Raw genomic sequence first — 144,179 nt, forward strand, 5'->3', positions numbered from 1 at the left:
AATCCTTGGACTATTGTGTAGTTTCCTGGCATGTTTTAGCAGCATTTTCTTCTGACGTTTTGCCTGCATCTGTGGCTGGCATCTTCAGAGGATCTGATGGTAGCAAAGCTTGTTGTTCATTCGTTCAGTCATTTCCGACTCTTCATGAACTCATGGACCAGCCCATGGCAGAGCTCCCTGTTGGCCGTCACCTCCCTCAGCTCCTTCAGAGTCAAGCCAGTAACGTCAAGGATGCCATCCATCCATCTTACCCTTGGTCGGCCCCTCTTCCTTTTTCCTTCCATTTTCCCTAGCATGATTGTCTTCTCTAAGCTTTCCTGTCTTCTCATGATGTGGCCAAAGGACCTCGTGGACAACAAGTTAAACATGAGCCAACAATGTGATGTGGCAGCAAAAAAAGCCAATGGGATTTTGGCCTGCATCAATAGGAGCATAGTGTCTAGATCTAGGGAAGTCATGCTACCCCTCTATTCTGTTTTGGTTAGACCACATCTGGAATATTGTGTCCAGTTCTGGGCACCACAATTCAAGAGAGATATTGACAAGCTGGAATGTGTCCAGAGGAGAGCGACTAAAATGATAAAAGGTCTGGAGAACAAGCCCTATGAGGAGCAGCTTAAGGAGCTGGGCATGTTTAGCCTGAAGAAGAGAAGGCTGAGAGGGGATATGATAGCCATGTATAAATATGTGAGAGGAAGCCACAGGGAGGAGGGAGCAAGCTTGTTTTCTGCTTCCTTGGAGACTAGGACATGGAACAACGGCTTCAAACTACAAGAGAGGAGATTCCATCTGAACATGAGGAAGAACTTCCTGACTGTGAGAGCCGTTCAGCAGTGGAACTCTCTGCCCCGGAGTGTGGTGGAGGCTCCTTCTTTGGAGGCTTTTAAACAGAGGCTGGATGGCCATCTGTCAGGGGTGATTTGAATGCAATATTCCTGCTTCTTGGCAGGGGGTTGGACTGGATGACCCATGAGGTCTCTTCCAACTCTTTGATTCTATGATTCTATGATTCATCTTGGCCTCTACTATTCTTCCCTCCAATGAGCAGTCGGGCTTTATTTCCTGAAGTATGGACTGGTTGAATCTTCTGGCGGTCCGAGGCACTCTCAGCACTTTCTTCCAGCACTACAGTTCAAAAGCATCGATCTTCCTTCGCTCGGCCTTCCCTAAGGTCCAGCTCTCACATCCGTAGGTGACTACAGGGAATACCACGGCTTTGACTAGGCAATGGATCTTTGTTGCCAGTCTGATGTCTCTACTCTTGACTTTTTTATCGAGATTGGACATTGCTCTCCTCCCAAGAAGGAAGCGTCTTCTGATTTCCTGACTGCAGTCTGCGTCTGCAGTAATCTTTGCACCTAGAAATACAAAGTCTGTCACATGATGCCATGCCCATCAGTACAATATAGACAATATAACACAAAACACAACAGAAAATGAGAAATCAGATGAGGTAGGATTTAATTGCACAACAAGAAAATCAAGTGCTTCTGAGGGCATTTTATGCAGAGTTTGGTCAGAGATTATCATTGAAGGCACATTGGAACAGCCAAGGCGCAAAGTCCATTCCTAATAGAGTTTGGGTATCCAACATCCAAAACATGACCATACAAGGAACAATATTGACTTAAAGAGCCTTGCTTAAAGACAAATAATTGATTAGGGACCTAGAGTAATAAAACCTGATGTTTGAGGCCAAAGTGTATCTGAGGAGTGTGGGACAAGGCTCCATTGTAGAAAGTCTTCTTCGGGTTTTTTTGCCTCCCAGTTAAGAAACAGATAAGTAAATAATACACCAGTTAAAGTTAAGACAGAAAATATTGAGTAAGAACACACTGCCCGAAATGTAAGACCTTACAGCCTCCCTTCTTCAGGCTAAGAGTTCTATGTCTGGCTTTTGACCTCATTATTTCACAGTCTCAAGTAGATTTTACTCAAGTAGATGGCAGGGTCAGATTTGGAGCGCAGGAAATAACAGTTGATGGAAGTCATAAGTTACAAGCTGCTCAACTACTATTTGATTCTTGAATGTAGAAACACATTTTATATCCAAGCTGTATGCCTATTGTACTAAGACAGCTAAATAAATAGTTCAAAAGGTGCATCTAAAGCAGGCATGGGCAAACTTCGTTCCTCCAGGTGTTTTGGACTCCAACTCCCACAATTCCTAACAGCCAGTAGGCTTTTAGGAATTGTGGGAGTTGGAGTCCAAAACACCTGGAGGGACAAAGTTTGCCCATGCCTGGTCCAAACTCTAGAAGTAATGCGGTTTGAAACCAATTGGCTCTATATTATGGAATGATAGAGATTGTCGTTTCACAAGGTCTTTAGCCTTCTCTGTCAAAGAGTGATGGTGCCTCTCCAAACTACAAACCCCAGAATTCCATAGCCTTGAGGTCTCGCAGTTAATGTAGTCTCCAATGAGCATTAATTTTGCGGTGTAGATGCACCCAAAGACAGAGGGAGCTGGGTTGCTGTGAGTTTTCCAGGCTGTTTGGCCATGTTCCAGAAGCATTCTCTCCTGATGTTTCACCCACATCTATGGCAGACATCCTCAGAGGTTGTGAGGTCTGTTGGAAACAAGGCAAGTGGGGTTTATATATCTGTGGAGTGTCCAGGGTGGGAGACAGAACTCTTGTCTGTTTGAGGCATGTGGGAATGCTGGAATTGGCCAACTTGATTAGCATTGAATGGCCTTGCAGTTTCAAAGCCTGACTGCTTCCTGCCTGGGGGAATCCTTGCTTCCTGCCTGGGGGGATCCTGGGTTGGCCTAGTATAGTGGGTTAAACTGCCAGCTATAGAAGATCCTGCTGACTGGAAGGTTGGCAATTCAGGCCCGGGATGGTGTGAGCTCCTGCCGTCAGCCCAGTTTCTGCTTACCTAGCAGTTAATAAACAACAATGTAAGTGCATAAATTGGTACCGCTTTGGCAGGGAGGTACAAGGCGTCCTGAAAAACAGGTTAGCAAAATCTGACCAGGAAGGTATCCATGGGTGACAGGCTCCTCAGTGTGGAAAATGAAACAACAGCACCTCCCCATGGCTGAGTCAAGCATAGCCAGAGACTGGAAATAAAAAGAGGGAAGCCTTGCTTTTGTTTATGCACTGTCTCTCTTTATGAATTATATAACAGCATTGAATGCTTGTCTGTATGGGAAGTCTGGCCCAATTCTATCATTGGTGGGGTTCAGAGCGCTTTTTGATTGTAGGTGAACTATAAATGCCAGCAACTACAACTCCCAAATGTCAAGGTTATTTCTCCCAAACTCCACCAGTGTTCACATTTGGGCAGATTGAGTATTCGTGCCAAGTTTGGTCCAGACCCATCATAGTTTGAGTCCACAGTGCTCTCTGGATATAGGTGAACTACAGCTCCAAAACTTAAGGTCAATGCTTACCAAACCCTTCCAGTATTTTCTGTTGGTCATGGGAGTTCTGTGTGACAAGTTCAGTTCAATTCCATCGCTGGTGGAGTTCAGAATGCTCTTTGATTGTAGGTGAACTATAAATCCCAGCAACTACAACTCCCAAATGTTAAGGTTATTTCCCCCAAACTCCACCAGTGTTCACATTTCGGCAGATTGAATATTCGTGCCAAGTTTGGTCCAGATCCATCATGGATTGAGTCCACAGTGCTCTCTGGATGTAGGTGAACTACAACTCCAAAACTCAAGGTCAATGCTTACCAAATCCTTCCAGTATTTTCTGTTGGTCATGGGAGTTCTGTGTGCCAAGTTTAGTTAAGTTCCATTGTTGGTGGGGTTCAAAATGCTCTTTGATTGTAGGTGAACTATAAATGCCAGCAACTACAACTCCCAAATGTCAAGACTATTTCCCCCAAACTCCACCAGTATTCACAATTGGGCAGATTGAGTATTCATGCCAAGTTTGGTCCAGACCCATCATAGTTTGAGTCCACAGTGCTCTCTGGATATAGGTGAACTACTGCTCCAAAACTCAAGGTCAATGCTCACCAAATCCTTCCAATATTTTCTGTTAGTCATGGGAGTTCTGTGTGCCAAGTTTAGTTCAATTTCATCGCTGGTGGAGTTCAGAATGCTCTTTGATTGTAGGTAAACTATAAATCCCAGCAACTACAACTCCCAAATGACGAAAACAATTTTTTTGAGTGAAGGACATACATTGGGTTGTTAGGTGTCCTGCATCCAAAGTTGGTGTCAATTATAGGTGAACTATAAATCCAGCAACTACAACTCCCAGATGACAAAACCAATCCCACCCCTCCAAACCCCACCAGTATTCAAATTTGGGCTTTTTGGGTATTTGTGCCAAATTTGGTCCAATGAATGGCTTCCCCTGTTTGGAGGGGAACTCAACACTCCAAACACTTTCGAATTTAAACTGAGGCTGGATGGCCATCTGTCAGGGGTGATTTGAATGCAATATTCCTGCTTCTTGGCAGGGGGTTGGTCTGGATGGCCCATGAGGTCTCTTCCAACTCTTTGATTCTATGATTCTATGAATTCAACACTCCAAAGCTGGCTCTCTACGTTCTGCATAATGAACCAAAACGCAGTTACGTTTCATATTTGGCTTTCTGCCTGAACTACAATTCTCCAGTGGGACTTCTCTCTCTTCTGCATGAGTTTTGCCATACTGTGATCCTTACTTGCAGGTCTAGAAAGCCATGGGTCTAATTTCCACTTAAAATTCAGATTCTGTGCATTAATTTCCAATTTGAGAGGAGAACTTTTTCCCTTGTTGTCTTAACTCCATGCAGAAAAGAGAAGGGGAAGCACAAGTGAGAAAAAAAGGTATTTTGGGGACCTTGAATTCTGACAGGTTTGTTTTCACCTGGACCTTTGTGACTTCAAAGAGTCCAGGTGCATTGACTCTCCTCTTTGCATCTCTCTTTCCCTGGATTGCAACAGAAAGGCAAAAACAAGCCGACTGTGAGAAGAGCCAATGAGAAAGGCGGTTACGTCAGAGCGGGGAAACCCATCACAGCCCAGCAGCGAGAAATGGAAATCGAAACCTACGTGGCTTTGCAATCAAAGTCTGTGGCCTTTGCTCCCTTCATCCCTGGATGCAGCTTCTTGCAAAATTGCACAAGAAGCTGCCATGTACCTGGTCGAATTATTTGTCTCTCTTTGGCCTTGAATTGCCTGCCCTTGGAGGCAATTGGACACCATAAGTTTTTTGTTATAGGTTGAATATCCTTTATCTGACATGCCTGGGACCAGAGGTGTTTTGGATTTCAAATTGTCCCCTTGGATTTTGGAGACCCTCCTAAATTTACAGCAGACCCCCTGTATCTACAAATCCAACCATTCATGACTTAAATTGTAAGAGAGACCATAATGTCGTGGTTGAAAGAAGTGCTAGGACTGCAGGAGGCCAAGGCTCAGCCATGCAGGTGGCTTCAGTCACACACTCTCAGCCTCTGAGAAAAGCAATAGCAACCTCTTCTGAACAAATTTTGCCTTAGACCAGTGGTGCCCAATCTTTTTTTGACCAGGGATCACTATGGCCGGGGACCACTTGGACGGGAACCACTTGGATGGTCCCCATTCAGGAGCGACCTGAATGGGGACCATTTGACCAGGGACCACTTGACCAGGGACCACTTTTACCAGGGACCACTTGAACAGGAACCACTTGAACAGGGACCACTTGACTGGGGACCACTTTGATCAGGGACCACTTGAGCAGGGATCACTTGAGCAAGGATCACTTTGAACAGGGATCACTTGACCAGGGACCACTTTGATCAAGGGCCATTTTGATCAAGGGCCACTTGACCAGGTGAATAGGGACCACTTGACCAGGGACCACTTTGACCAGGGACCACTTGACCAGGGACCACTTGAAAGGGGAACACTTGACCAGGGACCACTTGATTGGGGACCACTTTGACCAGGGACCACTTGAACAGGGACCACTTTGACCAGGGACCACTTGAACAGGGACCACTTTGATCAAGGGCCACTTGAACAGGGACCACTTGACCAGGGACCACTTGATCAGGGATCACTTTGACCAAGGACCACTTAAATGGGGACCACTTTTACCAGGGACCACTTGAACAGGGACCATTTTGACCAGGGACCACTTGAATTGGGATCACTTTGACCAGAGACCACTTGATCAGGGACCACTTTTACCAGGGACCACTTGAATAGGGACCATTTTGACCAGGGGACTACTTGATCAGGCACCACTTTTACTAGAGACCACTTTGACCAAGGACCTTTCTCCAACGTTAGAACCAAAAGGATTATGAATTAGATTTGGTTTGGTTATTTGGGTTGCTGATTCAGAAAGACCACATCAGCCCTAGTTTCTGATACAGAACATATGCCTCCCAGTAGTCGCCATCTGCTCACCTAAAGAAAACCATAGTTAATAATCTAGAGCTGATGTGGTCTATCTAATGCAATTTTCTGAATCAGCACCCCAAGTAACTCCAGGAACAGGCCTAAAAATATAGACACCAGGAAAAAAAATTGTTGGTTGTGTTGTGTCATTATCTGTAGTCAAATGAAGTCTTCTCTGGAAGGTTTTAAGTAAAGGCTGGATGGCCATCTGTTAGGAGGGCTTTGATTGTGTCTAGGGTTTGGCTCGATGTTTTATGGGGTCTCTTCCAACTCTAAGATCAAGTGATCACAGTACCTCTTGTTTACTCTTAAAATTGCAGCTCAGCGGTGATGCTTCCCTTGTGATTTCTCAGCATGTTTCTTCACATCACGTCACGTGGTTCTGATATTACAAGATGCATGTTATTATTTGCAACCTGTTTACCTCCTGGGGCTTCCTCTTCCCAGAATAAACCCACAGTTCCTTCTTAGCCGTGGCCCCAAACCCTTTCTGTAAAGAGGAAGCCAAGTAGGTCTTGCATAACACCCAACATTTAATAGTTGAACACCAGAATGTTTATGTCCAAACAACATCAAGAGCGAACAGGCCAAAATGGCCAATGTTATTAATTAATGAAGAATACAGCAGCTAGAAAGGCTACCACAGCTTACTTTTGCCTGGAACTGCTGGGAAGACCAAGACTTTGGGTGTATCCACACCAGGCATGGGCAAACTTTGGCCCTCCAGGTGTTTTGGACGTCAACTCCCAGAAATCCTAGCCAGCTGACTAGCTGTTAGGAATTGTGGGAGTTGAAGTCCAAAACACCTGGAGGGCCAAAGTTTGCCCATGCCAGATCTACACTGGAATTATTGCAGTTTGACACTACTTTAATTGCTAAGGGACAAAGATATAGAATCATAGAATCAAAGAGTTGGAAAAGACCTCACGGGCCATCCAGTCCGACCCCCTGCCAAGAAGCAGGAAAATTGCATTCAAATCACCCCTGACAGATGGCCATCCAGCCTCTGTTTAAAAGCTTCCAAAGAAGGAGCCTCCACCACACTCCAGGGCAGAGGGTTCCACTGCTGAACGGCTCTCACAGTCAGGAAGTTCTTCCTCGTGTTCAGCCTGAATCTCCTTTCTTGTAGTTTGAAGCCATTGCTCCATTGCGTCCTAGTCTCCAAGGAAGCAGAAAACAAGCTTGCTCCCTCCTCCCTGTGGCTTCCTCTCACATATTTATACATGGCCTCATCATTTCTCCTCTCAGCCTTCTCTTCTTCAGGCTAAACATGCCCAGCTCCTTAAGCCGCTCCTCATAAGGCTTGTTCTCCAGACCCTTGATCATTTTAGTCGCCCTCCTCTGGACACATTCCAGCTTGTCAATATCTCTCTTGAATTGAATCATAGGCATTGTAGTTTTGTCTAGTCTTGAGCCTCTTCTGCCAAAGAGTACTGGTGCCTCACCAAACTATAAATCTTAGGATTCCATCGCATAGGATTCCAGCCCTATGAGGAGCGGCTTAGGGAACTGGGCATGTTTAGCCTGAAGAAGAGGAGGCTGAGAGGAGATATGATAGCCATGTATAAATATGTGAGAGGAAGCCACAGGGAGGAGGGAGGAAGCTTGTTTTCTGCTTCCCTGGAGACTAGGGCGCGAAACAATGGCTTCAAACTACAAGAAAGGAGATTCCATCTGAACATTAGGAAGAACTTCCTGACTGTGAGAGCCATTCAGCAGTGGAACTCTCTGCCCCGGAGTGTGGTGGAGGCTCCTTCTTTGGAAGCTTTTAAACAGAGGCTGGATGGCCATTTGTCAGGGGTGATTTGAATGCAATATTCCTGCTTCTTGGCAGGGGGTTGGACTTGATGGCCCATGAGGTCTCTTCCAACTCTTTGATTCTATGATTATATGGCAGTTAAAGTGATCTCAAACTGCATCAATTCTACAGTGAAGAAGCACCTGGGGTGCAATGGGTTAAATCCTTGTGCCGGCAGGACTGAAGACCAACAGGTCGGAAGTTCAAATCTGGGGAGAGTGTGGATGAGCTCCCTCTGTCAGCTCCAGCTCCCCATGAAGGTGACAGGCACTGAGTCGTGTCAGGAGCGACCTGAGAAGCTGCAAGTTGCTCCTGTTGTGAGAGAATTGGCCGTCTGCAAGGACGTTGCCTAGGGGATGCCCGGATGATTTTGATGTTTTATCATCCTTGTGGGAGGCTTCTCTCATGTCCCCACATGAGGAGCTGGAGCTGATAGAGGGAGCTCATCCGCCTCTCCCTGGATTCGAACCTGCGACCTGTCGGTCTTCAATCCTGCCGGCACTGTGCCACCAGGGGCTCCACTGAGCTGCTGAACTTGCTGATCAAAAGATCACAGGTTCAAATCCAGGGAGTGGTGTGAGCTCCCAGCTTCTGCCAACCTAGCATTTCAAAAACATGCAAATGTGAGTAGATCAATAGGTACCGCTTCTGTGGGAAGGTAACAGTAATCCATGCAGTAATGCTGGCCACATGACCTAGGAGGTGCCTATGGTCAATGCCAGGTCTTCGGCTTAGAAATGGAGATGAGCACTACCCCCCAGAGGTACTGCTCCGGCAGGAAGGTACTCCATTCAGTCATGCTGGCCACATGACCTTGGATGAGCTCCCTCTGTCGGCTCCAGCTCCTTGGAGGTGTCTATGGACACCTCCAAGAAGACTCCCACAAGGATGGGAGAGAAGACTCCCACAAGGATGCCAAAAAACATTAAAACATCTGGGCGTCCCCTGGGCAACGTTCTTGCAGACAGCCAGTTTTCTCACACCAGAAGCGACTTGCAGTTTCTCAAGTCGCTCCTGACATGGAAAAAAACCCGAACAAACCTGGGGTTCACCTATCAGAGATTTTTAAGTTTCTTGGAATCCTCGTGGACAACAAGTTAAACATGAGCCAACAATGTGATGTGGCAGCAAAAAAAAGCCAATGGGATTTTGGCCTGCATCAAGAGGAGCCTAGTGTCTAGATCTAGGGAAGTCATGCTCCCCATGCTCTATTCCGCTTTGGTTAGACCACACCTGGAATATTGTGTCCAATTCTGGGCACCACAATTCAAGAGAGATATTGACAAGGTGGAATGTGTCCAGAAGAGGGTGACTAAAATGATCAAGGGTCTGGAGAACAAGCCCTATGAGGAGCGGCTTAAGGAGCTGGGCATGTTTAGCCTGAAGAAGAGAAGGCTGAGAGGAGATATGATAGCCATGTATAAATATGTGAGAGGAAGCCACAGGGAGGAGGGAGCAAGCTTGTTTTCTGCTTCCTTGCAGACTAGGATGCAGAGCAATGGCTTCAAACTACAAGAAAGGAGATTCCATCTGAACATGAGGAAGAACTTCCTGACTGTGAGAGCTGTTCAGCAGTGAACTCTCTGCCCTGGAGTGTGGTGGAGGCTCCTTCCTTGGAAGCTTTTAAACAGAGGCTGGATGGCCATCTGTCAGGGGTGATTTGAATGCAATATTCCTGCTTCTTGGCAGAATGGGGTTGGACTGGATGGCCCATGAGGTCTCTTCCAACTCTTTGATTCTATGATTTTGCAAATGTCTGGACTCATATATGTAACAAAGGGCCTTTTCACACTACATGGACTGACTTTTTAGCCTGGTCCCACCAGTACAGAGGAGATTATATAGCAATGCATTGTTTTCCAGCAAACACTGGGAGGTCTCTGGCCAGGTTACCAGGACTGATGACATTACAACCCCATTGCTGTCCTTTGTTTACACTTAGATACACAGGAACCCTTCCTTTTCCTTTTCTCTTTCCAGAGTAAATACTCTGTTTTCGACTTGCTCCCCAATTTCATTCTGTGAGAGATGAAATCACCGGGTGATTCATTTTCTCATTGCTCTCCTTTTGTCATTGGTTTCAGTTTCCATTTCTTCCAGGCATTTCCCATCCTGGTACAAGGAATCCCATTCAGTGGGCATCACAGAGAAATCTGATGCAATCAATGGAAGGAAAGTTTTGGAATGATCCCAGCCTGCAGGCAAAGGAGGAAACAAAAGAAGGCCAAAGGAAAGTGGGGAAAAAAACCATTACAAGCAAAATTGTAGCAAGTGCATTGTTTATTTTGTATCCCCACTCCAGGTCTTATTTGGCTGTGGGTTTAGCAAAGGCATCTCTGCTACTATGTACCCCAATATTGCAATGGTTGTGTTATCTATATAAATAAAAATGTAATGTTCGTTTGTGGGATTAATAGAACTCAAAAACCACTGGACGAATTGAGACCAAATTTGGACACAAGACATCTCTCAGGCCAACGAGTGACCATCACTCATAAAAACACTGAAAAACACAGCAGAAGGGATTTAAAAAGCCCAAAACCCCCAAAATTACATGACAACACATGCACAAAACTACATATATAGGCGAACACACACATATATACACACACAAAACACATGCACAGAAAGGGGGAAGGAAGAAGGAGGACGAGAATGAGTGGAGAAGGAGGGGAGAGAAAGAAGGAAAGAAAAAAGGGTATAGAAGGTAGGAGAGAAGGAGGGAGAGAAAGAAGGAGTGAAGGAGAGAAGGAAGGAAAGAGAGAAGGGTAGAGAAGGAAGGAAGTAGAGAAGGAGGGAGAGAAGAGAGTGAAGGAGAGAAGAAGGGAGAGAAAGAAGGAGTAAAGGAGAGAAGGAGGGAGAGAAAGAAGGAGTGAAGGAGAGAAGGAGGGAGAGAAAGAAGGAGTGAAGGAGAGAAGGAGGGAGAGAAAGAAGGAGTGAAGGAGAGAAGGAAGGAAAGAGAGAAGGGTAGAGAAGGAAGGAAGTAGAGAAGGAGGGAGAGAAGAGAGTGAAGGAGAGAAGGAGGGAGAGAAAGAAGGAGTAAAGGAGAGAAGGAGGGAGAGAAAGAAGGAGTGAAGGAGAGAAGGAGGGAGAGAAAGAAGGAGTGAAGGAGAGAAGGAGGGAGAGAAAGAAGGAGTGAAGGAGAGAAGGAAGGAAAGAGAGAAGGGTAGAGAAGGAAGGAAGTAGAGAAGGAGGGAGAGAAGAGAGTGAAGGAGAGAAGGAGGGAGAGAAAGAAGGAGTAAAGGAGAGAAGGAGGGAGAGAAAGAAGGAGTGAAGGAGAGAAGGAGGGAGAGAAAGAAGGAGTGAAGGAGAGAAGGAAGGAAAGAGAGAAGGGTAGAGAAGGAAGGAAGTAGAGAAGGAGGGAGAGAAGAGAGTGAAGGAGAGAAGGAGGGAGAGAAAGAAGGAGTAAAGGAGAGAAGGAGGGAGAGAAAGAAGGAGTGAAGGAGAGAAGGAGGGAGAGAAAGAAGGAGTGAAGGAGAGAAGGAGGGAGAGAAAGAAGGAGTGAAGGAGAGAAGGAAGGAAAGAGAGAAGGGTAGAGAAGGAAGGAAGTAGAGAAGGAGGGAGAGAAAAGAAAGAAGGAGTGAAGGAGAGAAGGAGGGAGAGAAAGAAGGAGTGAAGGAGAGAAGGAGGGAGAGAAAGAAGGAGTGAAGGAGAGAAGGAAGGAAAGAGAGAAGGGTAGAGAAGGAAGGAAGTAGAGAAGGAGGGAGAGAAGAGAAAGAAGGAGGGAAGGAGAGAAGGAGGGAGAGAAAGAAGGAGTGAAGGAGAGAAGGAGGGAGAGAAAGAAGGAGTAAAGGAGAAAAGGAAGGAAAGAGAGAAGGGTAGAGAAGGAAGGAAGTAGAGGAGGGAGAGAAGAGAAAGAAGGAGGGAAGGAGAGAAGGAAAGAAAGAAAGAAGGGTAGAGAAGGAAATAAAAAAAGTGAAAGAGGGAAGGAAGGAAAGAGACAAGGAAGGATGGAACCAAAGAGCAAAGGAAGCGAGAAAAGAAACAGGTAGAGAAGGAAGAAAGAAGAAGGGAAAGAAAAAGAGAGAAAGAAGGAAAGAGGGAGGGAAGGAAGGGTAGGAAAAAAAAGAGAGAGAGGGAGGGAAGGCTGGCCACAGCAAAGCGTGGCGGGTACAGCTAGTCTATATAAATGAAAATGTAATGTTCGTTTGTGGGATTAGCATAACTCAAAAACCAGTGGGTGAATTGACACCAAATTTGGACAGCATATACCTAACAATCCAATGTATGTCCTTCACTAAAAAAATTCTTTTGTAATTTGGGAGTTGTAGTTGCTGGGATTTATAGTTCACCAACAAAAAAAAAAAAAAAAAGAGCATTCTGAACTCCACCAACGATGGAATTGAACCAAACTTGGCACACAAGACTCCCATTATCAACAGAAAACCCTAGAAAGGTTTGGTGGGCACTGACTTTGAGTTTGGGAGTTGTAGTTCACCTACATCCAGAGATCACTGTGGACACAAACAATGTTGGATCTGGACCAAACTCTACACGAATACTCAATATGCCCAAATGTGAACACTGGTGGAGTTTGGGGAAAATAGATTCTTGACATTTGGGAGTTGTAGTTGCTGGGATTTGTAGTTCACCTACAATTACAGAGCATTCTGAACCTCACCAACGATAGAATTGGGCCATACAGAACCCCCATGACCAACAGAGTGGGCCACAGCAACGTGTGGCAGGGGATGGCTAGTCTATATAAATAAATAACACAGCAGACAGTAATGTTCGTTTGTGGGATTAACAGAACTCAAAAACCAGTGGGTGAATTGACACCAAATTTGGACAGCATACACCTAACAACCCAATGTATGTCCTTCACTCAATTTTTTATTCTTTTATCATTTCGGAGTTGTAGTTGCTGGGATTTATAGTTCATCTACAATCAAAGAGCATTCTGAATTCAACCAACGATAGAATTGGGCCAAACTTCCCACACAGAACCCCCATGACCAACAGAAAAATACTGTGTTTTCTGGTGGTCTTTGGTGACCCCTCTGACACCCCTTCACGACCCCCACAGGGGTCCCGACCCCCAGGTTGAGAAACCTTGCTCTAAAACATGGCCATATAGGCTGAAAAAACCTACAACAACCCAGGTTGTATTTATTTGCCCCTTGGTGTTGGGTGTGTTTAGAGAAAAGGTTGTAAGAGGTTGTTGTGATTTTTCCTGGACTGTATGGCAATGTTCCAGAAGCCTCTGAGGATGTCTGCTGTAGATGTGGGCGAAATGTCAGGAGAGATTGCTTCTGGTTGTTTCCTTTGCTTTGCATGAGATAATGGGTGGTGACATTGTAATAATAATAATAATCTGAACATGAGGAAGAACTTCCTGACTGTGAGAGCCGTTCAGCAGTGGAACTCTCTGCCCCGGAGTGTGGTGGAGGCTCCTTCTTTGGAGGCTTTTAAACAGAGGCTGGGTGGCCATCTGTCAGGGGTGATTTGAATGCAATATTCCTGCTTCTTGGCAGAATGGGGTTGGACTGGATGGCCCATGAGGTCTCTTCCAATTCTTTGATTCTAGGATTCTATTATTATTATTATTTATGCCCTGCCACCATCTCCCCGATGGGGACTTGGGGTGGCTTCCATGAGGCCAAGCCCAAAAGACAAATTACAGCAAAATAAAACCGAAAACGAAAACAATAAACATCATAATTACATAAAACATATGAATGTGGATTGTTGGAGGTTTTTTCAGGCTATATGGCCATGGTCTAGAGATATTCTCTCCTGACGTTTCGCCTGCATCTATGGCAAGCATCCTCAGAGGTAGTGAGGTCTGTTGGAAATAGGAAAATGGGTTTATATATCTGTGGAATGGCCAGGGTGGGACAAAGGACTCTTGTCTGTCTAGGTGTGAATGTCTCAACTGACCACCTTGATTAGCATTTGATGGCCTGGCAGTGCCTGGGGCAATTGTTTGTCGAGAGGTGATTAGATGTCCTTGATTGTTTCCTCTCTGTTGTGTTGCTGTTGTAATTTTCGAGTTTTTTAAATACTCCTTGGAGGTGTCTTGGAGGTGTCTACAGACACCTACAAGAAGACTCCCACAAGGCTGTTAGGAATTGTGGGAGTTGAAGTCCAAAACACCTGGAGGGAGGGCCCAAGTTGGCCCATGCCTGTTGCAAAATGGGTCTTTCCTTGAACTTTAGCTGGTGCTTCACCAAGGGATGGCGATGCAAGCGATGCCCGGCTTGGGCTGCTGTGGGCGGGCTCCCACTCTTCCTCCCTCCTCCTCCTCCTCCTCCTCCGTGGGGCTGTCCCTCTTGCTCTCCGCCTCCTGATGTAACTTCCGAGGCGCGATGCCTGAGCTCTCGTGGGCGGACCCAAGCCGGGAAATCGAAACTCTCTCCCGGCTTTGAAAGAGCCCTCCTGGCCCGCTCCATCCTCACTTCTCGGCAACTTCAGCCCAGGGACTCGGAGCATCTTCCACGCAAGACGGAGGAGGGAGCCACGCGAGACACGGAGGGAAAGCAGGCTGGCCGGTAAGAGAGAGCTTTTGCAGGAGAGGGAGTTGGGGGTCAATTCCCACGTGCAGCGCCTTCCACCAGGGTCGAGGGGGATCTTTCCTCCGACACGCGTGGGAAAGCCTGCCTTCCTCCCTACCTACCTACTTACCTACCTATCTACCTTCCTACCTGGATCGCCCCTGGAATTAATATGTCTACTTTTTAACCTATCACGCGTGGAGAAGTTTCCCCACGTCCATCGCCTTTGACTCGCGTGGAAATCCACTCCTGGGTTGACTTGAAGGGGACTTTTTTTCGAACCCTTTCCGATCAGGGCTCTTTGACAATCGTGGGGATTGGGCCGCCTTTCCACGCGCCCCACTTTCACACGTGTAAAACCAAACCGTGATCCCCAGTTTATCCCAGATTGCAGAGAGTAGACCCACGCGTGGGGATGGGGCGCCTTCCCACGCGTTCCACTTTCACTTGTGTAAAACCAGACCCTGATCCCCAGTTTATCCCAGATTGCAGAGAGTAGACCCACGCGTGGGGATGGGGCTCCTTCCCATGCACCCCACTTTCACCCGTGTAAAATATAACCCTGATCCCCAGTTTATCTCAGATTGCAGAGAGTAGACCCACGCGTGGGGATAGGGCTCCTTCCCATATGCCCCACTTTCACCCGTGTATAACCTAACCCTGATACCTAGTTTATCCCTGATTGCATAGAGTGGACCCATGCGTGGGGATGGGACCCCTTCTCACGCGCCCCACATTCACCAGTGTAAAGCCTAACCCTGATCCCCAGTTTATCCCTGATAGCATAGAGCGGGCCCACGCGTGGGCATGGGGCGCCTTCCCACGCACCCCACTTTCACCCGTGTAAAACCAGACTCTGATCCCTAGTTCATTCCTTATTGAAGAGAGTGAACCCACCCGTGTTTTTGAGCTTTTTTGGGAAAGGACTTTCGGAAACTCGAGCGGGAAGCCACTCCTGGATTGAATTGAAGGGGATTTTTTTTCTCGAACTCTTTCCAATCAGGGCTCTTTGACACGCGTTGGGATTGGGGCACCTTCCCACGCACTTCACTTTCACCAGTGTAAAACCTGACCCTGGTCCCCAGTTTAACCCAGATTGAAGAGAGTGGACCCACGGGTGTTTTTGGTACGCCTTTCCTCAAACCCAAAACATCAATCCCATCTCCATAGGGTGCAGCCCTGGTAGTTAAAGTGGTACCAAACTGCATAAATTCCACAGTGGGGATGCAAGTGCTCTCCCACTCCAGATATAAACACCCCACAAAATAGGGACTGAGTCCCCTTCCATGCAGATGAATGAAACCCCACATTTTCTCAATTGAACTGGAATATATCATAGAATCATAGAATCAAAGAGTTGGAAGAGACCTCATGGGCCATCCAGTCCAACCCCCTGCCAAGAAGCAGGAATATCGCATTCAAATCACCCCTGACAGATGGCCATCTAGCCTCTGTTTAAAAGCTTCCAAAGAAGGAGCCTCCACCACACTCTGGGGCAGAGAGTTCCACAGCTGAACGGCTCTCACAGTCAGGAAGTTCTTCCTCCTGTTCAGATGGAATCTCCTCTCTTGTAGTTTGAAGCCATTGTTCCGCGTCCTAGTCTCCAGGGAAGCAGAAAACAAGCTTGCTCCCTCCTCCCTGTGGCTTCCTCTCACATATTTATACATGGCTATCATATCTCCTCTCAGCCTTCTCTTCTTCAGGCTAAACATGCCCAGCTCCTTAAGCCGCTCCTCATAGGGCTTGTTATCCAGACCCTTGATCATTTTAGTCGCCCTCCTCTGGACACATTCCAGCTTGTCAATATCTCTCTTGAATTGTGGTGCCCAGAATTGGAAACAATATTCCAGGTGTAGTCTAACCAAGGTAGAATAGAGGGGTAGCATGACTTCCCTGGACCTAGACACTATGCTCCTATTGATGCAGGCCAAAATCCCATTGGCTTTTTTTGCCGCCACATCATATTGTTGGCTCATGTTTAACTTGTTGTCCACGAGGACTCCTAAGATCTTTTTCACACGTACTGCTCTCGAGCCAGGCATCGTCCCCCATTCTGTATCTTTGCATTTCGTTTTTCCTGCCAAAGTGGAGTATCTTGCATTTGTCACTGTTAAACTTCATTTTGTTATATGGCAGTGTGGACTCAGATAACCCAGTTCAAAGGAGATATTGTGGGTTATATGGCTGTGTGGAAGGGCCCTGAGTCCACGGAGGTGGGAGTGGGTTGAGGATGGGATGCAGCCAGAGCCCAAAAGTAGCAGAAAATAGGAAAAATAGGATCAGGAGCATCCTCCAGCTCCCCAGATTGTCATAATATTGACCAAAACTCAATTAGTCACCAATGGCTATGGGATGCCACATAGCTAGCTAACAAAGCAATGACTCACAAACCAAACCGAAAAGGTGTGTTTGTGGTGCATTGCTTAGGTTTCAAGGGGCTTTTTGGGGCTGAGAGAGAGTGATTCACCCCATAAGTTTCCCTGGCAGAACCCAGGTGTATAGGATGACCCTATTTGAAATGCATAGGATTGTGGAAAGCATAGTTTAGTGCAGGTATGGGCCAACTTGGGCCCTCCAGGTGTTTTGGACTCCAACTCCCACAACTCCCGACAGGCTGTTAGGAATTGTGGGAGTTGGAGTCCAAAACACCTGGAGGGCCCATGTTGGCCCATGCCTGCTTTAGAACCATAGGAGTTTAGTTGTAGTTTTTTCAGGTTCCAGAAGCATTCTCTCCTGACATTTCGCCTGCATCTATGGCAGGCATCCTCAGAGGTTGTGAGGTCTGTTGGAAGCTAGACAAGTGAAGTTTATATATCTGTGGAATGATGTCCAAGGTGGTGTCAAACTCCCTTCATTCTACAGTGTGGATGCAAATCACACCCATCCCAAGAGTAACACAATGGCTAAGTTAATTTGATTGAATCTTGCCAGGATAAATCCTTGTGATAAGCATCAACAAACTATTGGCTGCAGGGCGAATTTCCTAGAGTATCAACAGCCCCATCTACACTTCCATATAATGCAGATTCAAACTGTATTATATGGCCGTGAAGATCCTACCTTCGGTTCTCCTTTATTGTTATGGATGGGGTGTGTTCCCATTGCTTTCCCAGGCTCAATGAGTTGGAGGAGGGTGGGTTCAACTTGGAGGCACCTAGCAAGAGTGTGCCATATGCGCACAGGCTGTTGAGATAGACTAGGTGCATCTATACCAATGTTTTTCAACCTGGGGGTCGGGACCCCTGGGGGGGGGGTCATGAGGGGGTGTCAGAGGGGTCCCCAGAGATTATCAGAAGCACACAGTATTGTCGAAGGCTTTCATGGCCGGAATCACTGGGTTGTTGTAGTTTTTTCGGGCTATATGGCCATGGTCTAGAGGCATTCTCTCCTGACGTTTCGCCTGCATCTATGGCAAGCATCCTCAGACATAGTGAGGTCTGTTGGAACTAGTAAAATGGGGTTTATATATCTGTGGAATGAACAGGGTGGGACAAAGGACTCCTGTCTGTTGGAGCTAGGTGTGAATGTTTCAACTGATCACCTTGATTAGCATATAATGGCCTGACAGTGCCTGGAGCAAACTTTTGTTGAGAGGTGATTAGATGTCCTTGTTCATTCACACCTAGCTCCAGCAGACAGGAGTCCTTTGTCCCACCCTGGTCATTTCACAGATATATAAACCCCATTTTCCTAGTTCCAACAGACCTCACTACCTCTGAGGGTGCTTGCCATAGATGCAGGCAAAATGTCAGGAGAGAATGCCTCTAGACCATGGCCCAAAAAACCCTACAACAACCCAGAAAACACAGTATTTTCTATCGGTCATGGGGGCGCTTTGTGGGAAGTTTGGCCCAATTCTATCGTTGATGGGATTGGGAATGCTCTTTCATTGTAGGTGAACTATAAATCCCAGCAACTACAACTCCCCAATATCGAGGTCTATTTTCCCCAAATTCCACCAGTGTTCACATTTGGGCATATTTAATATTCCTGTCAAGTTTGGTCCAGATCCATCATTGTTTGAGTCCACAGTGCTCTCTGGATGTAAGTGAACTATAACTCCAAAACTCAAGGTCAATGTCCACCAAATCCTTCCAGCATTTTCTGTCGGTCATGGGAGTTCTGTGTGCCAAGATTGGTTCAATTTCATCGTTGGTGGAGTTCAGAATGCTGTTTGACTGTAGGTGAACTATAAATCCCGGCAACCACAACTCCAAAATGACAAAATCCCAGCAACTACAACTCCCAAATGGCAGGCATCCTCAGAGGTTTGTGAAGTTAGGAGAGAATGCTTCTGGCACATGGCCATAAAGCCCAGAAAACTCACAGTAACCCAATTATTCCGGCCATGAAAGCCTTTGACAATGCGTATGTTTGTGTTTCTTTTTCTCCTATTCATTCCCAAGGTTTCTTGTTTTGGTTGATGACATTATACTCCTGATTAGCCAGCCACTTCTAATCTCTTGCTCCCAGAAGGCTGAGTCTTGTTTTCTTGGAACTTGATGCGCTTTCTCGTTTTTGTTTATATTTTTAATTCGGGGTTTTCCAGACAAACCATCTCTTTACAATGTTCTGGTTGCGGATGACACGATAAATAAATAAGGGATGGGCCGAGTTGCCAGGTGATGCTTTTATTTTCAACCAGTTGAGATTTGCATCTGGTGGCATCAATAGTGACAAATCTTGGGTTTGCTGTGAGTTTTCCAGGCTGCATGGCCATGTTACAGAAGCATTCTCTCCTGTCGTTTCACCTGCCTCTATGCCAGGCATCCTCAGAGCTTGTGACTTCACACGCTCTGAGGATGCCTGCCATAGAGGCAGGTGAAACGTCAGGAGAGAATGCTTCTGGGACATGGCCGTACAGCCTGGAAAACTCACAACAACCCAGTGATTCCGGCCATGAAAGCATTTAGCCTTGATCAGTACTTTTGTATGGGGATGTTAAACAGGCAATGCACTGTAACAAAATAATCAACACATTTAATGAAAAACCCTATAATGACCAATGGAAGTGGTTATAATCATAGAAGGAAAAGGTTGTTCAGGTTGAATGCGCTTGACTTTCTTTCTCTTGTGCAAACCACGATGCCACGTTGGCACTCTCATGATTTCTGCAAGAGGCCAAAATGGTGACCCGTCTGAAACCGTACCTCTGTTTTGCTTTAGAGGTAATTAATGTTTTTTCTCCACAAGGAAGCAGGTTGTTTCCCTTGCTTTACAATGGGTGGAGACATTGTAGTTTGAGATCACTTAGCTGCAATGGCCCAGTGCTATGCAGTCATGGGAGTTGTAGTTTGACAAGGTCTTTTGACTTCCCTGCCAAAGAGTATTGGTGCCTTAGCAAAACTTGGTTGCATCTACACCAAGCATGGGCAAACTTCATCTCTCCAGGGGTTTTGGACTTCAGCTCTTACAATTCCTAACAGCCAGTTGTGACTTCACAAGCTCTGAGGATGCTTGCCATAGATGCATGCAAAACGTCAGGAGAGAATGCTTCTGGAACATGGCCATACAGCTCATAAAACTCAGAGCAACCCAGTGATTCCAGCCACGAAAGCCTATGACAATTCATTTAGCCTTGATCAGTACTTTTGCATGGGGATGTTAAACAGGTGATGCACTGTAAAAAAATAATCAACACATTTGACGAAGGACCCTACAACGATCAATGGAAGGGTTTATAATCATAACAGGAAAAGGTTGTTCAGGTTGAATGCGCTTGACTTTCTTTCTCTTGCGCAAACCACGATGCCACGCTGGCACTCTCATGATTGCTGCAAGAGGCCAAAATGGTGACCCGTCTAAAACCGTACCTCTGTTTTGCTATTTCCAATATTTTCCCCAATTGATCTATTGGAAAGAAAAGCCAACTACGTTGAGAACTGAGCAGCTACTATTGTTTTTCAAATTATTTCCGTATTGTCTTCCCGGACGCAATGAACAAACAGAGAACCACGTAAAATAATACAAGGAAGTAATAAAGACATTAAAGAGCCCTCTCAATAACACTTCTCTAAAACAATCCGAGAATCAAGTTTTGGAAAGAGTTAAAAACAGCCATTTCAAACACCGATTGCTGTGCGGAATAGCAATGTTGTTGTTTTTAAAAATTGATTTGGCCAGATTTACTTCCTTGAGAAAGAGAGTGCCACTAGAGCGAAATAACAATGGCGTCTTATCATCTTGGTCTCACGCTCCCTTTAACCAAATTCATAATACATTTCTTAATTTTCTAAGTACCAGAAGACCTTTGTTGTTGGAGGTTTTGTAAGAGGTTTTTTTTGTGCGTGTCAGGAGCGACTTGAGAAACTGCAAGTCACTTCTGCTGTGAGAGAATTGGCCATCTGCAAGGATGTTGCCCAGGGGAATGCCCGGATGTTTGATGTTTTACCATCCTTGTGGGAGGCTTCTCTAATGTCCCTGCGTAGGGAGCTGGAGCTGACAGAGGGAGCTCATCCACGCTCTCCCCGGATTCGAACTGCTAACCTGTCGGTCTGCAGTCCTGCCGACACTCATTGAGCCAAAAAAGAGGTTAGACAGGTGTCTTTTAGGAGTGGTGGTTGTGTATTCCTGCAAAATATAATGGGGTTGAACTAGATGGCCTTTAGGGCCCCTTTTAAGCTTCTCCGATTCTACTCTTTGAAGGGTCTACAGAGTTATTTCTATCAGAGTTGTTAAGAATGCCATGTTTTCTCTAAGCATTTGCAGTTGTGGTGAGAGACAGCCATCCAAACTCTGGTTGTCGTTGTTGTTGTTGTTGTTTGCCTTCAAGTTGTTTCACACTTATGGTAATGCTAAGGTAATGTCTACACTGTACAATTAATGCTGTGTGGTGGCACTTTCACTGCCATTGTTCGATGCTCTGGGATCTTAGGAACTGTAGTTTCACAAACCCTTCAGCCTTCTTTGCCAAAGAGTGGTGCTGCCACGTTAAACTACAGCTCCCAGGACTCTATACCATTGAACCATGGCGTCAAACTGCATTAATTCGACAGTGTAGATCAGACATTGGCAAACTTTCTAACTTGGGGGCCACATGCTAGCACTCCCTCCTAAGAGAACCGGCTTCCCAGTGAAGGAAGAAAAGAGAGAAGGAAGGAAGGATGAAAGAGAGGAAGGGAAGGATTGAAGGAGAAGAGGGAGAGAAAGAAGGTTGGGGAAAGAGAGAAGGAGGGAAGGACGAAAGGGAGGAAGTGAAGGATTGAAGGAGAAGAGGGAGAGAAGGAAGGAGGGAGGAAAGAGAGAAGGAAGGAAGGATGAAAGAGAGGAAGGGAAGGATTGAAGGAGAAGAGGGAGAAGGAAGGAGGGAGGAAAGAGAGGAAGGGAAGGATTGGAGAAGAGGGAGAGAAGGAAGGAGAGAGGAAAGAGAGAAGGAAGGAAGGACGAGAGGAAGTGAAGGATTGAAGGAGAAGAGGGAGAGAAGGAGGGAGGAAAGAGAGAAGGAAGGAAGGATGAAAGAGAGGAATGGAAGGATTGAAGGAGAAGAGGGAGAGAAGGAAAGAGGAAGGAAAGAGGAAGGGAAGGATTGGAGAAGAGGGAGAGAAGAAAGGAGAGGAAAGAGAGAAGGAAGGAAGGACGAAAGAGAGGAAGGATTGAAGGAGAAGAGGGAGAGAAGGAAGGAGGGAGGAAAGAGAGAAGGAAGGAAGAACGAAAGAGAGGAAGAGAAGGATTGAAGGAGAAGAGGGAGAGAGGGAAGGAGGGAGGAAAGAGGGAAGGAAAGACAAAAGGAAAGGAAGGAAGGATGAAAAGGTGGAAGAAATGGATGGAAGGAAGGGAAGAAGGAAGGGAAAAGAGAAGGAAGGAAGAAAGGGAGGACAAGAATGATAGAAGGAAGGGAAGGATAAGGGAAAGAAATGGAAGGAAAGACAAAAGGAAAGGAAGGAAAGAAGGATGAAAAAGTGGAAGGAAAGGAAGGGAGGACAAGAATGATGGAAGGAAGGGACGGATAAAGGAAAGAGAGAAGGAAGGAAAGACAAAAGGTAAGGAAGGAGAAAGAGTGAGAGAGGAAAGAGGGGAGGAAGGAAGGATGAAAGGGTGGAAGGGAAGGATGGAAGGAGAAAGAATGGAGGGAGGAAAGGAGGAAGGAAAGACAAAAAGGAGGGGTGGCAGAAAAGGTGTTAGGGAAGGAAGGAAAGAGAAGGAAAAAGGGATGGAAGGGAAGGAGAAAGAGGGAGGGAAGGAAGGAAGGAAAGGGAGAAGGAAAGATAGGATGGTGAGAGAACGGAGGGTCTGAGAAAAGAGCCCAAGGATCCACATCTGGTCCCCAGACCTGGATTTCCTCATACCTGGTGTAGATGCACCTTAAGGCATGTATACTACTATCAGAGAGTTTGCTCAGGCGAAGTTTCCCTTTTGCTTTTCTCTGACGGTTCTTCCCTCCTTGAGTGAATACAAACAATTTGCATTGTGAATATTTGAAGCTGGTCTCCATTATTAAAATACTTGCAAAATGTGTCCTGCCAGGGACTGACTAATGTCTCTGGACTTTAGAGGCAATTAATGTTTTTTCTCCACAAGGAAGCAGGTTGTTTCTTTTGCTTTGTATCAGACAATGAGTGGAGTCGTTGTAGACTGAGATCACTTAGCTGCCATGGCCCAATGCTATGCAGTCCTGGGAGTTGTAGTTTTACAAGGTCTTTTGGTTTTCCTGCCAAAGAGTGTTGGTGCCTCAGCAAAACTTGGTTGCATTTACACCAAGCATGGGCAAACTTCAGCCCTCCAGGAGTTTTGGACTTCAGCTCTTACAATTCCTAACAGCCAGTTGTGACTTCACAAGCTCTGAGGATGCTTGCCATAGATGCATGTGAAACGTCAGGAGAGAATGCTTCTGGAACATGGCCATACAGTTCACAAAACTCACAACAACCCAGTGATTCCAGCCATGAAAGCCTTCGACAATGCATTTAGCCTTGATTAGTACTTTTGTATGGGGACGTTAAACACCCAATGCACTGTAAAAACATAATCAACTCATTTGACGAAAAACCCTACAACAATCAATGGAAGGGGTTATAATCATAACAGGAAAAGGTTGTTCAGGTTGAATGCGCTTGACTTTCTTTCTCTTGCGCAAACCACGATGCCACGTTGGCACTCTCATGATTGCTGCAAGAGGCCAAAATGGCGACCCGTCTGAAACCGTACCTCTGTTTTGCTATTTCCAATATTTTCCCCCATTGATCTATTGGAAAGAAAAACCAACTACGTTGAGAACTGAGCAGCTACTATTGTTTTTCAAATTATTTCCGTATTGTCTTCCCACCCGGACGCAATGGACAAATAGAGAACCAAGTAAAATAATACAAGGAAATAATAAAGACATTAAAGTGCTCTCTCAATAACACTTCTCTAAAACAATCCGAGAATCAAGTTTTGGAAAGAGTTAAAAACAGCCATTTCAAACACTGATTGCTGTGCAGAATAGCAATGTTGTTGTTTTTAATTGATTTGGCCAGATTTACTTCCTTGAGAAAGAGAGTTTCACTAGAGCGAAATAACAATGGCGTCTTATCATCTTGGTCTCACGATCCCTTTAACCAAATTCATAATACATTTCTTAATTTCCTAAGTACCAGAAGACCTTTGTTTTTGGAGGTTTGGAAAAAAGAGGGTTTTTTAAATGTCAGGAGTGACTTAAGAAACTGTAAGTTGCTTTTGGTGTGAGAGAATTGGTTGTCTGCAAGGACGTTGCCCAGGAGAATGCCCGGATGTTTGATGTTTTACCAACCTTGTGGGAGGCTTCTCTCATGTCCTTGCATAGGGAGCTGGAGCTGACAGAGGGAGCTCATCCATGCTGTCCCTGGATTCGAACCACTAACCTGTCAGTCTGCAGTCCTTCCAGCACAAGGGTTTAACCCATTGAACTAAAAGAGAGCTTAGACAGGTGTTTTTTGGGAGTGCTTTAGTTGTGTATTCCTGCAAAGTATAATGAGGTTGGACTAGATGGCCTTTACGACCTGTTTTAAGATTCTCTGATTCTACTCTTTGTAGGGTCTACAGAGTTATTTCTATCAGAGTTGTTAAGAATGCTATGTTTTCTCTAAGGATGACCGAATGTTGCAGTTAGGGTGAGAGATGGCCATCCAAACTCTGGTTGTTGTTGTTGTTGTTGTTGGTTGCCTTCAAGTTGTTTCAAACTTATGGTAATGCTAAGGTAACGTCTACACTGTAGAATTAGTGCTGTGTGGTGCCACTTTCATTGCCATGGCTCAATGCTCTGGGATCTTAGGAACTGTAGTTTCACAAACCCTTCAGCCTTCTTTGCCAAAGAGTGCTGCTGCCACGTTAAACTACAGCTCCCAGGACTCTATACCATTCAACCATGCCGTCAAACTGCATTAATTCTACAGTGTAGATCAGACATTGGCAAACTTACTAACTTGGGGGCCACATGCTAGCACTCCCTCCTAAGAGAACTGGCTTCCCAGTGAAGGAAGAAAACAGAGAAGGAAGGAAGGATGAAAGAGAGGAAGGGAAGGATTGAAGGAGAAGAGGGAGAGAAAGAAGGTTGGGGAAAGAGAGAAGGAGAGAAGGACGAAAGGGAGGAAGTGAAGGATTGAAGGAAAAGAGGGAGAGAAGGAAGGAGGAAAGAGAGAAGGAAGGAAGGATGAAAGAGAGGAAGGGAAGGATTGAAGGAGAAGAGGGAGAGAGGGAAGGAGGGAGGAAAGAGAGAAGGAAGGAAGGATGAAAGAGAGGAAGGGAAGGATTGAAGGAGAAGAGGGAGAGAAGGAAAGAGGAAGGAAAGAGAGGAAGGGAAGGATTGGAGAAGAGGGAGAGAAAGAAGGAGAGAGGAAAGAGAGAAGGAAGGAAGGACGAAAGAGAGGAAGTGAAGGATTGAAGGAGAAGAGGGAGAGAAGGAGGGAGGAAAGAGAGAAGGAAGGAAGGATGAAAGAGAGGAATGGAAGGATTGAAGGAGAAGAGGGAGAGAAGGAAAGAGGAAGGGAAGAGGAAGGGAAGGATTGGAGAAGAGGGAGAGAAGAAAGGAGAGAGGAAAGAGAGAAGGAAGGAAGGACGAAAGAGAGGAAGGATTGAAGGAGAAGAGGGAGAGAAGGAAGGAGAGAGGAAAGAGAGAAGGAAGGAAGGACGAAAGAGAGGAAGGGAAGGATTGAAGGAGAAGAGGGAGAGAAGGAAGGAAGGACGAAAGAGAGGAAGCGAAGGATTGAAGGAGAAGAGGGAGAGAGGGAAGGAGGGAGGAAAGAGGGAAGGAAAGACAAAAGTAAAGGAAGGAAGGATGAAAAGGTGGAAGAAAAGGATGGAAGGAAGGGAAGAAGGAAGGGAAAAGAGAAGGAAGGAAGAAAGGGAGGACAAGAATGATAGAAGGAAGGGAAGGATAAGGGAAAGAGAAATGGAAGGAAAGACAAAAGGGAAGGAAGGAAGGATGAAAAGGTGGAAGGGAAGGTTGAAAGGAAGGAAGGGAAGAAGGAAGGGAAAAGAGAAGGAAGGAAGGAAGGGAGGACAAGAATGATGGAAGAGAGGGACGGATAAAGGAAAGAGAGAAGGAAGGAAAGACAAAAAGGTAAGGAAGGAGAGAGAGAGAGAGGGAGGAAAGAGGGAAGGAAGGACGAAAGGGTGGAAGGGAAGGATGGAAGGAGAAAGAATGGAGGGAGGAAAGGAGGGAGGAAAGACAAAAAGGAGGGGCGGCAGAAAAGGTGTTAGAGAAGGAAGGAAAGAGAAGGAAAGAGGGAAGGCAGGAAGGAAAAAGGGATGGAAGGGAAGGAGAAAGAGGGAGGGAGGGAAGGAAGGAAAGGGAGAAGGAAAGATAGGATGGTGAGAGAATGGAGGGTCTGAGCCCAAGGATCCGCATCTGGTCCCCAGACCTGGATTTCCCCATACCTGGTGTAGATGCACCTTAAGGCATATATACTACTATCAGAGAGTTTGTTCAGGTGAAGTTTCCCTTTTGCTTTCCTCTGACGGTTCTTCCCTCCTTGAGTGAATACAAACAATTTGCATTGTGAATATTTCAAGCCGGTCTCCATTATTAAAATACTTGCAGAATGTGTCCTGCCAGGGACTGACTAATGTCTCTGGACTTTAGCGGCAATTAATGTTTTTTCTCCACAAGGAAGCAGGTTGTTTCCTTTGCTTTGCATGAGACAATGGGTGGAGACATTGTAGTTTGAGACCACTTAATTGCTATGGCCCAATGCTATGCATTCCTGGGAGTTGTAGTTGTACAAGGTCTTTTGACTTCCCTGCCAAAGGGCGTTGGTGCCTCAACAAAACTTGGTTGCATCTACACCAAATATGGGCAAACTTCAGCCCTCCAGGAGTTTTGGACTACAGCTCTTACAATTCCTAACAGCCAGTTGTAACTTCACAAGCTCTAAGGACGCTTGCCATAGATGCATGGGAAAAATCAGGAGAGAATGCTTCTGGAACATGGCCATACAGCTCATAAAACTCACAACAACCCAGTGATTCCAGCCATGAAAGCCTTCGACAATGCATTTAGCCTTGATTAGTACTTTTGCATGGGGACGTTAAACACCCAATGCACTGTAAAAACATAATCAACTCATTTGACGAAAAACACTACATCGATCAATGGAAGAGGTTATAATCATAACAGGAAAAGGTTGTTCAGGTTGAATGCGCTTGACTTTCTTTCTCTTGCGCAAACCACGATGCCACGTTGGCACTCTCGTGATTGCTGCAAGAGGCCAAAATGGTGACCCGTCTGAAACCGTACCTCTGTTTTGCTATTTCCGATATTTTCCCCAATTGATCTATTGGAAAGAAAAGCCAACTACGTTGAGAACTGAGCAGCTACTATTGTTTTTCAAATTATTTCCGTATTGTCTTCCCACCCGGACACAATGAACAAATAGAGAACCACGTAAAATAATACAAGCAAATAATAAAGACATTAAAGAGCCCTCTCAATAACACTTCTCTAAAACAATCCGAGAATCAAGTTTTGGAAAGAGTTAAAAACAGCCATTTCAAACACCGATTGCTGTGCGGAAAAGCAATGTTGTTGTTGTTTATAATTGATTTGGCCAGATTTACTTCCTTGAGAAAGAGAGTTTCACTAGAGCTAAATAACAATGGTGTCTTATCATCTTGGCCTCACACTCCCTTTAACCAAATTCATAATACATTTCTTAATTTTCTAAGTACCAGAAGGCCTTTGTTTTTGGAGGTTTGGAAATGTCAGGAGTGACTTGAGAAGCTGTAAGTTGCTTCTGGTGTGAGAGAATTGGTTGTCTGCAAGGATGTTGTCCAGGGGAATGCTTAGATATTTGATGTTTTACCATCCTTGTGGGAGGCTTCTCTCATGTCCCTGCATAGGGAGCTGGAGCTGACAGAGGGAGCTCATCTGTGCTCTTCCCAGATTCGAACCGCTAACCTGTCATTACAAGGGTTTAACCCATTGAGCCAAAAGAGAGGTTAGACAGATGTCTTTTAGGAGTGCTTTGGTTGTGTATTTCTGCAAAGTATAATGGGGTTGGACTAGATGGCCTTTAGGGTCCCTTTTTAAGATTCTCCGATTCTACTCTTTGTAGGGTCTACAGAGTTATTTCTATCAGAGTTGTTAAGAATGCTATGTTTTCTCTAAGCATGACTGAATGTTGCAGTTGGGGTGAGAGACAGCCATCCAAACTCTGGTGGTTGTTGTTGTTTGCCTTCAAGTTGTTTCACACTTATGGTAATGCTCTGGTAACGTCTACACTGTAGAATTAATGTTGTGTGGTGCCACTTTCACTGCCATGACTCAATGCCATGGGATTTTAAGAGTGGTGCTGCCACGTTAAACTACAGCTCCCAGGATTCCATACGATTCAGCCATGGTGTCAAACTGCATTAATTCTACAGTGTAGATCAGGCATGGGCAAACTGTCTAACTTGGGGGCCACATTCTAGCACTCCCTGCTAAGAGGACTGGCTTCCTGGTGACGAACGGAAGGAAGGGAAGGAAGGATGGAAGGAGGAAGAGGGAGAGAGGGAAGGAGGGAGGAAAGAGGGAAGGAAGGAAAGACAAAAGGAAGGAAGGAGGGAAGGAAGGGAAGGAGGAAAGAAAGGGAAGGATAGAAAGATAGAAAGAAGGAAAGACAAACGGGAAGGAAGGAGAAAGAGGGAGAGAGGGAGGAAAAAGAGAAGAAAGGAAGGACAAAAGGATGGAAGGAGAAGGAGGGAGGGGAGGGAGGGAAGGAAGGAAGAAGGAAAGAAAGACAAAAAGGAAAGAAGGAAGAAAGGGTGGAAGGAAGGGAAGGAAGGAGGAAGGAAGAAAAGGAGGAAAAGAATGATGGATGGATGGAAGGAAGGAAAGACAAAATTGAAGGAAGGGAGAGAGGGAGGAAAAAGAGAAGGAAGGAAGGACAAAAGGGTGGAAGGGAAGGATGGAAGGAGAAGGAGGGAGCGAAGGGAGGGAGGGAAGAAGGAAGGAAAGACAAAAAAGGAGGGAGGGAAGAAAGGTTGGAAGGAAGGGAAAGGAGGAAGAGAATAATGGAAGGAAGGAAAGACAAGAGTGAAGGAAGGAAGGAGAAAGAGGGAGAGATGGAGGAAAGAGGGAAGGAAGGCAAGGATGGGAGGAGAAAGAGGGAGAGAGGTAAAGAGGAAGGAAAGACAAAAGGGAGGGAAGGAGGAAAGGAAGAAAGGGTAGAATGGAAAGAAGGAAAAAGAGATAGAAGGAAGGAAGGATGAAAGGGAGGAAGGGGAAAGAGAGAGGGAGAAAGAGGGAAGGAAGAGAGGGAGGAAAGATAGAAGGAAGGAAAGACAAAAGGGAAGGAAGGAAGGAAGGAAGAAGAAGGAGAGAGGGAAGGAAGGATGAATGGGTGGAAGGGAAGGAGAAAGAGGGATGGAAGGAGGAAGGAAAGAGAGAAGGAAGGAAGGATATTTTATTTATTTATTTATTTATTTATCGTGTCATCAGCAACCATTGTATTACAATTCTAACAGAGCAAAACAAACACAGAGATTAAAAAGAAAAAAAGAAGAAGAAAAAGAAAAAAAGAAAGAAAGAAAAAAACCCCCACAGATTTTGCAAATTTGGTATTTGGTTAAATGTCCTTTGACCAGTATCTGGCCACTTGGAGTGCCTCTGGGGTTGCCGCAAGAAGGTCCTCCATCGTGCATGTGGCAGGGCTCAGGGTGCATTGCAGCAGGTGGTCAGTGGTTTGTTCCTCTCCGCACTCGCATGCCGAGGATTCCACCCTGTAGCCCCATTTCTTAAGATTGGCTCTGCATCTCGTGGTGCCAGAGCGCAGTCTGTTTAGCGCCTTCCAAATCGGAAGGAAGGATAGGATGGTGTGAGAGAGGAGGAGGGCCTGAGAAAAGAGCCTGGGTTTCCCCATACCTGGTATAGATGCACCGTAAGGCATGTATACTACTATCAGAGAGTTTGTTCAGAGGAAGGCCCCCCTTTTGCTTTCCTCTGACAGTTCTTCCCTCCTTGAGTGAATACAAACAATTTGCATTGTCAATATCCGAAGTCTGGTTTCCATTATTAAAATACTTGCAAATTTTACATGCGATTCATGTTTTTTCTCTACAAAGAAGCAGGTCGTTTCCTCTGCTTTGAATGCGACAGTGGGTGGAGACAATGGTATGTGGGACCACTTCAACTGCCATGGCCCAATGCTATGCAGTTCTGGGAGTTGTAGTTTTACAAGGTCTTTCAGCTTCCCTGCCAAAGGGTATTGGCGCCTCAGCAAAACTAGAATGCATCTACAACAGGCATGGGCAAACTCGGCCCTCCAGGTGTTTTGGACTTCAACTCTCACAGGCTTTTAGGAATTGGAAGGCTGAAGTTTGCCATTGCCTGATTTACACTGTAGATCATTATGTATGCGTTCCAAAATCCTTAACAGTTCTGTTCCCAAGCATTTCGGATAAAAGGTCCTCAATCTGTAATTTGTTTCAGCATAAAGTTGTTGTGGACTGGGTTGCTGTGAGTTTTCCTGGCTGTATGTCCAATTTCCAGCAGCATTGTCTCCTGACGTTTCACCCACATCTATGGCAGGCATCCTCAGAGCTTGTGGGGTCTGATAGAAGCTAAGAATATGGGGTTTATATATCGGTGGAATGTCCAGGATGGGAGAAAGAACTCTTGTCTGCTTGAGGCGAGTGAGAATGTTGCAGTTGGCCACCTTGATTAGCATTTAATGGCCTTGCAATCTCAATGCCTGGCTGGTTGCTGCCTGGGGGAATCCTTTGCTGAGAGGTGTTAGCTGGGCCTGATTGATTCTTGTATGGAATTCCCTGCTTTTTTAAATTTTGTTCTTCATTTGCTGTTATAATTTTAGAGTCTTTTAAATACTGGCAACCAGATTTTGTCCATTTTCATGGTTTCTTCTTTCTGTTGAAATTGTCCACATGCTTGTGGATTTCAGTGGCTTCTCTGTGTAGTCTGACATGGTGGTTGTGAGAGTGGTTAAGCATTTCTGTGTTCTCCAATAATATGCTGTGTCCAGGTTGGTTCATCAGGTGCTCTGCTATGGCTGACTTCTCTAGTTGAAGTAGTCTGCAGTGCCTTTTGCATTCCTTGATTCGTGTTTGGGCAATGCTAAATTTGGTGGTCCCTATGTACACTTATCCACAGCTGCATGGTATCCGTAGACTCCTGAAATAGTGAGAGGACCCCTCTTGTCCTTTGCTGAACATAGCATTTGTTGGATTTTCTTGGTGGGTCTGTAGATAGTTTGTAGGTTGTGTTTCTTCATCAGCTTCCCTATGCGGTCAGTGGTTCCCTTGATGTATGGCAAGAACACTTTTCCTCTTTGTCTGGACTCTCATGGCTTGTTCTTGGTCTTGCAGCTCTTCTGATGTCCGTGGTGGATTATCCTTTTGTAGACTAGACATGGATCTGGGGTTGGAGTTTAATAGAAGCTCACCGTGATGCAGAACAGTTACACTATGCAACACATTTTTTGTTCCTGGATTATAAATCTCGTTTCATAGAAGCATAGAATCAAAGAGTTGGAAGAGACCTCATGGGCCATCCAGTCCAACCCCCTGCCAAGAAGCAGTAATATTGCATTCAAATCACCCCTGACAAATGGCCATCCTGCCTCTGTTTAAAAGACTCCAAAGAAGGAGCCTCCACCACACTCCGGGGCAGAGAGTTCCACTGCTGAACGGCTCGCACAGTCAGGAAGTTCTTCCTCATCTTCAGATGGAATCTCCTCTCTTGTAGTTTGAAGCCACTGTTCCATTGCGTCCTAGTCTCCAAGGAAGCAGAAAACAAGCTTGCTCCTTCCTTCCTGTGACTTCCCCTCACATGGCTATCATATCTCAGCCTTCTCTTCTTCAGGCTAAACATGCCCAGTTCCTTAAGCCGCTCCTCATAGGGCTTGTTCTCCAGACCTAATTGGTTCTATCATAAATACACGGGAAAAGTTTATTGAAGTGCACAAACTTTATCTTTGCGGGAGGGACATCATCCTGCAGCACATTTACCTCTAGTTCTTCAATGAATATGTCCTCAAATCTCAACCAACTCAACATAGATTGTTGCAGCTGCAAAAACAAAGTTTCTGGAGTGTAACAACTACTTTCAAAGTAAGGACTGCACCATTAAACAGGAAATAATACTTTCAAACCAGGAACAGAAAATGTTTCAAATTTTGTTACATAGTGTTAATCTTTTGAGTTTTCCCCAGAGTCAATACAGTAGTCTCGCTTATCCAACATAAACGGCTGGCAGAACGTTGGATAAGTGAAAATGTTGGATAATTAGGAGGGGTTAAGCAAAAACCGGAGCCCCCGGCGGGTTAAACCATTGAGCTTGTTGACCAAAAGGTTGAGCTTGTTGACCAAAAGGTGGGTTAAACCATTGAGCTTGTTGACCAAAAGGTGGGTTAAACCATTGAGCTTGTTGACCAAAAGGTTGCAGGTTCGAATCCGGAGAGCGGCGTGAGCTTCCGCTGTTAACCCCAGCTTCTGTCAACCTAGTAGTTCGAAAACATGCAAATGTGAGTAGATCAATAGGTACCATTCCGGCAGGAAGGTAACGGCGCTCCATGCAGTCATGGCTGGCCACATGACCTTGGAGGTGTCTATGAACAACGCCAGCTCTTGGGCTTAGAAATGGAGATGAGCACCAACTCCTAGAATCGGACACGCCTGGACTTAATGTCAAGGGAAAACGTTTACCTTTACCTTAAGCAAAAACCTATTAAACAACAAAATACGTTATGATTTTACAAATTAAGCACCAAAACATCATGTTTTACAACAAATCGACAGAAAAAGCAGTTCAATACATACACACAGTAATGTTATGTAGTAATTATTGTATTTACGAGTTTAGCACCAAAACATCGCAATGTATTGAAACAGCTGTGGATCCAGGTGAGAGTCAGTCTGTGTTGGATAATATAGGAGGTTAGTTGAGCTAAGGTTGGATAAGCAAGACTCTACTTTAATTTCGTCTCCAATCTCAAACCATTCCTCATATAGAGCTTGCTTTGGAGATCTTTGATTCTCTTGGCTGAACACATTCTATGTTGGAAAATGGGGATCAATAACTTACACTGGTGGAGCGTCTATTATTTATTTTATTTACCGCACTTTCTCAGCCAGAGGCAACTCAAGGCAGTTCACAGTCAGCAGCTATTCAATGCCATAACAAATACCAAAATACAGTTGGTCTCATTGTCCAGTTGCATCGTTAGCGTCTCATTGTCCAGTTGCATCGTCAGTCATTCCATATGTTCGTTTACGTCTAATTATGCTCTAGTAGAAAAAGCTTGCTCAAAGAGCCAGGTCTTAACCATTTTGTGGAATGTTAGAAGGGAGGGAGTTGATCTTATATCCGTGGGGAGGGTGTTCCATAGCCGAGGGGCCACCACTGAAAAGGCCCTGTCTCTTGTCCCTGCCAAACGCATCTGCGAGGAAGGCGGGATCAAGAGCAGGGCCTCTCCAGATTATCTTAAAGTCCTAGATGGTTAATAAGGAGAGATACGTTTGGATAGGTAAGCTAGCCTGGAACCGTTTAGGGCTTTATAGGCTAAAGCCAGCACTTTGAATTGTGCCCAGTAGCAAACTGGCGGCCAGTGGAGCTGGCGCAACAGAGGAGTTGGTCATGTCAGGAGCGACCTGAGAAACTGCAAGTCGCTTCTGGTGTGAGGGAATTGGCTATCTGAAAGGATGTTGCCCAGGGGATGTCCGGATGATTTTTTGATGTTTTATCATCCTTGTGGGAGGCTTCTCTCATGCCCCCGCATGAGGAGCTGGAGCTGATAGAGGGAGCTCATCTGCCTCTCCCCAGGTTCGAACCTGCGACCTGTTGGTCTTCAGTCCTGACAGCACAGGGGTTTAACCCACTGTGCCTCGGGGGCAACAGAGGAGTTCCTTGAGTGCCGCTCCCATTAACAACCTGGCTGTTGCTCGCTGGACCATTTGGACCTTCCGGACAGTCTTCAAAGGCAACCCCATGTAGAGAGCGTTGCAGTAGTCTATACGGGATGTAACCAGAGCATGGACTACCATGGCCAAGTCAGACTTCTCAAGGTACGGGCGCAGCTGGCACACAAGTTTTAATTATGCAAATACTCGCCTGTTCACCGCAGAGACCTGAGTTTCCAGGCTCAACTATGAGTCCAGGATCACACCCAAGCTGAGAACCCAAGTCTGCACTGTTGTATTAATACAACTCGACACTGCTTTAGCTGCCATGGCTAAATGCTATGGAATTGTGGGAGTTGTAGTTGGGTGAGGCACTGGAACCGGATTATATGGAAGTGTAGATCCAGCCTCTGCCACTCACAGTTCGTTTTGCAAACCCAAGAGAGATCCAACTCAATCAAACAACGAACATCACTTAATAAACCTTTGCCTTAGGGACAAAAAGTCACCGCAAAGCAATCTCACTCGCTATCTCTGGGTTTCGTTTTGCGGCGGGGTTATCTTGTTTGTTGGTTCTGTCTGCCTTTTGCAAACAGGAGCTTGGTGTGTCATCTCTTTTGCAATTTGCATGCCTGGCCGCCCAGCAATGCCACTGAGCCATCCGTGTCGAGAAAACGAAACTTAAAACAGAAATGCGGAATCGGTCAGATTGTGAGATGTTACAGGCTTTGCGTTGGGAGCTGGAAAGGAGAGTGAGGGAAACATCTACACTGGACACTTGATGTAGTTTGGTGCCACTTTAACAGTCATGACAGGAGCGGCTCGACCCATTACGCAAAGTAAGCATTTGCAGTATAGTTGATTTTGCCCAGGGGTGCTCTTGAGGCACTCTGGGGGGGGGGGGATAGACCTTGACATATGCGAGTTGTAGTTACTGGGATGTATAGTTCACCTACAATCAAAGAGCATTCTGAACTCCACCAATGATGGAATTGAACCAAATATGGCACACAATACTCCCACGACGAACAGAAAATATATATCAGTGATTGGTTGGGGGGGGGGGGGGCGCCAAAATATGTTTGCTTACCGTTGAAAATTACCTAGGGCCGCCTCTGAACCATGATTCCATGTTATGGAATCGAGGGAGTTGTAGTTTGATGAGGCATCAACGGAGAAGACTTTTCGAACTACAACTCATAGCCCTGGTAATTAAATTAAAACTGGTGTCGAACCACCTTGATTCGATAGTTTACACAGACCTTGAGAGGACTAACCTATTATGAACAGAGCTTGGAACACTTCCTTTTTTCAAGAGTAATACCCCCACCCGTGCTATTACCTTCATGCAATGGAATCCTGGGAGTTGTAGTTTCACAAGCTCTACAGTCTTCTCTGCCAAAGAGTTCTAATGCCTCGCCAAATTACAAAACATTGCATTCTATCATCATCATCATAATGATGATGATGATGATAATAATAATAATAATAACAACAATAACAACAACAACTGGAAAAGTTGACACAATATGAGGATTTAAAGATTGAACTGCAAAGACTCTGGCACAAAACACTCAAGGTGGTCCCAGTGGTGATCAGCACACTGGGTGCAGTGCCTAAAGACCCTGGCCTGCACTTAAACACAATCAGCGCTGACAAAATTACCATCTGCCAGCCGCAAAAGGCCACCTTACTGGGATCTGCACGCATTATTCGCCGATACATCACACAGTCCTAGACACTTTGGAAGTGTCTGACGTGTGATCCAATTCAACAGCCAGCAGAGCGTCTGCTGTGGACTCATCTTGTTGTGTTAAAAATAATAATAATAATAATAATAATAATAATAATAATAATAATACATTTTAATTTATTGCCTGCTTCTCCCTTTGGCTCAAGGCAGAGCATAACATCTATATAATCACATATTAACATACCATATATAGGTTGTTGTAGGGTTTTTTTGGGCTATATGGCCATGTTCTAGAGGCATTCTCTCCTGACGTTTCACCTGCATCTATGACAAGCATCCTCAGAGGTAGTGAGGTCTGTTGGAACTAGGAAAATGGGTTTATATATCTGTGGAATGACCAGGGTGTGGAAAGCCTTTGACAATAAATACCATATATACCTGAGTATATACCAGGCCAAGTTTTAATTTACCGGATATACTCAAGTATAAGCCGACCCGAATATAAGCCAGGCACAAAAAACTAGGAAAACTTATTGACTCAAGTCTGTGCCAAGGGTGGGAAATGTAACAGCTACGGGCAAATTTCAAAATAAAAATAGATACCAATAAAATTACATTAATTGAGGCATCAGTAAGTTCAATGTTTTTAATACTTACATAAAACTGTAATTTAAGATAAGACTGTCCAACTCTGATTAAACCATTATTCTAACCTTCTTCAATGTAAATGTGCTTATGTATCCTTCCAATAATAATAAAGAGAGTAACATAATAATAAATAGAGTAAAATAATAAATGTAATAATTATAATAAATAGAGTAAAATGCCATAATAATAGAGTAACAGAATAAATGTAATAATAAAACAGTAAAATAAAAAAATGTAATAATAATAATAATAAATAGAGTAAAATAATACATGCAATAATAATAGAGTAAAATAATAAATGTAATGACAGTAATAAATAGAGTAAAATAATAAATGCAATAATAATAGAGTAAAGTAATAAATGTAATATTTATTTATTTATTTGCTATACTTGTATACCGCCTTTCTTAGCCTATCGGCGCCTCAAGGCGGTTTACAACAAGTCAGTACACATAATAGCAAAATACAGATTAAGCATTAAGACAATATTAAACCACAATAAAAACAGCAAAAAATAATAATAATAGAGAAAATTAATACATGTATAATAATAAATAGAGTAAAATAATATATTTAATAATAATAGAGAAAAATAATACATGTAACAATAGAGTAAAATATTAAATGCAATAATAATAGAGTAAAATAATAAATGAAATAACAATAATACATAGAGTAAAACAATAAATGTAATATTTATTTATTTATTTGCTATACTTGTATACCGCCTTTCTCAGCCTATCGGCGCCTCAAAGCGGTTTACAACAAGTCAGTACACATAATAGCAAAATACAGATTAAGCATTAAGACAATATTAAACCACAATAAAAACAACAAAAATTAATAATAATAATAATAATAGAGAAAATTAATACATGTATAATAATAGAGTAAAATAATAAAGTTAATAATAGAGTAAAATAATACATGTAACAATAGAGTAAAATATTAAATGCAATAATAATAGAGTAAAATAATAAATGAAATAACAATAATACATAGAGTAAAACAATAAATGTAATATTTATTTATTTATTTACTATACTTGTATATCGTTTTTCTCAGCCTATCGGCACCTCAAAATGGTTGACCACAAGTCAGTACACATAATAGCAAAATACAGATTAAGCATTAAGACAATATTAAATCACAATAAAAACAATAAAAACCCTTAAAAAATAATAATAGAGAAAATTAATACATGTATAATAACAATAATAAATAGAGTAAAATAATACATGTAATAATAATAAAGTAATAAATGTAATAACAATAATAAATAGAGAAAAATAATGAATGTAATAATAATAACAATCGAGTAAAATAATGTAAATGTAATAATAATAATAAATAGAGCAAAATAATAATAATAATAGAGTAAAATAATAAGTAACCTTATTAAAGTAAAGTAACAAGTAAAATAATGTAAATGTAATAATAATAATAATAATAATAATAATAGAGTAAAATAATAAGTAACCATATTAAATTAAAGTAATAAGTAAAATAATGTAAATGTAATAATAATAATAATAATAATAATAGAGTAAAATAATAAGTAACCTTGACTTGAGTATAAGCCAAGGGGATCTTTTTCAGTCTTTAAAGGGGCTGAAAAACACAGCTTATACTTGAGTATATATGGTAGTTAAAATCCAACCATCAAAGTATATTTTAAAACACACACATATGAAAATAGCTAAGTCAAAAGTGAAAACACAATGAACATGGACTTGATGTACGATGGTTCAAGGGTCTCAAACTGCATTCATTCTGCAATGTAGATACCACCGAATGAGTTATTCTCTGGTTTTGGGATTCAGAGGATAGAAGGTATTTAAAAGGCAGACCTTGCCATGTTGAGAATTGTAAATATTAGTATTGTAAATGTTTTAGAGGCTCCCGCCTTGCATTCTGCAAACAAACATGGGTGATTCACCTTTTGTTATGAGTCAACAAACAGTTATTGTTCCACTCTGGAAGACTTAGCTGCCTTTTGTTGGTTTGCCGGAACTACTTCTCTGGGACGATGGGTTTGTCCAGCCAGCCTGAAAGCGGATCCCGTGCATCACAAATCTCCTGACGTTAGAAACAAAGGGTTTTGTGGCTTCACCTCCACCCATCCACTCACTCGCTGGCTCTCTGAGTCATGGGTCCAAGCCCTGTGTTTTGACTCATGAGCCTTTGATGGGTCCTGGTTTATCTTTTTGGGTGGGGTGCCAGAGAGTGCTTGGCCTCACGAAAGTTCACATCCCAACATCCCATGTTTACACTGGAGAATGAATTCAGTTTGACCTCACTTTGGTCCTGAAAAGGTCCGTTGGTTGTTTTGCTTGCTTGCTTGCATGCTGGTCGCTTCTGTGGCGAGAGAATCGGCCGTCTACGAAGACGTTGCCCAGGAGACGCCCGGATGTCTTGCAATCCTGCGAGGAGGCTTCTCTCATGTCCCCCAAGAAGCACTGCCTGAACATCAAGCAAAAAGTGGGTGCTAGAAGCAATATCATATGAAAGCTGACTGGCACAACCTGGGGATCACAACCAGATACAGTGAAGACATCTGTCCTTGCGCTGTGCTACTCTGCTGCTGAGTATGCATGCCCAGTGTGGAACACATCTCACCACACTAAAACAGTGGATGTGGCTCTTAATGAGACCTACACCACTGGAGAAATTACACTGCTTAGCCGGTATTGCACCACCTGACATCCGCCGGGAAGTAGCAGCCAATAGTGAAAGGACCAAGGCAGAGACATCTCCAGCTCATCCCTTGTTTGGGTATCAGCCAGCATGCCAACGACTTAAATCCAGACATAGTTTTCTAAGATCTACAGAGACACTTGCTGGAACACCTCAGCAAGCGAGAGTCCAAAAGTGGCAGGCTCAAACGCAGCACCTCAACCAATGGCTGATACCAAATGAGAGACTCCCTCCTGGGCACACAGAAGACTGGGCGACTTGGAAGGCGCTGAACAGACTGCGCTCTGGCACCACGAGATGCAGAGCCAATCTTCAGAAATGGGGCTACAAAGTAGAATCCTCAACATGCGAGTGGGGAGAAGAGCAAACCACTGACCACCTGCTGCAATGCAACCTGAGCCCTGCTACATGCACAATGGAGGACCTTCTTGCAGCAACACCGGAAGCACTCCAAGTGGCCAGATACTGGTCAAAGGACATCTAACCAACTACCAAACTCACAAGTTGTGTATTTTTCTGTTTGTTTGCTTTGTTCTGTTAGAAATGTAATATAATGGACTGGTTGCTCTGACACGACAAATAAATAACCTCACTTTAACTGGCATGGCTCAATGCTGTGGCATTCTGGGAGTTGGAGTTTGGAGAGACACCAAAGCGATTCATCAGAAAGGGCTAAATACCTTGTAAAACACCCAAAATCCAAAACTTCTTGCAGTCCGGATAGGGAAGCTTTTCTCAACCTGGGGGTCAGTACCTCTGGAGGAGAGTCACGAGGGGGTTTCATAGGGGGTCACTCCAGCTGGAGGTCAGCTGTGACCACCAGTGCTGCAGAATTTGAAGAGGCACGAATGGAGGGTGAAAGTGAGAAATGTGCCAAGAGGAAGGTGTGTCAAGCCAACCCCGACCGGGACCGCCTTCCACCTGGAAACCAATGCCCTCACTGTGGGAGAAGGTGAAGAATAGGGCTCCACAGTCACCTATGGATCCACAAGAATACTGATCCTGGAAGACTATCCTATTCAGCCAACGAGGGATCACCTAAGTAAGTAAGTCATAGAGGTTGCCAAAGAGCATCAGATACCTATATTTCAGATGGTCATAGGAACCCCTTTGGCAGAGAAGCTGAAGATCTCCCCACCTGTCCTTCTTTTCCTTTTTGGAAACAGACGGAAAATCCTCCCACCAAAAGCCACTGTGATTGGTTGGCCTCTCAGCCGACCTCAGCCAAGGGGAGGGCTATTTCTGAGTATCCAAGTGGAGAGGGGAATGCAGGTGTGCTTGGTGCATGACAGTGTGGTGCGCATGTGCGGGTGAGGGAGAGCGTGCGAGGCTGGAGGGAGGCTTGCGTCAGTGAGTCTCTTCAAGAAATGGAGGTTCTGTGTGGGAAGTTTGGCACAGTTCTACCACTTGTGGGGATCGGAATGCTCTTTGATTGAAGGTGAACTATAAATCCCACCAACTACAACTCCCAAATGTCAAGACTATTTTCCCCAAACTCCACCAGTGTTCACATTTGGGCAGATTGAGTATTTGTGCCAATTTTGGTCCAGATCCATCATGGTTTGAGTCCACAGTGCTCTCTGGATGTAAGTGAACTACAGCTCCAAAACTCAAGGCCAATGCTTTCCAAACCCTTCCAGTATTTTCTGTTGCTCATGGGAGTTCTGTGTGCCAAGTTTAGTTCAATTTCATCGCTGGTGAAGTTCAGAATGCTCTTTGATTGTAGGTGAACTCTAAATCCCAGCGACTACAACTCCCAAATAACTGTGGTTCAATGTTATCGAATCCTGGGAGTTGTTGCTTTACAAGGTCTTTGGCCCTCTTTGTCAACTAAGTATTGGTACCTCGCTAAACTACAACTCCCAGCCTTCCATAGCATTGAGCCATGGCAGTTAAAGTGGCGTCAGACTGCATTAACTCTACAGTGTAAACACACTCTAGGTTCTCCAGTGCTTTGCTATATTATGCTTCCCGCCCAGGCATACCATATAGTAGCATTGGAGGACCTAAATGATGTGTTTTCAACCCAGTACAGTGTTTCCTCACTTATCGCAGGTGTTACGTTCCAGGACCACCCACGAAAAATGAAAATCCGTGAAGTAGGGATGCTATATATGTATATCGGGTTCCAAGGATGAGGCAGAAGCATGAAGTGTATAAAGTGTACAATTTCGTTTTTTGCTAGCTATCTCTGCTTTGCTTTGCAATATCTCTTGATTGGCTGTCTCTCTGTCCTGAGTTGCCCTTCAAAATAAGCCTTTAGACCAGTGTTTCTCAACCTGGGGGTCGGGACCTCTGGGGGGGTCACGAGGGGGTGTCGGAGGGGTCGCCAAAGACTACCAGAAACCACTGTATTTTATATTGGCCATAGGGGTCTCTGTGTGGGAAGTTTGGCCCAATTCTATCATTAGTGGGCTTCAGAATGCTCTTTGGTTGTAGGTGAACTATACATCTCAGCAACTACAACTCCCAAATGTCAAGGTCTATTTCTCCCAAACTCCACCAGTGTTCACATTTGGCCATTTGAGTATTCGTGTCAAGAATCGTATTTATATTACGATTCAAAACAATAGCGAAATGACAGTTATGAAGTAACAACGAAAATAATTTTATGGTTAGGGGGTCACCACAACATAAGAACTGTATTAAGGGGTCACAGCATTAGGGTGGTTGAGAAACACTGCTTTAGACAATGTTGAAAGTAAAAGAAAAATGCATTACTTCAGCAAACACAAAGGATAAGCAAATGCAATTGAAAAGTGCAAAAGAAAGCAAGGAAGTGTCGAAGGCTTTCATGGCTGGAATCACTAGGTTCTTGTGGGTTTTTTCGGGCTATAGAGCCATGTTCTAGAGGCATTTCTCCTGACGTTTCGCCTGCATCTATGGCAAGCATCCTCAGAGGTAGTGAGGTCTGTTGGAAGTAGGAAAAATTGGTTTATATATCTGTGGAATGGCTGGGGTGGGGCAAGGAGCTCTTCCCTGCTGCAGTTAGGTGTGAATGTTTAGGTTTTTTTTTAATACTGGTAGCCAGATTTTGTTCATTTTCATGGTCTCTTCCTTGTGTGGTCTCTTCCATGGAAGAGACCATGAAAATGAACAAAATCTGGCTACCAGTATTAAAAAAAAACTCTAAAATTATAACAGCTAAACAACAGAGAGGAAAAAACCAGGCACAGATTAACACCTCCCAGCAACAGATTTTCCCAGGCTCAGGCAGGCCTTCAAATGCTAATGAAGGTGATCAGCTAAACATTCACACCTAACTGCAGCAGGGAAGAGCTCCTTGCCCCACCCCAGCCATTCCACAGATATATAAACCCATTTTTCCTACTTCCAACAGACCTCACTACCTCTGAGGATGCTTGCCATAGATGCAGGCGAAACGTCAGGAGAAAAATTGCCTCCAGAACATGGCTCTATAGCCCGAAAAAACCCACAAGAACCTAAAGCAAGGAAGTCTTAATTCAGACACAAATTAAAGTCTCTTACGAAGTCCCAACATAAGTCAACGGCCGATGAACTAAGTCCTTAGCAGCAGACACAAAGCAGATTCCATAGGAGTGAAAACATCAGTATCAGGGTCGTTGTTACCAGTGAAAGCTGACTGCTCCTGCCTCTGATTTATAGCCCTGAATTCCCCATGCAAGAGGTGCTGTGGTGTCTCCCAATTAGCTCAGCGTTTTTAGCAGCTATCCTAGCTGAACGCTGTCTGTGCTCTGTCTCTTTTCATCTCTCTAGAAATTTGGGCACTTTCAAACCCTCATTGTCTGATTCTTCTTCTCCCTCCAATTCCTGAGCACTTCCCTGCTCCCCTTCCTCCTCCGAAGATGAGGAATCCCCAACACTCTCTCCCAAACGGGAAGGTGAAACCCTCTTCCACACTTCATCATTGTCAGGAGGCGAGATTAGAATGCTGCTCCGGGCAATGGCAACCATTCATAAACTGGGAGGCAAAAACCCGCGAAAAAGCGAGTCTGCGAAAAGCGAACCGCGAAGTAGCGAGGGGACACCGTATAATCAAAATTTCCAGAGTTTCAGGTATCCATAGGAAACCTGCAACCACGTTCCCTGCAGATATGATGGTTGTACCGTGTTTGTGTTCATCTTTATTATAATTAGAACCTAAGAAAATATGCAAACCTCGACTAGGATAGATTTAATTGTATTTCGAAAAGATTAATTTCTGGTGCGTTTAATATTATTGTGGTCATTCCAGTTCAGTTAGGATTGAGAGTTATTCATTACGGAATAAATAAAATGTGCTATAGAATGGTTTCCATTGTACTCTGTAATCATTTTTAATTTCAGATCAATTTGGAAAGTCATAAACGTAATTAACTTAGGTTGATAGAGCGGCGTAGACAGTAGCAGCAGAAGCAAAAGCAGTAAATTAGATTTCCTTTTCCAATTGACTGGAGAAATAAACACTTCTGAATGTTTGCAGAACCAGGCTTTTTTCTTAAATCATAATTGGTGAGGACATTGACAAGGTCTGGAGTTGCACAGATTTGTTGGATTGTGTTTCCTTTTAATTTAATTCCATTTTTCCTGGGGTTCATGGGGGGATACTACTTTGACCCCTTTGATAATAATAACTCATAACTCTCCATGACTTTGGAACTACAACACTATTTTTCTATTAATTTAAGTATCTGCAACAGACACTGTATCCTTCTGAGATGCCTCGCAGAAATGGGACTCGGAAGGTACTGCTTTGCAGTGGCTCCGGTCCTTCCTGGAGGGACGGTCACAGAAGGTGTCATTGGGTGACACCTGTTCCGCTCCACAACCATTGTTTTGTGGAGTCCCTCAGGGATCAATACTGTCCCCGATGTTATTTAACATCTACATGAAGCCATTGGGGGAGATCAACCAGAGTTTTGGAATGAGGTGTTATCTGTACGCAGATGATGTCCAAATCTGTTACTCCTTCCCACCTGTTACTAAAGAGGCTGTTCAGACCTTGAATCGGTGCTTGGCTGCTGTGTCGGACTGGATGAGGGCTAACAAATTGAAATTGAATCCAGACAAGACAGAGGTCCTTCTGGTCAGTCGAAAGGCCGAACAGGGCATAGGGTTACAGCCTGTGTTGGATGGGGTTACACTCTCCCTGAAGACGCAGGTTCGCAGCTTAGGAGTGATCCTGGATTCATCGCTGAGCCTGGAACCCCAGGTTTCGGTGGTGGCCAGGGGAGCTTTTGCACAAAGCTTGTGTGCCAGTTGCGCCCGTACCTTGGGAAGTCTGACTTGGCCACGGTGGTCCATGCTCTGGTTACATCCCAAACAGATTACTGCAACGCACTCTACGTGGGGTTGCCTTTGAAGACTGTTTGGAGACTTCAATTAGTCCAATGGGCGGCAGCCAGATTACTCACAGGAGTGCCATACAGCGAGCATACCACCCCCCACTGCGCCAGCTCCACTGGCTGCCGGTCCACCTCCGAGCACAATTCAAAGTGCTGGTCTTGGCCTGTAAAACCCTATACAGCTCCGGCCCAGCCTACTTATCCAAACGTATCTCTCTCTATGTTCCATCTCGTAATTTAAGATCTACTGTGGAGGCCCTGCTCTCAGTCCTACCAGCATCTCAAACGCGTCTGGTGGGGACGAATGACAGGGCTTTCTCGGTGGAAGAGACCTCATGGGCCATCCAGTCCAACCCCCTGCCAAGAAGCAGGAACATTGCATTCAAATCACCCCTGACAGATGGCCATCCAGCCTCTGTTTAAAAGCTTCCAAAGAAGGAGCCTCCACCACACTCTGGGGCAAAGAGTTGCACTGCTGAACGGCTCTCACAGTCAGGAAGTTCTTCCTAATGTTCAGATGGAATCTCCTCTCTTGTAGTTTGAAGCCATTGTTCCGCGTCCTAGTCTCCATGGAAACAGAAAACAAGCTTGCTCCCTCCTCCCTGTGGCTTCCTCTCACATATTTATACATGGCTATCATGTCTCCTCTCAGCCTTCTCTTCTTCAGGCTAAACATGCCCAGCTCCTTAAGCCGCTCCTCATAGGGTTTGTTCTCCAGACCCTTGATCATTTTAGTCGCCCTCCTCTGGACACATTCCAGCTTTTCAATATCTCTCTTGAATTGTGGTGCCCAGAATTGGACACAATTCTGTGTAACACCTTGTTTAGTCAACAACAGCATTGCTTCTTAATTAATGCGTCCCTTAACAAGACATTGTCACAGGATAGGTGTGTGACTTCTGGTTTTCCAGTCACACCCTCCTTGGAAACACTACACAATGGACAAAACTAATGCCACAGAGGCAAGCAAAAACATAAAGCAAGTAGCAGTTTTGCTTAGTTAATCAGTCTTATCAGGAGAATACAAACGCAAGGGCTGACTTCTTAGGACACTGTTTAGAAAACTCAGTATTCAGTTTTCATCCAGAATATGAGGAGGCTTAATCTTGACACATTGCACTATTTAAAATGTATACATATCAGGATCCCCTGATCCACAATCAAATGATTAGCAGATACAGATATACTCATGACGAGGTTCACACAGCAAGAGAGACACAGGCAAGAAATGCAGGCAAGCGAGAGGCTGAGCATTTCCTCTTCTCTTGTATCACCTTCTGTCTTGTCATCAGTAAGGGACAAATGAATGATGCAGCCCATTGTCATGAAAGTCGCATGATCATGACTCATCCAATTCTGCCTGCCCCATAGGTATGTCATTATTACCCACTTAGTCATTCCGCAGGTGTGTTATCACATGTCTATCAGAACTGTATTTTACACATAGACTCAATGCTGGAGCATTTCTATCTAACAGAAACTGAGGCACCAAAATTTGGCAACAGTTAAAGGTTTCTGAAGATCATCTAAGGTGCATCCAGACAGACCCTTTATTGCGGAAACTTCCGTAATAAAAAGGGGGCTGTCCAAATGACGTCCTGGATGAACTCAAATTAATCCATCCAGGAAAAACCTGGTTTATGGCAAATTAATTTGATTAATTTATTCCATGCCTTGGAAGGTGTGGGATAAACCCACTACTTCCTGCAGTCCAGACAGTATTCCCACAGTTTTCCGGGCCAAATTAGCCCAGAAAACTGTCAGAATGCCAACCCCTTCCCCAGAAGACCTCAAAAAGCCCTTTAAAAAAGAAAAGTACTTACCCAGCCTCCATTGGAGAGCTGGTACAGCTCTCTTAGTGTGTAGAAAGAATGCACCAGGAAAAATGGGGGGGGGGGGAGCGATTTCCCTTCTCCCCTTTCTCCTGGCGCATCATTTCTATGTGTCAGGAGAGCTGCGGCAGCTATTCAATGCAGACCGGGTAAGTACTTTCCTTTTTAAAGGGCTTATTGGGGACTTTTGGGGAGAGGCTTACAGTGTCCCGCTGTTTTCAGCAGAATATCTGGAAACCCACCCCAGAAAGTCCGTGCTTTCTGGGGTGTGTGTAGATGGGCCCCCAGGAACATCTGTGTTTTTTAATAACAGCCTGTCTGGAAAGGCCCGTAGTGGCTGTTTCAGACAGTTACACAAATCTTGTTAGCAACAAATGCAGTGTTTACAGTGGACTCTCCAGAAAATGCTTCAGCTGTACTTCATAAAAAAAAGCCATGCAAGTGCCTATTTATAATCAGCAAATGTTTTATTTTATATCTATTTTATATATCCATACATTCAGGCATATGTAAAATATCTCAAGAGAAAAGGGGTCACTAGTAGAAAAAAGTTAAGAACCCCTGACCTAAAACATGTCTTGACTTTGAGGCATTGGAGAAACAACGACAGTATGCTTAGTAGGTTGTTGCAGAAAACCATGATGTTTTGTTTAAATTCTTTGGCTGACATCTTGATTTTGTTATTTCTAGGACTTTGTGGGAAGAGACCCTTGCTGTGGTTTTCATCAACGTCTGAGTGAGTTTTACCAGAACTTTGACCATGCCCCATCGCAACGGGGTGGTCGGCATGTCGCTGGACGGCCTCCAGAAGCAGCTGACGTTGTACTTGGCTTGCTCCAAATGCAGCGTGCAGCAGGATGAGATCACTTACCGACTCAAGGAGGTGGATCATCGCTGCATGATGGAGATCCTCCTCGCCCAACCCAAGGGCAAGCCCAGCCCAGTGTGGCGGAAGGTCAGCAGGAGGCCCGACTTCCCCAACCCAGTCCATTATGATGTCTGCTGGCACTACGTCCCTAGCGTGGGCTGCACAAAGCACAGGAACCGGTGCACTTTTGCCTGGAGCGCGGAGGAAGTGATTGTGTGGACCTTTGAGAGGCAAAACAAGATGGAACGGCACGTGCTCAAGAAGCTCCTGCGCGGGGCTCAGACCAAAACCGTAACCAACGGACTCTCCAAGCCTCCGGATCTCAGCATCTCGGAGGAGATTTGCAGTGAGTTTGGAGGCCATTTCCAGGAGATCTGCAAAACCTGTTTTTATCAGACCCCGCAAAGGATTTCTACTAAGGATTCAAGCCAGTCCTGCCAGAGGCATTGGGAAGCCCTTTTGGTCCATGTGGTCACGGACAGCAAGAAGAAAGAGCAGTACACGGAAATCCGGCCCTGTCCTGGAGCGGCAGTGCAGCTCACCTACTGTCAGCATATCTCTTCTGGCGCACGGTGCAGGAATACCATCCATCGGTGCAACCATGCTCACAGTGCTGTGGAACTGGCAGTCTGGAAGGCAGAGAAGAGCCATGGCTTGGTGCGCATAGACCTCTTGCACACACCGACGGACTGCAAGCCAGAAGAAAAGGAGCCGCAGCCCAAAGTCCGGTTCTATTGCAGAGTGTGCCTGGTGACCTGCGACTCTCAGGAGAGATTTGAGAACCATTGTTCCTCCTTGGAACATTCTCAGCTGATCACCACTGACACCATGAATGAATGGACCCACCGCGCCCCTCCGTATAACACAAAGACTTTTGCTCTTTGCAGCAGGTAAGCAAGGCAGGTCACGTCACTTAGGCCTGGGCTCCATTGGGATTTGGGTTTTGCAAATAACCATTCACAGACTTGCTATTTTGTCACCGTTTGTTCATTTGGGGGGAATTTTGAGGTCTTTGGTATTCTAGAGAGAAACTGCAAAGTTTTGTCTGTTTCATGAAACTTTGATAAAAGATGTTCAAGAAGCAATAAGATAGCTGAATAAAATAACAGTGTAAAAATAATATAAATATTAATTTACAGCCAACCTTTCACATTCAGTTGTGTTAGATCACTGAGATTAGGGGAGCAAGGACCCCCTGAAAGTAAAAACACCCCAAAACGATTGCTGTTGTTTAAATCTTAAGCCTCTTTCACACATTTCACACATTTTCTGCTTTGAACTGGAATATATGACAGTGTGGACTCAGATAACCCGGAGTCCGTCCAGACAGTACCTTTATCCCAGGAGCTTCTGTGTCAAACTGGAGGGCGGCCAAATGCCATTCCCTGAAAAAGCCGGAGCAATAGCTACAAACGGCAAAAAATGTGATATTTTCAGGTGTGGGAATATTCTTATTCTGGCCAGAAAATGTGGATAGTCAAATCTCCGTATGTCGGTACACTCAGAAAATATGGGATTTTTTACATTGGTTTGTTTCAATGCATCTCCCAATTTTTTTCTCCCTCACCAACTGCTAGGTTGGCAGAAGCTGGGGGTAACAGTGGGAGCTTACCCCCACCCCGGATTCAAACTGCCAACTTTTTGGTCAGCAAGTTCAGCAGTTAAACCTATTGCACCACTGGGGGGGGGGGCGTGGTGCAATAGGTTTAACTGCAGAGCTGCTGAACTTGCTGACCCAAAAGTTGGCAGTTTGAATCCAGGGTGGTGGGGGTAAGCTTCCCCTGTAAGCCCCAGTTTCTGCCAACCTAGCAGTTCAAAAACATACAAATATGAGTAGATAGTTACCGCTTCTGCAGAAAGGTAATGGCACTCCATGCAGTCATGCCGGCCACATAACCTTGGAGGTGTCTATGGACGCCGGTCTTTGGCTTAGAAATGGGGATGAGCACCATTCCTTAGAATCGGACACAATTAGACTTAATGTCAGAGGAAACGTGTACCTTTAACCAAAGCCAAAACTTTATCAATTTCAGCTAAATCAGCTAGTTGAACTGTTTTCAGGCTAACACTGGTCCCAGTAAGGTTTCCTTTTTCCCTGTTGAGAAATTGATTTATTTACCTTTTTAAAGGGTGCACTAGGTTTTCGAAGAGGGACTCAAAGATTGCATGGGACTCCCAGCACATGCAGTCTGCACATTTCCTGCATCTGGTGCAAATGAATGACTCAATGGTGATTGGTTTTTCTCTCTAGAGCCGATGTCTGTGAATACGGAAAAGACTGTGCCAAAGCGCATTCCCAGGAGGAGCTGGCGGAGTGGATCCAGAGAGCCAACGTTGCCGAGACGAACAAGAGGTCAGCCAAGGAAGATGGCCTCCTCTCTTACCAGGATCGGCTTCTTGCGGAGTATCAAGAAAGCCACAATGAAGTTTTCATTGTAAGTTATTGAGCACTAAGGGGTGCAAACTTCAAGCCCTTGGCCAACATAGCTCTTCCTGTGCTTGATGTAAACAGTCAAAGTGTCCCAATGGCCTGATCACAGACCTCACAATCTCTAAGGATGCTTGCCATAGATGCAGGCGAAATGTCAGGAGAGAATGCTTCTAGAACATGGCCATATAGCTGAAAAACCTACAACAACCCACTGATCACAATATATTTGTCATCCATTCTGATCTCATTAGACTTGTTAATGGTTTCAGCATCTTATTTGCATGCTGCATGCCAAATGGAAATAAGAACACGAGGATAATGCTGCAATGGCCCTAACAATTGGTTTCTGCAAAACGTGTTTGTGCTCTCTTTGTTTTGCTCAAAGCCTGGTGTCATAAGCCTGGTAGGATAACACTGGGAAGGTAAATGCAACACAGCTGAAATACTACATGTAAATCTCCCCACACAGTGGACAATGACAACATTATGCAAGCTTTCTGGTGAATAGAAACACTGCAAAGCTGAGTCACAGTTGAAGGAGTTCTACCATCACTTTCATTAGGGGGAAATAGCTATGCATTGGTCAATAATGTGCCCATGCGACAACATTGACTATATAGCTCTACTACTTGAACTGAATGCATGCAAAACCAGGTGTGGGCAAACTTGTGCCCTCCAGGTGTTTTGGACTTCAACTCCCACAATTCCTAACACCCTACCGGCTGTTAGGAATTGTGGAAGTTGAAGTCCAAAACACCTGGAGGGCCCAAGTTTGCCTATGCCTGCTATAGAGTCATGCTGGAGGAACTAGTGAGTACATTTTAAATCAAATCCACAAACATCAAGCCTGCAAATGTGAGTGTCTGACTACTTGACCCACTCCTTTGCGCATTTTTGCTTGCCCTCAACATGTTTCTCTTCTTAGATTTCAGAGGAAGTGGATGGTGTGAGAGTCACGTGCCAGGAGCCACTGCGGGTGCAATCGGATGACAAAAAGATGCGCTACCGGTGGCATTTCACCGTCCATTCCAAGGTAAAGTCGGAAGAGGAAATAGATATGTGGGCTAACAAAGTCAGTGAGCTTCTTTGTGGATCATATCAGCTTGGCAGGGGCTGGATATGGTTCTGCGCACAGTGGCAAGAATCTAGGGATGCAGTCTAGCTTTCTGTGTAATAATAATGCAGTTAATAGTTTGTTTATTTATTTATTTATTGTATCAGGAGCGAACCAGGAGTACATTTGTATTGTATTTCAAACAAAAAAACAAACAAAATGTCCTTTGACCAGTAGCTGACCACTTGGAGTGCTTCTGTGTCACGTTGCCAGGGCTCTGCCTTATTTAGGTAGAGATGAATCAAACTCCCAGTTTTATCCAACAGTTTAATTAAAACACTTGGCTGTTTTAATAGACCAAAATATAAAACACAAAGATAGCACGCAGCTACAGAATAAACAAAAACTGATAGCAAAAATAACTTCGTAGTCAAAAGGGTCTCGTCCAATGGTCAAATGCTGAGAGTTTAATAAACAAAGTCCAGGGATCAAGAGTCTATATCGTAGTCAAAAGCCAGTCCAAAGGTTTAAGGTTCCAGGATTCCAAGTTTACAGGAGACAGGTCAGGATACTGAAAAATCCAACAGACCTGGGGGGAAAACAGCAGCATCCACCACCAAAATATAACAAATACTTTTCTCCCCAAAAATCAGTCTCAAGGTTAGCTCCTTAAATCCAGTAACACCCAGCTGCAACCCATCTCCTGCACACCTCCACCCCTAATTGCTTTCATCCATGAACTCCCACTTACAGATTACCAAACCCTCTAGAACTAATACTCACATTAACCCTTCCATCACCAACCATCAACTGTAGAACATTCTGTTGTGCATGTGGCAAGGCTCAGACTACAAGTTATCTGGGGAACTATCTAATCAAAAGCACAGTGGAACACACATGTTTTTAGATCTTTATGGAAGGTGGACAGGATGGGTCTAATCTCCCTGGGGAGAGAGTTCCTGAGCTGGGGGGCCACCACTGAGAAGGCTCTCTCTCTCATCCCCACCAACTGCACTTGTGACAGGAATGGGAGCGAGCGGAGAGCCTCCTCAGAAGATCTTAGAGATTGTGCAGGTTCTTAGGGGAAGATGCGGTCACGAAGATAGGCAGGTTCTGAACCGTTTAGGGCTTTATAGGTGATACATGCACCTTGAACTGAGACTGGAAACTTATCGGCAGCCAGTGGAGATGTTGGAACAGGGGAGTTGACCGCTCCCTGTAATTCATCATGTGGCCATGTCAACTAGCAGGGAATTTTTGGGAATTGTAGTACAATAAAGACATGTTTTCATGCTACTCATGTTGCTTTATTCCAATTTCAGAAGCCGCTGCTTCATGTAGCTTTGCTGAAAAGAGTGCCAGGGGCAACGTTTTCCCTAATAGCAGATGGGCACAAATCAGGGCTGACGTACGCCGTAGGAAAGCGATTCAAGGCTCAGCGCGAAACTGGTGCCATTGAAGTGGAGGTGTCCATGGAGTGCCATGCTTTTGGAGTCTACGAACAGTGGCTGGTGTTCGACTTTGGCAGCCGGCCTGTCTTGGTCCAAAAACTTCATGCCAGAGTCGGCCAAAAGGAAACCTCCTCCTGGCGCATGGAGCCGGCCACAGCACGGAGCAGCCGCTTTGTGGACTTTGAACGCTGGCATAGCGGAAACCGCGTGGTGGTGCCTGGTATAGAACGAACTGCCAAGGAGGTGGAGCTGCTGGCCAAGTACAAGGTCCCTTCGCTCGTGCTGGATTTCCGGCGGGATGTCGAGGGCCAACCGGTCGCCCGCTTGAACTATCGCGAGCAAATGCATAACTTCTTGTTCAGGGAGGAAGAGGCACAGCGGACTCTGATTGCAAAGTAAGTGCCCCAGGAACTGGAGCAGGGCTGGGAGTGATAAGACCTGCCTGATTCCTTCTCCTACCTTTTCTTAGCCTGACCTCCATTACAGTGTATATAATACTTATTTTGAAAAGGGTAGAAGAGGCCCTGCATTTTTGTAAAAGTTAGGGGGTGGAGGACTCCATCAAAAGTGGAAAAATACAAATAAAACATTCTGAAAAAGATCAAAAGTGGAAAAATACAAATAAAATACTTTGAAGAACCTGAGATAACATCTCTTGGAATCACTTGGTCTTCAGTAGTGACTCATAGAATCATAGAATCAAAGAGTTGGAAGAGACCTCATGGGCCATCCAGTCCAACCCCCTGCCAAGAAGCAGGAATATTGCATTCAAATCACCCCTGACAGATGGCCATCCAGCCTCTGTTTAAAAGCTTCCAAAGAAGGAGCCTCCACCACACTCCGGGGCAGAGAGTTGCACTGCTGAACGGCTCTCACAGTCAGGAAGTTCTTCCTCATGTTCAGATGGAATCTCCTCTCTTGTAGTTTGAAGCCATTGTTCCGCGTCCTAGTCTCCAAGGAAGCAGAAAACAAGCTTGCTCCCTCCTCCCTGTGGCTTCCTCTCACATATTTATACATGGCTATCATATCCCCTCTCAACCTTCTCTTCTTCAGGCTAAACATGCCCAGCTCGTTAAGCCGCTCCTCATAGGGCTTGTTCTCTAGACCTTTTATCATTTTAGTCGCTCTCCTCTGGACACATTCCAGCTTGTCAATATCTCTCTTGAATTGTGGTGCCCAGAACTGGACACAATATTCCAGATGTGGTCTAACCAAAACAGAATAGAGGGGTAGCATTACTTCCCTAGATCTAGACACTATGCTCCTCTTGATGCAGGCCAAAATCCCATTGGCTTTTTTTGCCGCCACATCACATTGTTGGCTCATGTTTAACTTGTTGTCCACGAGGACTCCCAACATCTTTTTCACATGTACTGCTCTCGAGCCAGGCATCCCCCATTCTGTATCTTTGCATTTCGTTTTTCCTGCCAAAGTGGAGTATCTTGCATTTGTCACTGTTGAACTTCATTTTGTTAGTTTTGGCCATTCATCTCTCTAATCTGTCAAGATCGTTTTGAATCCTGCTCCTGTCCTCTGGAGTATTGGCTATCCCTCCCAATTTGGTGTCGTCTGCAAACTTGATGATCATGCCTTCTAGCCCTTCATGTAAGGGTCTTCTGCATTATTTAAAATAGAAATTGGTAAATAAGGCCATCTGGACCGGGTGATTTATCCAACTTTAATTTATCAGTTGTATTTTTCTGGTGGACATTGACCATAGAATCATCTTAAAGAACCTACAGATTCCTAGCAGACTGTTCTTCCTAGGAATCTCAAACACAAATTGAGCAGCCTTATCCAGAAATTTGAAATGCTTCAAAATTCAACATTGTAGACATGGATGGCTGGGGTGGTGACAGCTTTTGATGGTTCAACATTTGCAAACTTTGTCTCATGCAGACGGTTACTAGACATAATTTTGGGCCTCCTTGTTTCCTTATTTTTTCCCTCTCCCCTTCTGACTCTTTCCCTCCCATTCATGGATTGCCTCCTCTCTTCTGATCCAGGTTGAACTTGCAAGTGGTCCTCACCCTTCAACAGATGATGGAGGCCCCTTTAGTGGGAATGAAGTTTGCTCCGCAAGGGGAGCTGTATGCTCAAGTCACAACTCCTTACTCTCTGACCCAGGACTCCATAGAAGGCCACCTGCTGCTCCGCTCTGTCAAGACGGCCTTCCTGGCGCCAGACCCTCCAACTAACAACCGTGTCTTTGAGGTCTCCTTGCAGAACAAGGACATCTCTGAGAGGAGCGTTTGGCTTCTCCTACCCCGGCGCTGCTGCTTTCAGCTGGGACTCAAAGCGGATACATCCCTCCAGGTGGAGGTCCAGTTCCAGATTGACCGTCTCCAATTTCAGCAATGGCATCATGCCATTGACACCATCTGTGATGTGCGGTTGGTCCTACCGGATGTAGCTGCATGTTCCATTCCACAATCCCCCAGACAGGTTTCGTCACCATTGATGCAGCGTGGGAATGCCAAGCAGAACAAAGCCTTCTCCTTCATCATTGGGGAAGTGGCAAGTGGGAAGCGACAAGTGCCCCCACTCTTGATCTACGGGCCGTTTGGGACTGGGAAGACCTTCACCTTGGCCATGGCCACCCTGGAAATCATCAAACAGCCAGGAACACGGGTGCTGATCTGTACCCACACCAACAGGTCAGCTGAGTTGTGGATGAAATTGTTGGTTTTCAGCCTGTTGGCAAATTAATATGATTGTCTTTGTTATTGGGGAGGTTGGGGAATGTGTGAAACTCAAAATGCTTGTGGACTGCAACATCAATTAGCCCTAGCCAGAATAGCCTTTAGTGTACGATTATAGGGATTGAAATCCAATATCTGAAGAGGTATAGAAATTATTATTGGGTTGTCGTGGTCAGGTTCCAGAAGCATTCTCTGCTGATGTTTTGCTTGCATCTATGGCAAGCATCCTCAGAGATTGTGTGGTCTGTTGGAAACTAGGAAAATTGGGTTTATATCTGTGGAAAGTCCAGGGTGGGAGAAAAAAACTCTTGTCTATTTGAGGTGGGTGTGAATGTAGCAGTTGTCCACCTTGATTAGCATTTAATGGCCCAGCAGTTTTCAGGGTCTGGCTTTTTACTGCCTAGGGAAATCCTTTGTTGGGAGATGATTAGCTGGCCCTGATTGTTTCTTGACTGGGGGTCCAGTCCAGTGGTCAAACACCGAGAGTTCAGTGAGTAAAATCCAGGGATCAAGAGTCTATACTGTAGTCAAAAGCGAGTCCAGAGATACAAAGTTCCAAGGTTCCAAGTTCTCAGGAGACAGGTCAGGATACCGAAAATCTACAAACCTGGGGGAAAACCAGCAGCATCTACCACCAAAATAAGACAAATTCTTTTCTCCTAAAGATCAGTCTCAAGGTTAGCTCCTTATATCCAGTAACACCCAACAGAAACCTATCTCTTGCATGCCTCCACCCTTAATTGCTTTCACCCGTAAACTCTTACAGATTACTCAGCCCTTTAGAACTAAAACTTACATTAACCCTTCCATCACCAACTGCTAAGCCTGCCACCACCAACCACTATCAATTGCATAACATGATACATGACATAGAGACCCACATGTTGAGAACCAATTCTATAAAGGAATGTAGTGGGTCCTTGGTATCCGCTGGGATTTGGTTCCAGGACATCCATGGATAACAATATCCATGGATGCTCAGTCAAGTCACATTATACACAATGTTACAGTAAATGGTGTCCCTGCTATAAAATGGCAAAATCAAGGTTTATTTTGGAATATATATATATATATTCAAGTCATGAATGGTGGAATCCATGGATGCAGAATAGTTGGAAATTGAGCGTTGACTGTATGAAACATTCCTTCAATTCTGATCTAAAAAAAAAAGCACATCCATAAAGGTGTCTCTTCTTTTCTCTCACAGTGCTGCTGATATCTACATCCATGAGTATTTCAATGACTACGTCACATCAGGGCATCCAGAGGCCGTTCCATTGCGGATCAAATTCACTGGCCGCTCTGTGAAAGCCACCGACCCGATCACGCTGCGCTATTGCCTCCTCTCTCCGGCCGGGGATTCCTTTCGCCTCCCCACGAAGAAAGAACTGGATCAGTTCCGCATTGTGATCACCACCGCTATGCTCTCCCAGGATCTGGGGTTACCGGCGGGCTATTTCAGCCACATTTTGATTGATGAAGCAGCCCAGATGCTGGAGTGTGAAGCTCTGGTCCCTCTCTCTCTTGCTACTTTGGAGACCCGTATCATCCTGGCCGGGGACCACATGCAGGTCACCCCAAAGCTTTTCTGCCTGAGGGAGGGCGAACCGTCAGCTGAGCACACACTACTGAACCGCCTCTTTCAGTACTACAAGAAGGAGAAGCACGAGGTGGCCCTGAAGAGCAGGATCATCTTCAACGAGAACTACCGCTCCACTGCCAGCATCATTGACTTTGTCTCCAGGCACTTCTACGTGGGCAAGGGAGATACCATCTGTGCCAAGGGCAATGTACCTCCCCATCCGGACTTGTACCCACTCATGTTCTGTCATGTGGAAGGCTCGGCCGAGAGGGATATCTCCAAGATGTCTTGGTGCAACCACTTGGAGATAAGGGAAGTCATTGAGAAGGTGGAAGAGATGCGTCAAAGGTGGCCAAATGAATGGGGAAAGCAGGATCTGAAGAGGATATGTGTGGTCTCCCATGGTGTGCAGGTGAGTTAAGAAGTCTGTGGGGTTCAATTGTTGGGGCAATGACAGGAGAGCCTTCTGGTCATGTTCCTCTGTAGAATGGCTCTTGACCTGTCCATGGGACATATCACAGTCCATAATTTAGGTCCCCAAACCTGTCCCTGATTTATACACTAGGTGTGTCACTTGATTTACTGAATGATTTACAGAAAGAGCCACGCTGCATTTGCATTTCCTAATGGGATCACCATTCGATACGCTGGCAAGATTACAGAATTCTGGGCAATATTCAGTAGAAAAGTGGCAGGCAGGAAATTACTTCTCAGGCTGCCTTTTTGGGTGCTGCCTTGGTTCGCAGTCCAGGAGAAAGGATTCATTTATTTTCAATGAATCAAATATATACATATATTTAGACATTAAATGTTTGGTTATTTTATATCTCACCTCTCTGTAAGTGATCATATCTGAAGTGTGGGACTATCGGTTTTTTCCCCCCAGTGTGACAGAGACTGGTGCCATATTTGTACTCATTTCCTATGATGGCTTATTTCTTCCCTGGAAATCTGCCACGGACTGTCATCCCATGGCTTGTAGACTGGCAGTAGTCTGCAGACAATCCCTTTGAGGAGCCCTGGTATAGGGCATCCACTGTTTGGCTATACTATGAAAGTGGACTTGTGACTCTTAGGCCCCATCCAGACAGGCCTATATCTCGGAATTTGTTGCGGTTTTACTGGAGGTGTCCAAATGAATTATCTGAATTATCATAGAATCATGGAATCAAAGAATTGGAAGAGACCTCATGGGCCATCCAGTCCAACCCCTGCGAAGAAGCAGGAATATTGCATTCAAATCACCCCTGACAGATGGCCATCCAGCCTCTGTTTAAAAGCTTCCAAAGAAGGAGCCTCCGCCACACTCCGGGGCAGAGAGTTCCACTGCTGAACGGCTCTCACAGTCAGGAAGTCCTTCCTCATGTTCAGATGGAATCTCCTTTCTTGTAGTTTGAAGGAGATTCCATCCGAATTAATTCATTTATTAATTGTTCCCAATTAATGGGAAGGAGCCGGGTCTTACTAGGTGTGGGCCCAGTATGGATTGTTACGTGATCCCAGGACCTAATGCACATAGTCATCTCTCTGTCATTTAATTTCGCCAGAAAGGTCCAGGGAGGACCTTAATGACAGCTAGGTACATTTTAAAAACTTTTAAGGGTTCTTTTGGGGGCATCTCGGTGGCTGCATGCCATCCCGATTGGGAAAGCCTGGGTTTTATTGGGTGAGAGTGGGGACAGAAATGTGCACCAAAGCAGGTGTTGTGGTTCAGCCTGTGATTGTACCAATGTCTGAGGTGTCAGAGGAGATCGTGCCAGCATCTGAGGACTCACAGGAGTCTGATGGGCTGGAGATTCTGGGAATGTTAGGCTAGCAATGGATTTGCAGTTGGAGACAGATTCAGAGGCAGACAGGCCTGAGTTAGATTTCTTAAGGGAACCAAGATCAGGCTCTGATCAGAATATAGTAATTGCAGATGTGTCTCCTCTTTACTCTCCTGTTTCTCCTGAGTTAGATAGAAGAAGAGCAATTGTCAACAAAGACAAGCAGCTGAAGGGAGGCGCTGTTCTCAGCCGCCTGTTAATAAGAAGGGGCCCTGCTGAGAGTTCTCAAGGGAAGAGCCATAGTTTCTTAGGTATAAAGTGTTGCATCCCAGACCAAGAAATGAGACCATAAGATTAAATCCACCACTCTGGACTGTAGGAAAAACAATCCTTTTTTATTGATGAAAACAAAAGAAAGTTAAATACAAAGTCAAAAAGCAAATGCAAGGTCAAAAAGCCACCATAGAAACACAGCAGTCAGGAAAATCTCTGAACTTGAGCAAAAGTCCAAAAAAACAAAACAAAAACAAGACAAGAACCAGGAACCTGTTAGCCTCTCGCTAACCATGTACTTGAAAAACTAGAATCCTCTGGGATTACCGGCCATGGAACACAGGAATTCTGCCAAGGCCCAGACACAGTCCCAAACGTTGCTTGATCTAAGGAGGCACCCGGCAGGCGGCCCCTTATACCAAAGAAACTATTCCTTGAAACGCCCCTTGACTTTGAAGCTTGAGCCTGTCTCTCCTGTAATCTATTTGACCTTCGTAGGAACTGTGAATCACTCCTGTCTTTCGTTATCTGTTCCCTTCAGTCCTCATTAAAAAACCCAGGTGGAGAGCTATCACGGCTGGATTCCAAAACATTTTCATCCAGCTGTTCAGTTTCGCTTTCCCCGCCGCTGAACTCAGCATCAACACCAGTTTCCACATTGTCAGGGAAAACTATATGTTCAGTGGCTTGCTCAGTTGGAAATACTATCAGAGAATCAGGTTCACACAGATCAGGCTGAACCCCAACATAAAGGAGGTTTGATTTGGGTTATTCCTTAAAGGAGTCAACCTCTGGGTTCAAGTTACATGCTCCAGGTTCTTCTCTTAAGTTTTCTCATGTGTATGGGATTAACGGTCTTAGGTTTTTCTGTGTGTTTATTCATGGACTCACGCTCCAAGTATCAAGTGGTTTCCTGGTCTCCTGTATTTTTGGATTTATGTTATAGCTGCTGTGTACATTTGATCTTCTGGGTTGCTGTGTTTTGTTAAAGACTCCAGTTTAAAGATCTTGCCCACATCTTGGACAAGTGCCTTGTTTTACATGGATTGTATTTTGTATTGACTGTTATCTTTTAATCATTTTTTTTTTGCTGAAGCTACATTTATTCCTTAATAAACTGCTTTGTTATAAACTGAGTTTTGGAATGTGAGATTGGTTTGAAGCTGCCTTCCCAGCCCTGATGTGCGACAGCGGGTTTTAAAAACCCGCTTTGGCACGCATTTCTTGGATGTTTGGAAGCACCCTTAGTTAATATTGTGCAGCTTGATATGAAGAAAGGATGAGAGTGAAATGGGATTTGGGGTACATCGGTGAGGCTGATAAATGTTCACACCTTAAACATGTATCTGGAGGGTGTTAGGTTGGGGAAGGATGCGCTATTGAAGGAGTATGATTATGGAATAGCACTGCCAATTCTTCATTTATCCCCACCTCCAATATGGTGCTTATGTTTTCAATAATTGCATCAGCCCTTGCAATATCTAATTATTTTTTAATTGCCTTTTTAAAAATTCATCCAGGTGGTGGCATTAAGACAGGAGCTGAGGAAGAGGCACCTGGGAGATGTGACGGTGGAGAACTATGAGAATCTGCCAGGTTGGTATCATCTGTGGTCTTTATTGCCAAAGGAGGGAATGTGTGTCACTGCTGGCCATAGAAAATATAATAAGTGAGAAATATTAAGGGAAGGGAAGAAGGAGAACCACTATCTCCTAATCTAACCTCCATTGCCCTTCACGTGTGTTGACCTGTACATACCAGGAATGATGGAGTTGTGGCCACAACACATCTGGAGGTCACCAGCTTGAAGGGTGCTGCCATTAGCCCTTTTATTTCAAGTTGTGGTTCACCCACTAGGAATCAACAAGTATAAAATCCATAGGATCCTGCCTAATGCCTTGTTTCATAGATGAGCTAAATGCCAACTTGAAAAGTTGTGTATATTCTTTTGGTTTTACTTTCTTGCACATTGCTTTGAGATGCAGGGATCATAGTAAGTTCTTATTAGAAAACAAACACATAGAAGGCCAGCTTGAAAGAAAGGAAGATGCTGTCCATCTAGCCTGGTCTTTTTGACTCACATCAACAATACTCAAAGTGTGCTGCTGAGGGTCCCTTATTTATTTATCTCTATATTTAACTCAAAAGGCAAATCCTATGGTGTTTGTCCTGATTGATTGCTCAGGCCTAGGTTTTGATTGGTGAAAATATGAATAGCCCATAATTTGTTGTCGAAGGCTTTCATGGCCGGAATCACTGAGTTGTGGTGAGTTTTCCAGGCCATATGGCCATATTCCAGACATTTTGACCACATCTATGGCAGGCATCCTCAGATGTTTAGTTATTTATTTATTATTTATTTAAAAGTTTTGTATACCGACCTTCTCACCTCTCTTGAGGGACTCAGACCGGTTTCCAACCATAATATCACATACAATCAATAAAACATCATAATTCATATTACAGTAAAACATTAAAACAGCAATTACAATCAATAACTATAATGGTCAGTCGTCACACTAAAATTGTTGCTCATCATTCTCCATCCATATCTCAGGGTGTTGGCTCACTCATCGAATGCCTGTCTCCATAACCAAGTCTTCACCTGTTTCCTAAATGTCAGGATAGACGGGGTGGTCCTGATCTCCAGTGGGAGAAAGTTCCAGAGTCGAGGGCCACCACCGAGAAGGCCCTGTCCCTCGTCCCCACCAGACGCGCTTGCGAGGCCGGTGGGACCGAGAGCAGGGCCTCTCCAGACGATCTTAATATTCTTGATGGTTCATAGGGGAGAATACGTTCAGAAAGGTAAACAGGGCCGAAGTCGTTTAGGGCTTTATAGGTTAACACCAGCACTTTGAATTGTGCTCGGAAGCTAATTGGCAGCCAGTGGAGCTGGTGTAACACCGGAGTGGTGTGCTCCCTGTACCCAGCACCCGTTAGTAGTCTGGCTGCCGAGCATTGGACTAGCTGCAGCTTCCGGGCAGTCTTCAGAGGCAACCCCACGTAGAGAGCGTTGCAGTAGTCTAAACAGGATGTGACCAAAGCGTGGACCACCGTGGCCAAGTCAGACTTCCCAAGGTACGGGCGCAGCTGGCGCACAAGTTTTATTTGTGCAAAAGCTCCCCTGACCACCGCCGAAACCTGGGGCTCCAGGCTCAGCGATGAATCTAGGAGAACTTGTGAGGTCTGTGGGGGAAAAAAACTTTTAAAATGTTTTTTCAATTTTTACAATCAGGACAGTAAATAAAGAACAGCACTCAGAAAACAGGGGGATTCCAGACAAAAAACGATCAGGGTCAGCTAACACCTCCCAATAAAGGATTCCCCCCCAGGCAGGAAGCAGACAGGCTTTGAAGCTGCAAGGCCATTCAGTGCTAATCAAGCTGGCCAATTGCAACATTCACACTTGTCTCAAATAGACAAGTTTTTCTCCCACTCTGGACATCATTACTGTTGAGATTAACTTCACAATTCAGCAGCAGATCAGTTGCACAACTTCAGCGCTTTCCAGTAGCTTCTTCCTGTACAGTATTTTCAGTCAACTGCTCCCACAGCCTGCAGTCACTCTGGAACCTTTTATATACACTTGAGCACATGCCCAGCCATTGTCAGTTTTACTATTGTCTTTCCACCAGTCTAGATGATATTACAAACTTACCACAGCATACAGTTATATCTTGTCTTAGCGCACAAGTTCTTTTAATCAATTACATAGAGCCTTCGACAAACAGCACCACAGCACAAGGAGAGAGTATACACTCTACATGACTTCCTTATATACAATTCTATACAATTACACATAGCAATCTCTGATTGGTTCCCAACTCATTAACTTAACTCAGACCCAGGATTACATCATTCACAATCACCTGGACTAGGCCAGAACACATTCCCCAAATGATTCCCTATATACAGTTAATGCATGACTCAGCATTTCCAATAGAAGCCCATTAGCAGTGCATGACTCAACTATATTACATTACAATACATTGTAAAACCTGACAATTACACAGATATATAAACCCTGCTTGCCTAGTTTCAAACAGACTTCACAACTTCTGAGGATGCCTGTCATAGATGTGGGTGAAATCTCAGGAGAGAAAGCTTCTGGAACATGGCCAGACAGCCCGGAAAACTCACAGCAACCCTGCTCATAATTTGCATGCAGACAGATATGTCCTTTGTTTCCCCATTGAAAAGTTAAGTCACAGTTTGCTGTTTATTCATTCAGTTGTTTCGGACTCTTCGTGACTTTATGGACCAGCTCACACCAAAACTTCCTTTCAGCCATTGCCACTAAGTCACAGTATTGGAAGCCAAATGCAAAACAACAACAGCAGCAATAATGCATTGTTTTGAAGCGGAAATTCTCTTTCCTAGAAGCTTTGGGCAATGCCAGTTGTTAATTGCACGCCTTTGTTAAGCACCAGGAGGGCCTGAAAAGACTTGGGAATTAGAAAATGGCACCCATACATAGTTTCCATAGGATATGATTCCCACCTATGATTTGCAAGCTGTAATTTGTTTCCTCTCTTGCTCTTTTAACAGGGAAACAATTCCGTGTTATTATCATCAGCATTGTCCATACCAGGGAAAGCCTCAGCGTTATCAGCTCCCCCAATGTGGACTTCTTCAATGATTCCCGAGTGCTGAACACTATAATGACGAGGGCTCAATCCCAGGTCATTGTAGTAGGGGATGCGGTGGCCTTGTGCTCCTACGGACGATGCAGCAATGTCTGGAAAGGCTTCATCAGGGAGTGCATCAGCCAAAAATCCATGAGTCCCGAATCCTTGACCCTGGAGAAGATCAGGCAGGCTGTGTGTGACCAGGAGAGCTGGAAGACTGAGAGCCCTGCGTCTGAAGAAGAAGGCCGTGATGCAGAGTTTTGGTTCTCCGAGGCAGAAAACATTAATATTGACGACCCCATATTGCAGGAGCTTCTGGATGAGAGCAAAGACCTCGTAGTGACGGTCTCAAAGGAAGGCCTCTTAAACGTGAGATCCGAGGAGTCCGTTCCTGAAAGCAGCAGGCAAGAGTACATCAGCCACTCGCTGCAGATCATGATGGAGTACCTGCGCAAGTGTCCCAACGTCTATAAGCGCTGTGAATTAATCAAGGAGCATTTTGATTCAGCATCTGCCTTCTCTCTGGACGACAGCCCTCCTCTAAACATCCACATCAAAGGTCGGGTTAACTGTGGGATGGCTTTCACTGGTGACCAGGTCTTGGTGGAGATTCTGTATCCTGGCTCAGCCAAGGCTGCACCCGAAGGAGCTCTCCATGGGAGAGTGGTGGGCATCGTGAAGAAAGCTGAGGAAAACCCTGTCTTCATCTGCACATTGGATAATTATGATCTACGTGTCATGACCCCGATTGACCGCTCGGTCACCAAAATCTTTGTGCCAGCGGTTAGAGATGAACCAAATGCCATTCCCATTCGCAGTATGGACAAAGCGGGGAGAATCAAGCTGAAGAGTCTCAAGAAGATAACCCAAGAGGACAAGAAGAAATGCCTCTTTGTGGTCCAGGTCCTCAAATGGCGGGAAGGGTATTACTATCCTTTGGGGATTGTTACTCAGTTCCTTCCCGTGGCTTCAACCCTAGAAGAAGGGTTGCAAATCCTTGATGTAGAATACAGTTTGACTAAAGAATACCCTGTCACAGTGACCAAGGAGGTGGCCAAATTCACCTCCAACAAAACCACCACCGTGAAAGTTAATCGGAACAATTGTCAGGCTTACCAAACCTTCACAGTTGACCCCCCAGGGGCTAGAGATCTGGACGATGCCATCAGTGTTCGAGATTTGGGTCAGGAATATGAGATTGGAATCCACATTGCTGACATGGCATCTGTCATCCCTAAAGGTAGCGCTCTAGACAAGGAAGCCAAGAACCGGGGAGTTAGTTATTATGCTCCTGGGAAGGAGCCGGTTTGCATGTTCCCACCTGAGCTCAGCCAAGGCCTTTGCAGTCTCCTTCCACAGAAGGAGCGCCGGGTGATCTCTCTCTTTGTCATAGTGGATAAAAAGAATGACCAGATGGTCAAACATTTCTTTAGTCTGTCCACAATCCGGTCAGATCACCAGTTCACCTATGATGAAGCAGAACTCATAATTAAGAATTTCTACAGGGTAGGCATGTCACCTCTTAGGTTTGACACACTAGAAGATTGTGTAGCAGTGGCTTATCATTTCTCCCAAGTCCATCGGATGGCCAGGCTCCACGAAGACTGTTACTACGATCAAGTGGATGAGGACAGTACTCTAGGACAGAGATGTTCCCATCTGATGGTTGAAGAGTTTATGATCCTTTTCAACAGTTTTGTGGGAGAGTTACTCACCAGCAGGAATCCCACCAGAAGTCTGACCCCGTTGCGTTGCCAGATGGAGCCTAACCCCCAGCAAATTGCTCAACTGAGAAACAAATACATGGATATAATCCCACTGTCTATTCATCTCTCACATCATCTTGGTGATCCAGCCACTGAAGGCCACATGGAGTCTAGTAGTAAGTTTGTACTCTTGACATCATTATGGGAACATCTGAAGTCTGCTGCTAATTTTGGTGACATTCCCAAAGTTCTTGACCTGATCACAACAGATGATGTCCATCCCAAGATGGCCCAAGTGAATCTTGAATTCCGTAGGCGTCTGAGCCGCTCTTATTTTTTACGCTCTAATTCATCCACTCTGTCCAAAGTAGGCCATTATTCCTTGCATGTGGATTCTTATACCTGGGCCACCTCCCCCATCCGGCGCTACATAGATGTTGTGCTCCAGCGACACATCCTCTCGGTGATCTTGAAGGAACCGGTGCAGTATTCCACAGGGGATATTGAGTTGCTTTGCTATGATTTCAGTCGGAAGAACATCAAGGCATCTGCCTATGAAAAGAAGGCCCACTCTCTGGAGATGTCAACTCGTTTAAAAAAACAGGTCCAGCAGAAGGTGGCCTTTGTGGTGAATGTTGAATCAGTGGCGAAGAACTTCAAAGTCTTGTTTCCTCTGAACAAGGAGTCCCTTCCAGATCCTCAGGTCATCAACTATAGAGCTCTCCAGCTTGTGGCACAGCCATTTTTCATTGAGGAACGGGGAAGTATAAAGCTGGTGTGGAAGAGGAGGATCTACTCCATGATGACCTTAAAAGACCATGCCTTGAAGTCATCTGTGCTTCAGGACAAGAGAGTCATACTCTTTAATGCAGATTCCTGGTGCAACATTCTTGCTGCTGTCAGAAACCAAGAATATGAAAAGGTCCTCTCCCTCCTTCAGAAGAGCAAAAGTACGCATCGGAAAAATACTGGGATGATTGTGAGGAGCAAGTGCTTGCATTATGTAGAGCTGTCGCTGGAGGTCAGTGATGGGGACGTCTTGAACCTCCAGCTCACCACAGATGTCCAACGGGGTTTCCTGGTACCCTTTGTGCAGTTGTGGACCATCACTCCTGGCTTTGATGTGTGTCTGGAGCACTCAGAGAAACCCATTGACTGCTTCTCTTCCTACGCTACCAAAGCATCAAAGGAGAAATACAAGAGCGTCTCAGAATATCGCAATATCTGGCTGCCTCTCTCCGACATGGAAGCGGCTTTTAGCGCTGTGGCCGAAAATGATTCCATTGTCCTGCAGGATGTCAGTATCGTCTGGGATAAGAGAAGAACAAAGAAAGGGCAACTTCAAGGGACCTTCTCCTTCACCAAGGCCTTCCTGAAAGAGTGTGCCATTGAAGTGGATTTCAGCTACTGCTACCTCTGCATCCGCCTTTCAGACTTGAAGGCGAATGGACTCCAGAATAGTGTGGAGACTCTGGGCCGCAAACTCCAACAGCTGAGTTTGACCAAAGAACACACCCAGAGTGGCAGACTGGTAGTGGACCCAGCTACATACACTTGGGTAGCCCATGGGTGTACCGAAGAGTCTGAGAGTGATGAGAAGTCTGATCCGCGTAGTGAAACGATGGTGCGCTTCTACATCCATTTTATGTCTATGGAAAACATTCCAGTTGAGGTCACTCAACCATCTTCCAGGTTCACCGTGGAGCTGATCCCAAAGTTACTTCCTGATGTGTAAGTCTGCATGGCTCAGAATTGTGTTAGTTTCCCCATGGTTTCCCATTTCTCTCTTTCTAAATATTCTTCTGCACTGTAGAATTAATGCAGCTTGAAACCACTTTAGCTGTTCTGTGTTGTAGAGTCCCAATCTCTGGATTGTAAAATTATATAGAATGGAACTGTTCCAATTAAATTGGTATGGAAGTGATATAAGTGTGGTGATACACAGATAACACTGGCCTTGGTGTCTTGGTTTGTAGGTTTGTTCCTGGAGTTATTTGGGGAGCTAGTTTGAAAAAGTGCATTGTATATCTAGATATGATTATTCTGATTTTCTACAGGCAAGCAGATGGTGACTGATAGAAGGAATATCTTCTGTATCTCAAAAATTAGAAGTGATTGGAGAAAACTGGTTCTGTTTTTGGAATAAATAGGTCAAATATACCCCAAAACAGGTCAAACATTTGAGGCACCAAAATGTGTGCTTTCCAGTGTGATAAAAGATTAATAACAAAATACTTGGACCAATGATGTTCTCTCCACAGTATGGTATAGGTAGATCCAAAATGTGATGGCCATCCTTCCAAAATTGAGCCGTGTCACAGAATGAATGCTCTGCCTTAATTTTCTGTCTGTTTTTTTGACAAAGCTATTTCTATATTGCTTCTTTTCTCAACAGCCGGAAGGAGAAAGCAATTTGGCAACTGGAACATGCGACGCTGCTTGCCAAGGGAATAGCTCTCGGCCGGGAGACTATCAACAGCCGTAAGTAGAAACACATCTTTGGTTGTGGAATGGAAAATTATAGTAGCCAGATTAGTATCTAGCTGAGGAATGGGCAAACTTCAGCCCTCCAGATGTTTTGGACTTCAACTCCCACAATTCCTAATAGCCTACCGGGAATTGAGGTCCAAAACACCTGTAGGACCAAAGTTTATTAATGCCTGCTTTCGATTCATAGAAATGCTTTTTGGGCCAGTGCAGGATACATCGAAAACTCCAAATGTTGTTGAACTAGGTTTCCCATTGTCCTTTATGATGGCGAAGTATGTTGGGAATCACAGTCCAAGAATATCACACAGTTCCTTAGCTCTTCTCTATGCAGCTACCAAGTGATGGAATAAACTCTTGAATTTTTCTATCTATGTCTACTTGGTAACTGCTTTGCATTTATTTATTTTTTTAATTGTTGCAGCAATTCAATCCAGTCTTCTGACACGGAGAAACTTCGACCTTCCAGGCAGGTCACAGCCGCTCAACCCCAGCCAAAGCCGAGCCGTTTCCGAAGCTTTGAGAAAGGCATTCACGCTTATCCAAGGCCCGCCAGGTGAGATGAAACAATTACAGAGACCAACAGTCCAATAATAAAGAGTTTGCTGAATAAAGAACAATAAAAGGGGGAAAAGGTTATACCCAAATATAGCAGTCAGGATATAAACAGCAATATACAAAAGCAGTCAGAGTGCAACAAAAGTCTTTAAGAAATCCAAGGGAATCTCACAGGAACTAGAAATCCAAGAACGTAGAAATAATCCAAGGTAAAATGTAGGAACATGAAGACAGGAAGCTCAGTTCAGGCAAAACTCTTCCAAGGTACTGTTGCACTCCAGGACAGGAAAAGCCCTCTGACTTTAAACACCACATCACTGGATGGAAAACAATCCTTTTATTGAAGATAAGTAAAAAAGCAATAAGCTAAAAAACACTTTAAAGAAATAGGTAAATTCAATTAGGTAGGAAGATAAGTAGGAACAAAGTAGTACAGGGTAACAGTCCAGCAAAGTCCATAAAAACAAAGGCAAAACTTCCCAAATAAAATGCAAAGAATCAGGAAACATGAACCCAAGTCATGAATATAGAGCATAAAATCCAAGAATCCAAACCATGAAACAAAGGCACTTAAAACATGAATTTCCCAAGCAAAACTTCCATGAACAAGAACAATATCTTGACTTGATTCCAAATGATGCTTTATCTGACTACATATTCTGTACTTGGGACTTTTATTTCCTCGTTAGCTAAGTCTCTAGCATTCAGAAATTGGCTTTGTTTTAACTGAGAACTTATCTTTTTCTCTCGAAGCCTGGCAGACCACCGAAGCCACTATTCGGTTCTCCTGTTTTGATTAATCTCCTCGCATCTGTCTATTTGCTCATTATCCATTTCCTCTTTAATTTCTGCAGCTGGTGCCGAGCTGTTTTCATGTTCCCTATCATGGGAACTCTCTGGTAACAATTCAGAAAGCACACCATCATCCCCACACCCCTTAGGGACATTCTCATGGGAAACTACTCTTTGAACAGGGATCTCCTGGTCATTCTCTGCATCAGGATCACTGACCAAACCATTGCCATCTTGAAACTTATCTTGAAACACATTGACATCACTCCCCACATCCAAAGCACCCTGATCCTGGAACACAATCACAGGCTGAGCTCCAACAGGTATTTAGGCAAAGGCAGGAACATGAAACAATAATCTTGACATTACAAGAACCAAAGACTTGAAACTTGGCAACATGAACAGAAGACTTTCTCCACAGCAAAGTTGTCTTATCTGAAATGCTGAGAATCAAATACCTAATTTAAACCCAACTCATGACATCATCCTTGCCACATCTGGACCTGAAACTCCTATCTGTAATTCTTTGGGAATGCCTTAATTGCCTTGTGTCCTGAGATCTAATCTACACTCCCTTGTGACCTCTGCACCCTCTCCATCTTCCCAAGGCCTTTTCTCTAGGGAAAGTTCAGTTTCACTTTCCGTGGTATGCACTGCATCTGCTAGGTCAGGCTGGCCTGTCTGCAAATCTCCCTGAGTGCTCTCAGACACTTCATTTTGAAATCCATCATCCTCATCAGAATCATCAGGCCCTTGCCGGTCTACAACAATCTTTCATATAATCTGTTCTACATTTAGGTACAAAAAAGGAAGCCTGTGATTACAGCATCCTTTTGTCTGATGATGTATTTGTGATGGGCAATAAATGCCCTTTTGTGGATTTTGTTGCATTTTGCTGCATGGCCACCACAGCTTCCTCTGAATATGTTTCTTGGATTATGATAGATCTACCATTGAGATATATGCTTCTCTCTTCCAGGGACTGGGAAAACCGTAGTTGGAACTCATATTGTCTACTGGTTCCACCAGCTGAATCTAGAATGCCAAGGAAATGAGACTACCTTGGATGATCCAGACAAAGCAAAGAGCCACATCCTGTATTGTGGGCCCTCAAACAAGTCTGTGGATGTTGTCGCAGGTATTTCATCTTTGTTGAATGTTGACAGTCAAGTCCAGAATCGTCAAGAGCAGTCATGGCCCAGCTTTGGCCCTCCAGGTGTTTCGGACTTCAACTCCCACAATTCCTAACAGCCTACCGGGAGTTAAAGTTCAAAACACTGGAGGACCCAAGTTGGCCCATGCCTGGCCATAGCTGTTTTGCATTTACTTAAGGCCATTTGTTGAGACAAAGTTGAAGTACTTTGGCCACATCATGAGCAGACAGCAAAGCCTAGAGAAGGGAATTATGCTGGGGAAAGTGGAAGGCAAAAGGAAGAGGGGCCGACCAAGGGCAAGATGGATGGATGGCATCCTTGAAGTGACTGGACTGACCTTGAAGGAGCTGGGGGTGGTGACGGCCGACAGGGAACTCTGGCAGGGGCTGGTCCATGAGGTCACGAAGAGTCGGAGATGACTGAACGAATGAACAACAACAACATTTGTTGAGATGTGCTTCCCATGCAGGCTCATTGATTCGATGGAGTCTATCCCAGTTGGGACTAACAACTAGATTCAAATGTGTTTGTTCCACAGTAGCAACCTGGTTGTCAACAAAGGACCACTCGCTGTTTTCCTCATCCATTTGAATGGAAATATTTACCTGGACTTGTAGGATAGGGCCCACTTCATTGTATGACCTGGTTGTAGTCCGTAGCATGGTGAGTTCTGAGTCCTTTGGACAGGGTTGTTTTCACAGTAGTTGTTTTGCTTCCTCTTTAGAGATGCTGATGAAGATCAGGGGATTGAGGCCTCTTCGAGTGTATGGAGAAACAGTCGAATTGATGGAATTCCCTTATCCTGGCAGCAGCTTGCACATTTCCCGGAAAGCCCAGCGGGAATCCAAATCCAAGCCAGAGATCAGGTAGAGTCATATAGGTTTACTTGCTTCAGCAGACATGAGTTGGTTTACTGATGACATCCAGATTTAAAGATCTGTAGTTTCACACAAAACCTTCTTGAGATCAAAATCTGACCTCCCCTTGGGCCTCCCCAAATGGACCACATTTCCTTATGACACTATTTTGGATGGTTTCCCATTTCTTGCATGTGTTCCCCATTCCAAAAGCCTATCCTAAGTCCCTGTCTATTCTAAATGCTTAAGCTAAGACTTGTAAGTTAATGACGGGAAGAGGTTGAAGATAAATTATGCTGAGGTGTGGTTCTCAAGATCATGTCTGAACTTGAACCTTGCACTTTGGCAGATATTCTTCATCTTTGTGCTGACCAATATTTGGGCTCTCCAAAAGTGATCCTGGAAGAGGTCTTGTTTTTGTGTGCCTTCCTTTGCTCACAGTTGAATCAGTTGTTTACTAGTCTGTTACAGACCATAGATTGTGTCTGAAATAACAAACTATGGAAACCAGGACTGCAACTATGGGTTGAAGCTGGTTTGCAGTTGTGACTTGGATATAGCCTTGGATATAGCAAGAAACTGTGGCTTGATGCAAACCAGTCAGGATCTAAATAAGTTGAGAACACTAGGATGGTAACTTGAAGCAAGAAGAAGAGGAACACATGAACTCAATGCTTATTGAAGAGTGTGTAAATATTCTCCAGATATTTTGAAACAAAAATTACCATTCTTTCTGTGCAGGAGAATAACTTTGCATCATCTGATCCGCCATCCATCACGTCCCTATTCGAGTGCAATCTGTGCATTTGATGCCCGTGTGAGATGTAGAGACCAGATCACAGAGGAGGAAGTTGAGAAGTGAGTACAACACAAATCAAGACTAAACTTAGAAATTTAGGGTTGCCGTAACAAAATGTTTCAGTGTCTGTCTTTTGGGAAGTCAATGGATGTAATTGCAGCCAAGAAATACCAACAATAGAAAATGGCTAGGATACCTATAGTGTGATCTTGGGAGTGCCTGATAAAGCATGGCTTAAACCGATGTTTTGATGCAGTACTTTTATACCAGGCATAGGCAAACTTGGGCCCTCCAGGTGTTTTGGACTTCAACTTCCACAATTCCTAACAGCTACCGGCTGTTAGGAATTGTGGGAGTTAAAGTCCAAAACACTTGGAGGGCCCAAGTTGCTCATACCTGGTTTAAACACACATTTCCCAAGTTTGAATGCATCCTGACAAGTACATGAATGTAGCTTCAATCTGGGACACCAAGCCTGCCAATGTATAGTTCCAAAACTTTCATAACTTCAAAACACCAAAATACATCCTTTCTCTAAGAACAATGCCAAGGACTAGATCTCTGTTTTCCATATGGCAGAACCTGACTCCCTGCACAAAATCTAAGACTCCAAAAGCACACTTCTTCCTCTTCCCTTGAGAAAGAAGCCCCAAAGTGACCAGACTGCTCCCGTGCAAATCTGCCACTATCCATAGGTACACTATCTCCTTCCCATGGAGCAGAGCATAGCGGGGGAACAGCGTCTCTGTCTGTCACATTTTGAGCATTATTAGATTGAGTCTTTTATAGGAATATTATGTTGATGTAGGAGCCCTCAGTGGCGCAGTGGGTTAAACCCCTGTGCTGGCAGGACTGAAGACCGACAGGTCACAGGTTCGAATCTGGGGAGAGGCGGATGAGCTCCCTCTATCAGCTCTAGCTCCTCATGTGGGGACATGAAAGAAGCCTCCCAGAAGGATGATAAAACATCAATTATCCGGGCGTCCCCTGGGCAACGTCCTTGCAGACGGCCAATTCTCTCACACCAGAAGCGACTTGCAGTTTCTCAGGTCGCTCCTGACACGAGAAAAAAAATGTTGATGTAGTCCCAAAATTGTAAATTAATGATAGACTTCTTCCATCCTGGCTCCATCTCAGTTTCCTGGCCAGATGTTGATCTTCTTGATTGGTGTGAGCCTTGTGTTGACTTCCTTCTTAACATTGCAAACATTTCTGTTATCACTCTCCCAATTCTTATCAGGGTTTACTTTTCAGGTCTTATTAGCAACTTTTAATTACAGTCCAGAAAGCAGGTAGTTTGTTATTGCAGGCCTTAATATTGTACTGGTGTCTCCAAAATTATTAGCTCCATCCATACATTCTTCTTCCATTCTTCCATTCATTCCCACACATCATTAAATCCACATTTATCAAATCTGCAATGATATTTTCGTGACATCCGTGACCTGAATTTCAAGTTTTTATGGGGAATGTTTGCATTCAGGGGATAAAGAAGGCATTGAAGAATATTTGTGGGGCAGAAGTATGACATTTCCAAGATAAGAGCCGAACACTTCAATCATTAATTTGTGGTTCCCCTACATATAGATTTTCCCATCATTAAAACTTAGAAATGCTGCTGAAGTATAAACCATTGGACTCGAATGATTCCTAGGGACTCTTCACCTGGGCAGAGTGTTACATATATAATGCATTGTTAGATAGGTACGCATTGGCTGGTGGAAAATACAATTCTAATGAACATGTGGTCATACATCTGTTGAATGATTACGTAGGTGGTGATTTGTAATTTGAGGGGCAGGTTCAAGAAACTGAGTCATGACCATGTGAAAGTCATGACGAGGGTTGCATCATTCACTTTTGTCCCTGGCAGATGACGAGGAACGGTGGATATAAAAAAAGGGCAGTTATACTCTGCAGACAAATGATAAGCACTCTGCTTTGTATGGGTTTGTTTTTCTGGATTGACTTTGAGACATTCAGTCCATTGTGCAGGAATCTAGGTAGGGCATGATTTGAAAAAACTATAAATCACAATCTATCCCACCTCAAGTTTTGGAGTAGCATCTCCAAAACAGGTTCGCTGTCCCATTGGAATTAGTGTTTGGAGAAGGGGTTTTTCTTGGTAACTGAGGATGATCTACTTTGTGGCCTTGTAGACACAAGCAGTTGCTGAACAAGGCCCGGAACCATGAACTGGAATGCCATGATGTGATCCTGTGCACATGCTCCGCTTCCAGCGGCAGCAGCCTGAAGCAGCTCTTGAACGTCCGGCAAGTGCTGGTAGATGAGTGCGCCATGTCCACGGAGCCAGAGACCCTCATCCCGTTGGTGAGCTACAAAAACATTGAGAAGGTGAGTAGGGCGGGTGTGATCCTGGAAATAGCAGGGAATGGTGTGTTGTGTCCTCCAGCCCAATTTAGGATTTTCCCTGTCCAGTCTTCCAGCAAGCCTGAAACAGGATCCTTGTGCTTCATATAACCGTAGAGGTGGAAGAGGCCATGAAGGGCCATGAAGTCCAACCCACATACCATCCTTTTAGAACTTCCATATAATCATAGTGTTGGAAGGGACCATAAGGGCCATCGAATCCAACCCCTTGCCATACAGGGACACACAATCAAAGCACTCCTAACAGATGGATATCCAGCCTCTGCTTCAAAACCTTCGGTGAAGAAAACTCCACTGGACTCTATGTTAAATTTTTTTTTTTGTATAGCTCTATGTTGCAATGTGGCAGAATTGGCAGAAATAGGGTAGCAACAGTAGAGGCAAGATAAATTTGCATATGTGCAGCCGATTGGTCGTATGCAGATGAGTGAAGGCCAGGATTTGAAAGGGCCACTGAGCCAGAATGGCAGTTGGGGGGAAGAGAGCTGAACATTCCAAAGGGGCGGAGTTAAGTTTAAAAATAGGCAGTTAGAGAGTCAGAAGAAGTCCGTTAGGGATTCCTGTTTGTGAAGGACAGTTAGGAACTTATGTGAGAGAAAAGCAGTTAGGAAAATGGAGCTTAAGTTTTAAGGAAAATAAAGAAGTGCCAGTGTGGTTTAAGGCGGAATATAGTTCTGTCAAGAGTGTATGAAAAAGTAACATAGTTGTTGATGTGAAACAGTTGAAGTTTGATAGGAAAGTTAACTAAGTGAATGATATTGAATGTAAGACTCAAGACTGTAACAGAACAAACAAATGTAACCATAAGCATTGGAGCCAGAAGCTATAAATAAACTTTGTTACTTCGTTTACTACAAGAGTGTCTCAAGCCTGTAATAGAAAAGCCTCAACGTAAAAGCTCACAAGACAGCCCCAGCCAATTTAAAAAGGTGAAAATATATCAATACAAGGCAGTAAAAAGATTTAAAAGAAAATATTTTTCCCCTCACATCGTCACACATAAAAATACACCTGTAAAAGGACTGAAGTAGTGAAAAGTTGTCCCAGAGGCCAGTGTTTAAAGATGGTTCTTTGAATAAGACACCCTTGTGTGAATTGAAGAATAGCAGTGGCCACCTTTTCCAGATTTAGGATGTGGTCACAAGGCTTTCCCTGTGACCACATCCTGGCTGATGCGACTGGTTGGCATACTGGCTGATGCGACCCTTTTGCAATACACCTCACCTCATGTGGTGACTGAGCCCCCGGTGGCGCAGTGAGTTAAACCCCTGTGCTAACAGGACTGAAGACCGACAGGTCACAGGTTCGAATCCGGGGAGAGGTGGATGAGCTCCCTCTGTCAGCTCCAGCTCCCCAGGTGGGGACATGAGAGAAGCCTCCCCCAAGGATGGTAAAAGATCAAAACACCCTGGCCTCCCCTGGGCAAGGTCCTTGCAGACGCCCAATTCTCTCACATCAGAAGCGACTTGCAGTTTCTCAAGTCGCTCCTGACTCGACCAAAATAAATAAATAAATGTGGTGACTCAGCCATTACCACATTCCCTTACGTATTGCATCATGACATTCACAGTCATTACCCAGGTGCCCTCAATCGACCACATGTTCATCAAACAGTACTTTTTACGTGGTTAGAAATGCTTTGCTATTTCTATCTCACAGAGATTGCAAAGGTAACTTTCCAAGCAATTATTTAAATCTCGTTTAAAGTTTTTCACTTTCTTACTGGATTTTGTTGCTGGCTGTTCCGTTGGGGCATATTGGTTTTAAAAAAAATGTTTTGATGATATTTTAATTGCTTTTTAGCTTCTAAGTACTGTGAGTTTTGAACAATGTTTGTTTTAATTATTATCTGCTGCCTTGAGTCCCAAAGGTGGGGAATATACACAAATATGATAATGATTCAAAAGGCTTGGGGAAAATGGAGCTTTTTGTTTTGGAGCAGGAGGGAGGCTAATACATCGGTCATTTCTTGCAGGTTGTCTTGCTGGGGGACCATAAGCAGCTGAGACCCGTGGTCCACGTTGAGATGTGCAAGGCAATGGGCATGGAGACCTCACTCTTTGAGCGTTACAAGCAAGAGGCCTTGATGCTTACCATCCAGTATCGCATGGTAAGTAGAGACATAACTGCTTGGTGGGAGCCAGGGGTCCTACCTTATAGGGTTGTTGTGAGGATAAAATAGAGGTAGGATCTAACGTTATCCCTCCTTTTGAATTCCTTGGAAGGAGGGCTAAGGATGTAACATTTCCTGTTAGTCCTCCACAATGGGATAAGGGGTGTAGCACCCCCAAAACGTTGAAAAAAGTGGCTGTAAGAGTGACACCTTTGCTTTCTGAGTCTTCAATGTACGCCAACTTGGATTCATGCACAAAATTATTGTAAATATTTGTGCATAAAATTGGCTTCAGGCTACGTAAAGGGATTTTGTGTTTAGTCTTGTTCTCCAGCTATAAGATAATGAGCAAAGGTAAAGGTTTCCCCCTGACATTAAGTCTAGTCATGTCCGACTCTGGGGGTTGGTGCTCATCTCCATTTCTATGCCAAAGAGCTGGCATTGTCCGTAGACACCTCCAAGGTCATGACTGCATGGAGCGCCGTTACCTTCCTGCCTGAGCGGTACCTATTGATCTACTCACATTTGCATGTTTCCAAACTACCAGGTTGGCAGAAGCTAGGGCTAATAGCAGGAACTCACCCCACTCCTTGGACCCCTCAATAATACAGTGGGTCAAACCCTTGTGCCAGCAGGACTGCTGACAGATAGGTCAGCGGTTCGAATCTGGGGCGAGCAGGTTGAGCTCCCTCTGTCAGCTCTAGCTCCCCATGTGGAGACGTGAGAAAAGCCTCCCTCAAGGATGGTAAAAACACCAAACATCTGGCCGTCCCCTAGGCAACGTCCTTGCAGACAGCCAATTCTCTCACACCAGAAGGGACTTACAGTTTCTCAAGTCGCTTCTCTCTCCTACACACACACACACAAACCCACTCCCCGGATTCAAACTGCTGACCTTTCGGTCAGCAAGTTCAGCAGCTCAATGGTTTAACCCGTTGTGTCACCGGGGGCTCCAAGATAATGAATGTATATGCAAATATTCCAAGACTTGAAAAAAATGACAAAATCTAGAACAATTCTGGCCACAGGCATTTCAAAGAAGGCATACTCAGTTGGTATTTAATGTTATGTACTTGCATGGATTAAGTAATCTGTGCGTCACTTCTGGTCCCTCTCTGAGAGAAAGGTGGCTTACAAAGTCAAAAAATCAATATTAATATGTAAATTTTATACGTGTTCTGTTTCATTGCTTATAAAGAGAAACAGAATATAAATTTTGGAGAACACAGCTCACAAGAGGAAGTGTTAGTACAGCAGCAAACTAGAAAATTGACAAGTTCAAAAGTTTGTCATCCTGGACAGATTAAGTAAACATGATGTACCCAGATGTGTAGCATTTGTGAATTTGTCTGAATTTTGCAAATTACATAGAAATAAAATTGAAATTAGGGTTGTTGTTGTTATTGTTATTATTACTATTACTACTACTACTACTACTAGCTGTACCCGCCACAAATTGCTGTGGCCACCCTTCCCTCTTTCTTTCCCTTCTTTCTTCCTTTCCTTTCTTCCTTTGCTCTATGGTTCCATCCTTCCTTGTCTCTTTCCTTCCTTACCTCCCTTCCTTTGTTCCTTCTCTCCTTCTTTCCCTCTCTCTTTCCTTCTTTCACTTTTTATTTCCTACTTTCTTTCCTTCTCTACCTTCCCTTCCTTCCTTCTCTCCTTTCCTCCTTCTTTCCCTCTTTCTCTCCCCCTTCTCTCCTTCTCTCCTTCCTTCCTTCCTTCCTTCCTTCCTTCCTTCCTTCCTTCCTTCCTTCCTTCCTTCCTTCCTTCCTTCCTTCCTTCCCCTTTTCAGTGTATATGTGTTTTGTGTGTGTATATATGCATATATGTGTGTATATATTTTTGTATATGTGTATATATGTGTGTTTGTGTATATATGTGATTTTGCGCATGCATTGTAATGTATTTCTTTAAATCTTGGCTTTCTAAGTCTCTACTACTGTGTTTTCCAGTGTTTTTATGAGTGATGGTCACTCGTTGGCCTGCGAGGTGTTTTGGGTCCAAATTTGTTGTCAATTCGTCCAGTGGTTTTTGCATTACGTGAATCCCACAAACAAACATTACATTTTTATTTATATAGATTGTACAATTAGAACATACATTAACCCTGGAACTTGGTTGCTGTGAGTTTTCCGGGCTGTATGGCTATATTCCAGACGCATTCTCTCCTGAAGTTTTGCCCACATCTATTGCAGGCATCCTCTGAGGTTGTGACCTCTGAGATTGCCTGCCATAGATGTGGGTGAAACATCAGGAAATAATGCTTCTGGAACATGGCCATATGGTCCAGAAAACTCACAGCAACCCAGTGATTCCGGCCATGAAAGCCTTCAACAACCCTGGAACTATTTGATAGCTCCCCGAAACCTTATTCAATTCTCTCCTCTGGTGGACTGTCTCTTACAGATTTACGCTATATCTATGCCGTCTTTCCTCTATTTACCTTCTGTCAGAAAGAACCAAATAAAAATGTACTTGGTCTTAAAGGTTCTGCAGCATTTCTTTTTTCACTCCTTTACTCCTTATCAAGCCTCAGTTTTGTATCCTTTCTCCTCTTACTTAGGCTCCCATTCACAGGATCTGCTGGGATTTGGTTCTGGATCTCTCATGAATTCCCAAATCCATGGATGTTCAAGCTCCATTACATTCAGGGGTGAAATAGTGATTCAGTGATTGAATCCATGTATGCAGAATCTGTGGATGCGGAGGGTTGACTGTATATGCACATCTGTATATATAAAAATGCTCTGTGCATAATGAGTGCCTTAAAAACAAAAGAACCAATGAACAAAATCACACCAAATTTGGCAACGAAACGTCTCACAACACAAGGAGTGACCATCACTCAAAAAATTATGATTTTGTCATTTGGGAGTTGTGGTTGGTGGGATTTATCGTTCACCTACAATCAAAGAGCATTCTGAACTCCATCAACGATGGAATTGAACCAAACTTGGCACACAGTTCTCCCATGACCAACAAAAAATACTAGCAGCGTTTGGTGGGCATTGACCTTGAGTTTGGGAGTTGTAGTTCACCTACATCCAGAGGGCACTGTGGACTCAAACAATGATGGATCTGGACCAAACTTGGCACGAATATTCCATATGCCCAAATATGAACACAGGTGGAGTTTGGGGAAATAGACCTTGACATTTGGGAGTTGTAGTTACTGGGATTTATAGTTCACCTACAATCAAAGAGCATGCTGAACCCCACCAACACAGAATTGGGGCAAACTTCCCACACAGTACCCCCATGACCAACAGAAAATACTTAAGGTCATCCACTCCAACTCCCTTCACAAGAACAAGAAAACGCAATCAAAACCCTCCCAACAAAGAGCCATCCAGCCATAGATATAGATAGATATGATTCACACACAGAGATATAGTATCATAGATTTGAAAGGAACCCCTACAGAAGGGCAATTCCATGTTGCATGTTCCAGAGTAGGCAAACCAGACAATCACCACATCAACACTGACAAACAAACAGCAAGAAATACTGTTTACCCACAAGCATAAAGACATTACATATATTAGAAACCAACACTTTCTCATTACTCTATTTTCCAGATCCGCAGAATGGGCCACAGCAACGCGTGGCAGGGGACAGCTAGTATTGTATATGCACACTTGATATACTTTGTGGTTCTGAGCAGAGCTTGGAAAACTTTCACAATGGCAAAAGTTTTTTTTAATGGACAAGGTTTTCCAGAATCCCTCAGCCAACAGGGCCTTTTGGGGATTGTAGTTTTACCCTTAAAAACTGTCTTGAGTTTGGTCCTAATGCCCCTGTTTTGTTTTTGTTTTGTTTTTTGCCGCTTTAGCACCGCGACATCTGTGCATTCCCCTCGGAAGCGTTTTATAGCAACAGACTGACGACTTGCCCCTATCTCAAACGTGCCGCCAGCACCCTCTTCCACAGCGGCCGGCCCTCCTGCGCCATCATCTTTGGGCACATAGAAGGCAAGGAGAAGAGCCTCATGGTCTCCACAGAGGAAGGGAACGAAAACTCCAGGGCCAACCTGGAAGAAGTGCAGCAAGTGGTGAGTTTAGGGACGCCATCCCATTTGGAGCAGAAAGCAGGAGCCGTTTCATAGGGTTCTGCTACATCTCAACAAAAGATTGCTCCAGGCACTTCCAGGCTATCAAATGCTAATCAAGGTGGTCAGTTGAAACATTCACATCTAGCTCCAGCAGACAAGAGTCCTTTGTCCCACCCTGGTCTTTCCACAGATACAGAAACCCATTTTCCTACTTCCAACAGACCTCACTACCTCTGAGGATGCTTGCCATATATGCAGGCGAAACGTCAGGAGAGAATGCCTCTAGAACATGGCCATATAGCCCGAAAAAACCTACAACAACCCAGTCTGGTGGAAGCTTTTGAGCAGAGGCTAGATGGCCATCTGTCAGGAGGGCTTAGATTGGGTATTATTATTATTTTTATTTATTTACAGCATTTCTACCCGGCTCTTCTCACCCCCGCAGGGGGACTCAGAGCGGCTAACAATGGCAACGATTCGATGCCGCAATAATTACAATTATAAAATCATACAATATAATACATTAAAACAACATTAGTTATCCAATCAAAAAGGCATTTCCATTATAACAACCATCTGGTCCAATTCACTGTTCAGGTGCTGTTATATCCATTAGCCAAAAGCCTGGTTCGACAACCACGTCTTCAGTTTTCTTCTGAAAGAAAGGAGGGAGGACGGCGATCTAATTTTGCTGGGGAGTGAATTCCACAGGCAGGGGGTCACCACCGAGAATGCCCCGTCCCTCGTCCCCACCAGTAATGTTTCCGAAGCTGGTGGGATCGAGAGCAGGGCCTTCCTGGCTGATCTTAGACTATGAAGCGGAATGTAGAGGGAGATAGAGTGCTGGTGCATCACCAAACTACATCTCCCAGGATTCCAAAGCATTGAGCCGTGGCAGTTCAAACAGCATCAAACTCCATTCATTCTACAGTGTAGATCAGTGATTCTCAACCTTCCTAATGCAGTTCCTCATGTTGTGGTGACCCCCAATCATAACATTATTTCCATTGTTACTTCATTACTATCATTTTGCTACTCTTATGAAACATAATGCAAATATCTGATATGCAGGATGTATTTTCATTCAATGAACCAAATTTGACACAAACAGACAATATGCCCACATTTGAATACTGGTGGGGTTGCAGGGGGAGGGGGGGAGGAGGAGAGCATTGATTTTGTTATTTGGGAGTTGCAGTTGCTGGGATTTATAGTTCACCTGCAATGAAAGAGCATTCTGAACTCCACCAACAATGGAATTGAACCAAACGGCACACAGAACTCTCATGAGTCGCCCAAGGGCTGAGAAAAGCGGTATATAAATGAAGTAAATAAATAAATAATGACCAACAGAAAATACTGGTAGTGTTTGTTGGGCATTGACCTTGAGTTTTGAAGTTGTAGTTCACCAACAGCCAGAGAGCACCATGGACTCCAACAATGATGGATCTGGACCAAACTTGGCATGAATACTCAATATGCCCAAATGTGAACACTGGTGGAGTTTGGGGCAAATAGACCTTGACATTTGGGAGTTGCAGTTGCTGGGATTTATAGTTCACCTACAATCAAAGAGCATTCTGAACCCCAACAAGGGGGTTGGACTGGATGGCCCATGAGGTCTCTTCCAACTCTTTGATTCTATGATTCTATGAACAACAATAGAATTGGGCCAAACTTCATACACAGATCCCCCATGACCAACAGAAAATACTATGTTTTCTGATGGTCTTTGACGACCCCTCTGACACCCCCTTGTGACCCAACGCCCCCAGGTGCCTGAACCCAAGGTTGAGAAATACTGTTGTGAATGCAGCCTATGCCATTGCATTCCATTTGACATTGGAATAAAAGAGGAACCAGGAAATAAGTTGGGAATGGAGGAAGGAAATGCATCCAGACATTCAAGGTTCAAGCACACAACTCCCATATTGGACTCTGTTTCTTGTCTCTGCTGTGCATGCGATCAAATACAAATACAAATCAAATATATGATCAAATACAAATCAAATATATGAAGATATTATTCTCGCAAACCTTTTCAGGTGAGGATAGCCAAGCAGCTGACACTCGACAGGACAACGAAGCCAGAAGAAGTTGCCATCCTGACCCCTTACAATGCCCAGGTGATGGAGGTCAAGAAACTCCTTTCCCGGGAGGGGCTGTCAAATGTAACTGTTTGCACCATCATGAAAAGCCAAGGTGAGTTGTAAACTGTAGAAGGCAGTGGGGAGTTGATAGTATAACTATGTTGGGTTCCAATGACAGGAAAGGAGATTCCACTTGAACATTAGGAAGAACTTCTTGACCGATAGAGGTGTTCAACAGTGGAATTGTCTGCCTTGGAGTCTGGTGAAGGCTCCTCCTTTGGAGGCTTTTAAACAGGGGCTGGATGGCCATCTGTCGGGAGTGCTTTGATTGTGCTTTTCCTGCATGGCAGAAGGGGGTTGGGCTGGATGGCCCCTGGAGTCTTTTCCAAGTCTATTATTCTATGACTACTGGGGGACAAGGCCTGGCTCGAGAGCAGTACGTGTGAAAAAGATCTTGGAGTCCTCGTGGACAACAAGTTAAACATGAGCCAACAATGTGATGTGGCGGCAAAAAAGCCAATGGGATTTCGGCCTGCATCAAAAGGAGCATACTGTCTAGATCCAGGGAAGTAATGCTAACTCTCTATTCCACTTTGGTTAGACCACACCTGGAATATTGTGTCCAATTCTGGGCACCACTATTGAAGAGAGATATTGACAAGCTGGAATGTGTCCAGAGGAGGGCAACTAAAATGATCAAGGGTCTGGAGAACAAGCCCTACGAGGAGCGGCTTAAGGAGCTGGGCATGTTTAGCCTGAAGAAGAGAAGGCTCAGAGGAGATAGGATAGCCATGTATAAATATGTGAGAGGAAGCCACAGGGAGGAGGGAGCAAGCTTGTTTTCTGCTTCCCTGGAGACTAGGACGCAGAACAATGGTTAAACTACAAGAGAGGAGATTCCATCTGAACACGAGGAAGAACTTCCTGACTGTGAGAGCCGTTCAGCAGTGGAACTCTCTGCCCCGGAGTGTGGTGGAGGCTCCTTGTTTGGAAGCTTTTAAACAGAGGCTGGATGGCCATCTGTCAGGGGTGATTTGAATGCAATATTCCTGCTTCTTGGCAGGGGGTTGGATTGGATGGCCCATGAGGTCTCTTCCAACTCTTTGATTCTATGATTCTATGACTATACTGTTGCACTAGAGGGTCTCGAGATTCCTAGAAAGTGGTGTCTCAGGTTGAAAAATAAAATAGTTTCTTTTAAAATGCACATTTCCCCACTTTTGTAGGCCTCCTGTGCCCTGCAATATAATAAATATGGAGGCCCTGCTGTCCTCCTAAGAATTGCCAGCTGTTAAGAGTGCCTTTTTAGAAGGAACATTTGTGCTTCTGAAAAAGCACAGTGGAGCAGATTTCCATGTAATCAGCTTGTTTAGCTTATAACAGCCGCGAAAGCTGGCTCTGGGGTCTCTAAGTGCTGAGTTAGATCAGCTGCAAACATTGGGAGCTTGTTGGGCGTTTGTTGTCGAGGGCTGCAGCTCGGTGGTTTGCAATCCCTTCTTTTTCAGCTCAGCATTTCAAAGAGTGGGAAGAACATATTTCAACAGCAATCTGGAGCCCGTTAAACTCAGTGGCTGCTTTGTAGCATAAGGACGGAGCACAATTGTTTGCAGGAGGAAAATCAGAAGGTGGTGGGAATCATCTGTCTCTGCAAATATTTCCTTTTGATCAGTTTTTTCCTAGTTTAGGCCTTAAGGCCAAAAGTGTAGCTCTTTTAATAGAAGAAAAGTTAGGGGAGCATGGTTGCAGTGCTGGGAGAGTCCCCCTTTTTTGGACTGCAGCACCCAGAATCCCCATTTTTATCCTCCAGGGTGCTTGAGTGTTGTATTCATAACATCAAGATCATAGAATCAAAGAGTTGGAAGAGACCTCATGGGCCATCCAGTCCAACCCCATTCTACCAAGAAGCAGGAATATTGCATTCAAATCACCCCTGACAGATGGCCATCCAGCCTCTGTTTAAAAGCCTCCAAAGAAGGAGCCTCCACCACACTCCGGGGCAGAGAGTTCCACTGCTGAACGGCTCTCACAGTCAGGAAGTTCTTCCTCATGTTCAGATGGAATCTCCTCTCTTGTAGTTTGAAGCCATTGTTCCGCGTCCTAGTCTCCAGGGAAGCAGAAAACAAGCTTGCTCCCTCCTCCCTGTGGCTTCCTCTCACATATTTATACATGGCTATCATATCTCCGCTCAGCCTTCTCTTCTTCAGGCTAAACATGCCCAGGTCCTTAAGCCGCTCCTCATAGGGCTTGTTCTCCAGACCCTTGATCATTTTAGTCGCCCTCCTCTGGACACATTCCAGCTTGTCAATATCTCTCTTGAATTGTGGTGCCCAGAATTGGACACAATATTCCAGCTGTGGTCTAACCAAAGCAGAATAGAGGGGTAGCATTACTTCCCTGGACCTAGACACTATGCTCCTATTGATGCAGTCCAAAATCCCATTGGCTTTTTTGGCCGCCACATCAGATTGTTGGCTCATGTTTAACTTGTTGTCCACGAGGACTCCAAGATCTTTTTAACACGTACTGCTTTCAAGCTAGGCGTCCCCCATTCTGCATCTTTGCAGATAACCAGGGATGTACTGAGTTTGGCTGGCCTTCACAGCCAAGCCCCATGCCCCCCCCCCCAAATGGGGAAATGCACGTAGAGCAGTGTTTTTCAACCTTCCTAATGCCATGACCCCTTAATACATTTCCTCACGTTGTGGTGACCCCCAACCATAACATTATTTTAATTTTTCATAATTGTAATTTTGCGACTGTTATCAATTGTAATGTAAATATCTGATATGCAGGTTGTCTTTTCATTCAATGGACCAAATTTGGCACACATACCTGATACTGGTGGGATTGGGAGGGGAATTGATTTTGTTATTTGGGAGTTGTAATTGCTGGGATTTATAGTTCACCTACAATCAAAGAGCATTCTGAACCCCACCAATGATAGAATTGGGCTAAACTTCCCACACAGAGCACCCATGCCTTGAAGGAACTCGCTAGTGCGAGCCTCCCTCCAGCCTCTCACGCTTTCCCTTGCCCGCACATGTGCACCACGTTGCCATGCGCTGAGCATGCCTGCTCTCCTCCCCCCACCTGGAGTCTCAGAAACAGCCCTCCCCTTGGCTGAGAGGCTGGTAATCGCAGCAGAGGAGGGCTTTTGGTGGGAGGATTTGCCATCTGTTTCCAAAAAGGAAGTGGACATGCAGAGAGATCTTCAGTCTTCTCTGACAAAGGAGTTCCTAAGACCATCAGAAATATATGCTTTCTGATGGTCTTTGGTGACACCTCTGAAACCCCCTCACAACCCCTCCCCCCCGGAGTCCCAATTTCCAGGTTGAGAAACACTGAGTTAAGAGTAGATTCAGGAACACAACAGAAAAAGCCTGCTCTCCTCCTCCCTCTCCAACTTGGAGGGTCTATAAAACCCAGCTCAATGACCACTCCTCCATTCAGTGCTAAGGTTGGGAGGGCAGCAGGGTGGAGAAAGGAAAGGTTCACTCAGCTCTAAATTACCCAATTAGCTTTGAGACATTAACCCTGTTGCTATTTCTGGCCTCCAGGCAGTGAATGGAAATACGTGATTATGTCCACTGTCCGCTCGTGTTCCCGGTCCGAGATCGACATAAATCCCACCAAGAGCTGGCAGAAGAAGAACTTGGGGTTTGTGTGTGACCAGAACCAAATCAACGTCGCCATCACTCGGGCGCAAGAGGGGCTCTGCATTATCGGTAAGTGATGGTGCTGTGTGCCGAATAAACAAGTAAGGTTAAGATATCAGCCCTCAAAAATCTTCCAAGCATGGGTAGTTGGACAAGTCTGAGAGTTGCAGTCCAAAAAAATTGAACTTTACAGTCATTGAGGAATCAGCAAGCGTGTCTGCTACTCCAAAACTAAGACATAGATCCAAAGTTCAGCAAAAGAGAGTACACCTAAACATTGGGAAGAACTTCCTGATGCTCAGAGCTGTTGATAATGAAATATGTTGCCTTTGAGTTTGGTAGAGTCTCCTTCTCTGGAGGTTTTTAAACAGAAGCTGGATGGCCACCTATCAGGAGTGTTTTGGTTGTGTATTTGCGCATGGCAGGAGGTAGATTGGATGGGCCTTGTGGTCTTTTCCACCCCTGTGATTCTATTAATGTTCTAATAGATGGTGTGGTGTTGTGGTTTCGGTATTGGACCTAGACTCCAGTAAACTTTGGGCAAGACCCGCTTTCACAGCTGTGGAGAAAGGTAATGGCAAATCTCCCCTGAACAAAACTTGCAAAGAGACCCCTGTGATAGTTTTGCCTTAGGGTTGCTGGAAGACAGAAATGAGTTCAAGGTGCACAATGCTAAACACCAAACTGTGCTGTAGAGCTGCTCGCTCAGTGCACTTGATCAGCAGTTAGTTGTCCCCAGGACAAAATAAAAACTAGTAAGCAGTTTGAACTGAGTCTGGAGACCAGGTTTGACTCTCAACTCAGCTTTGAAAACCCTCTGGGTGACCTTGGTCAAGCCATGCTCTCTCAGCCTCTGAGGAAGACATAGCAAATCCCCTTTGAATAACTCTTGCCTAGAAAACCCCGTGATAGAGCCGCCTTAGGTTTGTTGCAAGGCAGAAGTGACTTGAAGGCACAAAATAACATCAAGAAGCTGAAGATGGTGAGAAATCCCCTGGCTACAGGTAGCATTCTTGGTCTGTGCTTCCAGATTTGGTCCAGCTGTTGGCACCTCCCTTCTGTCCCATCCACCCCTTGGTATAGGATCTTCTCTTATCCATTAATCCTAAAAGATTTTCCTTGACAATCAGAGAGCTGAGAGGAACCTGTTGGACCTTGTCCGTCTACACAGCCGGTGAAGAACCTGGAACAGGGAAGAGGCACTGCTCCAAGTTCCTCATTGGCCACAAATCCCCATAAAGCAGCCTCTCCTGGGTTCACATTGCTTCAAGCCAGACTGGGAAAGGAGAAATCTGTCTCCTTATAACGCAGTGCTTTGTTGCTTCAACTTTGACTTGCTAACCATTGCACTTCTTTCGTTTGATTTGGGCCTTGCTTTTTGACTTGTGATTGCATGTTGTTGGGGACCTTTCCTTAGGCTGCATCTAAGCAAACCTAAATACTCCAGCGTAACTCCAGAGCTGCCCTGAAAATGTTCTAGAGCTGCCTTGGATGCTGCACGGAAGTGACGTGAAGTCTAGATGTCTGGCCAGGTTAACAGCACATCGGTGTTTGTGTCCTGTCCTCACTGCTTCACCAACCAGAAGTCGCTCAATGGCAGAACTTGTGTGGACATGTGAACACTGGATCTCCCCAAATCCAGCCCAATAATCACAGGAAAAGCCATGGGTAATTCTGGAGCTTCCAGGAAACTCTGGAGTGACCCCTGGTGCTTTCAATGTATGGATGGTTAGACTGGGCTGGATTTGGGGTGATCCACTGTCCACATGTCAAAAGGACCCACTGCTGTTTCATCAGCCAGAAGGAGCATCCCACCACAGCACTTCTGGTGATCGTTGTGACCTCACCAGAAGTAGTATTTCCTGCAAGATATTGTGGGGCACTGCTTCTGGCCTGTGAGATAGACGTGGTGGCCACCAGGACAAAGGACCAGTGCAGATGCTTGCAGGCTGGGACATATTGTCTCTCACGATGTATCCAGAGCAGCTCCTGAACAGACAACTCCAGATTATTTCATCTGATGTAGATGCAATCTCAGTCAAGCAAAGTGTCAATGCTGTTAACTGTCTCTGATATGTCCTGCCTTCTTCCTCTTCCACTTCTAGGAAACAGTTATCTCCTGGAAAGCAACCCTTTGTGGAGAAGACTTCTGCAACATTACAGAATGCAGGGATGTTACACCACTGCGGCCAACATTCAGATTAGAAGGAGGTCTGCTGTTCTCTACTGATGCTAACCCATAGCTGTACTTATTGATGATCTGAAACTGTGTTTCCAGCACTTTCCTGCCTCTGCAGCAAACAGGACTTGCCACGCTGAGCCAAAACTTTCAAACACTGCTATTCCCCTCACTCACAATTGCCCAGGGACCAGCACCATATTTGTTCCCATTAGCTGCAGCTGTTTCCATCTTTCATGGAAGCTCTTGGTTCACCATTGGCATCAAACTATTAGTCCCCACTTGAGTCGCTCTGTTCCTTATCAGAGCAGAAATATGGGCATGTGTGTCAGAAGTAGCATGAATTTATAAGATGCACGAAATGGCCTTCATTGTGACCTTGGTGCTGCACAAGTTTGGTTCTGCATAATGCTGCCTCCTTGTCCCTTGGCTCTGATAGCAAAACCACACCAAAGTCCCCAAGATGTGGGAGTTATAAGAGCAAAGCTATTTCAAGACATCAGTGGCAAGTTTCAAGAGATGATTGGCCAAAGAAGGATCCACAAAGGATGTATGAGAAGAAGACCAGAACGAAAGAGGAAACTACTAACTGGGATTTCATGGTCTACCTCCTTTGACTCGAAGATGGGAGAACTGCTTTTGCTTAATTGCAGAAAAAACAGCACTATTTTCTGGTGTGGCCCAGAAGAGCCTGTAAATAAGGATGTGTTTGAGACCAAATGCATATTTTTATCATGAGGGTTCAGATTTTCAATCACACTTAACAACCTATATATATATATCCCAGGGACCTTTGTGTGTGTATACAACTCCTATTTTTTAAAAAATGATTACTGGGAAGCGTTCCCTTTTTAACAAGAATGTTTTTAAAATCTTTTTAAAAGAAAATGTGGACATAAAAGCTTTTCTGACCCTTGTTCTGCACTTTATAGTTTTATCAGTAGCTCTAAATATATGCATGGAGCACCTTGTACCCAGGATGTGAAGATGTAGCAGTTGCGTGCCATGACGGGCAATGACGTTTTGGAAGGCGATTTCCGCTTTTCTGCTAAAGGCTAGATGCATCGTATGTCATCACATCCAGATTACATTGATATTTTATGTTAGCCTTGGGTAGCCAGGGGAAATTGTCAGGGACATTGGAAGCAATGGAAGGGGAATGAAGACGTTCTTTTCCCATTGTTCTACCTCAGGAATATTAAATGTGAAACAAAACTGCCCTCACTATGCACCATATATAACAGTATGTATTTTTAATGAGTACCCCCTGATGGTGCAGCGGGTTAAACCGCTGAGCTGCCGAACTTGCTGACCAAAAAGTCAGCAGTTTGAATCCCACTGTTAGCCCCAGCTTCTGTCAACCTAGCAGTTCAAAAACATGCAAATGTGAGTACATCAATGGGTACCGTTTTGGCGCTCCATGCATTCATGCTGGCCACATGACCTTGGAGGTGTCTATGGACAACGCCGGGTCTTCAGCTTAGAAATAGGGATGAGTACCACCCCTCAGAATCAGACATGACTATACTTAATGTCTAGGGGAAATTTTTACCTTTACTTGGATACAATGAAAGCCATTTTATTCACTTCTGGATAATTTTTTCAGCTATTTTTTGTGCTTTATTATCTGTTGTCGGGAGTTGGGAGAGATTTCTACTTCTTTGTCTTATCCTTCACATCCCCCCTTCAAAACCAGTCTCCTTAGCACCAACCATTCCCAATCTGTCGCATCTACAACCTCCCCTACATTGTCTTTGCTTGTTTCTTGACTTCTGCCATTTCCTCTCTTTTATCCTCTGGATATGAGATTGGGGACATTCAGAAAATAAAAGGGTGTGTAGTCAAAGGCTTTCATGGCTGGAATCACTGGGTTGCTGTGAGTTTTCCGGGCTGTATGGCCATGCTCCTCACAACCTCTGAGGATGCCTGCCATAGATGTGGGCGAAACGTTAGGCAAGACCTGCCTCCAACAGACAAGAGTTCTTTCTCCTACTCTGGATCTTCCACAGATATATAACCCTTCCTTGTCTAGTTTCCGACACACCCCTCAATCTCTAAGGATGCCTGCCACATATGTGGGTGAACCGTCAGGAGAGAATGCTTCTGGAACATGCCCATACAGCCCGGAAAACTCACAGCAACCCAATAAAAGGATATATTTCTCAGTATGAGTCCCTTTGGGGAGATAGAGCAGAATATAAATAATTTTTTTTTATTATGATGATGTAATATATGGGGAATTTTTGCTTGAATTTAATGAGATGTGTCTTAAGAGAATTGTGTGAACCCCAAACATGCTAGAATGTGCATATATTCTAGTAAAAAGAAAAGCAACTTAATTAGAAAATGTGGCTCTTTGTTATACATAGTGTGAAAAGCTATTAACCCAGCAGATCTTTGGAGCACGACTTCCAGAATCCTCCAAGCAACGCAACCTCTGAGTGTTGATGTTCAAATACATTTTTTTCTCCCCCCCCCCCATTATTATTATTATTTTAATTACCAGCAGAGTTTTTATAAAGATAGCTATTTATCCATATAGTATAAGCTTGCTTCTCTAGAGAAAATGTGCAATTCAGAGCTGTTTAAAAGGTTGTAAACACTGATATATGTAGACCAGGCATGGGCGAACTTTGGCCCTTCTGGGTGTTTTGGACTTCGACTCCCACAATTCCTAACAGCCTCAGACCCCTTCCTTTTCCCCCTCAGCCGCTTAAGCGGCTGAGGGGGAAAAGGAAAGGGTCTGAGGCTGTTAGGAATTGTGGGAGTTGCAGTCCAAACACCTGGAGGGCCCAAGTTGGCCAATGCCTGACATAGACTGTTTTAGATTTGGTTTTCTATACAATAATGCCTATATTATGAAGCGCAAACTGATACAGCAGAACCCACTGAAATGATTGGGCCTTGCATCTTGTCTTATTTTGTGAGAGTATATTTTTGGGATTGTTAAACATTCACTTATCTATGAACTGGACTAAGATTGTAGTACTGTGGCCAGCTTCTCGAATTAATGAATACTTTTAATTGTATTTTTTAATGGATTCAACTTTAATAACGTCTTTTTAAAAAATGAATTTTTATATATTTTTCATAGGGAGGTACAGACGTAAAACATAGTTGAATATCTGGTATAAATATAATTATTTAAAATGTTTACATTATTTTATGAGCGATTGCTTTTTAATTAAATATTGTGAAACTATTTGTATGATGTCAAATAAAATCTGTTTCTAAAGTCTCGTTATGCTAATAAATTGGGAGAGGGATTATGGAAAGGGAGGAAGGACAGAGGACTGTTCTCAAGCAGAGAGAAGAATGACTTTCCGCCTTGCCTTGTATAGAATTAGTGACTTGGGCTGTAGTTGTCCTAAGGAACAATTGTTAAGCACTCAAAAAGCACTACTGCATTTATGATCAAAGGGTACATAGGTCAATTGAGAAGGTAAATCTCTCTTTGGGTGGATCTAGATCAACAGTATGTGTGAGCAGTACGTGTGAAAAAGATCTTGGAGTCCTCGTGGACAACAAGTTAAACATGAGCCAACAATGTGATGTGCCGGCAAAAAAGCCAATGGGATTTTGGCCTGCATCAATAGGAGCATAGTGTCTAGATCCAGGGAAGTCATGCTACCCCTCTATTCCGCTTTGGTTAGACCACACCTGGAATATTGTGTCCAATTCTGGGCACCACAATTCAAGAGAGATATTGACTCTAAGCTGGAATGTGTCCAGAGGAGGGCGACTCAAATGATCAAGGGTCTGGAGTGCAAGCCCTATGAGGAGCGGCTTAAGGAGCTGGGCATGTTTAGCCTGAAGAAGAGAAGGCCGAGAGGAGATATGATAGCCATGTATAAATATGTGAGAGGAAGCCACGGAGGAGGGAGCAAGCTTGTTTTCTGCTTCCCTGGAGACTAGGACGCGAAACAATGGCTTCAAACTACAAGAAAAGAGATTCCATCTGAACATGAGGAAGAACTTCCTGTGAGAGCCATTCAGCAGTGGAACTCTCTGCCCCCGGAGTGTGGTGGAGGCTCCTTCTTTGGAAGCTTTTAAACAGAGGCTGGATGGCCATCTGTCAGGGGTGATTTGAATGCAATATTCCTGCTTCTTGGCAAGGCGTTGGACTGGATGGCCCATGAGGTCTCTTCCAACTCTTTGATTTTATGTTTCTATGAACATTTCTCAACCTGGGGTTCAGGATCTCTGGGGGGGTGCCTTGAGGGGAGTTTCAGAGGGGTCGCCAAAGACCATCAGAAACCATATATTTCTAATGGTCTTAGGAACCACTTTGGTAGAGATGGCTGAAGATCTCTCCATCTGTCCTTCTCATTCTTTCTGGAAACAGACAGCAAATCCTCCCACCAAAAGCTGTCCTCCATGGCAATTAGCCAGCCTCTCGGTCAAGGGGAGGGCTGTTTCTGAGACTCCAGGCAGGGAGGGGGAAGCAGGCATGCTCAGCGCATGGCAGTGTGGAGCACATGTCTGGGTGAGGGAGAGGATGCAAGGTTGGAGGGAGAGTCGCACCAGTGAGTCCCTTCAAGGCATGGGGGTTCTGTGTGGTATGTTTGGCCCAATTCTATCGTTGCTGGGGTTCAGAATGCTCTTTGTACATGAACTATAAATCCCAGCAACTACAACTCAGAAATGTCAAGGTCTGTTTTGCTCAAACTCCACCAGTGTCCACATTTGGCCATATTGAATATTTGTGTCAAGTTTGGTCCAGCTCTATCATTGTTTGAGTTCACAGTGCTCTCTTAACATAGGTGAACTACAATTCCAAAACTCAAGGTCAATGCCCACCAAACCTAGCATTTTACGTTGGTCATGGGAGTTTTGAATGGCAAGTTTGGTTCAATTCCATCGTTGGTGGAGTTCATAATGCTCTTTGATTGTAGGTGAACTATAAATCCCAGCAACTACAACTCCCAAATTACAAAATCAATCCCCCCCCCCCCCCCGCCAATCCCAACAGTATTCAAATCTGGGCGTATTGGGCATTTGTGCCAAATTTGATCCAGTGAATGAAAATATATCCTGCATATCTAATATTTACATTACAATTGATAACAGTAGCAAAATTACAGTTATTAAGTAAAAATGAAAATAATTTTATGGTTGGAGGTCACCACAACATGAGGGTTGTGACATTAGGAAGGTTGAGAAACACAGATCTAGACTGTAGAAGTAATGCACTGACACTATTTGAACTGCTGTGGCTCAAAGCTCTGAAATCATGAAAGTTGTAGTTTTACAAGGTACTTAGCCTTCTCAGCCAAATAGGTTTGATGTCTCAGCAAACTACAACTCCTGGGATTCCACACCACTGAGCCATGACAGTTCAGCTACATTAATTAGGTGAATAAGTGATACATATCAGCTTATGCCACCTATAAAGATTATGTATTATTGGCTGTTTTCAGGCACATTGGTGTATGGATGTGGCATGCAAACACTTGTTGGGGTACATTAAGTTTTAGTATAAAATTAAAATTAAGTTGAGCAGTGCTCTCTTTATGTGTTGTTCCTCAAGGTCAATATCCACTTAAAGTAGCTTAAATCTCCTTGACGCCATTATTGGCTCTTCCTAGGTCACTCAGTCTTTGAAACCATAACCTCATAATGAGATCATATATCAATCAAGTGCCGACTGTAAAATATAATGCTTCCATCTAAGAATCTCAGAAAATCTAGAGATACTCAAAACATACACAGACCTCACACAAATCAAGAGCCCAATAAGATCCATCTTTACCTTGCAAAAGTAATGAATGATACTTGTTGGTGACACAGACAGCTGTATGTCACCAATTCACCTGATACTATTTTCGATGTGATGAACTACAACTATTGAAAAGTTAAAGCTGTTGGGGGCCTATGTGCATTTCACTCAAGGTCTCCTTGTAATAGGGCAGAATAAATGCTCCTAGTCTTTCAGATAAATACGCCATCTTGATATTGACAACTAACCTGACATATTAAGTATTTGGTCCACTGGGAATTTGGTGTCTGCTATTTATATTGCAGCTGCTACATTCCTCTATATGCAAGCAAATTGTTCTCACAGTTTTTACCTCTGTGACTCCCCTTTACCACATGTGGACCTCAACATACACCCCAACTTGGTTTGTACATGAATAGAAATATTTTGGAAGCCAGCAGAAAAGTCAGATCATTGCACCTTGCAACGCAGTCTCAGGATGGATGCAAGAAGAGGAACAGGGGAAAGGAAACTCTCCCACTGCATGTGCAAAGAGAGTAACAGGAGTTGCCACTGGGCCTGGCAGAATTGGAAGAGGATGGAAAAGGCACTTGAAGCACTGAGGAGAAACGGCACTTGAAGCACTGCCTTCCAGTCTTCTGAAAGCAGATTCAGGCACTGTTTATATCATGGAAGCAGGGAACCTTTGCAAGTGGGTGGTGGTGGTGGGGAGAAGGATGGAGACAAGAGGATAGTCAACACAGGATATCCACAGTTCAGGCATGCTTAGAGCTCCATTGTTTTCTCCAGTATGTGCACTTATGAGGTAACGAGACAAGTTAAACATGGGCCAACAACAATAAGTGGTAAAAGGTAAAGGTAGTCCCCTGACATTAAGTCCAGTCATGTCTGACTCTGGGGTGTGGTGCTCATCTCCATTTCTAAGCCGAAGAGCCAGCATTGTCCGTAGACACCTCCAAGGTCATGTGGCCGGCATGACTGCATGGAGCGCCGTTACCTTCCCGCGGGAGCGGTACCTATTGATCTACTCACATTTGCATGTTTTCGAACTGCTAGGTTGGCAGAAGCTAGGGCTGACAGCGGAAGCTCATGCCGCTCCCCGGAATCGAACCTGACAACAAGTTAAACATGTGCCAACATTGGCTTTAAAAGCCAATGAGATTTTGGCCTGCATAAATAAGAGTCTAGTATCTAGATCCAGTGAAGTCATGCTGCTCCTCCATTCTGCCTTGGTCAGACCATACCTGAAATCACACTCTGTCCAATTATTGTTGTTCATTCATTCAGTCGTCTCCAACTCTTCGTGACCTCATGGACCAGCCCAAGCCAGAGCTCCCTGTCGGCTGTTCAATTATGGTTGACTCTAATCTGGAATGTGTCCAGAGGAGAGCGATTAAAATGATCAAGGGTCTGGAGAACAAGCCCTATGAGGAGCGTATTAAAAAGCTGGGCATGTTTAGCCTGCAGAAAAGTATGAGAGGAGACATGATGAGGGCCATGTATAAATATGTGAGGAGAAGTCATAGGGAGGAGGGAGCAAGCTTGTTTTCTACTGCCCTGGAGACTATGACATGGAACAATGGCTTCAAACTACAGGAAAGAAGATTCCACCTGAACATGAGGAAGAACTTCCTGACTGTGAGAGAAATTCAGCAGTGGAACTCTCTGCCCTGAAATGTGGTGGAGGCTACAACTTTGGAGGTTTTTAAGTGGAAGCTGGATGGCCATCTGTCATGGGTGCTTTGAATGCGTTTTTCCTGCTTCTTAGCAGGAGGTTGGACTGGGTGGCCACGAGGTCTCTTCCAACTCGATGATTCTATGAGACAGGAAGGAAAGGAGGAAAGCCCTCTCATAACTGCAGAGTTGGTGCTGCAAATCTGGAGCAAGTTGCAGTAAATCTGGAGCAAGTTACTGAACAATAAGTATAGAAAACCTCTCTTCTCTCATCAAGTTTTCCACTCTCTTCCCATTCTTCCCATTTCCTCTTTCTACCTGAGTGAGCAAGCAAAAGATCACAGGAGCCCGGAAAGAACCCGACCATACAGGAGGCTATATTCAGTTTTCTCCACTTTCATGACAGTCTTGTGCCTCTTACTTTCCTTAAAATTGAGGGCAGACTGTAATAATTTAATGTCCAAAATAATTATTGTGTCCCCTCCCCCTTGTGCAATTATCACATCCCTTGAGGGTCACGCCCCACAGTTTGGGAACCATTTTTTAGTATTTTTATAGTATTTTTAAAAAATCTGTTAGAAATGAAAATCCATTTGAAAGGACATTTCCTACCATGTCCTTTTGATAAGAACATCCTTTACGAACGCTTGTCCTCACTGAGAACTGACCTTCCAAAGGTCTCTCACAGGGAGAAATGTCAGTAGGACACAATTTTGCTTGATCTACTAACTGCAGTGTTTCTTTTAGCATCTTAAGGGCTGTCAGATCTATTCTTTGACAAGAAAAAGCTCATACTGTTAATGCCAAAAACTTTAAAAATAAGTGTTTAATTTAACTTATTTTATACTCCTTGCGAATTGCTAAGATGGGAAAGCCAAGGTTAAGACATGGAAATCTCCATTTCTTCTTCAAGGTACGGTTTGGTCTTAAGCAGGATGGAATCGTGCCACTGTTCATAAACAAGTGTGTAAGTCTCTGCTCTTTTGAGAGTGAACCTATACAACCGGTCAGGGAGGAGGTTGTGAATTTCACATGTGTTTGCGGTGACGGGCTTGATTCCACAGTGGACTCGCTCTTGGGGAGTTCTGGGCTCCAGCAGCTTAAAACGGAGTTCATATTGTTCGACCTGGGGCTGCTGGCTAGCAACAAACCACTTGAGACTCACCCAGTCCTCGTGTGCCACCGATTCCCTTCGGTCAAACATCACTGGCATTTTTGTGCTCAGGACGAGCCTGATGTGTGGGATTTTGGTGATCCCAACATCTGACACCAGGCGATGCTTGATATACAACTTTCCTGGTACCAACACAGTAAGGAAATAATCCATCTTCTCGGAGAGGCTCGACACCCTTTGCTTGATAATGTCCCATCTGGAGAGGAAAGTCATCATGTCCAAGGTCTCCAGGAAGAAAACCAGCTCCTCCCGACCCCTTTCTAGCTCTTCTAACAGGTCAGATAGGAGTAACAGTTGGATTTTGGTTTGGATGGTCCCTATTTTCTTCATCCTCTGAAACCTCCAAGGGTCTATCAGTTGGAACATGGTGGTGGGTAGCATCAGATAGTTCTGGTCTCCCAGTGCCAAGTGCTTTGGCAAGATTTCGATGTAATAGGAGCACTTTTTGAGAAGGTCAATCCGTTTGTGGTGACGTTTGATCACGTGGAGGCTCAAGTCAGAGTGCAGGAATTCCAGCACGATGTTCTTTCTTTCTACATACCTTCTCCAAGCTTCGTGCTCTGGCTCCTCATCGTTGTATGCGATGGTTTGGAGATTGGTTCTCAGCTTGTTAAAATACACACCAATAGTCCCAATGTTCCTCATGCCTGGGCTAAGGACAAAAGAATGAAAGAAAGGCCCAAAGGAAAGCCAGTCAGTTGCAAAGTGGTCATGAAGGCAACTTCTCATTCCCAATTCCTTTACTGACCGAGACTAGAAAACAATTATTATTATATTATATTATTGTCTGCTGAGTCAAGCTAAATAGGGAAACATCATGGTCCTCTAGTTTTGAAACTGGCTTCTCTGCCTTTCTCCTGCAGCCCCTCACCACAAACTCCTCTGGCTGACCTTCTCTTCCTCGAATTCTCCTTAACTATTCCCCAACAAAGTCCTCTTTCCCAGTCCACACTACTTCCCATGTTGTCTCTAATTCATGCCTCCTTTTCAAGGTTCCTGCTGACTTCATGCCTTTGTCTTTGTCTCATGTCATTGCCTGCTGAGTCATATCCCTTGCTTTGTTTGTCACTTGAAATGACTGCGACAGAGGCACCCAACCAATGGTTTCAGGAGTGGTGCCTCCAACCACTGGCTAATTCTGAACTGTCGAAGCCAGATCCCTGTCTCAGCACCAAAATAAGTATTTTTACTTGAGTGTTATCTCCCAGATACTAAGAAAAGACAGGGTCTAGGAACCTCCATAGATGGATGGGAATTTTAGTCCTGGCCCAGTGATTCTCCTATTGCTCTTCTTTACTTACTTCATTTATACCCCACCTTTCTCCCCATGTAGACTCAAGGCGACTAACAAACTCACACTTTGTCATAGTTTTAAATAGTGCAATACAAATAATAAAATAATACAAATAATAAAAGTGCAATTAAATAATAGTGTGGGTAAAGGTGTGTATGTATGTGTCTACACACACACACACTTAAAATATCCTTTAAAACTCACAGTTCTTTGCCTAGACTAGGGATCCACAAACTTTTAAAACAGAGGGCCAGGCCACAGTCCCTCAAACTGTTGGGGGGCCGGATTATCATTTGAAAAAAGCATCAACGAATTTCTATGCATACTGCACATATCTTATTTGTAGTGCAAAACACACTTAAAACAATGCAATAATTTATTTTTTTATCGTGTCAGGAAAGACTCGAGAAACTGCAAGCCGCTTCTGGTGTGAGAGAATTGGCCGTCTGCAAGGACGTTGCCCAGGGGACGCCCGGATGTTTTTGATGTTTTTATCATCCTTGTAGGAGGCTTCTCTCATGTCCCTGCATGAGGAGCTGGAGCTGATAGAGGGAGCTCAACCGTCTCTCCCCGGATTCGAACCTGCGACCTGTCGGTCTTCAGTCATGCCGGCACAGGGGTTTAACCCACTGCGCCACCGGGGGCTCCAATGCAATAATCAAAATATAGTACAATTTTAACAAATATAAAGTTATTAGTATTTCAATGGGAAGTGTGGGCCTGCTTTTGGCTGATGAGATAGGATTGTTGTTGTTGTTGTTGTTGCTGCTGCTGCTGTGTGCTTTCAAGTCATTTCAGATTTAGGTTGACCCTGAGTGAGGGTTGGGTAAATGACCTTGGAGGGCCGTATCCGGCCCCTGGGCCATAGTTTGAGGACCCCTGGCCTAGACCTTCCAACTTTCTTGGGTTCTTTTATGGCAAGAATAAAACCTTTGATCCCCCAGATGTCTTGAACTTCAGCTCCCAGAAGCCCTTGCCAGATTGACTAATGGCAAAAGATTATGGGAACTGTATTCCAAAGCATCTGAATAACCAAAAGTTTCATACATGATGGGATCTGATCAGTTCAGCCATGTTCAGTTCACCCCTGTTCCGTTTACTCAAGAGATTCCTAAAGGGAAAGGGTTGTTCTGCTAATCAACAAGGAAATTGGGAATGGAGCATTGAGGCAAACAGAAGTGGAGATCTTCTGGCATTGTGGTTCTCTTGTGACAAGCAGGTGGTTGAATTAATCCCTTCCAAAAACAATTACCACTTTCACCATCATGATATCTCTAAGTCAACTTATATTGTAGATCATACTACACTATTGTTTGAGAGGCAAAAGACAGGGAACCTCAGCCATCATGGCCATTTAAAATTGGCATGACTTCTGTAGCTGGTCCCGACACAAGATATAGCCCTCCAATAGTATTTCTCTCCTGGTACAAGATATGTTCTTCCAGTAGTGTTTATCTCATTAGAGTCTATTTTGGGGCCATGGTTAAGCAAGTAAAGGTTATTTTTATTTACTGTTCATGGTATTTATATGATCTTATTTTCAAACGACAAAGTGAGCTGAGTGATTCCTTCTAAATGCTAGATGCAAAGTGGAATATCAAGGCAAACAAGCCCAGCAGGTAACACAGCAGAGAGAGCAAAACTGGTCATGCAGAAAAGCAATGAAATGGGCATGTGAGATCACCAAGAACAAAAAAATGTTGAAAGAAGGAATCATGGTTGTGGGTTGCATCTCAGAGCCTTTAGAAACTACCATGATACTACTGAGGTGACATGATGTTCTCTCTGATTTACATTCAAATGACAACATGATGCTGGTTTTGCCCTTCTAGTGATAACAGAAGTACAACAAATGTTCACTCCAGCTCAAAACATTACTGCCTATTGTTTATTTCAATCCTGAAAAATGTCATGACCCAAAAGGTCACTTTCTGCATGTATGCTCTTAGACAGGCTTTGTTCCAGAAACAGATGCAATAGCCATTTATTTGGGCTTGTGCCAGGCACTTGCTGCTGTCTACAAAGCCATTAAGAGGAATGAAGGATGGGACACTAGGGAAGTCAGAGGGATCCATAAATGTTGACAAAAAGTCAGCAGGGGAAAGAGAGTAACTCAATGGCTTCTTCCGTTTGTTTTCCATCTCTCTAACCACAAGGTCTATGGAAAAAATTATTTTAAAAAAGTGAACTAATTTGAAAACTGACGTATGCGCTAGAATAATATAACAACCCAGTCTTCATAATATGTTAGTTTTTGGTGTTTAGTTTTAGATAAAGTACATTGGGAATATAAACAATGTTTAACATAACCATTTACTTTATAAATTGTATAATGGAATCTTATACTGCTGGAAATGCATACACACACACACTATTTACGCTTTAAATCATATTGACAGTTGATTGCATCTGGTGCATATACACATCAAAGGGATCACATAGTCACCCTCTTTATTATTATTTACATTTATTATTATGCTCTATTTATTATTATTATTATTATTATTATTAATTATGCTGTATTTATTATTATTATTATTACATTTATTATTTTTATTCTATTTATTGTTAGTATTACATTTATTATTACATTTATTATTTTATTATTATTGGAAGGATACGTAAGCACATTTATATTCAAGAAGGTTAGAATAATGGTTAGAATAATGGTTCAGAGTTTGACAGTGTTATCTTAAATTACAGTTTTATGTAAATATTCAAAAACATTTCACTGTTGTCTCAATTAATGTAATTTTATTGGTATCTATTTTTATTTTGAAATCTACCAGTAGCTGCTGTATTTTACACCCTCAACTTATACTCAAGTCAATATTTTCCCAGTTTTTGTGATAAAATTAGATACCTTGGCTTATACTAGAGTATATATGATAATTATATAAACATATATAAAGCATGAATTTACAGTTCTTGTACCTGCATCTTATCCTTTTATACATTCTATTTAATTGACTCCCCATTGTCACTCCAGGATAACTAAATATAGACTAGAAAAAACAGCTTTAACTATTTGCTTTGCTAACTTTCCTAAATAAAACTGAAATATAAAAGGGGGTTTATTTAACATGTCAAAACCTGTTAAGACCTAATCCTTTTTTATTTTTTCAAATACAATAAAAGTGGTGTCCAATATTTCTGGAAGTTCTGTACAGATTTGTCTTTCAATATAGAAGAGAGTGTATCCATCTCTGTCAACTGAGGATGTCTTCTATTAGAGGATATACTATATAATCAAACCAGCTTGCCACAAACAATTGATTTTGTACTAAAACCTACATAGATATTGTATATCCAACAGGAAAAGGGGACACTCCAGGCTGAGAAATGTAAGGCTGTAAAATGGAGCCGAGGCCATTTTTGGAAGAATAAATATAGCATCTTAGTGACAAAGGATCTGGTGTTTTCCTGCTCACCTTGGAAATGGATGGTAGCCCTCAAAATATATTGTGTAGTGTATTTTTCCCCCAAAATGCTTGGGACCAGAAGTGTTTTGGATTTCTGATTTTGGAATATTTGTATCGATTCACAGAAGGTGCATTGAGGCTGTAGTACGAATGCAGTTTGACCGCACCTGGACTGCTATGGCTCAGTGCTCTGGATTCCTGTAGTTTGGTGAGACACCAACATCTCCTTTGGCAGAGAAGGCTAATCCTATCCCATCCGATTTGTCTTCAATCTACTCCTTTGGGCTTCACGCAAATCTACCATTTGCCAAAATATACCATCTTGTGCTTTTCTTTTGCATTTCTGGCCTAATAGCTGACCCATTGGTACATCCCAGGTCTGCCCAAGGGCTGCTTGTGGTTTCTTGGTATCCAGTTTGTGAGACTACATGTCCATCTGTTGTCTTTTCTTTGTGCTACATGCCCTGCCCATTTTCTTTTAGCCTGATAGATTTCATTGACCACGTCATGCACCCCGATTCTTTGACGCAGCTCTTTATTGCTGACTTTATCTCTTATTGTTGCGCCACACATGCTTCTTTCTTTCCATTGCTCTCTGAGTCACCGCCAGTTGTTCCTCCTCTTTGTTGTTGCCCATGTTTCAGGTTGCTGGTAAAACTGTAGTTTGAAGATATCTGCTCTGACTGTTGGAAGTTTATGATCTGTTAGCACTTTCTAGTTTCAATTAAAAGCTGCCTTGCATCTTCTCGGCCATTCGCCATTTGCCAAATTATTTGACTGTACTTGTTGACCAAGATATACATATTCTTTATATTCATAGAAAAGGCTAAAGTCCTTGTTAAACTAGAACTCCCAGGATTCCATACCTTTGAGCCAAGGCAGTTCAAATGGGGTCCAACTCTCTGTCTGTTGCATTATACCAATTTTAGCATAACTTCAGGCCAGCTTCAGACTGAATCTACACTGCATTATGATCCAGTTTCTGAATCCAGATTACCTGCTTTGAAATGGATTATACGAATCTACACTGTCATCTCAGATTTTAACTGAATTTTTATTACTGTTTGTATTTAATTCTGTTTAAATGCTTGTATATTTGTATATTTTTAATTCGATACCAATGTTTTATGTCAAGCCATTTTGAGTCCCCTTTGGGAGATAAAGCAGGGTATAAATATAATAATAATAATAATAATAATAATAATAATAATAATAATAATAATACACTACAGTTGTTCGTCCAGTAGCCCTCCCTCTTAGGGACAGAGTGCTGGCCAGCAACAAAGAAATATGATCAAGCCCTTCATGCAGTGGAAATGGAAATGCTGAGATGGACACTTGGCTTGACACTTCTTGACCGTGTGCCAAATGAGGACATCCATCAAAGACTAGGAATAAAAACTATCAGCAAGAAAATGCAGGAAGCAAGGCTATGGTGGTCTAGCCATGTCATGAGGAGAAAACCAACATCAGTAGCGCAAACAACACTGCATTTGGAGATTACAGAACAGCGTCCATGTGGACAAAGGCCAAAGAAAAGATGGATGACACCATCAAGGAAGACATGCATGCTGCCAACCTGAGCATGCCTAAAACAAGGCCCTGTGAAAACGACAGTCACAATGCTAATCTCTCAATGGGAAAATAGTTTAGAAAGAATAATGGGAAGCTCTGAGCATGTGCAGAGTGCTACTCAACTCCAGGGATTCTTGGATGAAACCTATTATCTAGACATATCACAGTCTGGATTTAGGCCTGGCTTCAGAACAGAGACAGCTTTGGCCGTCTTGGTGGATGACCTCCGTAGAGAACAGGAGGAGTGTGTCCTTGTTGGTTCTCCTAGACCTCACAATGCTTTTCAACACCATCAACCACTGTATCCTTCTATTCTACAGTGACTCCGCTAATTTCTGGAGGGTCAAACCAGAAGATGGTGCTGGGAGGGTGTCTGCTGAGTGATTGGCTTGTGGAGTCCTGCAAGGCTTAATCTTATCCCTCATGCTATTTAACATCTACATGAAACCACTGGGGAAGATCACCTGGAGTTTTGGAGTTCAGTGCCATTGGTATGCAGATGACACACAACTCTATTACTCATTTCCACCTAAATCCAAGGAAGCTGCACTGGTCTTTTATTTATTTTGTGTCAAAAGCATTGCATAAATAAACAAGTATAAAACTGATAAAATAGAGGGAATACAAGCAGCTAAAAATAATTTTAGACCAAAAATGTGCAACAGTGACAGCATTGTCTGTAGTTTTAAACAGTTCTTCCTCTGAGCATGAGGCAGGGCAAGCATACAGATGTGGAGTTGTTTGTTCTGCTCCACAGTCTCACAAGGTGGAGATGTGGGACAAGGAAAGAGCCTCCTTGAAGTCTGAGTAAATACAGTTGGGCGTCCCCTGGATAATGTTTCTTGTAAACGACCAATCTCTCCAACCAAAAAACATTGTGTGGCTGGGAGGGCCTTTGAACAATAAAAGATTGTGTGCCAGCTTCATCTGTACAGAGAGCTCACCACACCCTTATTAAAGCAGTTCCACTGGCTGCCTATAAGCTTCCAGTCCCAATTCAAAGTGCTGGTTATTCCCTATGAAGTCCTATTTATGTAACCAGGTCTCCCCTTATAAGCTTGCCCAGGCCCTGAGGTCTACTGGGGAGGCCCTCCTCTCGATCCTACCTTTGCTGCAAGCATGGCTGGTGGGGACAAGGGAGGGCCTTCTCAGTGGTAGCCCTGTGGCTCTGGAACACCCTCCCCGTGGAGATTAGATGGTCCCCACTTTAATTATCTTTAGGAAGCAGTTGAAACATGGCTTTGGAAGCAGGCATTTGAAAATGGCTAATTGTAAACCAAGGGATTGAGGTTTTCAATGGGATTAATTTTAATTGGGTTTTATTGCTTTTACAACCAAGAGCAGGTTCTGTTATGTTTTTAGTGGTACTATATGTCTTAAATTTTGTAAAGTTTTATATTTATATGGGTGATGTTTATGAGTTACAATTAATATTTTTACTGGGATCTATTTTTCTTCTGAGTTATGATTGGTCTTTTTTTAAAATTTGTTTGTTTTGATTTAAACTTTTTGGGATTGTTAAGTGTGACTGATATTTTGTACACTGTTTCCTCTTGCTGTAGGCTGCCCTGAGTTCTCCTAGGGAAAGAGAGTGGGGATATACATTGTTGCACTAGAGCCCTGAAACACCTTTTCACCACAAATCACATTCTGTCCCGGAAATCCAGTAAGTAGAAGTTTATTGAAAGAAGAGTATGGTGTATATTAAAAAGAAGCAAATTCAAAAAAAGAGAATCAAAGTTTGATAGGTTATTTCCAAGATAGCCAAGAATCCAAAATCCTTTCAAATATTGTCTCCCGAGTCAATCCACAAATACACAAGATAGCGTGAATCCAAGGGAGCCCACCAACGCAACACATGAACTAGACGCAAGAACAAACTTAGAAACTTGAACACATGAATTCCAAGAACATAGGACCAAAAAAATGAGAGGTGTTCACTTGAATACAACGTTGCTATCACAAAGGATTATACAACAGGAACCACTCTGAAAGGCCTCAATCCCTCCCATAACATTATTTCTCATTCCTCACTACCTCTGAGGATGCTTGCCATAGATGCAGGCGAAACGTCAGGAGAAATGCCTTTAGAACATAGCCCTATAGCCTGAAAAAACCCACAAGAACCTAGTGATTCCAGCCATGAAAGCCTTCGACAACACATCATTTCTCATTCATCTGCTTTTCCTCTCTTTATCTCTGATTCTCTGGGGAAAGTGAGTCTGTCTTTGTTGCATGCCCTGTCTACACAATTCCAAGCACCTTGACCTAGACCAGTGGTTCTCAACCTGTGGGACCCCAGATGTTTTGGTCTTCAACTCAGAGAAATCTAAACTGGCTGGGATTTCTGTGAGTTGTAGGCCAAAACACCTGTGGACTCACAAGTTGAGAGGCACTGGTCTAGACAAACATTCATCTCCCACATCTTCCTCAGCCTGCACTACTGGCAGGTTTTCATGAGAACTGATATCGCTTTCTCCAGTCCCGTGGGAACTGCCAGGAGATTCCAAACCAACTCTCTATCCTCTTCTGGGCCCTCTAAATCTATCCCAGCATCCCCTTCCTCAGCTTCTGAATACTCAGCATCTGACCAGGCTACAACACCTTAATTATGATATAGTTTTATATTTCTTAGTGACATCTCTGTGTATCAGGTTTTGTCCTTTTGATTTGCTGTTTTGATCTAGTTATGTGTTCATTATTATTTATACTGTGTCTTCATTGTTGTGAGACGCTCCGAGTTCCTTTGGGGAGAGGAGGCAGGATATAAATAAAGCTTTATTAATAAAGCTCATGTGCCAACTGCATCTGTACCTCGAAAAGCCAGATTTGGCCATGGTGGTCCATGCTTTTACCAAAAAGAGCAGGTTCTATGACGTTTTTTAGTGTATGTCATAATTGTTGGAAAGTTTTATATTTATATGGGTTATGTTTATGGGTTATAATTAATATGTTTACTATGGATTATGTTTTGTCTTTTGTTCTCCCCCATTGAGATTAGAACTACCCCTTCCCAATTGGACACCACAATTGAAGGGAGATGGTGACAAGCCGGAATGTGTCCAGAGGAGGGTGGCTAAAAGGATCAAGGGTCTGGAGAACAAGCTCTATAAGGAGCGGCCTAAACAGCTGGGCATGTTTAACCTGAATAAGAGAAGGTTGAGAGGAGACATGATAACAGCCATGGATAAAGATGTGAGGGGAAGTCATAAGGAGGAAGGAGCAAGCTTATTTTCTGTGGCCCTGGAGACTAGGACACGGAACAATGGCTTCAAACTACAGGAAAGGAGATTCCACCTGAACATTAGGAAGGACCTCCTAAGTGTGAGAGGTAGCTGTTCAGCAGTGGAACTCTCTGCCCCGGAGTGTGGTGGAGGCTCCTACTTTGGAAGCTTTTAAACAGAGGCTGGATGGCCATCCGTCAGGGGTGATTTGAATGCAATATTCCTGCTTCTTGGCATAATGGGGTTGGACCGGATGGCCCACGAGGTCTCTTCCAATTCAATGATTCTATACTCTTTCAAGAACCAGTTGAAGACCTACCTGTTCAAGTAAGCTTTTGACTAATGAATTCAATTGCTAATGACAGCAAGGTCGATTTGCACGGAGTTTAGCAAAATATACTATTCAACTGATGAGTCTCCACAATAATTGCAATTGGTTTTAAATGTTTTCAATGCTTAACATTTATTTATATCTTATTTCTGGATGTTATTATGCTTTGTGCGATTTTTGTCTTGTATTTTGTTAAATGTGCTTTAATTTGTATTGTATTATGTTGTGAGCTGTTTTGGGTCTTGTTAGGGAGAAAAGCAGGATATAAATAAAGATTTATTATTATTTTATTTGTTTGTTTTGATTTAACCATTTTTGGGATTGTAAGTGTGACTGGTATTATGTACATCGTTTCCTCTTGTTGTAAGGTGACCCAAGTCCTCCCGGTGAGAGGTGGTGGGATATAAATGGTTATCAATTGGTTACCATATAAATAAAGCTTTATTATTATTTATTTATTAAAGAGATGGGCCAAAATTAACAAAATGAAGTTCAACAGTGACAAATGCAAGATACTCCACTTAGGCAGAAAAAATGAAATGCAAATATACAGAATGGGGGACGCTTGGCTTGAGAGCAGTATGTATGAAAAAGATCTTGGAGTCCTCGTGGACAACAAGTTAAACATGAGCCAACAATGTGATGTGGCGGCAAAAAAAGCCAATGGGATTTTGGCCTGCATCAATAGGAGCATAGATCTAGGGAAGTCATGCTACCCCTCTATTCTGCTCTGGTTAGACCACATCTGGAATATTGTGTCCAATTCTGGGCACCACAATTGAAGAGACATATTGACAAGCTGGAATATGTCCAGAGGAGGGCAACTAAAATAATCAAGGGTCTGGAGAACAAGCCCTATGAGGAGCGGCTTAAAGAGCTGGGCATGTTTAGCCTGCAGAAGAGAAGGCTGAGAGGAGACATGATGAGGGCCACATATAAATATATGAGAGGAAGTCATAGGGAGGAGGGCGCAGGCTTGTTTACTGCTGCCCTGGAGACTAGGACGCAATGGAACAATGGCTTCAAACTACAAGAAAGGAGATTCCATCTGAACATGAGGAAGAACTTCCTGGCTGTGAGAGCTGTTCAGCAGTGGAACTCTCTGCCCTGGAGTGTGGTGGAGGCTCCTTCTTTGGAAACTTTTAAGCAGAGACTGGATGGCCATCTGTCAGGGATGCTTTGAATGCAATATTCCTGCTGCTTGGCAGAATGGGGTTGGACTGGATGGCCCATGAGGTCTCTTCCAAGTCAATGATTCTATGCTCTTTCAAGAACCAGTTGAAGACCTACCTGTTCAAGTAAGCTTTTGATGTATGAATTCAATTGCTAATGACAGCAAGGTCGATTTGCACTGAATTTAGCAAAACATACTATTTAACTGATGAGTGTCCACAATAATTGCAATTGGTTTTAAATGTTTTTAATGCGTAACATGTATTTGCATCTTATTTCTGGAAGTTATTATGCTTTGTGCGATTTTTGTCTTGTAGTGGGGTTGTTGTAGGTTTTTTCGGGCTATATGGCCATGTTCTAGAGGCATTTTCTCCTGACGTTTCGCCTGCATCTATGGCAAGCATCCTCAGAGGTAGTGAGGTCAGCTGGAACTAGGAAAAAGGGGTTTATATATCTGTGGAATGACCAGGGTGGGACAAAGGACTCTTGTCTGTTGGAGCTAAGTATGAATCAAGGCTGACTACCTTGATTAGCATTTGATTGCCCGGCAGTGCCTGGAGCAATTTTTTGTTGAGAGGTGATTAGATGTCCTTGTTTGTTTCCTCCCTGTTGTTGTGCTGTTCTAATTTGAGTTTTTTAATACTGGTAGCCAGATTTTGTTCATTTTCATGGTTTTCTGTTGAAATTGTCCACATGCTTGTGGATTTCAATGGCTTCTCTGTGTAGTCTGACATGGTGGTTGTTGGAGAGGTCCAGCATTTCTGTTTTCTCAAATAATATGCTGTGTCCAGGTTAGTTCCTCAGGGGCTCTGCTATGGCTGACTTGAAGTAGTCTGCAGTAGTCTGACTGAAGTAGTCTGCAGTGCCTTTCATGTTCCTTGATTCGTATTTGGGCGCTGGATGTTATTATGCTTTGTGCGATTTTTGTCTTGTATTTTGTTAAATGTGCTTTAATCTGTATTGTATTGTGTTGTGAGCTGTTTTGGGTCTGGTTAGGGAAAAAAGCGGGATATAAATTAAAAAATATTATTATTACCACTACTATTTGATTTGTTTATTTTGATTTAAACTTTTTTGGATTGTAAGTGTTACTGATATTACGGTATGTACATTGTTTCCTCTTGTTTTAAGGTGCCCCGGGTCTCCCTGGGGAGAGGGTGCAGGATATAAATAAAACTTTATTATTATTTATTATTATTTCCTTGAGTCTAGAGCAGTGGTTCTCATCCTGGGGTCCCCAAATGTTTTTGGCCTACAACTCCCAGAAATCCCAGCTAGTTTACCAGCTGTTAGGATTTCTGGGAGTTGAAGGCCAAAAACATCTGGGGACCCCAGGTTGAGAACCACTGGTCTAGAGATACTCCATTTGTATTTGTGATGAGAGACTCAGAGCATAGAATCATAGAATCAAAGAGTTGGAAGAGACCTCATGGGCCATCCAGTCCAACCCCCTGCCAAGAAGCAGGAATATTGCATTCAAATCACCCCTGACAGATGGCCATCCAGCCTCTGTTTAAAAGCTTCCAAAGAAGGAGCCTCCACCACACTCCGGGGCAGAGAGTTCCACTGCTGAACGGCTCTCACAGTCAGGAAGTTCTTCCTCATGTTCAGATGGAATCTCCTTTCTTGTAATTTGAATACATTGTCCTTGTCCTAATCTCCATGGAAGCAGAAAACAAGCTTGCTCCCTCCTCCCTGTGGCTTCCTCTCACATATTTATACATGGCTATCATATCTCCTCTCAGCCTTCTCTTCTTCAGGCTAAACATGCCCAGCTCCTTAAGCCGCTCCTCATAGGGCTTGTTCTCCAGACCCTTGATCATTTTAGTTGCCCTCCTCTGGACACATTCCAGTTTGTCAATCTCTCTCTTGAATTGTGGTGCCCAGAATTGGACACAATATTCCAGGTGTGGTCTAACCAAAGAGCATGTGCAGAATGCCATTTGCATTTGTGATGGGTGACTCTGTAATGGGAGAAACACGAACAAGCAAACAGCACTGCATTTGGAGATTGGTTTGATGCAGTATTTTGATTTGTTTGTATGCTAATAGCCTAGTCCACACCATTCATTTTATAGTGTAGAGCAGGCCTGGGCCAACTTGGGGCCTCCCTCCAGGTGTTTTGGACTTCAACTCCCACAATTCCTAACAGTCTCAGGCCCTTTCCTTTTCGGGAAAATTAAGGGACCTGAGGCTGTTAGGAATTGTGGGAGTTGAAGTCCAAAACACCTGTAGGGAGGGCCCAAGTTGGCCCAGGCCTGATTGTCTGTGTCCTGCTTTCTATGTGAACCGTTTACCTGCGATTTAACATGGTTGGTCCCGGGGCAGCAGCAGCAGCAGCAGGAGCAAGAGCAGCCTCTCGCCCGCCTTTTGCCTTTATTTTGGGCTCGCCTCTGCCGCCACCCCCGCCTACGCGAGGGCCAGGCTTCGGGTTCTGCTTGCAGGCCGCGCCGGTCGCCATGGCGACGCATTGTACTGCGCAGCCGCATTCTGGAGCCCCGCAGGCCTCGCGCGCAAAAGGGGGCGGGGCTAAGGCTGAGGGATGACTCAAGGAGAGGGACTGACAGACAGAGAGACTGCCATTGTTGTTGTTGTTGTTGTTACTATATAGATAGAGATATATTATTATATAGATATAGGAGTGATGATAGAATGCCTCAGGATATTAGGGGTTTATTTTATTTATTTATTTGCTTTATTTCTATACCGCATTTTTCAGCCCTTAACAGGCGACTCAATGCGGTTTACATGGTACAATTATCAAACAGTGTCAGTGCAATTAAAACATAACAAAGCAACAAACAGGATCAACAGCATCAATCCACAACAGTTAACAATCAACAAGACAGAACCAGAAAACAGACATAACATAACGCCTCAGTTGAAATCAGATCCGTTCTCATAATCCTTGTGCCATTCCTATGTTCCATTTACCGTCTTCCTATGATTGGTTGCACTGCTTAACCAAACGCTTGTTTATAAAGCCAGGTCTCAACCATTCTCCGAAACGTCAGCAGCGAAGGTGCCTGTCTGATGTCTGCCGGTAGGGCATTCCATAGCCGAGGGGCCACCACTGAGAAGGCCCTGTCTCTCGTCCCCGCCAAGCGCACCTGTGACGCAGGCGGGATCGAGAGCAGGGCCTCCCCAGACGATCTTAATGTTCTGGTCGGTTCATAGGTGGAGATGCGTTCGGAGAGGTAAGCGGGGCCAGAACCGTTTAGGGCTTTATAGGCTAAAGCCAGCACCTTGAATTGTGCCCGGTAGCGGATTGGCAGCCAGTGGAGCTGGTTCAGCAGAGGAGTGGTATGCTCCCTGAGTGCCGCTCCCGTTAGCAACCTGGCCGCCGAGCACTGGACCATCTGAAGCTTCCGGGCAGTCTTCAAGGGCAACCCCACGTAGAGCGCGTTGCAGTAATCAATCCAGGATGTAACCAGAGCGTGGACTACCGTGGCCAAGTCAGACTTCCCAAGGTACGGGCACAACTGGCGCACAAGTTTGAGTTGTGCAAATGCTCCCCTGGACATCGCCGAAACTTGGGGTTCCAAGCTTAGCGAAGAGTCCAGGATCACACCCAAGCTGGAGGAGGAACAGGCCATTAGGAGAGACTAGCTTTGAAATGATATATTCTTCTTCTTATTATTATTATTATTACTATTATTATTATTTTACTGACACAAAAGCACTGACACTGGCAAAATAATAATAATAGTAATAATAATAAATCATTTCAAAGCTAGTCTCTCCTAATGGCCTGTTCCTCCTCTATTATTATTATTACTATTATTACTATTACTATTATTATTTTTATTATTATTATTAGCTGTCCCCTAGAATTATAGAATCATAGAATCAAAGAGTTGGAAGAGACCTCATGGGCCATCCAGTCCAACCCCCTGCCAAGAAAAAAAAAAGCCAATGGCAAAAAAAGCCAATGGGATTTTGACCTGCATCAATAGGAGCATAGTGTCTAGATCTAAGGAAGTAATGCTACCCCTCTATTCTGCTTTGGTTAGACCACATCTGGAATATTGTGTCCAATTCTGGGCACCACAATTCAAGAGAGATATTGACAAGCTGGAATGTGTCCAGAGGAGGGCGACTAAAATGATCAAGGGTCTGGAGAACAAGCCCTATGAGGAGCGGCTTAGGGAACTGGGCATGTTTAGCCTGAAGAAGAGAAGGCTGAGAGGAGATATGATAGCCATGTATAAATATGTGAGAGGAAGCCACAGGGAGGAGGGAGCAAGCTTGTTTCCTGACTGTGAGAGCCGTTCAGCAGTGGAACTCTCTGCCCCGGAGTGTGGTGGAGGCTCCTTCTTTGGAAGCTTTTAAGCAGAGGCTGGATGGCCATCTGTCAGGGGTGATTTGAATGCAATATTCCTGCTTCTTGGCAGGGGGTTGGACTGGATGGCCCATGAGGTCTCTTCCAACTCTTTGATTCTATGATTCTCTGATTCTATGATTCTAAGAAGCAGGAATATTGCATTCAAATCACCCCTGACAGATGGCCATCCAGCCTACTGTGCCGTCACGCCTGGGGCTATAGAGAAAGAGGCATGGACGTGACTGCTTTCCCCAGGGGATTGCTTCTTGCCCTCACTTTAGGGAAACTGGAACTCCCAAGGACCAGAACACAAGTGACTCGAAATGGTGTTTATTGATGATAATTAGTTTTCTTTCTTAGGCACAAACTTTATGTTTCAACAGGGAAAAACACTTTATAACTCTAAAGCCCAGGGTCCTAGGAGTAATAAGCTGAGAAGCTTTTCCTGTTCCCTCTCTCTCAATGGCTATGGATGCCGGAGCAAACCACAACCCCAGTTCAGTGGCCTAAATTGAAGGACAAGACCTTCCTATGGTGCCAAAGAACTGGAATGAAGGCGCCTGAGGTCTTCACAATTTCGTTCAGGAGGTTTGAACATAAAGAATAAGACTCAGGGGTCAAAACCTAAGAACTGGTAGTAAAAAATGCCTTGACCAGGGGCTTTTGGGCCAAGCTTTTGGACACGTCCATCCAATGAGTCTTTTTCTGAGGTAAAAAAGGTGAGGGAGAAACCTTCCCTTTCTCCCTTGGAAGGGGCGGAGCCTAAACAACTGAACTGGGGAAACAAACCAATTGGTGCACAACAACAATAAATTGACAGCTATAGTAACCAATGAAATTTAACTATACATGTACAAGGTAGACAGAAATAAAATGGCAGTTTAAAATCCTGCAACTAACAGTTCTAAATATATGAGGCGCCACATGCACCGTCACACCTACCACGCATTGCTATGGCCCAGTCTGTGTATATGTGTTTTGTGTGTGTATATATTGGTGTATATGTGTATATATGTGTGTTTGTGTATATATGTGGTTTGGCTCATGCGTTGTAATGCTTTTTGTGTGTGTGGCTTTTTAAGTCTTTTCTGCTGTGTTTTTCGGCGTTTTTATGAGTGATGGTCACTAGTTATGTTAATCCCACAAACGAACATTACGTTTTTATTTATATAGATTACTAGCTGTCCCCTCCCACGCGTTGCTGTGGCCCAGTCTGTTGATCTGGAAAATAAAGTAATGAGAAAGTGTTGGTTTCTAATATATGTAATTATTTATTTTATTTATTTATTACTTGCACTTATTAACCGCCGCTCTCAGCCCTAGGGCGACTCGTGGCGGTGTACAAAACATAGAAAAACAGTTTACAATAAGTCAAGACAACAAAACAACATCTTACTAATACATGACATCTAATTATACTAAAAATCCGCTTCGTCTAATCATGGGGTCATAATCAATCTCATAGTCGTAGTCCATTCCGGTCGTCATTTCCAATAACATAGCACTCAGTTGAAGGCCATTCGAAAAGCCATGTTTTCAGGCCCTTACGAAAGGCCATAAGGGAGGGCGCCTGTCTAATTTCAGCAGGGAGGGAGTTCCACAGCCGGGGGGCCACCACCGAGAAGGCCCGCTCTCTTGTCCCCGCCAGGCGTGCCTGTGAGGCAGGCGGGACTGAGAGAAGGGCCTCCCCAGATGATCTCAAGGTCCTCGTGGGCTCGTAGGCCGAGATGCGGTCTGCAAGGTATTTTGGGCCGGAACCGTTTAGGGCTTTGTAGGATAACACCAGCACCTTAAATTGGGCCCGGTAGCAAATCGGCAGCCAGTGGAGCTGGAACAACAAGGGCGTTGTATGCTCCCTGCGTCCTGCTCCTGTTAACAACATGGCTGCCGCGCGCTGGACTAGCTGAAGCTTCCGGGCCGTCTTCAAGGGCAGCCCCACGTAGAGAGCGTTGCAGTAGTCGAGGCGGGATGTGACCAAAGCGTGTACCACCGTGGCCAAGTCAGACTTCCCAAGGTACGGGCGCAGCTGGCGCACGAGCCTAAGCCTTTATGCTTGTGGGTAAATGGTAAATGGTATTTCTTGCTGATTCTTTGTCAGTGTTGATGTGGAAAGTGTCTGGTTTGCCTACTCTGGAACAGGCAACATATCATTGTCCTTCTTTAAGGGTTCCTTCAAATCTATGATATCGCTATCTATCTATCTATTTATCTAATCTATTCCTGGATGGCTCTTTGTCAGGAGGACTTTGATTACGTTTTCTTGCCCTGATGAAGGGAGTTGGATTGGATGACCTTAAGTATTTTCTGTTGGTCATGGGGGTTCTGTGTGGGAAGTTTGCCCCAATTCTGTCGTCAGTGGGGTTCAGAATGCTCTGATTGTAGGTGAACTATAAATCTCAGTAACTACAACTCCCAAATGTCAAGGTCTATTTTCCCCAAACTCCATCTGTGTTCATATTTAGGCATATGGAATATTTGTGTCAAGTTTGGTCCAGATCCATCATTGTTTGAGTCCACAGTGCTCTCTGGATGTAGGTGAACTACAACTCCAAAAGCAAAGGACACTGCCCACCAAACCCTTCCAGTATTTTCTGTTGGTCATGGGAGAACTGTGTGCCAAGTTTGGTTCAATTCCATCGTTGGTGGGGTTCAGAATGCTCTTTGATTGTAGGTGAATTATAAATCCCAGCAACTACAGCTCCCAAATGACAAAATCAATGTTTTGAGTAAAGGACATACATTGATGTCTTGTGTCCAAATTTGGTTTCAATTCATCCGGTGCTTTTTGAATTCTGTTAATCTCACAAACGAACATTACATTTTTATTTATATAGATTATTATTATTACTATTATTATTTTACTGACACAAAAGCACTGACACTGACAAAATAATAATAGTAATAATAATAATAATAATAATAATAAATCATTTCAAAGCTAGTCTCTCCTAATGGCCTGTTCCTCTATTATTATTATTATTATTATTATTATTATTATTATTATTACCAGCTGTCCCCTACCATGCATTGCTATGGCCCAGCCTGTGTATATGTGTTTTGTGTGTGTATATGTTTGTGAATATGTGTATATATGTGTGTTTGTGTATATATGTGGTTTGGCTCATGCGTTGTAATGCATTTTTTTTATTTTAAGTCCCTTCTGCTGTATTTTTCAGTGTTTTTATGAGTGATAGTCAGTTGTTGGCCTGATAGGTGTATTGTGTCCAAATTTGGTGTCAATTGGTCCAGTGGTTTTTGAGTTCTGTTAATCCCACAAACGAATATTACGTTTTTATTTATATAGATTATTATATATGTATTTATAACCTGTTTTATCTCCCCAAAGGGGACTCAAAGCATTATTACACAATTTTATTTTATTTATTAATTTTTACCCCGGGTTGTTGTAGGTTTTTTCGGGCTATATGGCCATGTTCTGGAGGCATTCTCTCCTGACGTTTCGCCTACATCTATGGCAAGCATCCTCAGAGGTAGTGAGGTCCTCAGCGGTATCCCGTTTTATATCTCTGCCTTCTGGTGCCGCAATAGGTTAAACTGCTGAACTTGCTGACCAAAAGGTCGGTGGTTCGAATCCGGGGAGCAGTGTGAGCTCCCACTATTAGCCCCAGCTTCTGCCAACCTAGCAGTTTGAAAACATGCAAATGTGAGTAGATCAATAGGTGCTGCTTCTGCTGAAAGGTAATGGAGCTCCATGCAGTCATGCTGGCCACATGACCTTGGAGGTGTCTACGGACAATGCCGGGTTTTCAGCTTAGAAATTGAAATGAGCACCACCACCCGGAGTTGGACATGACTAGACTTAATGTCAAGGGGAAACTTTTACCCTTACTTAGACACTATGAAAGCCATTTTATACTGGACTTAAAGTCAGGGGACAATCTTTACCTTTACTATCGTAGCCAAGTCTGACTGTTTGAGGTGCAGTCACAGCTGACACACAAGCTTTACCTGTACGAAGGCCCTTCCAGCCACCACCAACAACTGAACTTCAAGCATCAGCACTGAGTCCAGGAGGACCGCTAAACCGCGGGCCTGTGTCTTCAGGGGGAGTGTAATCCTGTTGAGGTGTCTACGGACAACGCCAGCTCTTCGGCTTAGAAATGGAGATGAGCACCACCCCTCAAAGGGGCCGTAGTGATGCAGCAGGTTAAATCACTAAGTATGTAGAAATTGCTGATCGAAAGGTCGGTGGTTTGAATCCCCAGATGGGGTGAGCTCCTGTTGTTAGCTCCAGCTTCTGAACCTAGCAGTTCAAAAACATGCAAATGTGAGTAGATCAATACATACCGCTTCGTTGGGAAAGTAAAGGCGCTCCATGCAGTTATGCTAGCCGCATGACCTTGGAGGTGTCTATGGACAACGCTGATTCTGCAGCTTAGAAATGTAGAAGAGCAACACCTCCCAGAGTCAGACACAACTAGACTTAATGTCAGGGGAAACCTTTATTTTATCTTCAAAGGGGGACACAAAGCAGCTTGATATAAAAGTAATAGTAAATTTTATTGATTAGCCCTTTGGCGATATCACCATACCGAACCAAACAACAATGCTGGATACAACTTAATAAAACCCTATGTAGTAAAGTTATATAGGACACTTATTTATTGATTTATTTAATATATTTATATCCCGCCCTTCTCCCCACAAGGGGGACTCAGCGCAGCCTGACATGAGCATCAGAGGATGTTAACAGCATAAATACTATAAAAATTACAATTCGCAATAAAATCATTTAAAAACATTATACAACACCATCCGTAAAATTTAACAGTAAATTAATAGATTAACGTGCCAGTAAAACCAAGCCGAGCTGGGAGAATCCATATCGCAAAATCCAAATTTCCTTTTCCTATTGCCGCTGGCCTCTAATTGAATGCCTGGCCTGAGAACCAGGTCTTCAGTTGTCTTCTAAAGGACAGGAGGGAGGTGGCCAACCTGATATCCTTAGGGAGAGAGTTCCACAGATGGGGGGCCACTGCCGAGAAGGCCCTGTCTCTCGTCCCCGCCAACCACGTTTGCGAGAGTGGTGGGATCGAGAGCAGGACCTCTCCTGATGATCTTAAGCTTTGTGATGGTTCATAGCAGGAGATATGTTTGGACAGGTAATCTGGGCCAGAACACTTATAATGATACAGTAAATAAGTATGATAAAACTGAATATATACATCCTATTTCGCTATCCACCCCCCCCCCTACAATTTGCCCACATAAGTGGATCTTAGACGTATTGCTTTGTTTAAATACAGAGCTGTTTATATACACATAAAATACTCTGCCAAGGAATTTTGGGTGTCATCCCTGACATCCTTCTTCTTCCAACTTGGAGCATCCAAGAGGTTGAGGTGAGGAGCTGGTGATGGAGATGTGTGGGATTGGGGCTCAGAATGAGGTGCTGTGGTGCTAGTTGGGAGGGGAGACTTGAACCACCATGAGGAATGTAGAGGATGGCAAAGAAGGTGGAGTCCCCAAAGGTAAGAAAAGCAGTCTGTCCGAATTAAAAGTCATAAAAAGCACACATACACATATATATGGATATTGGCCTGCATCAATGGGAGCATAGTGTCTAGATCTAGGGAAGTAATGCTTCCCCTCTATTCTGCTTTGGTTAGACCACACCTGGAATATTGTGTCCAATTCTGGGCACCACAATTCAAGAGAGATATTGACAAGCTGGAATGTGTCCAGAGGAGAGCGACTAAAATGATAAAAGGTCTGGAGAACAAGCCCTATGAGGAGCGGCTTAAGGAGCTGGGCATGTTTAGCCTGAAGAAGAGAAGGCTGAGAGGGGATATGATAGCCATGTATAAATATGTGAGAGGAAGCCACAGGGAGGAGGAGGGAGCAAGCTTGTTTTCTGCTTCCCTGGAGACTAGGACGCGGAACAATGGCTTCAAACTACAAGAGAGGAGATTCCATCTGAACATGAGGAAGAACTTCCTGACTGTGAGAGCTGTTCAGCAGTGGAACTCTCTGCCTCGGAGTGTGGTGGAGGCTCCTTCTTTGGAAGCTTTTAAACAGGGGCTGGATGGCCATCTGTCAGGGGTGATTTGAATGCAATATTCCTGCTTCTTGGCAGGGGGTTGGACTGGATGGCCCAGGAGGTCTCTTCCAACTCTTTGATTCTATGATTCTACGATATCTCTTGTAGCTGAGTCTGATTGCCTTCCAAGTGCAGGGTCTTGTTGTTGGATCCAGAGGTGACTGTTCTGAATATCTTGGGATAACTTGCTTCAGGTGTGAATAATTTTGAATAGCTTTGAGTGGCAAGTCAATTTTGACCCAACCTGTCCTTTTTTTTAAGCTGATAAGTGGGCTTTGATGTATCGTGACCTTATGAATGAATATCTTCATTCTTAGGTCTGGTAAACCCAGGGCTATGGCCTTGAGTGAATCAATCCATCTGCAGTGCTGCTTTCCCCTTTTCATACAGCCTTTTAATTTACAGCATAGCATCATCTTTTCCAGTGAATCATGTCACCAGATGATACATCTAGTTAGGGTTGTCAGGTGAACTAAGGGACAGGAGCCCTTATTAGAAGAAGAGATGTCGGCATTTGATGCTCGTCATGCATTAATGGACAGAGCCCTGTTCTTTAGTTCACCTTGAAACCCTATATCTAAATTAAGATAGCAAACTATTAGGCTATCATCCTTTAAGCTAACTATGCAAAACTTTTTGGAAACTTGTCTGTTGAGATATGTTGATTTGCAATTTGGGATTTGCAGTGTGAAAACTGGGGATTGCTTCTGTATCTTTGTGTGTGTGTGTGTCAGGACCAACTTGAGAAACTGCAAGTCGCTTCTCATGTGAGAGAATTGACTGTCTGCAAGGACATTGCCCAGAGGATGCCTAGATGTTTTGCTGTTTTACCATCCTTGTGTGAAGTTTCTCTCATGTCCCTGCATTTATTTATTTATCGTGTCAGGGGCAACCAGACAATTGTATTACATTTCTAACAGAGCAAAACAAACAAACAGACAAAACACAAAATTTGCAAGCTTGGTAGTTGATTAAATGTCCTTTGACCAGTATCTGGCCACTTGGGAGTGCCTCTGGTGCTGCCGCAAGAAGGTCCTCCATTGTGCATGTAGCAGGGCATGCAGTAACAAGCCACATCTAAAAACTGCCAGGCTGTCAAATGCTAATCAAGGCGGCCAGTTGAAACATTCACACCTACCTCCAACAGACAGGAGTTCTTTCTCCCACCCTGGACATTCCACGGATATATAAACCCAATTTTCCTAGTTCCAACAGACCTCACAAGCTTTGAGGATGCTTGCCATAGATGCAGGCAAAACGTCAGGAGAGAATGCCTCTAGAACATGGCCATATAGCCCGAAAAAAACCTACAACAACCCTATGATTATTCACTCTTTCTCCACAATGAAAATACAATGCATGGAGAATTTTCTTGTCCCTTTCTTGTACTTCTTGTAATTCCCTGTGCTTTAAACCAGAATTTATCAACATATTGTCGAAGGCTTTCATGGCCAGAATCACTGGGTTGTTGTAGGTTTTTCTGGGCTATATGGCCATGTTCTGGAGGCATTTTCTCCTGACGTTTTGCCTGCATCTATGGCAAGCATCCTCAAAGGTAGTGAGGTCTGTTGGAAGTAGAAAAATGGGTTTCTATATCTGTGGAGTGACCAGGGTGGGACAAAGGACTTTTGTCTCCTGGAGCTAGGTGTGAATGTTTCAACTGACCACCTTGATTAGCATTTAATGGCTTGGAAGTGCCTGGGGGGGAATCTTTTGTTGAGAGTGATTTGATGTGCCTGATTGTTTACTCTCTGTTGTTTTGCTGTTGTAATTTTTGCCATAGATGCAGGCGAAATGTCAGGAGAAAATGCCTCCAGAACATGGCCATATATCCTGGAAAAACCTACAACAACCCAATTTATCAACACAATGGATGATAATATTTTACCAATAAACTCATAATTTGGTTCAATCAGTTCTGGAAAAAGGGAGCTAGATACCTGTCTGACTGTGGAAGCTAAGCAGCATTAGCCCCAGTTTGTATTTGGATGGGAGACTGCCAATGAATCCCAGGTGATATTGGCTATATTTCATAGGAAGGAACTAGCAAAATGACATTTTTTGCCTAAGAAACCCCTATTCATAGGGTCACCATAAGTTGATTTAAATGATTTAAAGGTTCATGTACACCTGGACAAGATAAATAAGGTTCTTGATTCTGTTGAGTGGCTTTTGAGTTTGTAACAGGAGTGCTTGTACTCTTTTTCTGTGTAGGAATCACTGCTTGTGAGATGAAAGCATAAGTCTTTGGATCCTATTTCATAATGAAGTGAATGCATTCATTTTTACACAAGAGGGCAGCAAAGATATCTTTTTGCACTTTCAGATCATCTTTCCTACTAGGCTTGTTTCCAGGAATTTTAGCAACTTTTACTGTCATGTTTTATGGCATCAGGCCATTGAGAAAGGAAGCAGTCGCTGGAACAAACCCTTTGCATAAATTTGAAATCTACTTCAAAATAAATGTTTTTCAGTGATGGATTTGCGTCTTAGCAGCAGGTGTTGTAGGTTGTACTTCAGAGAAAGGACCTGGCCAAAACACCTTCTGAGTATTCTTTGCCTAAGGGCTTTTCTACACAGCCATATAATCCAGAATATCAAGACAGAATATCCCACAATATCTACTTTGAACTGGATTATCTGAGTCCGTACTGCTATATATTCTATTTCAGAGAAGATAATTTGGGATTTTATTCAGCTTGTGGAACGGGCCTAAAAAGAACTGATGAAATTCATGGGCCACCATAAGTTTGACAACACACTTGGGGACACATACACATGTGACATGTGGATTGGGAGTGAAGTTGCTCAAAGGAAAAACAAGATACTCTCTGTACCTTTAATCAATATAAATAAAAACGTAATGTTCGTTTGTGGGGTTAACATAACTCAAAAACCACTGGGCAAATTGACACCAAATTTGGACACAATACATCTATCAGGTCAACGAGTGACCATCTATATAAATAAAAATGTAATGTTCATTTGTGGAATTAACAGAACTCAAAATCCACTGGACGAATTGACACCAAATTTGGACAGCATACACCCTAACAACCCAATGTATGTCCTTCACTCAAAATTTTTTGAGTTTGTCATTTGGGAGTTGTAGTTGTTGGGATTTATAGTCCTACAATCAAAGAGCATTCCGAACTCCATCAATGATAGAATTGAACCAAACGTGGCACACAGGACTCCCATGACCAACAGAAAAGACTAGAAGGGTTTGGTAGGCATTGACCTTTAGTTTGGGAGTTGTAGTTCACCTATATCCAGAGACTACCATGGACTCAAACAATGATGGATCTGGACCAAACTTGGAACGAATATTCCATATGCCCAAATATGAACACAGATGGAGTTTGGGGAAAATAGACATTGACATTTGGGAGTTGTAGTTACTGGGATTTATAGATCACCTACAATCAAAGAGCATTCTGAACCCCATGAACGACAGAATTGGACCAAACTTCCCTCACAGAACGCCCATGACCAACAGAAAATACTGAAGGCCATCCAGTCCAACTCCCTTCACCAGGGCAAGAAAACGTAATCAAAGTCCTCCTGACAAGAGCCATTCAGCCATAGATATAGATAGATATGATTCACACACACACACACACACACACACACACACACACACAGAGAGAGATAGTATCATAGATTTGAAAGGGACCCCTAAAGAAGGACAATTGTATGTTGCATATTCCAGAGTAGGCAAACCAGACAATCTCTACATCAGCACTGACAAAGAAACAGCAAAGCATAAAGCATAAAGAAATTACATATATTAGAAACCAACAGTTTCTCATTACTTTATTTTCCAGATCACCAGACTGCAACGCGTGGCAGGGGATGGCTAGTGGTTGTATAAAAGGGCATTTCAGCAGGTGGTGCCTATTTATTTATTTATTGTGTCAGGAGCGAACCAAAACAGTTGTATTGCATTAAAAAACAAACAAACAGAACACAAAGTTTGCAGACTTGGTATTCTATTAAATGTCCTTTGACCAGTATCTGGCCACTTGGAGTGCCTCTGGTGTTGCTTCAAGAAGGTCCTCCATTGTGCATGTGGCAGGGCTCAGGTTGCATTGCAGAAGGTGGTCTGTGGTTTGCTCTTCTCTACACTAGGATGTTGTGTATTCCATTTTGTACCCCATTTCTTAAGGTTACCTGTTATCTGCGCAGATTTAAAATATTAGAATTGTTAATATAATGAGATTATACGTATGCATGGAAGAGGAGAGACTTTTCAATGGCTATTAACCAAGTAGAATTCCCATGGTTAAATGCAGTGTGAATACCTTTGAATACCATTTTTGGGGGGCTCACAGTGTGGGAGGGTGCCTTTGCCTTTATACCTGACGGGTACTTTCCTAAAACATCTAGTGGCTATAATTGAAAACAGGACAGTGGGTAAAAAAAATAGATCCAAGTTGTGATCCTACAGAGCTTTTTTATATTCTCACAAATGTATTTTATCCTCCTTTATGTGGGAAGGCTCAGGTTATGATGTAAGCAAAGCGCCGAAGAAAATGTGCTTACGAACCTTAGGCAATTTAACACCAAAGTTTTGAAAGTTCTATTTTTAATATAATGCTGAGGAATCATCTTGTAACTAAAACGTACTTCCTTTCCCTTATTCATCCTTCTCTTTCTTTCTCTGTGACACACATATTTAGTTTTAAGGCCAATTCAGATGCATCCCCCACATGAAAGTGACTGGAAACCACGTCATGGGGTAGTGATCCAGGTGGGCGTCCATAACATTTTATGCTTTTATCCTGCTTACGACGTGCTTCGGCAGAATGGCGTGTAGAATCTCCATGCCAACGCTGCTGTGAACGTGCGCTTGTGACACGGGGACCTTCCATGCAATTGCGCCAATAATGAGGAGAGTTATCATGCAATGGTAGAACAATACATCCCTTCATCAAAGGAGAGGACTGTACAGAATATTCTGTCACAGGATTGGCTGTAAATAAATTGAAAACACTTGCTGCGGTCCATTTTTCATGGAATAAGCACTCCAGAAAGATATGACCTTGCAAAAGGACATTGATGGAGTACCACGATGGACAATGAGAAATGTCCGGTACTACACTTAGCAATAAAAATGAGATGCACAGATATTGGATGGGAGACACGTGGCTTGGAAACAATAGTGTGAAAGGTATCTAGGGGCCTTAGTTGACAACAGAATGATGTGGCAACGAAAAAAACCCCAATGTGATTCTAGGCTGCCTCAATAGAAGTATAGTACAAGGAAAGTCACAGTCCTACTCTATCCTGCTTTGGTTAGGCTTTACCTGGAATAACATTGTCACGTTCTGGGCATCAAAATCCAAGAAGGATATTGACAGGTGAGAACGTGTCCAGAGAAGGGTGACCCAAACGGTAAAATGTCTAGAAATCATATATCTTTCTGGGATGTGGAGCTGGGGATATTCAACTTGAGAAAGAAAAGGTTTAGTGGGTACACAAGAGCTGTGTTTAAATATTTGAAAGGGCATCACATTGAGGAGCTGGCAGATGTGTTTTTTTGCTACTCCAGAAACTAGGACACAATGGAGTAATGGACTCAAATTGCACGAAACGAGATTCCACCTAAACGTTAGGAAGAACCTTTTGATGGTAAAAGTTGTTCAGCAGTAGAATATTTGCCTAAGGGTGTGGTGAAGTGTCCTCTCTGGGGTTTTAAAAATAGAGTCTAGTTGGGCATCTGTACTGACACGCGCTGGGCCTATAGCAATTGTCTTTTAAAACAGGACTTGCTCTTTGTGCCCAGCGGGACGCCGGGGTGCCTCGGCTGAGAGGCCCTATGGATTTTCCTAAACAAAGTCTTTAGAAACTTGAAAAGTTTAACAAAGTTCTTTATTATTGCTTAGATCTTCGACAAAACACACACATTCTTCTTAACTTGCCCACAAAGGACAGGCAGCTTGCTTCGTGAACTATTTCTTTCTTTTACAAGGAAAACTTTCCGACTCCTCCCTGGGCAATCTGTTTTTAGGCTGGCTGGCGTAGGGCCTTACTCCTGGTTCCAATTTGCTTTTTGGGTACCTGAGTAAACCTTACTGGCCACCTTACTGGAGACCTTACTGGAGTAAACCTTACTGGCCACCTTACTGTAAACCTTACTGGAGACCTTTGGATCTGTAAAACTGTTTTCTTCAGAAGTTTTAGGGCTGTCTTCCCCAGAGGCTTGTAGAGCTGTGAGGCTGTAAGTTCCCCAGCCAGAGCTTTGAGAACTGTCTTCCCCAAAAGCCTTGGGACTATTCCCCCCCCCCCCCCCCCCCGGAGCTTTGTAAGAAACAGAGCTTCTCTACAGGTGGGAAAAGCTCTCACGCCCTGTAACTGAGCTTCTAAACTGTAAGACTGAACTAAAACCTTTCTTTTCCCTCCAAGAACCCTGGGGAAAAGGGCGGAACTAAAGAACTTAACGATGATAGGCTGGTGGCTGGCCCCATGGCTGCAGCCTGGAAGGAACCACCCAACTGCAAAATGCATGGCCAAAACAAACACATGCATAGAAAGGAAATTTAGCCTTCTGGTACAGCTGTACCAGCACAGCATCTATCAGGATTACTTTGATACTGTGTTACTGAATGTCAGGGGGTTGGACTGGGCAGCCCTTATGCCCTCTTCCAAATGTGGGATTCTATGATTCTACGTTGTATTCTCTTGACCTCAGAAAAAAGGAAAGACAAATTTTTAGAACAAATTTTGCTCCCCAAAACTCATACGTTGCTTTGGGTTCCCATAAGTTGGAAATGACTTGAAGGCACACCCAACAACAACAAATAATAACAATAATAAAACTTTATCTCCCCGGGGGGGGGGGGGGGGGACTCAGGGCGGTTTTCAGACAACAGCATCAAAACATACAAAGTCACAACATGAACATAAGCATGGAATTACCCAACAACACATAAATATTAAAAGGAAAAATCCTGCCTGCTCTTCATGTCTATTTGTTAGGGCATGGAAAAGGAATGGGTCAGAACAATTAAAAAGACTGGGTCAAGACTGATACAAATTGAAATAAGATGGGTATAGTACTGTAATAGGTAAACGACAAAAGCGGGGACGGGCTATTTCCAGGGGCCTGTTAGGAGAATGACCAATACATAGGAGGCTAGGTCGTGTCCAGACAGTGTCTGGGCTGAGCTAGCACTGGTCACTCTCGAAGATTTGTTGAAACCACCAAGTCTTCAAACTCTTATGAAGAGAGGGGAGGGATGGGGCCTGTCTTATGTCCCTTGGAAGGGCATTCCAGAGGCAGGGGGCCACCACCGAGAAGGTCCTCTCTCTCATCCCCACCAACCGTGCTTGTGACAGAGGTGGGAGTGAGAGGAGGGCCTCCCTGGAGGATCTTAGAGTTCGTGCAGTTTCATAGATGGAGATGCAATCACCAAGATAGGCGGGGCCCGAACAAAGAACAGGGTTGGACCATACAAAGATCTTCAAGTGTGATAGAATCATAGAATAATAGAGTTGGAAGAGACCACATGGGCCAGTGAGTGGACTGCAGTTCCCAGCACCATCTAGGGCTGATAGAAGTTGCCATCCAGCAACATCAGGAGAGCCACAAGTTGCCCACTCAAATGTAGAGAGTTGCTAGTACCTTGGGCTGAAAGGAGGTCATCCACTGAACCTGAACAATTGAAACTCAAGGCAGATGAAAGGAAGCCCAGATGGCTGCCAGCTTGGACAGCTTTGGAAGACGATTAAGCACATTCATGAATAATTCAGGCCATTAGTGGCCACTAGTCACAATGGTTGCACATCACTTCTTTTATCAGAGGCAGGGTGTCTTTGTTTACCAGCTGCCAAGAAATGAAACAGGATGTCATTGCGCTCAGATCATGTGCCACTGCTTTATGCAACTTGTTGGCCACAGAATGAGGTGAATATTGGATTAGAGAGGCTTTTGGTCTTGATCCAGAAGGTTTTGTCATATGAGAAGGTTGTGGCGCATCTTTAGGGGTGGTGCCAATGCTGGAAACAAACAACCTGACACAGATTTTAAATTTCCTGGTGCATGATGTTCTTGGCCCGCTCTCCTCTCACCAGAGACCCAAAACACGCACTTGTCCCAAGCAATTAAACGATAGGTGGCCTTGTTAGTTCATTACGAATCGAGAGCTCCCAGTTGCACTTTAGGGCTAATTAATATCATTTTGCTGAAGGAGCATTGATGGCAGTAGGTTCTTGACTGAATGTTTAGAGCAGAACGATATGCTGCCAAATGGAGAAATCAGACATCTTCCCTCAAGCAAAGTGCCTCCAGTGAATCGCTCTTGCCCCAAACTATGAAAAATGTTTGGACATGGATCCAATTTGCCGGAGGAAAACAGTTTGATGGACCGTGGCAATTCTGGTCCCTGGGCTTCACAGTTTTACTCCATGATCTCTGTGTCTGTGTGCCGTTTTTAAAGATACCAATGCAGTTTGTTTATGGGAAGCAAAAAATGCCTTCTCCTGTCATCTTTTAGCATGGCAATTTTTCATTTTTTAAAATCAAAATTTCACATTATATACAATATCACAATACAGTAACAAACCACAGTCTAAAACTTTGCCATTTCCACCCTCTCTTCTCTCCCTAAGTCACAGATTTTAAAGGATACCACCCTGTCAGTTCCCTTACTAACACACTGTGCTATACTCAATTGTCTAATTTTCTTAATAATAGACATGTCCTTCTCTGGTCACGTAATCAGAATATCACTTGATCTGTGAGGCTTAAATTTGTTATTACTCTTGCACATAGAGCTAATATATGGTTTCTATATAACCTCAGACACATTCTTTTTTGTGTTGTCGAAGGCTTTCATGGCCAGAATCACTGGGTTGCTGTGAGTTTCCCAGGCTGTATGGCCATGTTCCAGAACCATTCTGTCCTGATGTTTCATCCACATCTATGGCAGGCATCCTCAGAGGTCTGTTTGCCTTAGTTTTTCCAGTCTCCATGTGTCTTGGAATAGTTTCTCTTCACAGAGATGTTCAATGTATTGTCAAAGGCTTTTGCTTTTATTGCTTCTCTCTCTCTAATCTTACGTTGTATGTTATTTTTTCAGGTAAAGCTATGACCTGTGTACTGTTTTACCTGTTCTGTAACAAGGACAGTTTTTTTCTTCATTTGAGGACAATTTTTCTTGTGTTTGGTTTTGGGTAGCCACCAAGTTGTGCCACCAAGTCTGCTTTTGCGGATGAGAAGGGGGGAAGGTGTCCTGAATCCAATTGTACTTGTTTTCCCCTTCTAGATTGTAGCTTTGCTGACCACATGATAATAATAGAATCCTAGTGTTGGAAGAAACTACAAGGGCCATCTCGTCCAACCTATTCTACCATGCAAAAAGACACCATGTTATCCCTCCCAACAGATGACCATCCAGCCTCCGTTTAATAACCTACAGAGAAGGAGACCCCACTGTAACCCAAGGACTTTTGTCCTTTCATTTGGAAGCTGAACTCCAGAACACCTAGAGCAGTGATTCTCAACCTGTGGGTCCCCAGGTGTTTTGTCCTACAACTCCCAGAAATCCCAGCCAGTTTACCAGCTGTTAGAATTTTTGGGAATTGAAGGCCAAAACATCTGGAGACCCACAGGTTGAGAACCACTGACCTAGAAGATCAAAATTTGGGAAGCACTGCATAGTTTAAGATTCTCCTCAGATGCTTTCTGCTCTGCCTTCCAAAGCTAGTTGGTTGGAGACCAGTGTCAGGATCTTTTTGATCATGGCTTCAGAAATTTCTATTTCAGTAGGCTTTCCTGGCCTCACCTTTTGAGACCTTTTAGATGCTTTTGATCCTGTCTGGTTCAGCCAGGTCTTTTAGAATCAAACTTCATTCTAGGTGCATTGTGGCTAGGTGCATTGTGCTGCCTAGCTGGGTTTTTGTATTGTTTTATGAGTGTTTATGTTATTTTTATATCACTTAAGCTGCTCTGAGCATTCAGTGGGATTCGAGAGCATAGATAGTTGAAATAATTGAAACAAGTAAATCAGTTGGAATTGACATTCTTAAAGAATGTCTGTTTTTTAGGTCTCTGAGAGACTATATAGGGGGTTAACATTTTGCGTTTTAATATTTGTACAGGAAAAATGGGTACATCAGTTTAATCCCCATTTTTCTTTTCCTCCAAACACAGCTTAAGCTGCTCAACATAAAATGCTGGTGGGCTTGGTAATACAAGATACCACATGTGCAACATCCATCCCAATGTATTGTTGAAGGCTTTCATGGCCGGAATCACTGAGTTGTTGTAGGTTTTTTCGGGCTGTATGGCCATGTTCTAGAGGCATTTTCTCCTGACGTTTCGCCTGCATCTATGGCAAGCATCCTCAGAGGATGCTTGCCATAGATGCAGGCGAAACATCAGTAGAAAATGCCTCTAGAACATGGCCATGTAGCCCGAAGAAACCTACAACAACCCATCCATCCCAATGTTTGAGAGTGGAATATTCAACTGCCTGGGAGTGTGGTGGAGTCTTCTTTGGGGATTTGAAATAGAAGTTGGATGACCATCTGTTGGGGGGGGGGGGTTGATTGTGTCTTCCTGCATTTCAGAAAGGGGTTGGAATGGATGGCATTTGGGGTCTCTTCCAACTTTGTGATTCTGTGATGCTATTCTAGAAATCTTAGACAAATAATGTTTTGCCTTCTACAAAAGGAGCCCTTCATATCTTGACATCTGACCCCAACCTTGATTTGAAGCATTACAATAATTCTAAGCAAGTTCTTTAAACCTACTTTTCCGAGATTTGTTAGACTGCCCTTCCTTGAATGGTTGGGTGATTTTTGGAGTTGTAATCATCCACATTTCAAGGGCACTGTGTTGGGGACAGTTGTTTGAAGGTATTTGCATTGATGACAGGGACTTGCATTTTACACCGTAGAATTAATGCAATTTGAAATAACTTTAACTGCCATGGTTCAGTGTTATGGAATCATTTTTACAAGGTCTCCCAAAGAATCTTGTAGCCTTACCAAACTATAAATCCCATGCAGGGGCGGCTCGTCCATTACGCAAAGTAAGCGGTCGCAGAACACTTTTTTTTTTTTTTTGCCAGGGGCGCGGAGGCACCTCTGTAAATGCCTCTCGACCGCCACTTGAGGAGCGCCCCCTCAGCTCACAACAGCCCTAGCAGTCCGGGGGGAGCCTCAGCTTTCTTGCCTCGCTGCCGGGCGATCCTCTTCCCAAAGGGGCCAGGCCCTTGAGCCTCGCCTAGCCTCTCTCGTTCCTGCTCTCGTCCCTGCTCCACCCGGCCACCGGGTGCACGAGCAGAGCCGGCGCTCAATTGTTCTCCGCGTTCTATCCCTTCCTCATGACCAGCTTCCTTTCCCGATCCCCCGGCACTCCACCTGTCTCCTCTCCTCTCCCCAATCAAGGGGTGGAGCCGCCGCGCCTGGCCCGCTTCGGGTCCGGAGGCGTGTCTAATGACCCCAGCGTGCGCACCAAAAGTTGCCTCTTTTCCTGACTTACTCTTCAGCCATTGGGACCAAGAGAGAGAGAGAGAGAGAGAGAGAGAGAGAGAGAGAGAGCCCCTCAGGCTGGAGGTATCTCCCACCTCCGCTCCCTCCTTTGTTTTTGCACCTACCTTCAGGAAAGGTGGGCACCTCCACCTCTCTCTCTCTCTCTCTCTCTCTCTCTCTCTCTCTCACTTGGTCCCAATGGCTGAGGAGAAAGTCAGGAAGAAGAGGTGACTTTTGGTGCACATGCTGGGGTCTTCAGGCACGCCTCCGGACCCAAAGCGGGCCAGGCAAGGGGGCAAGTGCGGCAAGTGTAGTTACTGGGATGTATAGTTCACCCAATCAAAGAGCATTCTGAACTCCACCAATGATGGAATTGAACCAAATATGGCACACAGAACTCCCACGACGAACAGAAAATATATATCAATGATTGGTTGGGGGGGGGGCACCAAAATACTGTTTGCTTACCATTGAAAATTACCTAGGGCCACCTCTGATACCATGATTCTGTAGCATTGAGCCATTAACTCTACACTGTAGATACAGAAGAGGCCTTAGAATCATAGAATCATAGAGTTGGAAGAGACCTCATGGGCCATCCAGTCCAACACCCTGTCAAGAAGAAGGAGAATTGTATTCAAAACACCCCCGACAGATGGCCATCCAGCCTCTGTTTAAAAGCCTCCAAAGAAGTAGCCTCCCCACACTATGGGGCAGAGAGTTCCACTGCTGAACAGCTCTCACAGTCACGAAGTTCTTCCTAATATTCAGATGGAATCTCCTTTCTTGTAGTTTGAAGCCATTGTTCCGCATTCTAGTTTCCAGGACAGCAGAAAAGAAGCTTGCTCCCTCCTCCCTATTACTTCCCCTCACATATTTATACATGGCTATCTCCTCTCAGCCTTCTCTTCTTCAGGCTAAACATGCCCAGCTCTTTAAGCCACTTCTCATAGGGCTTGTTCTCCAGACCCTTGATCATTTTAGTCACCCTCCTCTGGACACATTCCAGCTTGCCAATATCTCTCTTCAATTGTGGTACCCAGAATTGGACACAGTATCCCAGGTGTGGTCTAACCAAGGCAGAGTTGAGGGGTAGCATTACTTCCCTGGATCTAGACATTAGACTCCTATTGATGCAGGCCAAAATCCCATTGGCTTTTTTTGCCGCCACATCACATTGTTGGCTCATGCTTAACGTGTTGTCCATGAGGACTCCCAGATCTTTTTCACACGTACTGCTCTCGAACCAGGCATTGTCCCCCATTCTGTATCTTTGCATTTTCATTTTTTCTGCCTAAGTGGGAGTATCTTGCATTTGTCACGATTGAACTTCATTTTATTAGTTTTTGTCAATCATCTCTCTAATCTGTTAAGATCGTTTTGAATTCTGCTCCTGTCTTCTGGAATATTGGCTATCCGTCCCATATTCATTTCAAGGTTGGGACAGTGGAATTGTTCTCATAGGGCTTTGTGTGGCCGCACTTTACATATGGTTGCACACATTATGTTTGGATGTGTGCGTCTGTGCGTACACATTGCACTGCTTTTGGTTGTTCTCTTCATGCCACAAGGCTGCTATTCATTAAAGGAAATGAAGTTGCACATCTGCTGTAAGGTGCTTGAGCATAAAATTTCATGTTTTCTTCTTGATGGAGGATCTCAGCCAGCATCATTTCCAGGGCCTCTCTTGAGAATCAGGCACTCAAAATATTAGTAATTCCCCCCACTGCTAAAATTAAGAAGATGTTAGAAATTCCATGCTGTTTTTACTTTACCCCCACCCCCCAAAAAAAGGTTTCCATTCTACACCTGCTGATCTTCATACCTTCTGCAGGCCCACCTGCTTCACCTCTCTCCCTCCAAAGCACCTGAAAGATGTTTTCCTTTTGATTCCCAAGCCACACGCCCACTGGCTTCCTTTTAATTTTAATTTGCATTAGTCAGTTTGAAAGCTTGCGCTGGATGCCCTTCACCTCCAACCCACAGCTTTGCCAGCATGCACTTCGAGAGCGAGCCTGAGTTATCCTTGTTCCGCCTCCTCCATCTCCATAGCAAACGCAAGGGAGAGAAGGCTTCGTATAGATCTCTTGTGTGGGTCTATAGTTTACAGCACCTTTGGATGCTAATTGAGAGAGGGCAAAGATCTCCTATGACTACTTGTGGGGGAGACAGACAGACAGAAATCAGGCAAACTATGTGTGTTGAAACAACATAGAATCATAGCTTTGGAAGGGACTGCAAGAGCTATCTAGTCCAACCCCATATTGTGCAGAAGTATAAAGCTAAACATTTCTGAAGGATGCCCATTCAAGTTCTGTAGACTCTTCTTTAAACAAGGAGAGTCTACTACTATCCAAGGCTGTCTATTTCACTGATTTTTTAATTTGTGTCAGAAGTGACTTGAGAAACTACAAGTTGCTTCTGGTGTGAGAGAATTGGCACTGAGCAGGGACATTGCCCAGGGGACACCTGGATGTTTTACCATCCTGTGGGAGGCTTCTCTTATGTCCCAACATGGGAAGAAGGAGCTGACAGATGGGAGCTCACTGCGTCTCATGGATTTGAACCACCGACCTTCAGGTTAGCAGTTCAGCCAGCACAATGGCAGTGGATGGGTTTGGCATTTCCAAGAAAACCTGTTGCGCCACGATGACTCCACTGTTCCACTGATGAACACCTCTTATCCGCACTGCCATATTATGCAGCCTGAAACTATTATAAAATCAGTGTTGTGCTGGTACAACTGCACCAGGAGCTCCAATTTTGTTTGCTTTGCGTTTAAATGTTTGTTTGCAATCCCAGGCTTGGGATTTTGCAGCAGGGTGGCTTCCTGTTATAGTTTGCAATCATAGGGCAAGCCACCTGTCAATTATCATTAGGTTCCCTGGTCCCGCCCCTTTTTGAGTTTTGGAGGGAATAGGAGCCTTTTTGAGTCAGTTCTCACAGAGAAGCCTTTCGCACAGGACATAAAACGAAGAGCTCCTGTAGAGCTTGGCCGGGAGACATACAGTTTTACAGTTTGGCCGGAGTTATACAGCCCACAGCTTGGCCAAGGATTATACAGCCTTACAGCTCCTTTGCTGAGGGACTTCAGCAGGCCACCACCTAAACCTGAGCTCCTTCTTTTTCCCTGGAAGTCTACAAAGCTCTGCTTGGTAAGGGTCACTTGCGGAAGCCAGATGCAGTTGGTACCGGGTGTAGGGGCTCCACACCAACAGAGGCAAGTACAGACTGCCTAGATTAGAAGTTAAGGATTTCCCCATTAGTTAGTATACAGTTAAGAAGATAGTGCCTGTTCCCAGTGAACAAGATTGGAAGAGCCAATAGACTGTTAAGAAAGCTTTAAAGTACCTGTTTGTTTTCATTAATAAAGAACTTCGTTGGACTTGCTTTAAGCCTCTACAGAACTTTGTTTTGGGGAGGTCCAAGGGCCTTTAATCTGAGGCAGCCCTGGCGTCCCGTTGGGTACACAGAATTTATGTCCTGTCTACAGTCATATGCACAGGCCCAGCGTGCGACAGCACAAGTGTAGACTCGTATAATGCTGTTGAAGTGCACTGAACTGCATTATATGAGTCTACATTGACCATGTAATGCTGTTTCAAACTGCACTATATGGCGGTGTAGATGGGCCCATAGTCTTGAGAGGTCTTCCTAACATTTAACTGGCATCTTCTTCCTTGAAATTTGAATCCATTTGCTCATAAGATCAAGCAAAGTGCAGTAGTTTGAGCACTTAGCAACAAGTGGCCATAGTTCAGATCCTCAATGAGCAATGGAAAGCTATTTGGTGACCTTGGGCAAGCCATACTCAGTGGGTTGTTGTAGGTTTTTTGTAAGCATCCTCACTACCTCTGAGGATGCTTGCCATAGATGCAGGTGAAACGTCAGGAGAAAATGCCTTTAGAACATGGCCATATAGCCCGAAAAACCCTACAACAACCAAGTGATTCCGGCCATGAAAGCCTTCGACAATACATTCATATTCTTTCAGCTTCAGAGGAAGGCAAAGCCCCTCTGAACATATCTTGCAATGAAAGCCCCGTGATAGGGTTGCTATAAGTTGGAAATGACTTACAGTACTCATGTCTAAACTCTGGAGCAGCTCATTCCATCTTCTATATACGACATGCCTTCAGATTTTTAAAAATGGCCATCATATCACATCTCAATCTTCTCTAAGCTGAAGATACTTGATTCCCAATTAACGTCCTGAAAGAAGTTATAAAAGGAAAATAAAAATAAGACAAAAGCAATCCAACCAAACTCTTTGGAAGAGTCATACATATCATAAGGGCGGTGGATGGGTTTGGCATTTCCAAGGAAACTGCATCTAGCTGTGTCCAAGGTGAAGGTGTGGGTGGGTGTCTGCATATTCATAGCTTTGCCATTTAAACTCTATGTGGGATGGGGATTCATGCCAGTCACAGGGATGGATTGAGGAAGTACATTACTCAGTACTTCGAGAAAGCCAACCAAAGTGATGGCCCACTGTGTTGGAATCAAATTGTCGTAAAATAAGAATGAAATATTCTGCTGTATGCAGGTCTGTTTTAGTGAGCCAAACAAACTCCAGATTGTCAATAGCTGACATCTCACCCATGGCCTATACTGTTTGCTGAGCCCTTCTCTTTGTGCTATGCTAGAAATGCTGTACATTATGTATCCATTGCCACCAACCTGATGTTATGACTACATCCAGTGCCAGACCTTGAGAACATCCACATAAACAACAAACAAGTTCTGGTTACATTCTGTTCTGGTCACATAGGTCTCAGAAAATGATTACTACTTCTGTGTTAGATATTGCTCATGCCTACTTTGTCTTTCTAACTTTGAAGTTCTATAAAATACTGATCCTTGAAATAAATGTCCTCTACGTTGGACTAACTGAAAGCAGTGCTGGGGCTTGGTGGTTCCTTTAGCCACGTCGTTTGCTTACCTTCCTGCTCAGCTTCAAGACTTATCCTAGCTTCGTGTCCCATCTGGAAGGAGACAGTAGAGCAGATGTTTCAGTCCTACCCAAAAGGATGACAGTTATGATCCATGGAATGAGGAAAATTGATGTTATTTTGTGATTTGTGGATCTCTCCTTTCAGAGCATCCCTAGGCAATGGATCTGATGACTAGTGCCTTGCCTTCAGCTAACTTGTTGGACATCCTAAACGATGGGTGAGCTTCATGTGGCCCATTAACCAAATAATGAGCATCTCTTTTGCCAATCTTTTGCAACTTCCCAATAAAATGCAGAGGATCAGCTTGCCACGGCTTGCCACAGGCTCAAAAATGCTCGCACATTGAAGATTTTTTTCAAAAGAAAGGAAACTACTTAATGACTTTCCAGTCAATAAGAAATCTAACTATGTAATCAGTGATTATATTTAGTACTGAGGGCCAGTGTGGTGTAATGATTTGTGCTTCTGTATATGATCCTGGAGATCTCTGGATCCAGAATGCAACTGAACTTGTTGTGAGGGATCCACGGTTGAGGAACAGCACTTTGTAGATGGTCAGAGGCTCCATTATCTTTTTTCCAAGAACCCCAACCTTCAAGAATGGAGCAAGCGCTAACTGAAGTGCAAAGTCATTTTTGTGTTGGTGTCCTATGGTACATTGATACCTCTTTAAGTGCTATGGCCCCATGACCCACTTTATGTCCTGGTGCGGTTTGGGGGAGGACAGATCATGGATGATGGGTTTTGCAGTACCTTCACTCACTTCCTGAGACCACTGTGACCCACACCAAAGAACAACAAAAACCAAACTTGACAAACAGAGCCCCCATGGCCAACTCAACATGGGGGAGGATGGACCACGGATGATGAGACTTGAAGTACCTTCATTCACTTTCTGAGACCATGGCGATCCTCATCCAATTACCGATAGAGACCAAACTTGGCACACAGAGCCTCCATGACCCATTCTACATCCTGGTGCAGCTTCAAGTCGAATGGACCATGGATGATGAGACTTGAAGTACCTTCACTCATTTCCCGAGACCGCTGCGACCCTCACCTAATGACCGATCAAGACCAAATTTGGCACACAGAGCTCCCATGACCCACTCTACATCCTGGTGCTATTTGGAGGAGGATGTACCATGGATGATGGGACTCACGGCCCCTTCACTCACTTCCTAAGACCACTGTGACCCTCATCCAATGAATGAGCAAGACCAAACTTGGCACCCAGAGCCCCCATGACCCATTCTACATCCTGGTGAGGTTTGGAGGAGGATGAACCATGGATGATGGGACTTGCATATGGGAGCTATAGTTCACCTGCACCCACTGAACCCAGCCAACATTGGATCTAGGTTAAACTTGGAGCACAGACAAACAATGCCTTTCTCAAATAACCTGGGCACTGCTGGGTCTCTGAGCTAGTATATAAATTGTGATTTATTGCTTTATGGATCACTATTTTTCATTTTGTGATCTTTCCTTTTTCTTCTCCTTGCCTTGTGTATTTCACACACGTGATAAAATGCTTGAATAAATCTTTCCCTTTCTATGGTGCATCAGCCATATAGAATTACTGCTCACTGCTTTAAGTGCCATGGCTCAATGCCATGGAATCTTGGGAGATGTAGTTTTAATAATCTCTTTCACCTTTTCTTCCAAAGAGTGCTGGTGCATCACCAAAACACAACTTAAGAGGATTTCATCACAATTATAAAGTGGTGTCAAACGACCTTGATTCTACAGTGTAGATGCTCTGCTGTATTGCAAAGGAAGACCTTCGCTTGCTGGGGTTCATTAAGCGTACTGCTAGGTTCATGTTGAGCCCTGCCTACGTTGCATGCTGACCTCAGCTTGCCGCTTGGCTGCATCACTGATAGCGGTAACTGTTTTGTAAACTGTTTGCAGAGAGTAAAGATCCATCAGGCATCCTCCGCCTTTTGCTGGCACACCGGAGACATCCTCATTATCTTTAAAGCTGACAGTTTGAAACACATATCGGGATGCTGGTGGGACGTGGGAGCATTCTTCAAAAGCAAACCATTATTCTCTGCTCCAAAAGCCAATGTTTAGTCTGGCCGGGTAAGCATCTTGTGAGGTGCATCTCATCCATTCTCACTTCAGCAGTCATTGCTATCGGCCTTGCTTTTTGACAGGCACTTTGCCCCAGATGCTCGAAAGCAGGAGGCATCGGGGCGAATGCAAAGCATCACACCAAAAATCAGTTACATTTCAATCTAAAGGTGTCACGAGAAGATGATCAGGGGCTGGAATCCCTTGCTATTTTGCCTGCTCACCCTTGACCTTGGAAAAGATGAGAATATTTCCAAAATTGAATGATTTGGCTGATCAAATGGGTCTATTCTAACTTAGAATCAGAGAGTTAGAAGAGACTACAATCTAACCCCATTCTTCAAGACAGGAAGACAGAATCAAAGCCCTCCTGACAGAGGGCCATGCAGCCCCTGTCAGACTCCCATCAGTCTCTGAGGAAGCATATCCCATTGCCGAACAACTCTTACCATCAGGAAGTTCTTTGTTATGTTTAGGTGGAATATCTTTTCCTGCAATTTGAACTCATAGCTAGCACGATCTTCTCATACCTCATCTATGCTGACGATCATGCCCTCACCGCCCAAGCAGGGAGTTTTGAAATGGTTGAGCAGAAGTTCTCTGAAGCTTTAGGTGCTCTTACTGTCTATTACAGGGAAAACCAGCTGATTCCTAATCAATTTAAAACACGTACGTGTGCTTTTCATTTTAACAACAGACAAGTATCTCGAGCTCTGAGGATGATCTGGGAAGGAATCCCATGGGAGCATTGCAGCACACCCAAATACCTGGGAGTTACCCTGGACCGTGCTCTGACTTACAACAAGCACTGCTTGAATATCAAGCAAAAAGTGGGTGCTAGAAATAGCATCATACAAAAGCTGACTGGCACAACCTGGGGATCACAACCAGATACAGTGAAGACATCTGCCCTTGTGCTTTGCTACTCTGCTGCTGACTACACATGCCCAGTATGGAGCACATCTCACCACATTAAAACAGTGGACGTGGCTCTTAATGAGACATGCTGCATTATCAAAGACTGTCTACACCCTACACCACTGGAGAAATTATATTGTTTAGCTGATATTGCACCACCTGATATCTGCCAGGAGGTAGCAGCCAACAATGAAAGGACCAAGGCAGTGGCATCTCCAGCCCATCCCCTGTTCGGATATCAGCCAGCACGCTAATGCCTTAAATCAAGAAGTAGTTTTCTAAGTTCTACAGAGATACTCAGAGGAACACCTCAGCAAACAAGAGTCCAAAAGTGGCAGGCTAAAACCCAACCCATGGTTGATACCAGATGAGAGACTCCCTCCTGGGCACACAGAAGACTGGGTGACTTGGAAGGCGCTGAACAGACTACGCTCTGGCACCACGAGATGCAGAGACAATCTTAGGAAATGGGGCCACAAAATGAAGTCCACGACATGCGAGTGTGGAGAAGAGCAAACCACTGACCACTTACGACAATGCAGTCTGTGCCCTACAAGCATACACAGTGGAGGAGCTTCTTATAGCAACACCAGAGGCACTCCAAGTGGCCAGCTTGATACAATAAATAAATTAATTAAAACTCATTACTCCATTGTGTCCTAGTCTTCAGATCAGCAAAAAATAATCTTGCCTCCTCCTCAATGTGACATCCTTTCAAATATTCAAACATGTTTGCAATCTGTTCCTCCATTGTATTGTCGAAGGCTTTCATGACTGGAATCACTGGGTTGTTGTAGGTTTTTCCAGGCTATGTGGCCATGTTCTAGAGGCATTTTCTCCTGATGTTTCGCCTGCATCTATGGCAAGCATCTTCAGAGGTATTCCTCCATTTCTTCCCTCTCTGTCTCCATTCTCACCAACTTGCTTTCTATCTATTTATCTTCTCTCTATCTTTCAATATGCTCTTGACATGCCCAGAGATTGATCACTGAATAAACTGCATTTAACTTAATGGAGTCACGCTTTGAGTGTATCTTAACACTTCAGAGTGAACCCCCCCCCCCCTCCACACACACACTTTGCAAAGTGGAAACTTGAGGAAGAACTCAACGCAACAGGGCCATAGAATTTTTTTTGCTGCAAAAGCAAATTGAGGGTAATTGCTGGGATCCTTGACAAGTCAAGTCAGGTGACAACAAGTTTCAGACGAGGGGTTTCAAGTGCTTTCTAGTGTGATTCTTTCCATCCAGGAATGCCTTACTACAACACCCCTTATAGAGCTTTAAAAGGGTCGTCATAGTGGTAGACCAGGAATGCTAGAATTGTGGGATGTCAAATGGTAAAGGATCTATGAGAGTGACACCATGAGTTACTGCATTGGGAGACACCAAGTCTATAATGCCACCGATTCTACCTAAACTTTAGGAAGAACTTTCCGGCAGTAAGTGTTTTTCAACTGTTGAATGAACTGCTTTGGAGTCTGGCGATTTCCATTTTTGGGTGTCTTTAGAAGGGAGGTTGAATTATGGCCACCTCCCAGGAACGCTAAAACTGTGATTTTGCACTGCAGCAGGTTTGACTGGACAGACTGTGTGATTCATGGATTGTGCCATCCATGAATCTCACTATTCATGGTGCACCATGAATAATGAGATTCAAAGTGCACCATGGATATTTTTCATAGAATTATAGAATCATAGGCTTGGAAGACACCCCAAGGGCCCTCCAGCTCAACTCCCTTCAGCCATGTAGCGTACCTGTCCGAACGTATCTCCTTCTATGTCCCACCATGGAATTTAAGATCTTCTGGGGAGGCCCTGCTCTCGGCCTCACCTTTATCACAAGTGAGGCTGGCGGGGATGAGGGACAGGGCCTTCTCAGTGGTGGCCCCTCGCCTGTGGAATTCACTCCCCGGGGAAATCAGGTCGTCAACATTTCTCCTCTCCTTCAGAAGGAAGCTGAAGACATGGATATGGGACCAGGAATTTGGGTAATCTGGCAGACTAACAAGGTAATGATGACTAGAGTTGGAAAGGATTATGGTAATGCTAAATGGATTGACGGATTTTAGAACTCAATAAACACGTGCTGTAGATCGGCTTTTTAGTTGATATTGAATTAATTGTATGTTTTTAACTATTGTGTTTATTGTTATTTGCATTTTTATTGTACTTGTTGGCATCGAATTGTGCCGGATGTAAGCGGGGTAGAAATGACCGAAATAAATAAATAAATAAATAAATAAATGCAGGGAAACACAATCTAAACCCTCCTGATAGATGGCCATCCAACTTAAGTTTTAAAACTTTTAAGGAGACTTTACCAGATTCCTAGGCAGCATATTTTACTGTCTTATCAGGACGTTCCTCTAATATTTAGGTGGAATATCTTTTTCTGTGATTTGAATCCATTCTATGGAATAGGGAATGAGGAACCCATATTATGCATAAAGCAAAAGAGTCCCATGGCTGTTGCACCAAAAGGCCACTTGGCCAAGGGAAATTTACAAGGCTTTGAATCTCTGGAAAGAAATGCAAATATAAATTTATATGAAGTCGTCAAGGTCCACACTGCCCTTTTATCAACTGAGATTTCTCTGTCAGAGAATGTTCTGCTGCTGTCCAAGGCATTAATTCCTCCTGGCCCTTTGCAATCAAAATTAAGCATGTGTCATCATTCCTGTCTTTGGGATCAAAATATTAAGGAGCCAATTGATTACCATTTGCTCGCCTGCCCCTTGTTCCCATTTGCTCTGATCTGACACTTAATAAAACATTACATTTCCCCATGCCAGGAGTAAGCAAAACAGCCGAGCACCACTTTGCCAGACAGCTTCGGACAGACGTGATTCATCTTCATAGGAAATCAATGGCTTGGGGGCTGGAGATCTCGCCAACACCAAATTAAAAGTCTCGAGCAATCTCTGGCCTCGTAGTTCATGTCAACAGAGTTCATGGGACTAGAAGCCAAGATGCTAAAGAAAACACCGAGAGGAAGACATGATTGGTGGAGTTGGCTCTAGAGAGCATTCTTATTTGTTAGTTAACTTTAGGGTATGCTACAGCCAGTAGTTCTTTTTTGGAGGGTGTCAGTCAAGAAGTGCAGCCATGCAGGCCTCCAAATGTGGTTGGACTACAACTCCTGGGAACTGGGAAGCCCTGGCCCTTGACCGCTCCAGCTGGAGGTCAGCTGTGACCAGCAGTGCTGCAGAATTTGAGGAGGCACGAGTGGAGGGTGAACGAGAGAAATGTGCCAGGAGGAAGGCGCATCAAGCCAACCCCGACTGGGACCGCCTTCCACCCCGACTGGGACCGCCTTCCACCAATGGTTTCTATTTCTTGTTACCTTTTGAAGTGTACTTGCATCCCTTTTAACCAAATTGTAATAAACCTCTGTAGCTTTGTCTTCAATCTGAAGTGCTTCTTCTCAATCTGGGCAGATCTGGTTTAGTGGAAGCTCACCGGGTATGGACCTCCTTATCCATGGTCCTAGCTGAAATCTGTACACAACCATCTGGCGGCAAAGGTCAAGCTTCGCAACACTGGTTGAATTAAAAGAAATTATTGAAGTGTTGAAACATGAATCAGGACTTGATGAAATGGATCTGCTTTTGTTTGACTTAAATACCCTAAAGGCACTGGATGTTTTCTGATCTTGTAAATTATTGTAAACTTGTAATTCTATTGCATTGGGCTAGGGCAATCCTTTAACTGTCCTGGCCCAATGCTATAGCATTCTGGGAGTTATAGTTTTGGTGAGGCACCAGCATTCTTTCGCAGAGGAGACTGAAAAACTGTAAAACTACAACTCACCTGATTCTATGGCAATGAGTCATGACAGTTAAAAGGGTGTAAAACTGCATTAATTCTATAGCATAGAGCAGGAATTAAGCAAAATCCAGCCCTCCAGGTGTTTTGGACCTACCAGCTGTTAGGAATTGTGGGAGTTGAAGTCCAAAACACCTGGAGGGCTGAAGTTTACCCATGCTTGGCATAGAGGCACCCAGAGAAAAGTTAAACCAGTCTGAGGGCCCTTTCAGACAGACCCTATATCCCAGGATCTGATCCCAAGGTGTTTTTTCTTTGTTTTAAACTGGATTATATGAGTCTGCACTGCCAGATAATCTGGGATAAACAGAAAACCTGGGATCAGATCCTGGGATATAGGGCCTGTCTGGAGGGGCCCTTAGTCTTCCTATCGTATCCAAGTCTCAAACTGCAAAGCAAATGCCAAAAGCATTGAACTAGGTGACTAATGAACATTAGTCACTGGATAGCTGTTAACGGATTGTGATAGCAACCAGGACTTTAAAACTGATTTTCCTGCAGCCAGAGGCCTGGTTACGACACTGATTGAATCACTAGGACTTATTGGAGTGTTGAACCGTGAATCGGAGGTTGATGAAATGGTGCTGCCCTTGTTTGGACCAGCAGTTGGATCCCATTCAGGGCTAAGAATTGTTGTTGAGCAATTTAGAATGGCTGTGGCTAGTGAGATCCAAGCCATTGTGGGTTTAGCCTGGTGAGAAAAATGAAGCCAGTATTCCAGAATAAATCTCACCAAGTTGAAGAGAAAGCCACCGAGGTTTTATTTCATTCCAGCTGGAAAGGATGACGATTGCAGTAGTCTACCAACATATCGACATGGCTGCTAGGCAAGTAAATACAAAATATATAGCTTTCAGATTCAAAAGTTCCCATGCCCCTCGCCCCGAACTGGCTTTGTTATGATTAGCTGTGATGTCAGCAAGCCAGGAGGAAATCCAGCGAGGGTCCTGGCCCTGCTTTTGACCGCTCAGCCAATGAGGTGGAAGGGAGGCGGGCAACAGGGAAACAATGAAGAAATGTCTAGTTTACTGGATTAAGATGACTGGTGTTTGCCAAACGACCAGGCGATAGCTTCAGGCTCTCAAGCCTGGGCTGTGTTATTGTTTTGTCCCTTGAATTAACATTTCAGCCCCCCCTCCCCGAAATTCTCATGGTGGTCTACGAAAAGGCCTTACTGGTACATTATTTAAACTGTTATGTTTATTCATATCATGATCTGATCACCATGCTCAATATATCCCATATGCATGGGGGTATTGGGGTAATGATACAAAAGGTTTGCTAGGGTAGACCCTCTTTCACTCAGACTCAAATCAAACTCAGCCCCCCCGCTCCCGAATCAAAATCCTGGCTACGGGCCTGATTCCAGTAGTTCTCAACCTTCCTAATGCCATGACCCCTTAATACTGTTCCTCATGTTGTGGTGACCCCCAGCCATAAAATTATTTTCAATGCTACTTCCTAACTGTAATTTTGCTACTATTGTGAATCGTAATGTAAATATCTGATATGCAGGATGTATTCTCATTTGACACAAATACCTGATACACCTCAATTTGAATACTGGTGAGCTTGGGGGTGGGGTGGGGTTGATTTTTGTCATTTGGGAGTTGTAGTTGCTGAGATTTATAGTTAACCTACAATCAAAGAGCATTTTGTACTCCACCAACGATGGAATTGAACCAATCTTGACACACAGAACTCCCATGACTAACATAAAATACTAGATGGGTTTGATGGGCATTGACCTTGAGTTTTGGTATTGTAGTTCACCTATATCTAGAGAAAACTGTGGACTCAAACAATGATGGATCTGGACCAAACTTGGCACAAATACTCAATATACCCAAATGTGAACACTGGTAGAGTTTAGAGAAAATAGACCTTGACATTTGGGAGTTGTAGTTGCTGGGATTTATAGTTCACCTACAATCAAAGGGCATTCTGAATCCCACAAACGATAAGATTTGGGCCAAATTTCCCACACAGAACCCCCATGACCAACAATACCATGTTGGTGACCCCTCTGACACCCCTTTGCAACCCCTCCAGGGGTCCGACGCCCAGGTTGAGAAACACTGCAGTCTATCCTAAGAAATCCACAAGTAGTTAGAAAAGCAAGTCTCCTGAGCCCCGGCTAAGTAAGCTCAGCGCTGCACCAGTGTCTCGATTTAGAGCTCTCTGCAATGCTGTTTATTCCCTCTCTCATCTTCCAAGCTGAGACTTTAATTTACTAGCTTGGTATAAACAACATAAATCAACCCAGAATGTTCTTCTCTCCAGGAAAATGACTGGCAAACACAGGAGGAGAGTGGTAACAAAGGCTGAGCTTGGAAAGTTACTTTCAAAAAGTAATTAGTGACAGGGTGGATCTCCACTGGAGGAAAAATGCAGTTTGTCGGCACTTTAACCTGCTATGGCTCAATGCTATGATATCTTGGGATTTGTAGTTTGGTGAAGCACCAGCACACGCTTGGAGAAAATGCCTGTAAAGACCCTGTAAAACTATATGGTTCCATTGCAGTTAAAGAGGCGTCAAAGTGCATTAATTCTATAGTGGAGATGCACTCTTGCGCCCATCTGCACTGCCATATGATGTAGATCCAGAATGCAGTTTAACTACATCAAAGTGGCAATGTAGACTCATATAACCCAGTTCAATGCAGGTAAACTACATTCTGAAACGGTATTATATCGTACTAGCCATCCTCTGCCACACGTTGCTGTGGCCCAGTCTGGTGATGTGGAAAATAAAGTAACGAGAAAGTGTTGGTTTCTAATATATGTAATCTCTTTATGTTTGTAAGTAAACAGTATTTCTTGTTGTTTCCTTGTCAGTCTTGATGTGGAGATTGTCTGGTTTGCCTACTCTGGAATGTGCAACATATAATGCTCCTTCTTTAGGGGTCCCTTTCAAATCTATTACACTATATCTATCATATATGTGTGTGAATCATATCTATATCTATGGCTGGATGGCTCGTTGTCAGGAGAGCTTTGATTATGTTTTCTTGTCCTGGTGAAGGGAGTTGGACTGGATGGCCTTAAGGCAGCATTTCTCAACCTGGGGGTCGGGACCCTGGGGGGGGGGGGGTCCTGAGGAGGTGTCAGAGGGGTTGCCAAAGACCACCAGAAAACACAGTATTTTCTGTTGATCATGGGGATTCTGAGTGGGAAGTTTGGCCCAATTCTATCATCGGTGGGGTCCAGAATGCTCTTTGATTGTAGGTGAACAATCCCAGTAATGACAACTTCCAAA

The 144,179-nt window shown here is 44.0% G+C and overlaps 2 protein-coding genes across 2 annotated transcripts; one reads left to right on the plus strand and one right to left on the minus strand.

Annotated features, from left to right (window-relative positions):
* The first annotated feature begins 14,439 nt into the window (after nucleotides 1–14,439).
* On the plus strand, nucleotides 14,440–90,929 carry HELZ2 (helicase with zinc finger 2). The gene is made up of 20 exons (XM_060771889.2): nucleotides 14,440–14,629; nucleotides 46,789–47,856; nucleotides 49,218–49,401; nucleotides 50,323–50,430; nucleotides 51,774–52,297; nucleotides 53,909–54,559; nucleotides 55,812–56,598; nucleotides 59,746–59,821; nucleotides 62,774–66,290; nucleotides 66,955–67,040; nucleotides 67,471–67,602; nucleotides 69,376–69,534; nucleotides 70,275–70,416; nucleotides 71,149–71,265; nucleotides 73,366–73,561; nucleotides 75,573–75,707; nucleotides 79,546–79,764; nucleotides 81,810–81,966; nucleotides 85,412–85,579; nucleotides 87,616–90,929. The coding sequence occupies exons 2-20, from the start codon at nucleotides 46,859–46,861 to the stop codon at nucleotides 87,738–87,740; spliced, it is 8,481 nt and encodes a 2,826-aa protein (XP_060627872.2). The 5' UTR covers nucleotides 14,440–14,629; nucleotides 46,789–46,858; the 3' UTR covers nucleotides 87,741–90,929.
* Nucleotides 90,930–95,890: 4,961 nt separating this feature from the next.
* On the minus strand, nucleotides 95,891–109,759 carry FNDC11 (fibronectin type III domain containing 11). The gene is made up of 2 exons (XM_067467065.1): nucleotides 109,573–109,759; nucleotides 95,891–96,908 (listed from the first exon to the last, which is right to left on the minus strand). The coding sequence occupies exons 1-2, from the start codon at nucleotides 109,734–109,736 to the stop codon at nucleotides 95,963–95,965; spliced, it is 1,110 nt and encodes a 369-aa protein (XP_067323166.1). The 5' UTR covers nucleotides 109,737–109,759; the 3' UTR covers nucleotides 95,891–95,962.
* Nucleotides 109,760–144,179: the final 34,420 nt, after the last annotated feature.

Source organism: Anolis sagrei, chromosome 4 (genome assembly GCF_037176765.1).
Source record: "Anolis sagrei isolate rAnoSag1 chromosome 4, rAnoSag1.mat, whole genome shotgun sequence".
In the NCBI taxonomy this organism is placed as follows: domain Eukaryota; kingdom Metazoa; phylum Chordata; class Lepidosauria; order Squamata; family Dactyloidae; genus Anolis; species Anolis sagrei.

Excerpts from the sequence above, each read along its gene's own strand:
- HELZ2 (XM_060771889.2), top strand. The coding sequence starts at position 46,859 with ATGCCCCATCGCAACGGGGTGGTCGGCATGTCGCTGGACGGCCTCCAG. Across the intron at positions 52,298-53,908 it reads CAGCGGACTCTGATTGCAAA|GTTGAACTTGCAAGTGGTCC; the intron begins GTAAGTGCCCCA and ends CTTCTGATCCAG. Across the intron at positions 71,266-73,365 it reads ACAGAGGAGGAAGTTGAGAA|ACACAAGCAGTTGCTGAACA; the intron begins GTGAGTACAACA and ends GTGGCCTTGTAG.
- FNDC11 (XM_067467065.1), bottom strand. The coding sequence starts at position 109,736 with ATGGCGACCGGCGCGGCCTGCAAGCAGAACCCGAAGCCTGGCCCTCGC. Across the intron at positions 96,909-109,572 it reads CCAACCATGTTAAATCGCAG|CCCAGGCATGAGGAACATTG; the intron begins GTAAACGGTTCA and ends TTTTGTCCTTAG.